Below are 144179 nucleotides of genomic sequence, written 5' to 3'. Positions count from 1 at the left end.
TTGAAAGGCAATAAAAAGCAGAGAAGGCAAACAAGGTAGGAAGTAAGAGACACATAGGAAGAGAAAGAAGGCAAGAAAGAAATGGGGACATGGGGAGAGAGAGAGAGAGAGAGAGAGAGAACATAACTAATCAGTGACCGACCAGACAAGAGCATGCACCACTGCTATTCACTTCGAAACACATGACTGGTGCAAGAGAGAGAGAGAGAGAGAGAGAGAGAGAGAAAGAAAGAAAGAAAGAAAGAAAGAAAGAAAGAAAGAAAGAGAGAGCTAAGGCTCACACTCACCATAAGAAAATGTTGTTGATCTGTTTGCGGATGAAGGCACGCAGGCCCAGGAACTTGCCGTAGATTCTGTGCAGCACAGTCTTCAGACAGTCCCTCTCCCGAGGGTCCTCACTGTCAAACAGCTCCAGCAGCTAGAGACAGAAAGAGAGGGAGTCAATGGGTGAAAGACTGGAAGATGTAACAGAATCCACGTCTTACTGACTTATTCTGGGAGGTGATGATTTGGGGAAAATAACTAATCACGGTTTTTCTGACAGCAATTGCAATTTGCGATATGATTTTTGAACGTCAATGAATGGATTCAGTTCAATATTCGTGTGCCATCAGCCTAGCCAACACTGATCTCAGTTCAGATTTCCTTTCTGGCCACTGCATGAAAACAGGCGGCCTTATTTGGAGCTCAGTGCCCAGTAGTGGTTAATTGACTGGCGGAGGGATCACAGCAGGTCTAATCCCATTACCCACTCTAGACTCCTTACACAACCAGACGTCACGCTCAGCTTTCATTCTTACACCTGTTCGACTCCTTAAAGGAAAGTTCCGGAGCAAAAACAACCTAGGGTCTATTTCCAGAAGCGAACAGGTTCAAACAGTTGTTTGAGAGCATAATTACATTAATTGGGGCAGTTTTAAGCAAGACAGTCATTTGCATTACCACCCAATTGTCTTACAATGCAAGTGCAAAGGACACTTTCCTTTACAGGTTCACTTTCCTTTAACAGGTTCACATGACTCATGTCTATTCCCCTGCCTGCATATCGGATTGCTCTGCGTGCCTAAATGAACCCAACAGTACCCTTACCTATTTGAACACACCTGTTTAACTACTCTGACAGGAGCCTGATTTATGATCACACTGACTTTTGAATGTCTACTAGGAACAATAGGTTGAAAATCCTGTTCCACGATTGTAAGGTGCTTTGGATGAAACCATTTGGCAAATGAATAAATGTTATTGTCCAATAGGGCTAGAAAGGAGACAGAATCTACAGTACATCTGACCACTAGGGGGCACTCAAATCACAAGAAAAGGTGTCCATCTTGTAGCAAATACTCCATACAGAACGTTAGTGTGACGCTTGTCCAACTTGTTCCATTAGCCACAATTAAGAAGTTAACACCTTGTCAAATCTGACCACAGTCCCCTCCTCAAATGTGCTGGCACCCCATGGAGAGTTCTCATTCTTGTGTGTGTGTGCGTCTGTGGTGTGTGTGTGGTGTGTGTGTCGGTGGGGTGGGGTGGGGTGGGGCCCAGGCTGCCAGGTTCAATGTCTCACCTGCAGGACAAATTTCTGGTCTATGTGCTTCTTGGCCACACTGGGCTGAAACTCCTGGCTCTCCAGGAAGCGGATGAAGAACTCGTAGACCAGCTGCAGGGTGAGAGAGAGAGAGAGAGAGAGAGAGAGAGAGAGAGAGAGAGAGAGAGAGAGAGAGAGAGAAAGCGATGAGGAGGATAGAGTGGGTGGGAGTTAGAGAAAGAGAGGATGGGGAGAAGGGTTGAAAGAGAGATGGGGGGGTAGGAGAAGAGATCCAGAGAAGGAGGAGGAAGAGATAGAAAGACAGAAAGAAAGAGAAAAGAAGCAAAGAGGAGACAAGAGGAGCTGGTAAATAAGTCATCAGGGGATCAGCAAAGTCCATCCCCACGAGTCAGGCTGAAGGCACCTAGTGTCTAGACCTGGTTCAGACAAGGGTCAGTGGGACTGACTGGGAAACGCACACATCACTGAACGGCAGAAAGTTTGTAGCTATGATTACGCATGATTGTGTTTAGTGTGATTGGCATGCATGAGGTGCCCATGCAGGCAAGTATGTACTGTATGAGTATATGATGTGTGCACACATTTCTGTTATTGTAGAAGTTCTGTGTGTGTGTGTGTGTGTGTGTGTACCTGTAAGTGAGGCCAGGAGGCCTCCAGTGTGGGCTCGTCCTCCTCGGGGTCAAACTCATTGCTGTCACTGGGAGGAAGAGTCCGGAAGATGTTATAGCACACCTGAGAGAGAGGGAGACAGAAAGAGAGACATGTTATTGGTAACACTAGCTTTGGCAACACAGTATACAAATATCATTTTTTTCAAAGTTGATCTATTAGCATAAAAGAGGGAGATGAAATGGATTGAAGTCAGCTAAGAAAGTAAAGAGTAGGCACAAACTGCTGTTTCAGCTAACCAATTCTATCACATGCCACTGGGCTACTTTGCCAAGAAAAATAGTTGACAGAGCTCCCAACACACAAAGGGGTCTACCACTAGACAGAACATGAACACTTCTAATGTCTAGTTTACAAATAGCTTGTGGTGTCCAATCTGTTGTGTTTCTAAAGGCATTGTCTGTAAGCAATATGTTATAGCCTCCCATTTGTTGTGCTTTTTAAGACACGTTCAGTGTGGGGTTTATTCTTCAGACAACAAGCTTCTCTCAAACAGGTCTCAGACACCACAGCACAGAGCCATGGGTGGTCCTGCAGTATTTCCAAGGGATTAACATGCCAGCAATAGCTTTGTAATGGTATATCTTACAAAAATGTGCAATGTGCGAATGTGTGTAAGCCATGAAACACAATGCCGTCCATACGAATTCATGAACATGCAATCAGATATGGGGTCATTTTCTCAGCTATGAAGAAAATTATATATTTTCTGTGCCTCTTGAATATGGAGGATGGAATGATGGTTTGTGTTTAGTAGTGTTCTGTTGTGTGTCCTAGCTAATATATCTATATATCTATGTAAAAAGGGTATGAATAATTTTGGACATTTAAAAAAAGATCAAAACGATTATTTTTTTTATTCCATGTTTCTACCACATTGTCTTACAACCTTTTGGCATGTGGCAGTGTCATTTTCAGTCAGAACAAACATATTGGTCAAGAGAAAATCAACATTACATCAATATTTGCCAGGGGTATGAATAATTTTGTTCTTAACTGTACACTTTCTTTGTGCTGCTGTTAGTGTGATCACACTAAATCTAAAACTCAGATTTTCAATGATAAGACACATGATTGTGTATACCGGTAGTTTACTATTCATTGATTCATGTGGAGTTTATGTCACTGATCTGTATAGATATATTTTCTATTTTTAACAATTGTTATAGTTGCTGTAATAAGCTAGTTTTGATTATTTTGTGTGTGTTTTTTTTTTTTTTCTCTTCTCACCATCTTGACCACTTCAGGGTAGGTCTGTTCGGTCAGGTAGCCGCGGCTGACGGTGACGTAGTCCACAAGCTCGTTGAGCGTGGAGCGCTTGTACTCCTTCATCTTGAGGTCGGACAGCGTGTCCATGAAGTCAAAGAGAGCGCAGCACTGCTGCAGCTTTTTGACAAACAGCTCCGGCTGCTCCTGAGCTGATACATCTGCATAGGAGAGAGAGGAAGAGAGAGAGAGGAAGGAGGAGAGGGAGGAGTAGAGGGAGAAAGGGGGGGGGGGGGGGGGTTGATGTTACTGTTGTTGATACTTGACTAGTCACAGAATTTATTGTTTTTGTTTTGTTTTCCCAAAACCAATCATGTATTGCTTTCCACCTCCTTAATTACTACCCCTTTGTCTTTTTGCTTTCCTGCTTGTTACTGTTCACATCTTTGGCTGATGAATATAATGGCCTGTTTGTTCTTTGTTACAGTCTAGCTCATAAAGCTCAAAAGGACAAAAGGAAGGCCGACAAGCAAACCCAGTCATGAACACCCATCCACTACTATGCATCTCAGAAGAAGTCTGCTTGGGGCCTCTGCTTGACTGATTTGCTCCTTCACCTTTGCCGCAGGGGGGATGGGGGGGGGGGGGGGGGGGGGGGGGCTCAAATACCTTACACTTGGGTGAGCAGTAAAAGCACCTGACCTTTGGCCTAAAATAGAAGAACCACTTGTGTTCTGGGTTGGCACACACCCTCTCTCAAAACACACACACACACACACACAGAAACACACATAATAAACAGGCATAATTCCAGGGTGAAGAAAGCAGAGGGATTTGAGAGCAGATTGTGAGGATACCGAAAGATTGAGATGGCGTGTAGCGAAGAGCGAAGCAGAGATATAGATTGCAAGCACATGCGTGAGCCTGTGTGGGGATTGGTGAATTTGGTTCATACATGTGCATGAATGAATGAGCACAATGCCTGAGTGTGAATGCGTGTAAGAATGTATGTGTGTATATGCATGTCTAAATGCATGTGTATTTGCATGTTGGAGTGTGTTTTGGTGTGTGTGTGTGTGTGTGTGTGTGTACGTGCCTGCATGTTGTCAAAGAGAGAGAGGGAGGGATGGAGAAACCAAAACAGAGAATGAGAAAGAATGAGAAGAGTGAGGTCGCATGACCTGATCAGACAATACAAAACACTCTTTTCATGCGTGCTCCGGTCTGTCTGCATTCTCAATGTGTATGAATGCCTGTGTGCGTGCGTGTGTGTGCCTGCCTGCATGCGTATGAGTCAATGTCTGTTTGGAAGAGTGTGTGTGTGAGTGTGTGTGTGTATGTATAACTGCATGCATGCAGGCGAGTGAATGAGCACAACTCATTTCTGCCCAAATGGACACTACCACGGATCTGACAGGCTCTGGCGGTAATTAAGCGTTATCAGCTTGTTCAGGAGACTCATTACTGACCTGCTTAGGGGTCTCATTCTGCACTAGAGGGTGACTGTGATTAAAGCAGGTCAACAACCTTGAGAATGATAAATCACTACAGCCATCATTAATATGAACTGCACTAGTTACCAGTCACCTCCCGTCTCTGACTATGATGACACATAAATGTAGTAACATCGCAGACCTGAAGAGTACGCCACCCTTTTTAACTACTTGGATATGGCTCCTCATTCTGAGGCTTGGTCTGATATTAAAAGGAACCTGTGGCGAACTCAGTAAGTACTAAAACCTCTTATCATCAAACTGCCTGGCACAGCCTTTATGACACATTTATGAGGAGCATTCTACCCTGGCAGAGGTCAGATAAAAAGAAAAAAAATGTCTTTTGATCGCGAAGCAGCTTTCAGGATAATGACCCGAACAGCAAGTACAAACTACACAGCTTTCTTTCTTCTTCTTAATAGTCCTAAAGTCATCCCTTAGTAGCCATCTGATATGTTGAATGATTAAAATAAAGGTGTCTGCTACTGTTGAGATATTAGCAAGGTCCAAAAGCGTACACTTAACCCTGTTCACATAGATCACCACCTATGAATAATGTGTATGGAGAGGCATGCATATTTAGGATAGACTTTAAAAAGATGTTGTGTTTGACCGTATTGATGACTGATCAATAGACTTAGATGTGGAGGAAGAAGATTTACTGCCTGCATCGGTCAGGAGATACAAGGGCATTTAGGGAGGGCTTAAAAACCTGACCCACCTGCAGCAGTTACTTTCTTCCTGCATAAGGCACATTTCTATTACTATGCTTTACTATGCTTAAATTTCTACAATTAAAATCACTGTAATATGTCAATTACTATTATAAAAGTATGAGGCGTGTCAATAAAATAATCAAAAGAAATTCCATAAGGGAATAATGTGGGATAAAAAACATAAGCACCAACTCCAGCTATGATTCGTCAATGTAGTTTAGGGCTGCAACTGACGATTATTTTCAGTCGATTAATCGAGTTGTTATTTAATCAATAAAATGCCTGAAAATGTTTTTTCCAAACCGAAAGAATATGTCCTCAAATACCGTGTGTAGATTTAGTTTACGGTCGTGACTGATGTTTCCGGAAAGTGCACAGTACCTTTGAGCAGTGGTAAGGGGGTCAGCTCAATGGGCTTGTCCTGAGTGCGGAACTGAGAGGAGCTCTGGGCCCTCCTCTGCCGGGCTCTCCGCACGGACTTGCGGGTGAAGCCGTCCACCTTGTCCACCGACGGCGGTCCAGCTGGCGTGGACGACATGGCCCTCTGGAGAGAGGAAGGGAAGGGGGGGGGGGGGGGGGAGAGAGGGAGAGAGAGAGAGAGAGAATAATATAAAAGAACAAGCTTAAAATAACAATACAAGTTATAAAAGAACAAGCTTAAAACTAGAATTGCGGTTCCGAGGAACTGCAAGAGTGGGTTTGATCAGGGGCATGGAACTCGGCCTCATCCAAGGATTCCAACGGTACCTCATTTATGAAAATCGGACATACGGGTCAAAAGTTACATGCACACACCTTCATATACACAGACAGCCCAGCCCAGCCCAGCCCATTAGACATTGCCAGATGGCTTAGAACTCTTCCAGGTGCAAGCACAATTAGAGCTGTGATGTCATAATCAAAATTAGAATCCTGAACATTCCGCCATTCATTTCAATGGGGCCAAAAAACGCCGAAAAACGGGAATAACGCGAAAACGACAAGGACCAGCGACACGAAAGCTTCGCCATGCTGTGGTCTTGCTGGATCAAACCCACTAATAACATCATAAGTTATAAAAGAAGAAGCTTAAAATAACAATAGGGTATTAGATGCTACAGGTTTTAGGTGTGTAGTCTACCAATTTGACGGCATCAGGTCATGAGAAGGACAGATAAGCACATTTCTTGTACCTACGGAGCTTTCAGGGCATACACCATACCCGTCATCATTTAGCGTTCCAAAAACGAGAGAGTTTTTTTTTTTCGGGGGGGGGGGGGGGGGGGGGGGGGGGGTCAGTGTTTATACCGGATCTGTGTTTACATATTTAATATGTTTCATAAACGTGTTTCAACACTGCATTTCGGTCGTTGCTTTTACCTTACCATTACCTTACGCATGCCAGTTATGTATCCAGCTGCCTGCCTGCAGCCTACTTCCAAAACTCCAAAGCTGCTTGCTGTCAGATTTGGTTCCGAGGGCACAAGTTCAGTGTAATAACAACACTCAATAACAGTTTATTTGATGTGTTAATCAATTAAATCCCCAACAATTTCACAACAGCTAGTTCTGGAGTAGGCCATTCAACTAGCCCGCTTGCTTACAACGAGACTCAGGCTGCACAGTCGGCACCCGCTTCCTTATTTGGGTTTTGGGTTGCCAGGTTTAAGCCTATGACAAAATGGTTGAAATTGAAACCAAGTGATCGTGTATGTGTAGGGTGTATTTCATACACAATCTGGCAACCTGGGAGATGTCAGACTAATAGAAAAAATGAATGGATCAATGATTTTAAAATTAAGTTGCAAATAAGGCAATGCAAATTACGGGAGTTTTCCGGGAGAAATAACAAACCGGGAGGGTGCCGGGAGATGACCTTGAAATACGGGAGAACCCAGGAAAAACGGGAGTGTTGACAGGTATGGCATACACTGCAGTCACGTGATCCAGACCAGAGCTGCACAAAACGCACACCAGTCTGAAAAGTTTTCATCGCACATCACCAATTCCATTACCAAACACTTCTCAGCCTTCTGCCAGACACAAGGCCTCTGTTGGTTTTTCTTCGTGTCTTTCATGTAGTTAACTTGCTAGCGAAAAACCAAAACTACTTATTACTAACTCCTTAATAAGTAAACTTACAACCTACACCAGCCAGTAAAATTAACATGAAGTGTGTGTATGTGTGTGTGTACACCCACACTCACATGTGCTTGGTAGCGATGTCCCAAACCTCAAAGTGTGTGCAGCGTTACTTGAGAATCAGCTGGAGACACTTGAGACGACAGCAAGTGAGTGTAAAAATGGGAAGGACAGCCTGCTGAGTGAGTGAGTGAGTGCTGCCTGCCTGTGCTTTTCTGCGTGAAGGGCATCCATCAGTATAACACACCATCACTCTACACCACCAGGCGCGCGTGCACACACACATAGACACAGACACACACAGATTCCCCATCGGTGGAACCAGCCACCAGCACTGCATGGCCTACCAGTGTCTCACAGACTACCAGTGACTTACAGGCAACAGAGTCGGCCTACAGCGGAGAGGGAAAGGAACCAGCACAAATCCTACCTGCAAGCAACTCACTCTTCAATTGCATTAGTGACCAGGGAATTATGAATAAATGTCATTAAAGCCTGCAAGCTTTGCAGAACGCATTTTGAAATGAGAGGAAAAGCATAATAATAACAAGTGTTGTTGTTGGTGCAGTCCAGAAAAACACTGTTTGAAGGAGAGAAAAAAAAAAGAGAGAGAGACCAAAAGAGAGAGGGAGAGCCATGAAAAAACATCTCTGCTCCTTTAGCAAGCCAAAGCCAACCCTTCGTGACACTTTAACACTCAGAAACAGCCCGGGCCTCTCATCAGTCCTTGCCGGGGGGGATCCTCGTCTAGAATGTCCTCTGTATTTGCGGGGTCAAGCACTAATGGATGGGGGGTTGGGTCCTATGAGGACAGAGGGTGTGTGCTGCATGCAAGCTAGGCCCAGAGTAGGGTAGGGTAAAGCAGGGCTGAGCAGAGGGAAGCTGGGCAGGGCTGGACCTCGCAGCGGCTCTCCTCCTTACGTAAGCTCCTGCTTGGTGTCCCCGGCAGCCACACAAAGGATTACGCGCACCCGCGACCCGAAAGACTGACAGGAAGTCATCATCATCGGGCTTTACTGCCCTGCTCCTCCTCCTCCGTCAGCTAAGCAGAGTCACAGATCAACATCTGCCCTGGATAGGTTCAGAGCACGACTCTGCACTGAACATGTTTAGCAGTCGGGGCATGTATCAAGAGGGACAGGAGCAAGTGGGAAATCAGCTTTTCTCGTGTTCTCGCTCTCTCTCTCTCTCTCTTTCTCTCTCTGTCACAGACCGATGGCACAGAGGGGGAGGAAAAAAGAAAAAGGATGACATAACCAGGGAGTGCCTAGAATATGCCCACGGGCCGACCCTGGGTTTATCTTCAGTGGGCTCGGCGCTGATCAATACCAAGAACAGAGCCAGGCTGACTGGCCAGTAAATCAGGGCAAAAGGGAGTTCCTGGATTGGTCCTGCAACCTTGTCTCAACTCACCAGCTTGGCTTGTTTAGTCAGATACAAAAACGGTCTAATGGGACTTGGGACAGCTACTAGGCTAAATATTATTACAGGTCTGATCCATTACAGTGCATAGCACAGCACAGCACCCCGTGGCTAACTTTTAGACAATCTGTCTAAAAGTGTAAAACTGAAACGATAATAAAATCAGGCAATAGCTAAAGATGCACTTCACCACATGTACAGTAACTTGTGTTGACAATTGTGCCGCACTATTCGTTGCTGACAGGTCAGATCAGGTTAATCAACGTAATGACAAATCCCCAGCTATGAATGGACTACGTGCAAATGTCTAGACTAGTTCAATTATTAGTGCACTAGAATTTTTGTTGTGATTATTATATTCTAAATAATACAATGCATTAATCTCATTAGCGTCTCCTTAATGTATTGTTTCTCTGTCTTTAATCTCCCTCTCTTGTAAAGTCGCTTCATCTTCAGACAACAGTGTGTGCTAAAGGAATTAAAACCTTAAACTCACACTGTGCAATGAATTAACTCAGAACCAACTGAAATAAATCCTTCACAGACTTAACAGAACGCAGATACAGCACTCGCAGAACACAAACACACTCTCTCGCACATGCATACTTCACATTTTTACTTAGCAGAGACGTCAAAAAAACACACCACTGTACATTAGGAGTTTGCAGCAAAACTAAGCAGATTCTTTAAATCTGGAAATTGTATCTTGTGTGGGGCATCTGCACTTTGTCCACCTAATCAGTGTTTGTGTCAGGTTCACAGTGCACCACTCTAGAGCAAGGCAGCCACCATTGCTGCAGGCTGCAAGGTGAGGCCCAATCCATGCGCGTGCGTGCGTGCGTGCGTGCACGTGTGTGTGTGTGTGTGTGCGTCTGGAGACCCCCGATGCTGTTCTTTGGCTTAAGGAAGTTAAAGACAATAAGCAGCAATCTGATAAGAAGCAGCAGGCAGCAGAAGGGAAATGCGAGGAGTGGCAGCGGTTACTGGAGCGGTCTGTCCTGGACACAAACTGACGCTTTAAATTGAGATGGTTAACACAGGGGGCTCCAAGCACAGCATCTGACAAGAGCTGCGGTGTCAGCCTGCTAGTTTTTAAACTACCAAAACCAGACATTTCTGAAAAGCGCTACTGTTGTACTGCAAAAGCTCACAATCCACACACACATAACCAATGCTGGAGGACACGCTAACATAAAGCAATAACAACAGGCAATTTTTAAACCAGACTTTGTGGTTAATAAACTTTCCATGGTGGGATGTTCTTGTGGCCACCACCTGATCATTAATTCACAGATAGAGAAAGTGAATTAGTGGTACTGACTGAGCAGCTCTGTCATAAAGTCATAAACAGGAGGGACTTTGACAGCTAAACACTCGTGTGGCTGCCTGCACCTGACCACCACGTGAAAGCAGCAGCTAGGCTAAAAACTGCAGCTGTTTCCAAAACTCTCTGTACATATCTCCATTAGATATAGGCCCTAGGCTACAGTAAAGATGAGAGCTATCTCTGCCAACGAGTCATCAAGTTACTACAGAGGCCACACGTTCTCAAGGAGGACACTGAACCCATATAAATGGTATGAGTCAGTGGCACACTGAAGCTACCTGCGGGTGAGCAATGAAATAAAAATGCCAGCCTAGAGATACAGGATAAGATTCTGTTTCTAATTAAATCTACCATCATTATGCAAGCTTTCACAACGGTCTTTAGATTGGCCCAATTACACAACAGAGTTGAGGATCAGAATGCAACATCTCGCAAGTCATTACCACTGAAGATCAGCTGATTTGAACCAATTCAGAATTCAGAACATTACAAAATAACATGTAGCAGCAACTCATTGGCCTAGTCTTGGCCCCTATATGTGCATACCAGGCAGGCAGTTCAGAGGCAGTTAACCAATGAACATGGAGCTGGTCATATCCAATATCAGATGTAACAGGCTTTCATTTCTCACTTGTGGCTCGTCAATTAGCCTGCAGTCTTTCAAACATGAATCATGTTTGAGAATCACTGATACCCAAGGTACAAGGAAGGCTTTGCCAAAAGCAGACAACAGGAGAGGGATCAACGAGTGGTGCCTGAATGCTCTCGATTGTCAGCCTACGAAATGCATGGCTGCAGCTGTGTGGCAAAAACAGGTGTGTGTGAGGCAGGTGGGCATTTTACCAACACAAACAATACAGATAACAGAGAAAACAAGACATATGAAATGTCAGGCGAATGATACTACTACAGCACAAAAACCAAGGGGATTAAAATGGTTCAAGTGCATCCTCCAGAAGCTGATCACATGTGCAAAAGTTAACTCCAACATACCTGAACTGAACTTTACAACAGGGACTTCTTCAATCTACCTATACTACTTTATACATTTACTTCATCTAACACACGTTTAACCAGAATACAACATCTACCCAACTAGACTGATTACCACTGTCACAAACTTCAATATTACACGTATAGCACGTTGTGTGCACTGGAATCAAATAATTTGCTCAGCTACAAACTATGAACTATGAAAATCAGCTGACTGATACGACCACGTAACTTTGCTAACTTATCACGTTGACAATCACTAACACACAGCTACAAACTAGAACACTGACTTTATATTGTATTAGCAATTCCATCTTTGTTATATTAGTAAATGCTGCTATTGTCACCAACTTCATAGGGTACAGGTGACGTTAGTATATCCCTCAAATCAATGCATTAACAAATTACTTCATTTTCCTAATCAATAACACTTAACGTTAGGTAACTTGTTACATGGACACAGAACAATGCGTGCTGAAACATAAACATGACAAATCCGTTTAGGTGGTTGGGATGGCGAAAGGAGCTAGATAGCCTAACGTTTCTAACTTGCGGTATGTAACAGTTAGCTAGCTACGTAGCGACTCGAATATCACAAAATCCTAGCAGAACTGCCGACGTTAGCTATCTAACTAACAGCAAGGGTCGCTAAAGTCAACGTTAGCAACTAACGTTCACTTTAGTAGCGATAGCTAAGCTAGCCAAGTTAGCACTGGTCAACGCCAGCCAGTTAACGTTGCTGTTAAATATGTAAATTGTGCATATTTTATGATCATGGTTACTAAAAGTCAGAAACTCGTACATTCATTCAAACCTAAGGGTGCATAAAGAGATGCCATTGTTTACCTTGATTTTTTTGTTGTCGATGGCGTGTGGGGGTGGTAGTTAGCTCGTCGTCAGCTAGCTACTACTTGTATTGAGCAGTCCCGTGTGAGGATGTTAGCTAGCTAGCTAGCTAGCTGGACAGCTAGCTAACGCCTAATTAGGGGGTCTCTGCAGCGTGCTTCTTCACGGGACAAAGATAATTCTAAAATAGTTATCTTGTCCTTTTGGTATGACACAGTTCACGCTTACCGGCCAGCCAGTGAACCAACCTCTGGCAAGCCAACATTAGCGAGCTAGCTGACTAGCTAGTTGGCTAACCAGACGAAATAATCCTCCTAGTCTGAGACTGCATGAATAACAGCATTCGGAGGGGTCCGTGTTATCCCGACAAAGACTTCTAGATACATCCCAGTTGCGCGGAATCCATCTAATTGTGCGGCACTCGTCAAATCTACTTAAATGTATTTTATCCCTTTTAATTTCCGCCAAAAATGAGGTTTCATCACTCTATTGTGAATATTTCAACCTCAAATACATGGTAGCTGGTTACTTGCTCATAACAGAGGATCGCCCTAAACTGCTAGGACTGTTATGGAGTGACCACTTCCTGATTGGTTGGTCAACATAATGTAAACGCGAGTGGTTGGTTGAAGTACCCTTCAATCACCTGACTCCAAACATGAATAATCAAGATTGGTTGCATTTGTCGGTAGAGACGATGATATCGACCAGAGACAGGCGCTGAAAATATTTTACTTGCGAAAATGTTGTCCTCTTTTACTAAGTCTGGTGTAATGTAAAATCATAGAGCATAAGTAGCAATGCAGTCTAGGATAATATGGACCATGTAGAAATCCAAACTAGCGGGTTTCTTCAGCATCATTGCTGGCAAAAGAGACATTTGTAGCCTATTACGTAAGAACTTAGGTGATACTGGCGGAAGGCTCCATAAAATATGCTATATAGTCTACACAAATTCTGTACAAATGATATGTGATTAGAAACTCTGGACCTTCTGTGGTTAATGCAACAGCATTTCCTATGTCGTTTATGGCTACCCTTAAATACATAAGCAAGCTTATTACGCAACGCAACATAAATTTTCTATCGGTATGTACAGTCCATGTGATGTACAACCAGTCTTTCTTCTGCAGAGGACGTTGTCATATCTCTACACTAGGTGGCAGCGAAGCACTAGGTCGTAGCCTACCGTCAGTTTGAACGCAGAGATTTTTGGTAGTGCCAGTAGGCAGTGTGAGCAGCGCATGCACGTGATGGTACCCACGTTAAATCAACGCTCTGTCCTTGCTTTTAAATGTGTGTGCCCCTTTATGTAAAATGTTGTTCATAGATGGTGTTTATAGGGCTACATGGAGGTTAATGGAGGGCTACAATATTTAAATTAATGCCATTGATTTAAAGTACAGCATAAGGCATTTAAATTAAAATAGGCTCAATTCTACTAAACTTTCATTGTGAGCTTATTGTACGCTACTGAGACCCGCTGAATTTCCCCTTGGGGATCAATAAAGTATCTATCTATCTTATTGGGGTTTTTGTTGTTGTTGCGATATTCCAGCCTGTGTGTGTGTGCGCGCGCGCGTGTGTGCAATAGCAACTAAGTATAGTATATATAGCCTACTCTTTTGATATAATTTGGTCTCTGCATTTATCCCAATCCGTGAATTAGTGAAACACACACAGCACACAGCAGTGAGGTGAAGCACACACTAATCCCGGCGCAGTGAGCTGCCTGCATCAACAGCGGCGCTCGAGGAGCAGTGAGGGGTTAGGTGCATTGTTCAAGGGCACTTCAGCCGTGCCTACGGTTCGAACCGGCAACCCTCCGGTTACAGCTAACCAGTAGGCCACGGCTGACCTCAGTATGCCACCCAGCAGATAGTTCTTTATCTGGCCATCACTGTGTGTGTGTGAGGGAGAGTGTGTGCGTGGTGTTTGACAGATAAACTGTCTCTATTAGACAATGCTCAAAGTGCAAACACATTGCTCCTTCATGGACTGGTGGTGACTTGATGTGTGTGTGTGAGTAGCTCTTGAACTGCTTGAGATACACATAAAGATTAGGAATTATGTACAGTTAAGAACAAAATTATTCATACCCCTGGCAAATATTGATTTAATTCTGATTTTCTCTTTATCGTGTTTGTTCTGACTGGAAATTACACTGTCACATGCCAAAAGTGTGTAAGGCAATGTGGGAGAAACCTGGAATTTGTTTTTTAAAAAAGAAGCGTTTTCCTCTTTTTTAACATTTTTATGAAAATTGGCAAGTCCAAAATTATTCATACCCTTTTTAAATAATCAATGGAAACATCTTTATTCACAACTCTCAAAATGGTTCTTATAATATCTACCAAGCCACTCCATGTCTCCACAATGATTCTAGACCGCATTCACAACTCTCAAAATGGTTCTTATAATAGCCTATCTACCAAGTCACTCCATGTCTACACAATGATTCTAGACCGCATTTTTTTCACAGCAATCCGGGTTTTTAGTCAGGAACGATTATTTGCCATCACTCTGGCCTTGTGCTCACATTTTTGACTGATTGAGGTCTGGGCTTTGGCTCTGCCACTCTAAAATGTTGATATTATTCTCAGTTATGTCTTGCCTTGTTTGGCTGTATGTTTTGGATCATTATGTGGTTTAATGGTCCAATGATGCCCTTTGGGGGAGGTATCTCAGCAGACTGCCTGATCTTTTCCACCAAAAATCTCAATGTAGCCCCTTGTTTTAGTGTTATCGTTTACTTTGAGAAGTTACACCATAACCATACAATAATCCAAAACATGCAGCCAAACAAGGCAAGAAATGGTTAACAGAGAACAGTGACAACATTTTAGAGTAGCCAAGCCCGAGTCCAGATCTCAATCAGTCAAAAAAGTTAGCACAAGGCAAAAACGATGGCAAATAATCGTTCCTGCCTCAAAACCCATTGCTGCTAAAAAGGTGCGGTCTACAATCGTTGTGGAGACATGGAGAGGCTTGGTAGGTATTATAAGAACCATTTCAAGAGCTTTGATGGCAAATAAAGATGTTTCCATTGATTATTATTTAAAAAGGGTATGAATAATTTTGGACATGCCATTTTTCATAAAAATGTTAAAAAAAAATTTTGATTCCATGTTTCTACCACATTGTCTTACAACCTTTTGGCATGTGGCAGAAAGGGAATCCCTGCTCAAAAGGAATAAGCCATACTTGGATCAAAATATGTGTGTGTGTCAGTTTAAGTTAAGAACCAGATATTTCAGCTGTGATATTTCAGCATTTTTCCAATGATGAAATTTACAATGCCTGGAACTCGTCGTTGCACACTCAACATCACTACAGTATTACAGTTATTCCAACTCAGTACTCAGAAAGCAGACTGTAGCCAGACTGTAATTCAATGAACACAATATGCAGTCCTGTGGGTAAAATTAGCTATTGTTTTTATTCAGCATTTCCCAAACAAGACAGTTGAATGGATGACACATAGATCTGTTTTGTTAACACTGAGGTACAAACCTGCATATGCAGATCACCCTCATACATTCCATCTCCCGCAACTATTCCTGATCTCTTTAACACTTTGCCTATCTTTCATGATACAGACACAACCATGGGGCCACACCAGGTGTCACATGGGGAGGTTGAAGAAAGGAGACTACTGCAGTCCATAAAGAGCAGCAACGGAAGATGACAACTATAGGGTGCTGAAAAAGTCTCTCTTTTGCCCTTAAGAATCAAGGAAAATTTTAAAAAGAAAAATATTTTTTTAATGGGTTCATTACCATTTAAGTGATATACATGTTTTCAATATATAGCATTACACAAGCACACTGACTTCTGCGGTTTTGTTCCCTTCCTAATAAACTTCAGGTGGGAGTATCCTACGGTTCTGAGAAGGTTGGTAAGAGTCTGTTGGGCCAGACTGGTTCAGGATGGCAGACTAGGCCATGCAAATATGTTAAAGCACATGTGAAAACTAATTGCATGACCAGTGAGTTTATAGCCATGAGTTTGCCCATTTTTTTGTACAAGTTTGCACATGGTCCATTATTCTAATCCTATGGCCTTTGGTCAAATTCAGTGAATAACTCACTGTTGTTATAACTCTTTTGTTTGTAAATGTAAGCACACATAAACGTCAAAAACAAACTTTTATACAACTTTTATACAACATCCCCGTGGCTCAATGAACGGTAAACAAACCGTTTCTTGGACCAAGCCGTAAAACAATTCCAGCCAATCAAAACATTGTTTCAGGAGCATGAAAGGGAGTGGTGCAATCTAATTTGTTGTTGAGTTTTGATGCTAAAATATCAACAACCTTTTGCCAGAACTGTAGGCGGCTCCTTTAAGTCAGTATGATCTTAGTGTCCTTCACATACATGACCCCTAAATAAGAGAGATCGGCTGACAAAGCTTCAGACACAAGCACAACCAACTTCAAACATTTCCGACGAGGAGAACAGACCCATTCATATGTCCACTGAAGAACAAGGGCATCAGACATCAGAGATATGAATACTGTCCTCTTTAAATATTAACTTTCTGAAAATGCAGTGCTTACACAGCTGAAAGGAAAGCCCGCCTGCTCGTCGTGTGGTGCAGCCCTTTGTGCAAACTTGTTTACTTATAAGCTGGTAGACAGATCAGGGAAACCATGTCACATTTCAATTACAACTAATGGGGGAATCGATGTGATAAAATATATTTGCTCCCAGGATTTAAACATAATTTGAACATAAAATACAAATAAAATGATGATCTGATGAATGAAATACATCTATGGCAGATGTTGGCCTGCCACTTTACCCACTCAGACAAAATAACTCACAAGCTTAATACACATAGATATGCTCTGGGTTTTTTTTTTTCATGACAAATTGACAGCCCAAAAATAGCTTGAACAGGAGAATGACTATGTCCCCTTGATCCTGAATGGCTGAGTGGTCCTGAGAGACAGAGTCAAGGCACTGGGGGGAGATTTGTGGAGGGGGGAGGGCGTCTGGACCAATAAGAAATGGCAGATGTCAGCAGAGAAATTAGATGGCGTTCGATTGGAGTACTTCAACAAGGTCTGACCACACCTACCACAAAAGTTCAACAAATACTACAAATCTGCATATACAAAGTACACACACTGCTACACCTACACACTTGTAAGCGAGTACACACTCATGCACGCACACACACAGACACATTCATACAAACATAATGGCAAACACATGGTTTTGTCAGAATTAACACAATTACCAACATATTTCAAACATGAAACATTGCCTCAATTTAGTTGACAATATTTTACAAAGAGTTGAATCAGCAGATCTGCAAGTAACCTTATATTTTCAAAATCATTAGATATACTCATATCTGTATATATGCAACATTATTAGGTAGCCCTTTCAAGCCATAAATGCCTTTCTACCTATACAAAAATAGGTCCCTGGAAGTAGTCTCAGGCTAGAGGGAAAGCTCCCACTATTTGGCTACAGTGACAAAAAGTACACAAAAAACACAGAAGATGACACATCAAAAGTCTTGATTAGAACTGAAACTGCGTTCGGGAAGAAAGGAAGAAAGAAAGGAGGGAGGGAAGAGGGGAAGAATTGAGGGATGAGAGAAGTGCACGTGTGGAGGAGGAAGAAGCAAAAGCTGGGTCGCGTGTTAATGTCATGAGATTCGTTTCCTCATCACCAACTTAAATCTCATCTCAACGGCTTTAATACTGGGTGTTTAGGTGGGGATAACGCAAAAAGAAGTCAATTAAGTTAAATAGCACACATCACAGTGGGCACAAATACAGATCATTATTAAAAAAAGCACATGTAGAGTGTGTTGTGCAAAAATTAGTAGATGAGAACTTCCCAGTCAACCACATTACACAAGCCATATGATAATAGATACAAACAAATAATAAAAAGAAACCACTGTTGGGAAATTGTTGAATTGTTGCCTATTGTTCCATAAAGCATAGTATATTAACATAATTATCTTTACATGAAAACCCCAGTGTGTACAGACTTCACAGACCTATTTCTACAGGCAGCTGCCCACAACACACGTGATGTTACTTAGCCTAAAGAATAATCCTCAACTAGTCATAGATGCGGCAGAACCTAAGACTACATTTCCCATGAATGCCCTGTGGTAACATTCACTTTACACAGTTCCGCTGCTCCTCTCTCACAATATGGCCCTCACAGAATGTCTCCGGGAATGTTTTGAACATGTGGCTCTGAAAATTCCCATCCCCTAGTTCCTTCACCCTCAATTCAAACTCCACTTTTCAAACTTGAGCTTACAAGTGACAAAAACATATACAGTAATTGCCACTCGTCTTTGGAAAGGTTCCCCATTTCCCACAGTATACATATTTTGGCTTTCAACATCAAAGGAACTGGAGGCTCCATGAAAACACAATATGTGGCGGGGAGGCTCACAATGGTCCATCTACAAAGGAGAGAATGTACAGTACACAGCAGTATACAACAGAGTAGCCAGTCAGTCCCAGATGCTCAACACACCCTTCTCAAAGCACAGTCGGCGTCCGTGCAATGTCAGGAGAGCCAGTGCTTTAAGAAGTGGGCAAGGAGCCAGGACATTGTCCGAGGAGAGTGGTGGTGGTTGGGGTTGGGGTGGGGGTGGGAGGGGGGGAGGGGGCATCACAATGACGCAGGATGGGTGGGCGCAGCCGCAGTGTATGTGTAAGGGGCCGAAGGGCTTGAGGAAGGATCTGGTCAAACAAACAGGAATCAGACGCGACAGAACAGCACAGTCGGGGGAAGGTGCCACATACAGATTTGATGAAAAATGGCCTGTTGAAAGCTCTGGTTTTAAAGGTGTGTGTGTGTGTGTGTGTGTGTGTGTGTGTGTGTGTGTGTGTGTGTGTGTGTGTGTGTGTGTGTGTGTGTGTGTGTGGGGGGGGGGGGGGGTGATGGCGGTAGGGTGTCCGATCGGGCTGAGCTCCAAATCTGGAGGCCTCAAGGTTGTATACAGGCAGCCACAGATGGCAAAGTGTCCCTTTTTTACACTCTGAAGGGTAGATGTTTACTGGTGCTCAGAATAAGGTTATATACCTGTAGGCAAGATGCCCGCAAGAAGGCATGTCTCAGCTAAAATCAATACCAGCCAAGGACCAAAGCAATACACATTTAATTTCAAATTTTGGCAGAGCGAATAGGTAATTCTGAGAAGACTTTACCCTACTGGTGGACTGCCAGCAACCATTAATGAAAACCACAAAAAAAAACGATGTGAACAGCAAATACTTCTTAAGAGGTACTTTATCAACTGTTCAAGGAAGGTCTGTTTTGGCTGAGTTGGCTTTTGTTTGCAGTCTTCTTTACTTTGTGTTTCTTTGGAAGTCACTCTGAAACCCTTCCCCTCTTTCTGTTCTATGCAAGAACTGTTGAATATGGGCAATAACGGAGGTGCCAAGCTACCCCATGTTGAGCGTGCTGAGGTTACACATGAGGGTCTGGGAGATTGGACAGAAGAGGGGGCCAGTGCAGGCTTTGGGACGAGAGAGCTGGACTACGGCACAACTTGAACAGTCGGCAACTGACCAGGCATGAGGATGGTGGATGGGCTGAGGTGGTGGGGGGGTGCAGTGTGTGAGTGTGTGTGTGTGTGTGTGTGTGTGTGTGTGTGTGTGTGTGTGGGGGGGGGGGGGGGATGGGGGGGCTGTGGTTAGGGTGGGGGCAAGTTGGAGACTCAGGACAGGCTCAGGTAGTCGAAGAGCAGCGGCACCAGGAAGACGCAGCTGAAAGCCACCGTGCCGTAGACCAGGTAGCGGTAGGACAGCTCCACCGGCGCGTGCTGCCGCGCGTACCTCACGTCGTCCGCCGGCACGCCGAACACGCGGCACGCCAGCGGGATGGTCAGCGTCTTCATGGCGGCCCGCGTGGCCAGCAGCACCGGCACCCCCACCAGGAGCCTGGCCAGCGCGCGGCCCAGCAGCGGCGCGTCCACGACGGGCATGACCAGGGGCAGGAGGTCCAGCGATGGGTCCGGCTGAAGGCCCAGCTGGTGGTTGAGGTGCGAGGCCAGGGCCGCGCCGCCGCCGGTGCTCAGGGCTTGGGCCGTGTCGCCCCGGGACGTGCTCCACGTGTCCAGCGAGAAGGCCAGCAGGCCCAGGCCGACGTGCACCAACACGATCACCAGGGACGCGTACGAGCCGGCCAAGTAGTACTGATCAATGCTGTCCAGCAGTGGCTGGAAGACGGCCAGGATGAGGACGCTGTAGAGGAATCCTGTGATGACCTCCTGTAGAACAGAGGGAAACAGAGAAAGAGAGAGAGAGAGAGAGAAAGAAGGAAAGAGAGGGGGGGGGTAATGGCTGAGTTAGATAGATAACCAAACCATATCAGCTTAAAGAGCTCAGAATTCATTTAAGGCACAGCTCATGTGCTGTACTCATGGCAGTCAGGATTCATCATGGCATTCAACACTGTAGGGTCATTCCACGTCAGTTCAACCAGGGCCCACGCACTTAGGTCTCAAACAATTCTGACAAAATTACCAGGTGTACCTATGTTACCCAGGAGACACACTGTAAAATTACTCTTATGTAAGATCAATACTTTCCAAGATACAGCCAGTTTTATAGGGGGAGGGGGTGTCGATTTTGCTCGGCCTCTTTTTTTTGTCAAAGTTCACAAGCCCACAGCGCAAGAACTAAACCATGTAGGAGGCTCAAATTGTGCATGCTAGTACATAAATAGGAATAGTATGTAGCAAAATCGTCACGTTTGGTCTGGATAATCCTGCATGGTCATAGCTGTCCCTCAAAGTTGATACAAATTTTATTGGAGTTTTTGGCTGGGCTCTGTTTAAGCCTTCAGAAGACATATTTTTACTCAACATAGGCTCTTGATTTATTTTTCTTACTGAGATAAGTAGAAACACTCTCACAAAAAACAATGAACAGAAAATAAATCCCTTCAGGGTCTGAACAGCAGACCTCACAAGTCTGAAAAATCATTTTGGTTATCATTTTCAGAGCACCCAAACACCTTGTGGGAATATACAAAGATTTTTTAAATAGGTTTTTCTTTATTCTCCATGATTCCTTCTTTTTGAAAACACCAATTTGACTTGTCTTATGCAAATCTTTCTTTTTTATTTTCCACCCTGAACATGGGCAAACATGGGCATTGACATCAATATGTTTTATATAGCCACCTGTGGTTGTATAGAGTAACCTGTGGTAGCTCTATACAAAACATATTGATGTCAATGGTGCATTTTGCCCATGTTCAGGGTGGATAGTGAAAAAGAAAGATTTGCACAAATGCTAAATGCTAAAACGTGCTAAATAAAGGCCTAATAAGAACATGACATTTCCTCAACCACACATAAGTGCACACACACACACAGTCTTCTGCCGTGTCACAAGAAGCCAATTGTTAGTGACTGCACATGCACACATGCTCTGGTTTGACTTCTGATCCCAGACTTGTGAAAATCTGGCCAAAGGGCGCTCTTGTTCCACACAAGAGATCAGCACTTCTGGATAAAAATAAATGGCCTGTTATGAACCTAAAAAGAACGACAGGAGCAATTAAATCGATTTCAAATAAATGTAAAAAAATTAGAGAAAAGAAAATTCATGAAGGTGCCATTCAGTGGAAGATGCAATGGAAGACAAAGGCAGCTAGAGCAAGACTCTAAATGTGGTCACTACTCGTGTGTGTGTGTGTGTGTGTGTATTCGCTCACTACTCAAATTCCTGTGTGTAACACACTGGCCACTAATTATTATTCGCATGGACATTCTTTTCACTATTCTGGCCATGTGTCTGATCTCAGCCCCACTTAGCAAATACTTCCTTCATCCTACACACGGTTCTCAGTGCACTGACAGAAGCGGCCTTTCACTTGCCTGCACTAAACTACACAAACAAGGTTGAAAATGTCAAAGACCTGGGCAATGTGTCAGATACATTAAATACCAGACTGTTATTTGACATAGCAAAAGTCAAATTAAAGACCTGGGAGGAATTGGGCTATGACACACTGGGCCATGTTTTGAATTCTTGTGAGTGTGGGTTTAAATCCAAAAAAAAATATGTTGTAAAAATGAAACTGCTGGCAGTTACATTGTATTTTAGTTCATCTTGTATTTCAGTCACCTCAAGAAAGTGCAACCAGGCCATATTATAACAACACAAAGCCCATTCATTATTAATTTAATGCATTATTAATGTTTGACAAATCAGGCCAGGCTTATGACTTTCTTTTTTAAAAACTATGATTAACATACCATCCACCCGAGTTTAATGTCTAAAGAGTAAGATGGCAGGAAAGCAATACCACATAGAAACTGAGACTGAATTTCAATTTTTCCAAGAAATAGGCTAGAGCTCTGTGTGACAACAGAATATGAGCCAGTCCGCTCTCTAATCGGAGTGGTGCAGGCCAACACAAAGCATAAACATTAGCCTTGGCTTCCATCAGCAGCCAATAAGAGCCTGTCATACCAACTTCCTGTTTGAGCTCTCACTGGGGGGGGGGGGGGGGGCTCTCTCTCCCTCTTTCTTTCTTCCTTTCTCGCTTTCCCTCCCTTTCTCCCTTTCCCCTCCTTTCTCTTCTCATTTCACCCAGTTGGAAAATCTTTCCGCTTCTGTGAAGTGCTGAATCTCTTTCCTCAGAAACTTATGGCACTTATCTACCATTTGACCCTGACCACCCCTCTGTGTGGTAAGCCAGAGGAGCGCTGTAGTAATTGTGCCCAGCACGGCGGGGGCCCTGAAGCTTCAAGCAGTGGAGAGGTGACCCGAGGGAAGACGTGGCGCTGAGGTAACTTGCGGTGGACTCTGTTCACCTACCATGGCGGCAACACGCAGCATCAATGAAAAGGGGAGATCGAACCTGATGAACCTGTGACAGTGCTCCACTTCAGCTCAATCCATCTGTGGCCTCTGTGAGCGTTAAATGCACACAATCTCTCATGCATGTGCACACACATACACACACACAGTTTGCATGCACACACACACGCACACACACACTTTTGCCATTGGTATGTGTGAATGGTAAACAGAGACTTAGAGATAGTTAAATGTTATACAAATGGAAACAAGCCTTATACAAATGCAGTCCAGGTACCATTTATTTAACAAGCTATCAGCTTTATTGCAGTGTTATTAGTGGTCACAGTGAATCAATTACCCCAATTAGAGATAGAGAATTTTAGATCTGATCTGTGTACACACACAATGTTCTCAATGCTTGAGTTCACGTGTAGAGAGACCCTGGTGATACTTCGAGCAAAGTTTCATGTTGTATCGAGCCTTCTTAGCGTTTTAAAAATAGCGATTTTGATGCGATCATAGTAGTGCCCCTCAGCACTCCCATACGGTCAATCTTAAAAATGCCGCTCTCGTCCTAATTATGCTTTTAAATGTACACTATGCAGGTTTTTTAGCTTAATATGCAAGTTTTTTAGCTTAATTTATCTTCATTTAACAGCTTCAGAGTCATTGGAATGGTTATATGACTTTTTTCGGGTGGAATGGTGGCCGTCTCGCTTCCCCCTAGCGCCTGTGAGCGGAAAAACCACCCTTGCAACTGTGGGCCGGCGGGCCGACGGCCTCAGCGTCAGGAAGTATAACTAGTGTAGCGAATTGCTTTACTGCATTCAAATACACGCCAGGCACCGGCTAGAAAAAGGTAGCGATGACAGAGCCAGTGAAAAAGAAGCAAAAACAGTAAGGAAATACTGCCAATACTGCATAGTTTACCTTTAAACGAAAGTTTGACTCAAAGACCATAGGTTGCATTATGGCGAGAGTTACGCTTTAAGGGAGTTAAAGGGAAATAAACTGGCGAGAATGGAGCTGCTGATAATGTGTAATCTGAGAGTAATTTTGCGCAAACAGCTTCAGGGACATGTTTTGTGCAACCGATAGGCCTAGTCTAAACACTCTTATTTCTACACAACCCTCCAGTCCCCCCACACACACACACACACACTTTTCAGAATTTAACTAACACCTTGGAAGTCAAATTCCTGATCATCTGTTTGGAATGGATGGGCAAAAAGAAAAGCCCCAGTAATGCTCTTTCGGCTTTCCAGAGAACCTAGCTAAGAGAAGCTCTCAACGGTATATCACCGATATATTCATTTAAGCGCATAAGAAGGCTTTAAAGAGCTTCTGGACAACAGCCTCTCAATGACGTCCTGTTAATTGTCTTCAGCTCTGCACGCGCTATGTAAGTCCCCACATTCCCAGCATACAATACATCTGTTCCCCTGCATTTCTACAGCCCATTCCCCGTTCACACAGCTGAGCCCAGCCTCAAGCTTGCAACTGAGATCATGACCGGTTGGTGAACACACTGTTCTGATTCGGCCAATTAGCTCCAATCGGGTGGGATCAGTGGACCCACTGGCCAATCGTAATCCGTCTCCCATCACAGCTCCCACTGACCCAGTTATGTGGATGCTGCACAGCTGGGTGATAATGTGGGGGGATAAAGTGAATAATGTATAATGTACTCCTGTGGTATCCTTTACACAAGTACTCCAGCCCCCTTAGAGCCATCCTATCAGTCCTCTCTCTCTCTCTCTCTCTCTCTCTCTCTCTCGCAAGCAATCGCGATAAGTGCAGATTACGTCACTGTTAGCTACTGATGCCTTCTATCCATCCTTCCAGAGCCATGCTGTTGTGAGCCAGCATCTCAGACATATTGTTGCGCAATGGTGACTTTTCTCCAATCTAAGTAGGGAGCGGGGGCGTGATGTTTTTCATTTCAGGATGCGGAGAGAACGATCTCCCGGTGGATGACGGGGCTTTATATAGAAACACAGTTAAACCTCGGTGTCAGAGTTATGCACGGCACGGGCTTAAAAGCAGTACAAGTCGTCTGACACCTGGTTTTGTGAAGGTGACGTCAATACCGTGCCCCATTGTGGGGTTGATTTCGAGAAAGCACGCACACGCGAACATACAGAACGCACAGACATCTACACACACACATACACAGATGCAAATACATACACAGGCGCAGCCACATACATATAGAAAACGAGCACACAGCACAACAACACACACACATTCCGAACACAGGCGCATCCACACACACACACTCACAAATGCTCACACACACATCTATACACACACACAAAAATACCTAACACAGACGCAGCCACACACACACACACACACAGCCACAGCCACACACACACAAACACACACACACACACACACACACAGTGGCGTTGTGCTAAGCCATCAATCAGTAGTGATGAGTCACGGACATTCTGTGTTGTTCCCCATCCCATCTGTCTCGTCTCGTCACTTATCACACACTGCCCCAGGGAGCATCCGGCTCCACCAAAACAACCAGTGACGCTAAACACGGTGGCACAAAGCAATGTGTCTGTGTGTCTGTGTGTGTGTGTGTGTGTGTGTGTGTGTTTTTGGCGATGACAGAGGCCTTTCTGGTGTGCTTGTGTGTTGGTGTGTCGTACTATAGTTAACCAAAACTTAACATTGCAGTGCAGGTGCAGCTGAGTCACTGGTGAGTCACGGGAACTACATTTAGCCACCAAGAGATAGGGAGGGAAACAGATGGAGAGAGAGAGAGAGAGAAGAGAGGGAGAGAGAGAGAGAGGTAAAGAGAGAAGAGAGGGAGAAACAGATGGATAAAGAGAGAGATAGAGAGAGAGAGAGATGTGGAGAGAGAGAATGAGAGAGCATCTGTATCTCAAGTATGACTTCACAGTAATCAGGAGGTGTGAAGCGCTTAACACGCGTGCTGCCACGGTTCACTGTGTTGTTTTCCAGTCGCTGCTGTTAGATTGTGCATGTGTGTGGGCAAAACAGGTGCCAAGCCGATCAGATGCCTCTCCTCAGGCTAAGACACATGTTGGTGGAGCGTCAGGACGCGGATGGTTGTATTTCCTCAACTGAGATGGTAAATGAATACTTCCCAAATAGGTATATAAAGTAAAGTGTCCCATTAAGACTGGGTAAGAGGCCTGTGTGTGCGGGTGCGTGTTTGTTTGTGTGTATATATGTGTCAAGATTATGCATGTATGTGTGTGTGTTTCTGTGTGTGTGTAATACTCTCTACTCACCAGCACAGAATGCATGCCCATGTAGATTCTGCTTAAGCACACCAGGAAACACCAGCAGACCGCCAAACCCAGACCAAAGAGAAATGGGTACTGCAAGCAGAAGAAAAAGAGAAAGAAAAAGACAGAGACAAAGGGGGGGGGGGGGGGGGGTGTAGACAAGGAGAGATGTGTGGTTATTGAAGTTCAATAGGTTCACCCTTTCCATGAAATAACTCACCGTGATCCAGCACCATGACAAAGCGTCGTTGTAGTTCTGGGCGGTATACCGGTTCACACCGTATACCGGTGTATATTTTCGTTATGGAAAGGGATTTACCGTCACGAAAATTCTATGGAGATTGTTCAACAGCTGTAACCATATGGCTGTAACTAGCTGGCTAGTAGGTGATGTCGTTAGTTAGCAACCCACCGAACACAGTGAAGTTTAATGTTCTTATCATTCATCTCACCTTAAGAATATTCGCTGAAATTATCCAGGTAGCTAGCATGTTATAGACATGCACTGGGCAATACTAGCTGGCTAGTTAGAAATGATCCTGACTGTCATCAGTGCACCAAAACAAACTTTTTTGTTAATGTTTTAATGTTTTGCCTAGCGAACCGAACCGAAGCTCATGGCAGGCTAACAAGAAGACATCCACATGAAGTTAACGTTAGCCTACCACTAACGTCATGTAAACCACACAATAACAATAAGGCATGTTTCTGATAGGCCTATTTGACAGAGTAAGCATATTAGCAGAGAGGTTTTATTTTAAATTGTATAATTTTCAAAAAAGTATAATTATTGCAAGTTACACTAGCCTACTTTTTGTATTAGTTTTATACAAGATGTTTGTGAAATTTGCACAGTAAAAGTTCTGTATTTTGACTGCAATTGTCTTTGCATTCTGATTAGATTCTTCATTAGAATCATGAGTGGCTCTTTGTAAACAGCATAATTTTCTGGGGCCATGCAAAACTGCATTACCACTAGTGTGGAGTTATTCTACATCATGACAATAAAATAGACCATTCTTACTCAATGTAGGCTACTGCAGCAATTCCTCTCTCAACTTGTAGAAAATGCTGTGAACATCTGATTATGCATGGAAAAAAAATACCGTCATATACCGTGAAACCGTAAGAATTTTACCGTGATATACATTTTTGGTCATACCGCCCAGCACTACGTCGTTGGTATTACAATCTGTTTGACGAACACTACGCAGCATGCCAGTCAGCTCAAGGGCCCAAACTGGTTTGTTTGTTTGTGCACAACCCGAAAATACAGACAGGTCCCTCAAACTTGCCCTGTCAGAAACAGAAACTCCTAAGTGCTGGCCAAAAGACATACAGAGGATCAAAAAGAGATCACTGTCAAACCCTGGCCTTTTACTTTAACGCTGCGTATGGGGGCCTGTTTTGTGTGATCACTGCAGTTAAGCAAAATCCTCTGGCAAAGGACCAGTGTTGCCCAAGAGTGAGAGATCCACTGTGAGAATATCAGGGAAACGGCAAATAAGTAGCTGGTGGTTCAGGGGCATTTGATGCCTTTATTAAAATCACAGTCCACAATTCTAATCCAATACACTATTTTTTATTATTAAGATTTGGTCTATGCAGAGTTCTAGTTGTCTGTTGTGAGTGTGTGTGTGCACGTGTGTGTAAAAAAAAACAGTACTGGCTCTGTGACAAAATGTTCAGTATGTCTATCACATACATTTCCAGCTAAACAACATGCTATTGTAGACGCACGAGAGCTCAACAATCCGTCACTAGAATGGCGGACTTTAAGTGCCTCTGCTTCAGAGTCAGATGAGGCCCTGGTTTGGCATGGACCAAAGTACAAACAGCGCCAGTTCCATTTCCCATAAAGCCCTTCTCTCTCATTCCCCTTGACCCTTCAGCCAGGTCACAGCCCATGGCTGATGACATCATTTGGCAAGCATGTGGGATCATCATCGATTTGGTAGACCAGGAAAACCAGCAAGCCCTAGCGCCAGGCCATGATCTCTACCTCACACACGGTCATCTTCAGAGCCTATTCTATACTAAACAGAACGGCCCTGGACACAGGAAATGGCCTGCAATTCACGGAAGACCACCCTCAAACACACACACACACTGGTTGGATTTTGCCTGCGGGCAATGCTGGCCAGGGCCTCTCTAACCGAAACACATAAGGGATTGCCATCTTAACCCAGCTAGTTGGCGGGCAGCGGAAGAGAGAAAGACTGCTTTGTTTTGTGTGGATTAGCATACACCCACACAGACACAAACACACACACAGGGGACTGTCAGGTCACAACATCTGTATTGCATCACATGCCCTCTCTCTCCTGTCTTTCTTTCACTGGTGACGGGGTCAGGCCTCTACAGACAGGGCCGCGCACACACACACACAAAGAAATATACACACACAAGGTTGTCAGGGGCCTGTACTACGAAGGGAGCTTAACCTACCGAAATGTAACCCAGGGTTACTTTGTTAAACCGGGGTTGACAAAACCTGGTTATCTTAAGTGGTGTTAATCGGTACTACGACGCTGATTATGAAGTTGATTTGTTGAGCCGGGGTTAACCTAATTGGAGTTTGTGCGCGTTCACATAAAAGGGGCGGATTGCAGCGCAAGTCACCACTTTCAATGATGACGCGATCACCTTATTTTACGGATGAGGAATGCACAATTATTATGCCAAGTTATGAGGAATTAAAACCCACTCTACGACAAAAATCAAATACGTCGGCAGTGAACAAAGGCAAGGCTGTTGGCAACGTATTGCAGATCGGGTAGCCTAAATGCCTAAAAGTAAAGTTTTATTTCCACATGTTCTTCAAATATGTGGAGGATTAATAGCTTGCGGAATGTCTGAAATGGAGTTGAAATAATTAAATTGCCTATTTTGAGTTCATAGAAATGCCTACAGATGCAACACAATTTAGAAGTGGGCATATAGATTACCGCTTCGTAGTACAGGCCCCAGGTCACTGCCGTGTTTGTGAGATCATTTGGGTAGACACACACACACACAGGCAAAGAGGCAGGGCTGTCAGGTCACTGCCTTGTTTGGTGAGGTCATATGGGTAGGCTGCCCATGGCCAGCCACGCAAGGCCCTCAGATGTGGTCCCCTCATCTCACACGCCTGCAGCTGCCTGCCCGCTCGCCACTACCCATCAGCCCCTGGGTGTGGTTGGAAACCACTAGGTGTCCTGGACATCTGGTCAGCTCTCCTGAGGCAGGAACTTTGAAGGAATTGATGTGTGGTGAGCTGTACGACTCCTTCAAGACCACCTTCAGCTGAGTGAGAGAGGGTTATAATTGGAGTAAATGTGCATATTGGGTTGATGGTGAGGGGGTGGGGGTGGACGATGCAGAGCGTGGGCATCCACTTCTGTCATTTCCTTCCCCATCTGCTGCTGTGGGGTCAGTGGTAAGCTCTACTAAATGCAACCAGGAGCGTAAATCTCAGCGGCCAACGAGCTAAGGAATATTCTGTAACAGATTGGGGACATGCACACACACCCACACACAGATGAGAGAAAAGAACACAGAGCCAATTTTCCCCAAACCTGTCTAACTGGAAAATGTAGGCCTACCTCGTGCTGTCCAGGTTCTGCTCGATTGGAAAGATACCACAAATCATGGGCCAGACACAGGCTTTTAATCCACATAAAGCTCCACTGTCTCTCACGCGTTCAATTTTCGACTTGTTGATCCAACATTTGGAATTTAGTTTGGCCCTTAACCCAACTCTGAAACTTAGCTTAGCTTACATGTGTGGCTTGTTCTTTTAGTCAGACCTACAGCATCAGGATGCAGCTAGTCCACACAATCACGTCCAAAGCGATCGAGAGAGACGGAAACCTATGCCGGAGTCATTGTTCCAGGCTTCCTGGTATATCGCATAGACTGTGATAGACTACATAAGGGGGTAGCAAGGTCAAATAGGAACAGATGCCCTCTGGTCCACCATAGGAAAATAAGCACAGCACAGAGGAAAGAGCTGATTGTATTGTTTCACAAGACATATTTTGAATTTTTTGGCCAGCTCTTTTCTTCTCATCTGGAGGATAAATTAGGACTGTGCACATCCATCAACAAGAAGACCAGGGCACTGAAACGCAAACAGAGACACTTTGCAGACCCTTTATGGTCTGCAAAGAGAAGACAAATAAACTCAGCAAACTACTGAGCACATTGACCTGACCATGTCTTTTATTATCTCCAATCGTCCTGTGGCTCCATCTCACAGCCGCGTTGGCCAGAGCCAATCTGAGCCTGAGACGCGGGGTGTGGCTGCTCACACCACTTTCTCCCACCGGTTCACACGAGTTTGTGTAGTGCACTTTTATAAACCATAGCAAGCATCCAACTGTGCCAAGAGATAACAGAGAGAACAGTGTGTTATCACCTGATCAACCCACTATTGCCTTTTTCACTCATACTTTATTATTCCGTAGGGGAAATTTGTCATGGACTCATATAGATAGATAGATAGATAGATAGATACTTTATTGATCCTCAAGGGGAAATTCATGCTGCACACTAATGACTTTACAGTACAATAAATAAATAAAAACAGTACAAAAACAGACACAAACGCAAACAACAAGGACTACACACGAGACACAGCACAACATGAACTGGCAGTCACACCAACACTGTGGCTGCTTAGCAATAATATGGTGTCAAAAAATACTCTGGACTTGAAGTGAACTCTTGGGAATGTCCATCATTGTATTTTACACTGACTAAGCACCTGGCAATCAGCCAAACCAAAATGCCAATCAAGCACAGAGCAGGAACAACGCTTCCCTTGTTGTGACTTAAAGGTGTATTTGCAAATACTAGAGGTTAGTGTGGCCAACTCTTTCTTAAACTGAACATCCCAATACATTTTCCTTAAAGGTTTCCTCTAAAGTACCTCTACCAGCGAGCATGCTGTAGTGTTCTCAAAACATGTTGATGGCCTGCAGATCAAGTCCTGACTGGATAGTTCTCAGGCAGTCATGTTGGATGTATTTCCCCCTTATTGTGCCATGTTGAGTCAGAGGACATCTTTGTCAGATACTACAGAAAGTGCTGGGGGCCAGTAACCTGACTCTTGTCAGATGAATTTCGTTCCGCCTAGCTCGGCCTAGCTCCACTCACATCCATCTGGGATCGCTTCCGTTGAGAGTGATTTCGGCACCAGATTTTATGGTAGAGCCAATCAGGACGCAGGGCAGGAGTTTCATAGATGTGACGTAGCATAGAAGCGACTGTGAGACTGTTCTCAGCGTCACAGGTTGGCTTCGATGTGAGTGGTTGAAGTAGCATGTCAATAGATGACGGACAAGTTGCTTATCCAATCATATGCAAGAATTTTTGATAAGGCCCAGCCTTCTGAAACACCACTCCAATGGATCGATCCCAGATGGATGAGTGGAGCTAGGTGGAACGAAATTAATCTGGCGAGAGTCAGGTTAGGGGGCCAGTTCCCTTTTTCAGTTTGTCTGAGACTTCGGTTTCAGTTTGTCTTAGATGCCTTCCTTCTTCCTTACAATGCAGGATTGACTATGCATTGCTCTCACTGTGTGACTGAGTGACTAGGACTTAAAAGGAATCCTACACTGCTGCAGGCTACTTCATAATGATGACATGCCATTCCAATCTATGTAGATAAGGCAGATATGTCCTTGTTTATCTCTCTCTCTCTGCCAAGATTAAGCTTAGCATATCAGAAAGCTTGAGCTTTTGGGACACCCTACCAGGGAAGGGACTTTGCCAATTTATGTAGAATTTGAGACAACACACAGGTTGACATTTTGAAGGAAAACCAGGACTTTAACTGCACCCCTGACAATTGTATCGGGGATGAACTTCAGTCCCTCCGAGCAAAGCTAAATGCATATTATGTTACAGAACAAAGTCTGATAACTTTCACTTTGCAAGAGACATTGCTTACAACCTACATGTTGTTTACCTGTTAGGTTTCCTACCCAAACATTTAATTATATTGAATGTCACAGAGATCAATGTTGTACCAAATACCATAAATTCTTTGCAGCCAAATAAACTCATTCCATTCTCAAAAGTGTGGAGCGGTCTCCTGATAATCTCTGCACCCATGAGCTAGTTTCCAAAACAGAAATGGCTATCTACTGATAGAAAGTAACACAAGCTGGTTTTCACTAAGCATTATTTTTAACTGCTGAATTTCTGGCATGGGGCAATGAGGTTTTTGTGAATAGAAGAGTTGGGGCTGAAATGTGGACTCTCAGGTGGTGTGTGTGGTGTGTCAAATTAACCTTGTGACCCCTTTCTGGCTTCGCCCCAAGCCTGTATTGGTGTAACAGCTAATGAGATCTCCCAATTTCAATTTTTTTACAATTTCAGCTATTGTTGCAGTTTAATAGGCAATTTACATATTTAACTACAATGCATAAGAAGTACTTGAATTTATTGATAACTGCACTTTGGAGATGCTGTCAATGTTTGAGAAGCTATTCACTGAATAAGTGACATGCATTTGCAAGTAGGGATGTTCAAAGTCAGAATGACGTCACAGTCCTATTTTTTTTTTTTTTTTTAGTGCGTGTGAATTAAAATTTCAGGAAGGAGGAGCCCCCGAGCATCCTTGAGATCAGCCTACCGCGGTTTTAGGCAGAGGCGAAAATTGCACAATGAGTTGGCACGTGTTTTATTATGGTCGAGGCAAGCAAATGACTGATTTTGAATTTTCATTTGCCATTTCTTGGTAGCCTATACTCGTAGCATTAGCCGCTTGTCACTGTTTACTTTGCATTTGTGTGACTGTGCGTAGTGATGGCAGTAGGGATTTTAAACTAGCTATCTATATTAATTCATGTCCCATAGCTAACATAAACGGGATTTCCAGTTTAATCCCTGACTACCACAACTGTTTTTGAGACTATTTGTTTCAGTGTGCGATTGTTTATCACCTGGCTTTAAGAAGTGTGTGCCATAGTGACTGCTTACCTGCCAGCGACCATAAGTAAGCATGAAAAGTGAGAAGGGGAGTGCAGTTCCAGTCATAGCGTGGGTGGACGGCATGCTGTATTCCGAATTGTAGAAGACCTCGACTTTGACCACCGGCGGTGAAGCTGGACGTGTCCAGCGGACGAGGTCTTTGGTGGACTGTCCGATAAACAACACCAGCACCCATACCACGATAATCTGTCTGCTGACATAGGCGTCGACGTTCCACATAAGAAAGGGAAAGAAAACGATGAAGAACATCTCATTGCCTAGTTCGGTTGCAAAGGTGAAGAGATAGAAGAGGAACTTGTTCTCGATAATGAACTCCTGGCCAACATCACCGGTCAGAGAGTTCTTGCGAAGTGGCTTGACAATTCCCTTCGACCCCCCTCGTTCGCTGTCAGCTTTTGAACTGCTCTCGGGTAGAGTATTTTGTTCTTCGGGCATTGCAGCCCCGTTGAGCAAGCCATTCGAGCATTCTTCCTGTTTAGAAGTTTCTGAACTTCTGTCTTTTCTCTGTCGAAGGTCGCTTGGCTTCTCGTCAACACTTCCGTCGTCTGTGCTCTCTTCTGTACGTTGCTTGACACATGCACCGTTAGGGGAAGGCTCCGATTCACTCTCCTCTGTCCTGGCAGATTTTCTGGGAAAGGTCCCCTTGACTCCGCATAGCTTTTGAAATCTCGCCACATGCTCCGGGTCCTGAAGGTTCAGGCAAAGGCGAACAATGCCCTTTATAAGGTCAGTCGCCATGGTTCTAAGAGAAAACCAAAGAAAATCGCATGTGATTACAGACGCAACGTCGTGCCTGATGATGATGCGAGTGGGGCGTCTATGCTCCCACTGCTCTGCCTTGAAGCATACAACTAGCTCGCGAAGCTAACGTTAGCTGGCTAACGGACTTGCATGCGCGCATACGATTGTCCTAGCGGTAGGTAGCTACCTAGCTCCTACTATTGTCGCGCAAGTGAATTTCGAAAATGATTTAAGTAGAAGACCTCAAGCCTAATCTTGACAGGCGCATTGATCTAACACGTTGATACGGTTGCACCCGACTGTTCTGAGGAACAGAGAATATGCTTGTCATTCCCAATCTCTCGACTGTGCGCGACCATAGCCTGTGTAGAATCATCTGAAGCACGGGTGCGCGCAAGAGCGATGACGTAGAGGACTAGGTTCCCGTTTCGACGGAGCCACCGTCAGGAATCAAACTAGATGCACCGCATAGCGGTACAAAATATGACCGCCGCTCAGTCCTGTACATCCGTTCCGCGAAAATAAATCACACTTCAATTTGTCTCCATATTTTACTCCATCCCCCACTCTTGAAACTTTTGTGTATGCTTGTTTGGCCTGAGTGTATGTGTGCGGCTGCACAGAAAGTAGCCTACTGGTGCTGAAAAGGTGAATAGATTGTAGAATAGCCAAAGAAGATGTAGCATTGTTATAAAACCTTTAAAATCTCTAAACAATCACAAGTAGGGCAGTTCATCACAGTTCATCCATTGTAACTGGATTGATGAAAGGTCACTTACACCTAGGCTACATTGTATTTGGGAAAAGCAAAAGGTATCAGCATAATGTTATTTATTTATTTATTTATAAACAAAAACATCTCTGTCAGTTCCATGCCGTCCATCAACAGCTATCAAAAACAAAGGTCATTTTTGGATGGATGGATTTTTTGTGAATGTTTCTTCTTCTACATAAGATTTTAGTCATCTTTAGTTCATGTAATACTTTATTGTCAATGCACAAATTAAGTAACAGTAGTCTGAAACGTTATTGTTAATGCACAAATTAAGTAACAGTAGTCTGAAACGAAATGCTGTTTTAGGCTACATCTAACCAGTGGTGCAAATAACCGACATGTCCAAATGGGCCTTGATGAAATGCGTCGCTAGACTGTTACACATTTTAACGGGCCAAAGTTGAAGAGCTGTTGTCCGTTATTGTTCGTGCAAATATAGGCTGATTCATGTTCCCTTGCACTGTGTAACTGAGGTCCATGGCTAGTCTGGCTTTCACCAGACCAAGCTCAATCTTTTAAGAAATCAAAAAATAAATAGCGGGCAGATCAGGCTGGGTTCACCCAGCCTAGTCCATAGGCACCCGATATTGTTTAATTTTCCGATTGATATATCCACGCTCTGGCTATTCAAAATGCAAAAATGCATCAGGGAGTTATGACAAAACTGTAACTAACAAACTAGATCCTAATAGAAAGCTGTTAGCTTCCCTAAGCTACAGGTAGGCCTATTTACAACATAAATTGTCAATAGGCTATGCTGGCGACACAAATAAAATCTCCTTTGGAAACCAATGGCTTACGCCTTACAGTATCAAGCGGACTTAAACTGCCATATCGTGGCGAAAAGTTGTAATAAAATTCACGCAGCTCCATGAGTCAAGGAAAGCGCGAATGAAGTAGCCACTTCTAAATGGGACCCACTACACAGTAGCTTAAAGGGGTGGTTCAGGATTTTGGACATAGGACCTCATTTCCAAGTAAGCAAGTGTGATATTTATCAGTGGAGACCGTTTTCAACACGTTTCATCCAGTCCTTCTAATTGCAGAGTTCGCAGGTGCTAGGCTAGCGCAAGTCAACGGTATGTGCTAGCCTGCCACTAAAAACACTCATCACAAATGAGTGATTATGGGCCAGGTTGATGTGGGCCCTTGAGACCAACATCCCATAAAAGATTCTTCATCCTCAGTGCCCGGGGACGAAAACGCTACATACCCACCAAATTTCATGTGCCCTGGTGGTTCGGTGTCCCGGGTATCGTTGACCAAAAATTCAGGAAGTAGATGACGAAAAAAAAAAAAAAAAAAAATTGACTATTGACAAAATTCACTAGCGGCGGTCATAATGATGGTTATGATTTCTCCAACAATGAGGCCAGTTGGCAGGATTTCTCAACTCACTTAGGCATAGCTTAATGAGGGACTAGTGTAAACTAGTAAATGATTAGTAATACACCTAGATCTTCATAAGGCTGCTCACCAAGTCTAAAAAGACACAACATATTTCTCCAGTTTTGAAATCCCTGCAATGGTTAGTGAAATGTAGAGTATTACAAAATGCTACAGCTTTAAATGGGCAAGCTCCCCAATAGCCTACCTAAGTGAGCTTGTACACTTTCACTGCCCTCCCAGAACTCTGAGGTCCAGATAAACTAGCCTACTGCTCTCAGGCCTACCTCAGAGTCGTCTTAAAAATAAAGGTGACCATGCTCATACCTGTCAACACTCCCGTTTTTCCGGGTGTCTCCCGTATTTCAAGGTCATCTCCCAGCACCCTCCCGTTTTATTATTTCTCCCGGAAAACTCCCATAATTTGCATGGCCATCAAACTTCATTTTAAAATCATTGATCCATTCAGGTTGCCAGATTGTGTATGTAATTATTTTGGGTTGCCAAACTACTAAGTTGCCAACTACTAAGTGTAGTTTCAATTTCAACCGTTTTGTCATAGGCTAAAACCTGGCAACCCAAAACCCAAATAAGGAAGCGGGTGCCGACTGCGCAGCCTGAGGGTACGTTCAGACCAGAGGTGGGACCAAGTCACTGTTTGGCAAGTCACAAGTAAGTCCCAAGTCTTAGCACTCAAGTCCAAGTCAAGTCCCAAGTAAATACAGAGAAGGGCAAGTCGAGTCCAAGTCCAAGTCTCATCAAAGCCAAGTCGAGTCCAAGTCCAAGTCCCAATCTTTTTCAAGTCCTGAACAAGTCATCAGGTACTCTTCACTTAATAATGGCATTATTAGACTATCGATCATAATTTTAACACTTCCATCTGATCCACAGATTTTTTTTTATAAATACAGATTAAAATATGTTCAATGTTTCTGTCTTGAAATCTTTTACGATATATGCATGCGCATACAATATACACATGTGCATACCTGAGTAATCTGTACAAAACGGATAGCTACATGACAAATATATATATTGTTTTTCCAAATTGCGGAGCACACTGTAAGTATGAGTAATAATTTGACTGATGGCATTTCACTGCGCTAGGCCACAGATTTGCCTGCAAATAATTTATTAGGCTGTCTGCCAGTGGCGACTCATAAGGGAAGCCAAGGTCAACACTTTTATATTATTTAAATGATAATAATGACACAGTAATTTTGTTTTAAAGTATTCATTTCTTAAGAAATACTACACATTTGATGCTGTTTATCTCATTTGTAAATGGTGCACTGTCACTTTAAGCCCATTGTGTGCCACTGTCCACACATTCTCATAATGATCTTTTTTTTACCAGCTCCATTCCTATGGCTAGTCCACAAACTCAAACATTGTTTGTGCCACATGTATAGCACAATATTAACAATGATAAGCATGATATTAAGTTGGCACAAACAGCTTTCATTCCTTTGGAAATAGATGCATGTATGACATGATGCTTGCTTGACATTTTCTGTTTGCAATTAAATGTGAATTATGAGCCTGGTAGCCAGTAGCCACCTAGCTAGCTGAGTGGAATGCTTATGCGTGGCAATGTGCTTCATGTAAACAAATTATTGAATAGGCCTACTTCAAGACTCACCATTTCCATTACACAAAGGCAAAGACAACTCTTCATATTCTTGTCCACTTTCCAAATCACAGTGAGTGCAGCCTATGTCATAGTGACCTGGATCTCATAGTTTATAACAGTAGTGAGAACCGGATAAATCCGCAATTTCCCCTAATCTCGTATTTGTTGCCTTCATGATTTCCTTTTATACAGTTTCTTATATTTAAAAGAAAATATCAATCACCATCAACAATGACAAGCCAGCTGGAACCTGCCACTTGTTTTCTCTCCCTCTCGTGCGTGCTTAGATGGGGTTCTCAATTAAATGCAGTAGGCTAGCATAAGTTCAAGTTGGATCTTAATGGAGAGGACTCGAAAAGTATCATCTTTATGTAACATGCTGTTGACATTGTAAACGTTCTCTAACAAGAGTGCAAATCAGTTTGCAGTAAAGCTACTAGTTATTGGCTAAATGTTGGTCGTTTCTCTGTCTCTTGGTGCCCTACACACAGTGCGTAACGCATGTGGGGGTAGCGGCAGCACTGAACTGTGCTCTGGACTGGCCGCTTGTCTCCGCTATTTTTTTTTTTTTTTAGTCGCGGAGGGAAAGCATCTCTGGGGTGACTGGTCCATGATCAGGAAATGTAGTTTTTGACTCGAGACATGTCAAGTCGTCACAAGTCAAAGAGGCAAAGTCCGAGTCAAGTCTCGAGTGAATAGTATTCAAGTCCAAGTCGAGTCGCAAGTCATGCCGAATTTTATCAAGTCAAGTCTGAAGTCATTAAAATCATGACTCGAGTCTGACTCGAGTCCAAGTCATGTGACTCGAGTCCACATGTCTGGTTCAGACTAAGCGTCTTTTTCTCAGCTGCCGGCGTCCGTTTTACATTATAACCCTATAGAGTAGACCGTGTTTTCAAAAAAGTCGTCGGCTTCTTTTAAAACGCGACTGCAACCGTCTTTTTCTGCAGCTCAGAAGTTGAGAAATGTTCAACTTCTAGCGGAAAAACGCCATACGTCATGCTGTCTTTTTTACGGATGACCAATCACAAGCAGATTACCGAGACCTGTGGTTTATCATGACAACAGGTAAAAAATGGAGAAGGTGACAGAACACCGGTCGAGAGATTCGTTTTAGTGTCTGAGCATAGGGAATTGTTTGACATGACTTCACAACTTTACCATAACATACCAAAAGCAATAGCCAACGTGAGTTTTCTCTTCCGCGACATTTACCCACACGTAACGTTAGTCACTTTGTCTAGGCCTATCGCAAAAAGACGCTTCCGGCTGCTTTTTGGAACAAGAACGCTGGCAGATTTTTTTTTTTTTTTCAAACTGAAAAAGCGGTCTGTATAACTTCTTTTGTCAGAAAAACACGCTAAGTCTGAACGTACCCTGTGTCTCGTCGTAAGCAAGCGGGCTAGTTGAATGGCCTACTCCAGAACTAGCTGTTGTGAAATTGTTTAACTGATTAACTGAGTTAATTGATTAACACATCACATAAACTGTTATTGAGTGTTGTTGATACACTGAACTTGTGCCCTCGGAACCAAATCTGACAGCAAGCAGTTTTGGAAGTAGGCTGCAGGCAGCTGGTGGATACAAAACTGGCATACGTAAGGTAGCCTAATGGTAAGGTAAAAGCAACGACCGAAATGCAATGTTGAAACACGTGTATGAAACGTATTAAATATGCAAATATGCAAACACAGATCCGGTATAAACACTGCAGCCCCCCCCGAAAAAAAATCTCCCGTTTTTGGAAAGCTAAATGTTGACAGGTATGCATGCTTTTTCAGTAGCTTGTGGAAGTTGTGGAACATCCTGCCTTTTCACATTAGATCCACACCAACTATTGGTCCATTTAAATCCAAGTTAAGAGATCATATGCTATCAATGGCTTTTAAATGAAGTGTGGAATGTAGGCTATATATATATATATATATATATATATATACACATACATATTATTTTAGTTGTATTTTCCTGTTGTGCTTTTTTTGTGTCTTTATTCATTTTGTCTTCTATTATCTATTTATTTTTATTTTATTTTTGAGCACTTTGGTCAACCACAGGTTGTTTTAAATCGTGCTATATAAATACACTTGACTATATGAACATTAACGTTAGAGCAGATTGTTTCTGGGCAAAAAGTATCTAATATTTATGTAGGCTACCCTACAACCTGCCTGATTCAACTAGGCCACAAATTCAAAAGTGCTGCAACAAAATAATGTTTAATTATATAGCAACTAAGGCCATTCACCTGTGTGTAATGATACACATTATCTCAAGGTAAGGTTACCTATTCCCTGATAATTACATACTTCTAGGCTAATTACCATGGCACCATTCCAAAATTACCCAATCAAGTATCGACCTAAGTGGTAGTCCTATATCAGATAATACTTTGTGACTTCAAGGACAGGACCCAATCAACATTGACCCAACCAACTCACCAATTCCTAATAATCACTGTAGATCAATCAAATAGGCCTAACCCTAAAGTTGTGACATTTTCATTAAAGTCTGCTTGCAGTTCACCGTAAAGAAAATAATTTATTTTGAGCTCATGGGAAGGTATTTCTTCAGTAGCCTATAGTAAGCTAGGTTGTATGACAGTTTTACATTAGACCAATGCATTTCCTGAAACAATTGCTAGGCTACTTGTAAACAGATGGCAAGTCAGTGATGTACATCTAGGCCTATTTTTGTCTAATTTAACCTTTGGCTACTGTGTAGCTTCTGTGTAGTCTAACCTAGGAGATATTCTTTTATCTTTTCCTGCATAGACTTAACTCACATCTGATATCAGACGTGAGATATCTGATTAGGGTGTATTGTGTAATCAATCAGCAGCACACTCTCTGTTCCACTAAAGGTCATTTTATGGAGGTGTCATCCTGCAGAAAATCCTGTAGGCCTAAGTCAAGTCAAGTTTATTTATATATAGAGGGAGAGCAGCTTCACAGAAGAGAACTTCTGACGGCAAATTTGAGGAAAAGTTGGTAAACCACCCTTCTTACCTAATTTGATGCTGATTCTGAATATTTTGTTTACCAAGCTCAATTCTGACTTCTAAGCCGCACAATCAGCATTTTTAACATAAAATAGCTATTATTTTTGCTTATTTTTCCCTAAATTGGGTTGATTTCAAAAGTAATCATTAAAACCAAATAAAAGTGTTCTCTAAATACATGTTTGAGCATTAAAGAAGCCATACTATAGTTTACTAACGTATTTAATGGGAACATGATTACAGTTAACATGTAATAAACTCGGAAATTCTAATCAAAACACAACCATATTTTTATTGCTAACATAGTGAGTCACTCATGGTGTTTAATGCATTTCATCACAATAACAAATTGCACAGATAACCTTCAACTCAGAATATATCCTACAGTACATATGAACTTAGATAGTGGGAATAAGCCTAATGCAGAACTGCATCTACCGTCAGCAACAACTGTCAAGTAAAAAACATTTTACTTCTAGTAACACTGGATTTGGTATGTGTGCTTGCCTCTATACTAGAGCTTGATAATGTGCTCTTCTAATATGCCATTGAGCAGCATCACTTGTTGGTGGTAGAGCCTCCGATCCTCAACATCTAGAAAACAGAGTGGCTCTGGCATAGTGTTGTCATGATACCAAAATTATGATTTCGATACAATACCTGCCATAAATATCTTGATACTCGATACTGAAGCGATATCGAAATCCTAAAATATCTGGAAAAGAAAGGACACAGGCCTCCTCCAAGTGTATTGAGCCATTTCTGTTGAATTTGGTGCACTTTTGGTCAATTCTGGGTTTCAAACTTCTAAACTTCCTACATAATTATTATTTTTGTAGTCAGATAAAATAGTAGTTTGTGTGTGATTAAGTCCTTTATTGTTTGTTATAGCTCATTTATATTGTGTGATGTTTTGGCAATAAATTACCTTTAAATAGCCAAAGTAGTCTAGATCAAGGTCAGTGTTCAAATTACTGCATGCAAATCACTTAATGCTATGCAGAAGAGCCTAATCTTTAGGCCATCTGATGTAGGCTACCCTAGGCCTTCCTGTTTTTATGGGATTTCTTTGACAGTTGCAAAGGGAAAAAAGTGAAGATGGTCTTCTTTGCTCCAGTGTAATTTAATAAGTACGTTTCAACCACTCTTTGGGTCTTAATCAGATAGGCCTACACCATTATTACATTACATTTGGCTGACGCATTTTTAACCAAAGCGACTAACAACATGGTAACAGTTACGTTTTAAAACAATTCTCTCAACAATTTTAGGACAATTTAAAAACAGTAGAGTACAGTAAGAATAAGTGCATCAGTGAGTGCTGTTTTTAAACTATGGAAGCATATAAGTAGCTTTATTCAAATGAGAATGCAATCTGCAATATGCAATTCAAAAAGACATTACATTATGCAATTGACAATTCATTATGCAATTTGCAATAATATCCAACAAATTGTATTTTAATCTGCAAAGTGACAATGAAATCCTAAAATCAATTCCAATAATTTTGGTTAAAAAATAGAATAAACATGGATTGAATTGCATTCCATTTTGCCATGGTACTTCAGTCTCAAAATTCAAATGGCAATTAATTTTGCATTTCAATTTTCAATATTCAGTTTCATCATTTAACTGTCAATTCGTTTTGCAATTTAATATTTAAAGTGCAATGTAGGATTGCATTTTAAAAACATATTTGACAAAACTGTCAAAAGATTGAAAAGATTTTGGATTATTTTGGGCAAAACGTTTTGCCATCGTTTTGAGGCATTTTATTCAAATAGAAAAGAAATAGCGCCCCCCGTGATTGCATTGCACTTTGGTCACGCTCTTTGTGTTGCAAAATTCAAATGGCCATTCAATCTGCCAAACGCATTGCAATCTGTCAAGTCACTCGTCAAGGCGGGAACTAGGCTACGTCACTTCCGTGTTTACGTCTTACCCAGTTAGCGCTTGCGAGGAGTTTGCAGCTGCACTAAGGTCTCTGGCTGATTATGTAGAACACCACCGTGTCAACGAGTCTGACTCAACGGACAGATTACTGAAAATGGACGACAGAGTGGACTATCTAGCCCTACTTGTCCGATTTGATGTCAACCTGGTCCGTTCAAAGATTTCTGAGGCCTTACAGCTAATGGGCGCTAGCCGGTGGGGAGACCTGTAGATACCACTGGAGGGAATAGAGGGTTACCTCTCCTATTAGGGAGATCGCGGAGCTCTTTGGAGTTCACAGTTAGTTAGGCTAAAACTCACACAGCCTTTCCTTGCCCTGCTCTCACACACACACACACACACACACACACAAACACACACACACACACACACGGAGACTCCCCTCCGTGGTCTGGCTAGCCTCATAAGCGGACCGGGGGGTGCGGTCGCTCCGGGCCCACGTTTGGCCAAATCTATCTTGCTGAGTTGTATACGATGCTTATTTGTAGGCTACTGATTGCTGGGGGTGATTGCTGGGGGGAGGGGGTGCTACTAAAGATGCCGCTGGTTGGCAAAGTTATTAGCAGCAACATAAGAGCCTTAATAATGTAAGAACACAGCTGGGTCTCGCGGACACTAGGCCTACTCGCGGTCACGGTTAACATTATTCATCAACTGTGACATGATATGTTTGCGCCCCCAATAAAAAAAAATGTGCCCCCTTGAAAAACGCAAATGCCCCCTCTGTCACTGTACTCTACAGCCGGGTCTGTCGGCCAGAGACTGCAAACTCCTCCATTGCAAACGCTAACTGGGTAAGAAGACGTAAACACGGAAGTGACGTAGCCTAGTTCCCGCCTTGACGAGTGACTTGACAGATTGCAATGCGTTTGGCAGATTGAATGGCCATTTGAATTTTGCAACACAAAGAGCGTGCAATGCAATCACTGGGGGCGCTATTTCTTTTCTATTTGAATAAAATGCCTCAAAACGATGGCAAAATGTTTTGCCCAAAATAATCCAAAATCTTTTCAAGCTGGCATTGACAGTTTTGCCAAATATGTTTTTAAAATGCAATCCAAAATTATTGGAATTGATTTTAGGATTTCATTGTCACTTTGCAGATTAAAATACAATTTGTTGTATATTATTGCAAATTGCAATATTAAATTGCATAATGAATTGTCAATTGCATAATGTAATGTCTTTTTGAATTGCATATTGCAGATTGCATTCTCATTTGAATAAAGCTACTCATATGCTTCCATACTAAACAGTTGAGTGTCAGTTCAAGACGGATGGTAAGTGCTAGGATCAGCAAGACTTGTTGTAAGTGGTGCTATGAGAGGATATGTTCTCTAAAGAGCTGGGTCTTCAGGCAACCCGATCACACTCGCCATGCGTATGATTCCGTACGCAAACCTATGCACGCCAATACTTTGCACATGCGCGATAGCCTGAAATAGGCTTCCTCGAGCTTGCAATGGCTTTCACAGGTACAGTAGCTTAAATCCGTTCATTTGCTCCTGTTTGCTATTGTTTCTGTTTCAAAATGTGGGTTTAAACTGCTACCCTATTTTAGTTGGATAACATGACCTATCCCGCACATCTGTAGGATGTTTAATATTTATTGGCGATAATGTTTTTTTAAACGAGCGTGCATTTAATAGGCTACCGAGTGAGCCTAATTACAGTGCATGAAAATGCACTGTTCTGTTATCCGAAGTCTTCTTTTTATTATTATTACAGTGCACTTCAACCGTTTAACGTAGAAACTTCATTCAAACTATGTTACGTAGGTCTTACTTATCTGGGTTTTGTATTTTTCATCTTTGTAACTTTTATACTTTTTAAACTATTTATTAAAAACTACTCAAAATTTCCCCATAGACTTAACATAGGCTGATGACATCACAGTGGGCTAATTAACTTGATTTGCACCTGTATCAACTTTCAGCTGCTCATCTAGGTCCCATCAAAGAGCCAGTTCAACTGATTGATTGATTGATTAAACTATTAATTAAAAACTCTTAGGCCTGTATATGACATCACAGCAATTAGAATCTTGTGCCAGGTGGCCAGGCCACCTGCATCAACTGTCAGTTTCTCAGGCTTTAAGCATACAGTCTCATTCTCTTAATATAAGACTACACATCCTGTTCAACTGTTTCAACTGTTCAGTCATTCCAACTATACTAAACCTCATCTACCTAGCAAATAATTTTACCATTTAAACTATCCACCTATTTAACTGTTCAGTCATTCCAACTATATTAAACCTCATCTACCTAGCAAATAATTTAACCATTTAAACTATCCACCTATTTAACTGTTCAGTCATTCTAACTATATTAAACCTCATCTACCTATAGCAACCAATATAGTTTGTTTTTACTCTGTATGATATTTTACATCATATTTTTTGCATTTTCATGCACTGTATTTCCTTCAGGAAATGCTTTTCTAGTTCTTATTCTAATGCAATTAATGCAGCTTCAACCGTTTAACGTAGAAACTTCATTCAAACTATGTTACGTAGGTCTTACTTAGGATATCTGGGCTTTGTATTTTTCATCTTTGTAACTTTTATACTTTTTAAACTATTTATTAAAAACTACTCAAAATTTCCCCATAGACTTAACATTAGGCTGATGACATCACAATGGGCTAATTAACTTGATTTGCACCTGTATCAACTTCCAGCTGCTCATCTAGGCCCCATCAAAGAGCCAGTTCAACTGATTGATTGATTGATTGATTGATTAAACTATTAATTAAAAACTATTAGGCCTTTATGACATCACAACAATTGGAATCTTGTGCCAGGTGGCCAGGCCACCTGCATCAACTGTCAGTTTCTCAGGCTTTAAGCATACAGTCTCATTCTCTTAATATAAGACTACACATCCTGTTCAACTGTTTCAACTGTTCAGTCATTCCAACAATATTAAACCTCATCTACAAATAATTTTACCATTTAAACTATCCACCTATATTAAACCTCATCTACCTAGCAAATAATTTAACCATTTAAACTATCCACCTATTAACGTTTTTCATGTGACGTATTCTAGGTTCTATAGACCCTTTCAACAATAAAAACAAAAACAATGCTCGAACATTCTATTTGGGTCCCAATCTGCTTCCTCTGCATTAAGATAACATATGGAATGTTAAAAAGGAAGTCTTGTGCTTGATGCTGATAATGGAACTCTCTTGAAAGGTTCTATAGCTTTGTTTAATCCACCTGGTAGGCAAGGGACAAGTTGAACCCAGAGCCATATAAAGGTAGATTTGCAACAACTCCATTGACGCTAATGTTCCATTTTTTTCCAACAATGGCAGCCAGGCGCGCGGGAACCTATTTTTGACCAGGGGTGCTGAATAACAAAAATAATGGATGTCCGACAATTTCTCCCCTCCTGGACATGTTTCAGATTTTGACTGCTAAATACATCATTTTAGTGCGGTGTGCGGGTGATAGAGAGAAGTTTTAGAGATCAATAAAGTATATCTATCTATCCATCTATCTATATCTACGTCCTGGGCAGCCACAAATTCCAATGTTCCGCGACAGCACTCCGACTCCACTGCACCCACCCTAACCCTACAGAAGCGCACTTGACATCATTAGCCTATTTCAGTATAGCTAAGGAAAATTACTTTTCTGAAAAACCACAAAGAGATGTTTGGCTTTAAATATAGGCTAATAATCAGGCTGCAATGATCTCGCAAATAATTCCTGAGTAGCCTAAAGTGTGTCGTCTCCACAGCAAGAATGTGTCCTAATAATTTCTATCTTAGCGACTAGTGAAATGATTTCACTAGCTATAATTTATTAATTTTGCAAAACTGTACAACACAATTAAAGTTTCTTTCAGCTTATCCATGCTTTTTGAACTTGTAAATCGCATAGAATATGTAGGCCTATATCAATCGTAGGCCTACACACTTGAGCCCATTTACGGATTAGACATTCTCTGGCTATCACATAGCTGAAACCACGCTACGGTTCTTACAGTAACTGACTCATGTTCACGTTGATCTCTATAACTGTTCATTTTTAGTAGCCTATATTCCAACCAATCCATAACCCTTTTTTGCTATTTGACTCATCATTTCACATACACAAATATAAATAATGTCAGACAGCGAATTAGTAATTATTTAAAAATATATATAACAAATTTTAAAAATCTATCTCCTGCCAGCAGGGGGTGCTGCAGCTCCCTCAGCACCCCCCTTCCTGCGCCCTTGATGGCAGCTAATGGAAGTCTCAAATAGTTCCGCGGAAGTTAACAATTAATAATAGCAGCAGTGCAGTTACAGCAGTATAGACCAAAGATTCTAGAATCTTTGGTATAGACTGTTTGCAGGGTTGGGTAGTAACGGATTACATGTAATCTGGATTACGTAATCAGATTACAAAAATCAAGTAACTATGATCAGCCCAGATTACAATAAAAAAATTGTGTAATCAGATTACAGTTACATTGTTGGGGATTACCTGATTACATTTTATCATGCAAGCAATGCAACTTTTTAATGATAGCCTAGTTATCTTTTAATTCGACAAGCTTCGGGCTTGCCGGTTCGATCCCCGATCAGTAGAAAAAATGTGGGCGGGGGGAAGTGGTTGAGCACTGCTCTCCCATGCCCACATCCACGACTGAAGTGCCTTTGAGTAAGGCACCTAACCCCTCATTGATCCCCGAGCGCCATTGTAGCAGACAGCTCACTGCTCCGGGTTGGTGTGTGCTTCACCTCACTCTGTGCTCATTGTGTGCTTCACCTCACTGTGTGTTCACTGTGCTTCACTAATTCGCGGATTGGGAGACCAAATTTCCCTCACGGGATCAAAAGAGTATCTACTTACTTACTAACTTATTTACTATTGGGGCAGGTCTCTCGGCACACTGCCTGATCTTTTCCTCCTAATCTTAATGTAACCTCTTGTTTTAGTGTTACCATTTACTTTGAGAAAGTCACCAGGTCCCCCTGGTTGAAAAACAACCCAAAGGAATAATTTTCTCACCCCCACAATTGAAATGGACATGGTGTCATTCAATCTCAGGCCATGTCCCTGGGTCAAAAAAATCCAGCGAAAGCTAAATTCTAGGGGTGTAAAGATTAACCGATACGTATCGGTATCCGTTTTTAACGTGTAAGATACGGCTACATCGATACGTGAATTCCTGTATCGGAAAAAAATGAAATGAACCGGTCGTATCGATTTACTTGTTATGAATCGGTTAACAACGTTTTCTGCTCGCTCAGACTCATTTACGTTCCAAGCAGTGCGTTCGTCCCACTTCCGGTTTTGAAACTATACGTGGTACGGAATTGTGGGTAATGCAGTTCGTTTTTTGTTACATTCATTGCCCAAAGTTGTCAAATGACCTCATTACCCATACATCTACTGCAACTTAAGCATGTGACAACTTGCACTCGGTCGGCTTTTGTTTTTCGAAATCCAGCGCGAAATTAAACACTTATAGCATTCCTAAACAGCAACGATAGTCTGTAGAGCATAGACATAATATACATAGACGCCGCATTGGCTGCTAGAAACAAGAAATGCGGCCGCCATCTTGGACCGGTCATACTCCTCATTGCGTTGCAGCAGAAAACACAAGATGACAGCACTGTGCAGCATGTTCCTGCTCAAATCGGCGGACCATATTCGGGGGGATTTACTTTTCACAAGTAAGATTTAACATTACCGTACTATTGGTTGTATTTTGTATTTTTCGAACAATGTGGCCTGTATCATAGCTACATGTATGACCTTTGCAGCAAAAAAAAACGCGTGAAAATCTGTTCGGTATTCAGTGAGATATGATTAATTAAGTGTGCTGACAGCTCATTGCACCGGCCAAACAGATTACACTGAGTGGAGTGGATGACCGGTCCAAGATGGCGGCTCCAAATCTCGTCAGCGCTAGTAGGGAGCAGCGGTCGATGCGGCGTCTATGTATATTATGTCTATGCTGTAGAGTAGCCTTCATAGACATAATATACATAGACGCCGCATCGACCGCTACTCCTTACTAGCGCTGACGAGATTTGGAGCCGCCATCTTGGACCGGTCATCCACTCCACTCAGTGTAATCTGTTTGGCCTGTGAGATGAGCTGTCAGCGCACTTAATTAATCATATCTCACTGAATACCGAACAGATTCTCACTCGGTTTTTTTTGCTGCAAAGGTCATACATGTAGCTATGATACAGGACACATGATTTAGCGTATTTTAATATTCATAGTGGGTTTAACAGTAATATAATATTCTGATATATGATATAAAGTGACCTGACGTCCGATATCAAAACTGGGAACATAATCCATGTTTGACAGCATAGACAAAACTAGTTTGATACAAGTTTAATGAGTTAAATATAGTTCACAGTTGACAGAAAAGTTCCATCAACAGCATTATTCACAGAAAGGTTCTATAAACATTTAAGTGAGATCAGTGCCATTCAGACATCTGAGGGGTATTCCAAGTAGGCCTATGTGGTTTAGTGACAAACTTGGGTAAATTGACAGAATAAGTTGTAAACCTTCCAGTAGAAAAGCTGTATACAGGAAACATGGTTGTGTGTATTTTAATATTCATAGTGGGCTTAATAGTAATAGAATATTCTCATATATGATATATTATAAAGTGATGACATCCAATATAAACACTGGGAACATAACTAATCCATGTTTGACAGCATAGACAGAAACTGGTTTGATACAAGTTTTAATGGGTTAAATTGACAGAAAAAATCCATTAACATTTTCAGTTCAGTGCCATCAAAAATAAAGTTTGATGAACAGACATTGGTGTGGCATAAGTAAAGGAAATGGAGTAACTGGGTTCAATATCAACAGCATTTGTTAGACAAGTTCCATAAATATTGTAAAGTGCAAGTTTGTAGGTTTGTTTCTGATCCTTAAAAAACAGACATTGGTTTGGCATAGTAAGTGTAACTTCATCAATTCAAGACAAAAAGGTGACTTGTCACTTGTACAGTGTCAATGGGTTCATCAACAGCATCTGTTATTTACAGTTCACAGAAAGCTTTCAGCCCCAATGAAGAGATTAAATAAATAAGAATTAAGAAACATTTTAGAAACTGCTAAGATCAGCCCCGTTCATTGCAATCAGTAAAGAATTGGGGAGTGTCTTCACAGGCTCAGTGAGACAGAGGTTACTGTCATGCAGTTGGTTCTATGATTTCGATAACTGGTGCATGTAATTTTGTATGTTCCCACCTTGCTAAAATTGCTTGGGTACACTTTGGCTAAGAAAAAAGTGCTTCAGACAGCAGGTGGGCAAATAAGATAGCAGTACATAGTGAAACTGGGTAAACTCCCTAAAAGAGGACCGAGTCAACCAGACGATGGGGAAATGGGACACAGAGTGGTGAATGCAGGTGATGAAGGTGGAGCTCATAAATCAAATATTCAGTCACAGTGTAGCAGATGCCCTCCAATACTGCAATGAAGAGCTGCACCTTCCTCAGTTCCAGGGATGTGAGGAGACTATTCAGTTCATTCACAGTCTCCTTGAGCAAGGCAGTTGTTCTGGGGAGATATAAAATAAATAAATGAATAAAGGAATTTGAGAGGCATCTTATTCTTGTTAGGGTAAATGACATGTGAATAATACAGTGTTGGGCAAGCTACTTAGACATTGTAGTGAGCTAAACTATCAGTTACTCTGCTATGAATAAAACACTACACAATACTACCACCCAGTCAAATGTATTATTAACACAAACACAGCAGTAGGCTAGTTCTCTACATAGGAAGCTACTTTAAATTGTGCCAATTACACATGACAAGAAAAGTGTAGCTTGTGTGGCTAAGCCACTTGATAAATAAAGAAGTTAAGCTATTGAAAAGTTACTTTATTCAGAAAATAGTGAAGCTACCAACACGCTTAGGCTACAAGTAGCAGCTAGCGATTGCCCAATAATATAGGCTACAGTCTGTGCTACTTGTGTAAAATTCGCCAGCCAAATCTAGTATGATTTATTTCTACAATAGCCTTTTTGTGTCAGTTGTAATCTAAGTCAGTGTTATGGAATATGACTTATTAAGTCTCAGTTCATAGCCAGGTGAACACCGAGTAAACAGCCTAGCTAGCTGGCTACGATTCTCATACAGTAATATCAAAGATCCTTGCTCCTTCTCAACTCTCTGGTAATATTCTATTCACAAAATACAACCATTAGTACGGTAATGTTAAATCTTACTTGAGAAAAGTAAATCCCCCGAGCCCTGTTTGCGATGGTTCGTCGATTTGAGCAGGAACATGCTGCACAGTACTGGCATCTTGTGTCTTCTGCTGCAACGCAACGAGGAGTATGACCGGTCCAAGATGGCGGCCGCATTTCTCGTTTCCAGCAGCCAATGCGGCGTCTATGTATATTATGTCTATGGTAGCCTTACCTTTGATGAAGGGATTTCCTTAATGTTAAATAATAATTTGGCCCTTGCTGCTAAAACGATGCACAAATTATTAGCCAATGATTTTGTTAATATTCACTCAGACTTGTGGCATAATAGGTTTCTGCATTAGGTCTACTTTTGGAACAAAATAAGCCCAGAGAGTTTATTGATTTGTAGACCTATTTTATTCTTGTAGGGTAGGCTTTCTTAAGCACTTTTATTTTGGTATTGTCTTACCTCAACATGGCTACAGCTCCATGAAAACAATCAGATATAACTATAAAATCTGTGAAAGATCTATAAAGTCTATAAAAATGTATTTTTATGTTGTATTTGGCTGCTGTGTTTGACTGAAATGTATACTATTTTTTTTTTTCATTTCAATACAGTATATGAAACAAACCTCAGTTTAGATAATCATATTCACACATTTTTTTTCCTAATTGACAACCATGACCATGATAATTGATAATATAAAATTAATGTGCACCATGAGCAAATGATAAAAAATCTTTCAGAATGCTTTCCATTCTTGAACTGCATCGAATTTCATCGAATCGCATCGCATCGAATCGTACTGAATCGTTTTTTTTTTATAAACATGTATCTTTTCTTGTATCGAATCGTGCCCATGTATCTAGATGCGAATCATATCGTCTTTTACATGAGAGATTCACACCCCTACTAAATTCATTGTCCAGGTGTGCCCTTATAAAGGTTAAGCTGAGTTGTGCATGTTTGGAGAATAGTGATCCATGATCACATCCATGATGACTAAGTGATCAATTTTGGGGGAAATTTCTACCATCAAAATACCACCCCCAAAGTGGAGAATAGCTATAGAAATGTATTTGTTTTGGGTGTTTTTCAGACAATGGGACCTGGTGACCTCAAAGTAAATGGTAACACTAAAACAAGGGGCTACATTAAGATTTTTGGAGGAAAAGATCAGTTAATTCACACAGGAATGCTTTACTCAGAGCAAAGAGATTTCTTAGATAATGAAATAATAAACAGAAAAATAGAATGAGAATTCTTTCATCAAAAAGTAATCCTAAAGTAATCAGATTATGTTACATGTTTTTGGTAATCCTGATTACGGAATCTGTGTTTACATCCGTGACGAATGGTGCCGGGACACTGTAGTAGTATGCAAACACTGCTCACCACTGGCAGAGTTTATGATCATAAAGTGCCGTCCTTTTTACCTGCCAAGGGAAATTACTGCGATTCTGCTAGTCGCAGTATACATCCCGCCTACCAACAACAACAGCGATAAGAACGCGGCTCTTAGTGAACTGTACCAGGCTGTCAGTGAACAACAGACGGCACACCCAGACGGTTTCACCATCTTCACTGGAGATTTTAACCATGCTGATCTTAAAACTGTACTTCCAAAGCTACACCAGCATGTTGATTTTCCAACAAGAGGAGATAACATCCTGGACCTGGTCTACACTACACACAAAGGAGCATACAAAGCCACCCCCCTCCCCCACATTGGACTTTCAGACCATATCACTGTTATGCTAATGCCCGCATACAGACAAAGGGTAAAAGCGAACAAACCGGTTCGTAAGCAGGTAAAAGTGTGGCCTGAGGGAGCCTCCGATGCTCTTCAAGATTGCTTTGACACAACAGACTGGGAAATGTTTAAGCAGGCAGCCACTTACAACAACCGGACAGACATAGAGGAGTATACAGACACTGTAACCTCTTACATCACCAAGTGCATCGATGATGTGACCCACACAAAAGACATCATCACTCGGGCTAACTGGAAGCCATGGCTGACAGGGGATGTCCTCAGGCTGCTGAGGGCCAGAGACAAAGCCTACAGAGCTGGGGATGAAGCTGGCATGAGAACAGCGAGAGCCAACCTGTCCCGTGGCATCAAGGAAGCAAAAAAGGAATACACAGACATCTTCACAGACATCTTTAACACTTCCCTGAAGCAAGCCATCGTCCCATCATGTTTCAAAGCTGCCACCATCATACCTGTGCCGAAGAAAACTGCTCCATCCTGCTTCAATGACTACCGCCCTGTGGCACTGACACCCATCATCATGAAGTGCTTTGAGCGGCTTGTCATGTCACATATCAAATCCATTCTCCCCCCCACCCTGGACCCCTTCCAGTTTGCATACCGAGCCAAGCGGTCTACAGAGGATGCAATCTGCTCTGCCCTCCACCCAGCCCTCACCCACCTGGAAAAAAGAGACCCATATGTGAGATTGCTGTTTATAGACTTCAGTTCTGCATTCAACACCATAATACCACAACAACTCATCTGCAAACTTGACAAACTGGCACTCAGTACCTACCTCTGCAACTGGCTACTGGACTTCCTCTGTCAGAGGCCTCAAGTAGTACGTGTTGGCAACAATACCTCAAGCAGCATCACACTGAGCACAGGGGCCCCCCAAGGCTGCGTGCTCAGTCCGCTGCTCTTCACCCTGCTGACGCATGACTGCACTGCAACCTACAGCAACAATCACATAGTGAAATTTGCTGACGACACAACTCTGGTGGGTCTCATCACCAAGGGCGACGAGACTCAATACAGGTTGGAGGTCGACCATCTGACCACGTGGTGCAGGGACAACAACCTCCTGCTGAACGTCAGCAAGACCAAGGAGATTGTTGTTGACTTCCGGAGAGGTCACACCCAACACCTGCCACTGACCATCGACGGTGCTGTGGTGGAGAGAGCGAGCAGCACCAAATTCCTGGGGGTGCACATCAGTGAAGACCTCTCCTGGACCACCAACACTGCATCACTGGCGAAGAGAGCTCAGCGCCGCCTGTACTTCCTGCGGAAACTCAGGCGAGCAAGTGCTCCACCAGCCATCATGACCACATTCTACCGAGGCACCATTGAGAGCATCCTCTCCAGCTGTATCGCTGTGTGGGGCGGAAGCTGCACTGAATACAACAGGAAAGCCCTGCAGCGCATAGTGAACACAGCTGGAAGGATTATTGGTGCTTCACTCCCCTCCCTGAAGGACATTTACACCACCCACCTCACCCGCAAGGCGACCAAAATTGTGAGTGATGCAAGTCACCCCGCTCACAGTCTGTTTGATCTACTGCCCTCTGGGAAGAGGTACAGAAGCCTGCGCTCCCGCACTACCAGACTCACCAACAGCTTCATACACCAAGCTGTAAGGATGCTGAACTCTCTCCCTCCTCTCCCCCCTCCACCCTCAGCTACATAACATCCTGGACATTGGACCCACAATGGCCGCCTGCACTACTCCACTTGCACACTTGTACACTTTACAACTTGTTGTTGTCCTGAAAACACAACACTTCTGCTGCTCTTACATAACTTGCACCACTATGCCACTTTCTTTCTTACTTAGGTCAAACAGAACTACCCGAGCCTTTTATTGGCCTGACTTTGCACTAGTATTTTATTGACTGTCTATGCACAATTTCAACCAAATTTTGCTGCTCTTATTTTTTTCATTATTATATGTGCCCTCTTATTTACTTATTTACTTACTTTTTTGTTTACTTGAATGTTATGTTTGTCTGTGGACTTAAATTGGTAAAATATGTCTTGTCTTCACCGTGGGATAGTGAGAAACGTAATTTCGATCTCTTTGTATGTCTGGAACATGTGAAGAAATTGACAATAAAGCTGACTTTGACTTTGACTTTGACTTTGATTACGTTACTGATTACAAAAATTGCCATGTAATTTCTAGTCAGTAATGGATTACATTTGAAAGTAATCTGACCCAACCCTGACTGTTTGTAGCCAACATTTCAGACTCAGATTTACATTCCTTTGCCTCATCCGAATAATAATAATAATAATAATAATAATAATAATAATAATAACAGTAATAGTAGTAAAGTAATAGTAGGCTAATAGCCTAATTATAATAGGCTAATAAACGATTTATGTATCGACTATGACTTTTCTGTTGCTCAGTCTTTATCAGTTCCTCATCAAATATATTGAAAGAGGCTAAAAGCCCAATAAATGTGCAGCAAAAGTGGGATATAGTGCAACTGTTTCCCCAAAACAATTCCTCCGTAACTGTGTATTTAATCGTTTGATATGTGGATAACTTTCAGTGGACTAAACGGTAAAGATTTTGTTATCACAAGGCTAGCTGGTTCGTTATATGGCGAAGCATATAGCCAACTTTGTTTGCAGCAGTGAAGCTGTTTGTTGTTAACATTGTTGGTAACTGTCAGGGAATTTAACCCCAACATATAGATACAAGAACCACAACACGTAGTATGGCTTTGCCCACAAACTCTGGTACCAAGAGGAGAGCTTGCTAATGTAAGGAAGAATTCCTCACACCATCAGTCTCTGACTCTGCAGCCCAAAAGCTGTGTCTTTTATTGTACAGATGCACACAGAAAATAGGAAGCAAGACATAGCGACTTCATTGTGACATACTCTTATCTCACCCACACACACACGCAGACAGGGTGCAGTTCCTGTCTGTCTGGGTGCACACTTGTACTCTGTTCTTAGAACTCAGCACAACAACATTTAACTTGAACTCTCTGTTCTTAGAACTCAGCACAACCATATTTCTGCTTACACAAATGGTTATACAATGATAATAATAATTTCCTTACAGTAACGTAGGGGAGAGTGGGGTGATTGGTGCCAGTGGGGAAGTTGTGCCACCCCCTATTTCTAGGAAACTATAGAAAAAATTGGCCATGTGACCACACATTTTTGAAGACTCAGCCATTTCAATCATCCTGCAGAGAAGAGAGCCTCATTGCATGAGAGGTAAGCACATTTAAGTTAAAAGAACTGTTTTTTGCCTTTCAAAGTAAAATTTCTATGATCATGTTTTTTTGATTGTTGTGTCAAAACAGTTATAGACAAGTTTGAAACATTTCACACATGTTTTAGTGCTTTGGTAAGCTACATTATGAGTCTACAGCATGATGTTAGCTCAAATCTGATGGATGATGCATTTTTTCCAAAATGGTGGGGTTGGGGTGATTTGTGCCCAAGGGCCTGGGTTAAGTTGTGCCAGTGGCACAACTCACCCCCACTTATAAATAATGTTTTAAACATATTATTTTATTGTAATTGTGCATTTTATTCTTACATTTTATCACTAAAACTATGTGACATTCTTAATTTTAGACCAAAAATAGAAGTATACCATCATGCCACAGAGTTATAAGAGGAAGACAGGCAGGGCATACTGTACGGAGAAGGAGCTGGAAGAACATATAAAGGCACTAGGAGTAATGTTTCATGGTCTAAGTCCCATGAAATGCTGTGAACTTCACACACACACACACTGACCAGGAAGCCTGGGAAGGAGAGGGGGAACATCATCTCTAGGTAGTAGCAGTGGCAGAGTTACATCTACACAACCACATCCAACCACCTAAATCTGCTGTAAACTTCTCTGATCAACAAAACTTTAATCTCATTTCAGGTATGACTTCCCTCCACACAAGATCTACAACATGGATGAAACTAGTGTGACAATGGAAAATTACCTTTAATTGATGTGCTCGTGTGGCACAATAGGCTTGTAGAAAATTGGCCTTTGATGTTGTAAAATAACTTTAAATAAACCTTAAATGAGTAATTGTCTAGCTTTTAAAGCATTACAGTGTCTGAGATCAAAATATACTGTTTTACTTCAATAATCGATGGCACAATTTACCCCAATGCATTCTCTTCAAAGGCACAACTTACCCCGCACCGGGGGCAAGTTGTGCCACAAGACCACTTTTTTTCAGAAAGCTATATCTCTTAAATTCTATATTTCAGATTGAAAGTGATTGTTCCCAGAGATGCACCACATCCTGAAATATGTTCATATTGTAGTTGGAAGCATTACTATCATGGCCTCCCTTTAAAGTCACTTTAAGTAAAAACTGGCACAACTCACCCCACTCTACCCTAAACGTTTCTTCAGTTAGGAGCAGTAGCCTACTGTTTTTGTTTATGTTGCATTCATTTTCATTGGCAAAAGCTAGCCTAATATGCATGAGAACCTATATAGATTTTAGGGAGCTGCAGCTGTTAGCCTCAGCACGGTCATATAACACAGCAGACACTAGCCCAGTGAAGGATCGTGTAAACCCCATCCCTAGAAACCAGTTTCAAACCAAGCTTGCGCTGATATGCATGATCACTGATCAAACTATTTTCTGACAACCATGCAGGTTATCTGAATCTCAAGCTCTTAGCCTAGCATCTTAATGCTGTACAGCACGGTGAATGACAAACGGTGACAAAATGCTGTTTATGAGTTCATAGCCTGGTTATATTTATCAAGGACTAGGCCTATATCACGTTTTACTTAAGGTAGTTCGCTCATTATCTCAGATCAGTGAAGAACTACCAGAGAAAACGTTGGGGAGAAAACTCAAACAAGTTAATGTTAGACTTAGACTAGCTGTGTTACAGTTTCTCGTTGCAAAATTAAAATCTCCATGCGCTTTTGTAGGCTACACGCAGTCTCAAAAACACCATTTACAGCTCTTGAGTCACGTACTAGGTCATTTTTTTTTATAACGATAATTTAGATAGGCCTAGGCTACACTTATGCTATTGCGTTTTCTAAAGAATCTCCCGTCTTGGTTTTGTACAGAAATTAATATTAAGTGACACATAGGCTAAAAGAGAGAAAAAAAGGTCACCTTCCGATATTTAGCAGGCTGGTCTGGAATTTAATTTAATATTGTTGTAATGGTAGGATAACTACACAGTTTAGACAATAATTGTGTTATAAATATTGTATATCAATGCATTTATTGTCTGTCAATTACCCAAAATTGTGGCTCTGTCTCTCATTGAACAGTAACTTATGCATTCTAATCCATTGTCAATCACTTCCGGGAACTTTTTGAAGTTTACATGAACCACGTACGTGACCTTAACGAATTTTGAACACCCATTGTCGCAACTCTACCTTTAAATGGCCCTGGTTTACCCTATAAGCTTGATGCATTTGTGTTCTATTTCTTGTCAATACAGGAATAGAGAATGTCATGGGCTTACTGGGTCCCGGCATGTTCTCAAAACTACTGTCAGTACCATTTATATTGCAGGGACCCTGAGAATATCATGCAATACAGTCATCATATAATTGTCCCCTGCTGCTGCCATCTGTATTTTCCACTGCACATTCCATGCTATATGCCGGCTGAGAAAATGAACTAAGAGGTTGCTGCTTAAGAGATCCTTCTAAACGGGGAGGGGGTGGAGGTGCCCTTCGCTTCTTTGGTGCTAAAGATCTTGGGCTAGTAAAACTCTGCATGGCTACTGGTAGCAGTCTCTCCATTCTTGCAGGGAACATCATGTTTGTTCAAACATCATGTTGTTTATGTTTCTCCAAGGTCTGCATTTCAGTGGAGGCTAGCGGGTGGTTACCAGAGGGCCCCACAGCAGGGGGGGTTGGGCATATCTCTATCTACAGGGGTGTTTATGCATCACTAATTAACCAGCACACGCAGGAGTGTGTTCAAATGGGCTTTAATATGTCTGGATAGAACTTTGTATATCTTTAAGATTCACTGTTGATATAGCTATAGAAAGTATGTATTTGAGTCCCTATTCAAATCAATATGCTTAAGTCTCAAACTGGGATTTTTTGGGGAATGTGCGCAGTGAGAGTGGGAGGGAAATCAGGCTAGTGCTGACATGCTGGTCCTCTGTTCTGACCACCATTTCTCCTTGATAGCATTGGCAGTGTGAAAAACACTTACTGTAATATTGTATATTCTGAGAAACTAATATCTAAACAATGTGCTTTGCTGTTCATATTGATAGACAGACACTACAAATTACATGTTTGCCAGGTTTTTAACACAACAAACCTACACCTACGCTTACTCCCATTTCTCCTCTCCTCCTTATCCCAACTTCTCCAAGCTCCGACTCCCGAGAGAAACCCCACACACCAACGGGGAGGGAGCTGAAGGGCTGCAGAGAACCTAGAAAAAGGCTGGAGTGCCTGGAGTGGGGGGGGAGGGGGGGGGGGGGGTCTTACTGTGATCAAAGAGCAAAGGTTTATCATGCAGCGGAGAAGAGGGAGAAGCCCAGATCAAAGCCTGAATGGCTCATTAATAAAACCAATGTTGGCGTGTTTGTAAGGGCAAGTAAAGGGAGGGGAGGAAACGAATCCGCACCACCACCATACTTGGGGGAGAAAAAAAATCAAAATAATATTTTGTTAGGTAACGTGCCATTATGTACAAAAAGTGCCAGTATGCACAACTGTAAGCCTACCTACATGCTCCTCACATTGTGTGAAGCAGAAACAACAAACCAGGTCTTTTTGAGGCCAGAGGACTTGGTCATGAGACACATCCTGCTTGTTTTGATAACACTGAAAGGATATCAGCTGAGAAATCAATCAGCCAACAACAAGGTTTTGAAAGAGGCAAGGGGATCAATACTTTTTTTGTTGTTGTTGTTTCTACAGACTCAAGGTCCAGATAAAAAGTACACGTACATATTACAAAACGGGTATACAAAACACAGAAACATAAATACATACAGACATACTGACCACATAAATGGAAACATACAAAACATACATACATACATAGAGACATGCAAGTACCGTAGCTATGCACAATAATTAAAACAGATACAGATGCATGTTCAGTGTTTCCAGAGTTGGGAGGTATAATTGTTATCACTAGTGCAGGGTTGGATAAGGCAGTTCATTATTTGACTCCTGTACCTCACTATTTTAGACTTCATCAACAGGCAGACTCTGACATTCAGCAATTGATTACTTTCCATAACTGGACACGACATTCCAGGGATGAAAACCAGCACCAGCCAAAGTTAGTTTTCAGACATAAAATAATGATCTACTCTAAGAGTACCTAGTTCATTTTACCATTTAGTTGTCAGTGGCTGGTAGATGTTATTGAATTCTACCTTTTTGGAGCAGAACCCGTGGAGCATGGCATGGTATAAGTGGGCCATGGCAAACCACAGTATGGGGCATGTTAGAGGACAAGAGGTAGTGCTGCTGCCTAGAAACGTCTGGCACAGGTTATGCCCAAATCATGCCAGTCTGTTACTTTGGATAAAACCTTTTCTTTCGGTAAGGTGCTCAGAATCTGAACTGACGAAACTGTGGAACAAATTCATAAAAAAAGATGTTTACACGACATATTGTGAAAGAAACTATAGATGTAGTTATTTATGAGAGCAATGAAATACTATGGGGTCAATGGGACAGCCATGTTGTGATGATGACTGTTACTGCAGGGCCTCATGTTGATGTGGCAGAACATTCATGAGAATCTATGGACACTGTAATACTGCCATCTGCTGGAGTCAAACACCACATGCAACGAGCTGGGGGATATGTCATTGTTTGCTTTTATCAAACAGGTTGGAAACTTGGTCATCATGAAGTTAAACTGTTAAAATGGAAGCAATGCATGAGTGGTGGGGTCTCATTGTCTCAAACACCCATTTCTTACATCTTATTTCACCCACCTAACACACATACACAGTCGTGACTTACACACACACACACACACCAGACAGCTTCCTGCCGCACCACTAACGCCTAGACGCCCTTCCTTCCTGACTCCCAAGTGAAAAAGGAGCATGACGACTCTTAAGCAAACCCTTTATTCTCCACTGATCACATCGGGGACATGCTGTTCTCTCAGTGCCCAGTGGACTAATAAACACTCCACTTCAAAAAAAGACAACATAATCATTAACGTTATGCTCAAGGTTTGTTATTGACACAAAGCTTGTCTCTCAGACTCTATGTAAAACATTCTTCATGCATTAGTTGATACTTTGCAGATATATGGTTTAAAACAGCAGTTTTGCTACCAACAATGAATGGTTATAAATGCACAAACCACAAATTCATGAATGCCTTGCTGGTTAGTTGGTCAAAAGATATGCTTCAGAAAGTTGCACACTGTCTGTTAAAAAAGATAATTGTTTTAACAATGATACCGATCCACCAGTGGATATATGTTTAAGTCTCTACTGCTGTACATGTAAAACTATTAAGTGGCTGTTGACCAGACATTTACACTATAATGTAGTGACTATTAATGCCCATAACATAACTATGGTACCACACCATACCATAGCCATATACCTACCAAAACATCTAGTGACTTGAAACAGTTGGGGCCAGTTTACCCAACATGGATTAAGTCAAGACTATGAGAGAAATTTAATGAAGATCTACATAGATGGTCTAGGACAAGGCTTAACTCATGTCTGGGGAAAGTAGTGTTCAGTGTGTTGTCATACAAAGCCAAACATAATTTAGAGTGTGCAACACAGCACAAACAAACTTTATTAATAAAACCAACATAGGAAAGCATAAGTACACCAACCAACATAAAAAAAACTTAAACTGTACAAATAAAGATGGTGTTATGTAATTATTTTAGACATAAATCTCACTCTAACACCTACATTGTCAAAAATATGTTTTCTATGATGTTTCACCCGATTTAATTCCACTTGAATCTGATCCTCTTCGACCTTCGTTTCCCTGAAAACACAAACATAGAAAGATATGGATGTATAGCAAACATTTCTGCATTGCAATAACAAACAACAATGGGGACATGTCAGGACAGGAAGGATTTCTTACAACATCCCCGGTCGTTTTCAGCAACGGACAAGAGCCAGTGTTTCTTTGGGTCATCCTCCGTCTCTGAAAAAGAATGGGAAACACTTATCCATTACACATGAACAATGGTTCATTAACTACCAAAGGAGTGCAATAGTCTTGTCAATTACACATCACCTGAACAAAATGAAACTACACCTGTTGTATGCTCAAAACGTAGATTACCAGTATGAAGTTCCTGTGTCCAGCTTGACTTCAAACTGGGAAAGTCTACCACACATGATGCCCACAGTATATTGCCATCTTAATGTGAAGCTTTGAAGTAGATTTTAATCTGATCATGCCACTAAATTGTCAGCACAGCACTATACACTCCACACTCAACCACCACACAGCAGTAAGATATGCCAGCAATTGCTTTACTTGTAGGACTCTCTCCAAGGGCTCTGCAGGTCCGTCTTTTCAGGGAAAGGTGACGTCGCTTGCCGTTGGCATAAAACTCTGCGTAAGGGTCGGGTGAGGGGCTTGTTGCACCACACTCTACCTGACGGTGACGGCGGGACTTAGATGCCTGCAGGAGATACCAACACCCATTAAAACTATACCCATAAACGCAATAAAAAAAAAAATGTATGTTAAAGGTGACAAATTCCAAAACCAGGTACTCAGAAGAGTTAAAGAGCGTTTTATGGTGTTTTAAGCCCCCAACGTCGTCTTCCAGGCAGTGCTGCATGGAAGGCACTAGGGTTAGGCAAGGGTTAGGGTCAGGGTTAAGGTTAGGCGCCTTGAAGTCAACAGTCGCAGCGCTGCCTTGAAGTAAGCGGTGGGGGCTTAAAACACCATCGAGCTTATAAAGCATTTTTATTTACCACCAACGCATATAAACACTAAGCCTTCATCAGGCTGTCATTACCACATCCTGTCCTGGTGAAGGCACATTAACCTCTCTTACCAATTAAAACTAGTTTAGATTCAGCCACTTGTAGGCCAAATTCTTCTTCATAGGTCATTACTAACAGTAATGCAGAAATCCAAGATTGAGTTTTGATGCCAGTATTATATCTACAGCATGAACACAGTGGGGTGTTGGGCTGTCTCCTACCTGTGTGAGGAGGCCATATGACTTGGACTTGATGGAAGCAAGCAGCAGTGCTCGCTTTGAAGACTAAAATAAGGGGAAAGAACATACAAAGTCAATTTACAGGATTATGGAGATGTACAGGTTTTATCCGGATCAGATGCAACTTTCAAGGTTCTCATAATTAAAACACTATGATACAGTCAGAAAGTCTCACTTGTAACTAGCATAGTTTCCAATAAGAATAGGAATTACAGCTGGCATTTCCTTGCATTCAAGTTGCATGGGGATTTGCTTAGAGTTGATACTTGACCCAAAGCTATGTGTTCCCTAATGTCCCACAGTGAGCAGAGCAAAAATCTGCATAAGAAAAGCTACACAAAAATCTGATAAATATCACCACACAGTCAGCTATGATGTTGGTTAAAACACTTATTTTCTAAGAAATACACAGATCTATCACCACTAGGCCTGCACAATGATTTGAGTGGAAACTAGAGGAGTTGTGTTCCTCGGAAGAAGCGATGTCAATCTGGGTGTCTGACTCGCCTCTTCCCTCTCTGAGACTTCTGCAGAATCATCGCAATCTTTGCTGGCCTAGTTACAGGAAAGAAGAAGGCAGCATCAGATTGTTGTTTAGAGATTAAGGACGGGCATTTTTTGTGGACAATGTGCTTTGCAGGCAATGTTGCAGGCAATGTGCTTTGCAGGCAAAGTAAAAACAAGAGATGCCAAAATGCTACTGAATGAGAAAAATATCCATGACAGAGATAATGCACTAATAGCACAATTCGGAATCACTGACTGCGGCTCACATTTCTGGAGAGCTCCTCCTGCTCCAGGCTCTGGGCGTAGTCCTGTATTCGCTTGACCACGTCCCGCTGAGTGGCATTCACAGTGGAGGTCAAGGACAAGGCCTCCTTCATTTTCTCATAGCGGTCCTGGATGTGCTTCATCTCCTGCATTCAATCAATCACTCACAAGCTAATGTAAAGGCACAATAATAGAACAGCTGCCATTCTCAGTCAACATTTCTGTAATCCACCCCTTTAAGGGATCACAAGGATCACCAGCCTACCACCACCAACCACCATGCTAGCAGCACACCTAATTCAGCTAATTGACGTTTTTACCTGATTGTGTTTGGGAGAGTGTTAACAAATGTTTGTAGGCCTATGCAGTTGGCCTCCCAGTGGGTTGCATTGACAAAGAGAATAAGGGTGTTTAAATAAGCTGACAGAGATGGTTTTGAATGAAGGACCTTACCCTGGTGGTATTTGACAAGAACAAGGTCTTCACTCGTTCAGGGCGCTCTGTGGGCAATTCTTGCTCTTGTTGCTTCGAGATGGGGCACCTCTTTTGGAAAGTCAACTGTAGGTTAAATAGATAATTAGGGTGACCATTGGACTTAGTTATTAGGAGAAACATAGGGAAACAAATAGTGTACACATTGTATTGTAATTGTTCAATGTTACATCACCCTGGTGAGTATTACATATCCATATTACACATACAACCCCCCTCTCCTTAAAGTGCTTTGGGTATGTAGCTAAAACACTAAAATGTTTTGTTTTTAATGTCAATGTGGCCTTCACTGAATAAAAGGTTGTGTTCACCCCATTTTAAGAATGCACAAAAATCAAAATTAAAAGATGTCAACATTCCACAATGTCCTTTTCACTTCAAAAGAGACATTTTGTTTATCTAATCAATATGGTGTTAGAAGCATTTATGACCAGGAGGGAAAGGTTCAGCTTGAGATAAGCAGAACATACTGGAACAGGCATAGCACTGTATAAGAAGGCCTTCGAAGACATTAGCTTCCAGTATATGTAGATCACATCCAAGTGCTGTCCTTCCCACGCGTTCTGGATAAACTTCTGAATGTCACCCCAATCCTTCAGAGCTACACAGATCTTGACACACATACAAAAAGACATGTTTAATCCTGGTCAGTGTGTGGCCCTTATTCTATTTTTTAAACTAAAAAAAGTGTGTAAAAGTATGTACATATGTAAACAAGAGAAGAGCATCACTCACTACAGTCAGCATGGTATTCCTGGAGGAGCAACATGCTAACAATTTCAAGGTCATGGGTCAAGGTTACCCAGGGAAACAACACTGATGAAAATGTATATCAATACTGCACTGCAAATCACCTATGGTAAAAGCTTCTGCTATATAAATAAATGGAATGTACATGTAAGGTGTAATGTATATAATGTGGTGTCCGACTCTATGGCAAGCACCTTTTCTCGAGGCCAGGCCAGCTGTGTGTTATACAGGCCATAAAGAAGGTAGAGTCCCCCCACCCTGATCTGGAAGTTGTAAGGAGGCAGAAGGTAATCATAGGCTGCCGTTAACGCTGATCTGGAGAAGTGCCTCTTATCAAAAGCTCGAGGTAGGCCACTACAGACAGATGGGCAGATAAGAGTTAGGACAATTACGACTAGAGAGGTGATTTACAACAGGTGGGCTACATCAATTAGGCATTAGATATGTTTGAATACATTTCCAGCAATCCAGTTCAGTTTTATAGACTCTTTAGATAACTATTTTAGAACACCTGTGGATATTTGCAATGCCATCTTACTAGTTGATAGATGAGAAGTTCATGTCTCCCCAAATTGCAGAGAAATGCTCATATCGGACACTTTCTGTCTGCTTGAAACGTGCCAAGAGTTCCTCAAAGTCTTCTTTCAAAGGTGCCAAGTAGTGGTCGTTGTTCTTTACTAGGAAACACGATCAGGATATCAGTGGAGTTATTTAAATTGGATTATTTTTGGCTTATACCGTCATCTTACCCTCTGGCATGGTGTCAGACTCCTGTCGAGGTCTAACTTGCCAACACGTTCCGTTAGTACCCTTGGTTACCACCTGTTTCAGATTCAAGCCTTTAGGAGAGTCTAATTGTCATCAGGTGTGTTACTAGGATAAAAAATTTTCAGACCAGTTGGTTACTGGAGTTTCTATTCACCCCTTTTTTAGGCCAGAGCATAGCATTTGGTTAGCTGCAGAAATGGGAATATTTTTTTCTTAAAGTTTAGCTTCAGCAGAAGACTTGGAATCAATATTCCAACCTATATCAAACTATGCATTAGCAATGGAGCCCAATGCGGTAGCTTTCTACTATCTATGTTGTCTACAGCCCTTGTTCTGTGAAGAGGTAGTAAACCAATCAAGTGGCTCGGACCCATATGGTTGCACTTCCTCAAATGATTCCAGCCAATGAACATTCTACTTCTGGAACATGGAAAAATGATGATATATGATGCTGAAATATATATTTTTTTCAGAATTGAGGTATTTGGGGTTATCTATTATATAAACACCAGGAACATGACAAAAATAAAGTCACACCAACAACCAGTCTGGTCCACAATTGTCCTTTACTGATGATGCAATAAACGATACATTTAGTGTTAAGAGAATACGGGTGCAGAGATGAATTAAAACAAAGGCTTACAATATGATGAATCACAGAGGAAAACAGCATTTCTAAAATATGAAAAGACAAAATTATCTAGCTGCAGTTAACAACGCTAACATTGTTACTTACAAGATGATCTTGATGAGCACAGTAGGAAAGAAATTGTCTTGATACATGCATTTTTATCTGCCCGAGAACTGTAATGAATAAGGTGAAAAGATGGTAGCGGAGTTGCCTTTTTGTACGATTGATATATATTCATATACGCTGACAAAGTCTAACACATCAACAAACCTGTTACAATGCACCCTAATAAAACATGATTGCAAAAAACAAAAACAAGCCTTCTAGACATCTATTACAAATAGAGTTGGGAATTCTAAACTATCCCCGAAATGTGTGTTTATGACGCATTGCCTAACTCACCAACTGGGAAAAGGGGTATCGCCTTTTACCCTCTATGGTTTGGGGTGACTCTTGATTTCCCTTTAACAGTCAGTTTACATTGCCATTTTTTTGCCAAACCTAATTCTGCGATTTAATCTTTGAACGGTCCACTCGTGCATCTCTGTGAACTGGACCGCAATGATGGAACAAGATTATGAATGGAAAGCGACATGGTAAAATGTTTTCTTTTTTAAAAAAACCTTAGAGTAGCATGTTGGCATACATAAAAAAAAAAAAAAAACTCTTAACATTAAACTGCTACAGAAGAACACTGAAAAACATCAATGCCAACAAAGTAAAACGAGACAAGACAGACAGAGAGAAAATATAAATTGTTCAAATCTTCCATTAAAAGTAATCATCCTTTACAATCCTTTTTTTGTATATTGCATGGACTGCTGGTATCCTTTGCTTTTGTTTGTTTTTGTCTTTCTTTAAGAAAATAGATAATTGTGCGACTGTAGCAACACACTGCTTGAGAACAAGGGACATTGTTTTATTTTGGATGGGGGTTGGGGGTAAGGAGAGTGGGGAGGGGCATCTTTGGGGAGGTGGTCACCATGTGAGAGGTGTGTGCTCTGGACATGTGTTTTTTGAAAAAACTCTTCGGTTAAGTTGGATGCCACTGTGCAACGCCATTAACACACATATACAAAAACACACACATACACACCACATCCCTGACCCTTTGGGTCTCCACAATCAGGAGGCAATCGTGCCCTCTACATTCTAATTCCCTCTGGGAGACGTGTGTGTGTGCGCGCATGGAGGGTAGGATTGGATGTGGGTTTGAGGGACATGGGAGTAGGGGTGGTAGGAATGGTGGGGATGGGTCTGAACAATTACAGAAGTAGCAAGTCATTTGCCAGGCGTGTAAGAAGAACTGTGTATAGAAAATATAAATAGAAAGATGGGAAGGAGGGAGGGGGGGTTGCTATCTGGGGCACAGTTCTAGGGCGGGTAGGAGGGTGGGAGTTGTGGAGGTGTCCTGTATTGCCAGGAGAGAGAGAGAGAGAGAGAGAGAGAGAGAGAGAGAGAGAGAGAGAGAGAGAGAGAGAGAGAGAGAGGGAGAGGGGGGCAGGAGAGCAATCAAATGACTTGATCAAGCGCCCGCAGCAACTCCTCTCCCTGGAGCAGGTGGTGGCGGTCCTGGATGGGCGCGTTGACCTCGCAGTCGTCACGTGTCAGCTGAGGCAGGCCATTTGCTACGCCCGCCTCCAGCGAGTTGCTTAGCAGACGACTCGCCACGTCTGAGAGAAAGAGAGAGGAAGAGACAGTGAGTCAGTTACACCAGTCACTTTACTTTCCTCGAAATGTACAGAAATCACAGCAAAGTTTATTAAGGTATGAGGTTTGCTCTGTGTACGAGTCTGTTGGTACCACCAATCTAGTTGATGGCCATCAACTTATATCTGTGTGCATAACTATGACGGAGTTCACCTGGATAGGTCTAAAACAGCACCATACAGGTGAAGCAATTTGTTGTTGAATTGTTGTGCTTTTGTTCAAGTTTCACTCACCAGAGGGCAGAATGAGGATGGTCTTGTTCCCGCCGAGCACACTGGAGCCCTTTACCTCTAACACTTTGGCCCTCTTGCCAGATTCTGTCGTTAAGGCGCTGTCCACACTCTGCAGCAGAGCACCCTGGGAGAGAAGACAGGACCATGTCAGAATGCTACGGAAGGGTGGTAGCTGTGGTGCTAGCAATAGCATTAAGACCACATTTGGGTCCAAGTGCTCACAGGGGCATGAGTTTTGAATCCAAACCACGGCTGTTTCATAGTCCCACTCCCACCCCACCTCTCTGTCCACTCTCTTCAGTCACTCTTCCCTGTCCTACTTTGAAAAGCACTATTTAAACCTGAGGAAACCGCTTATCTGTGTTTGTTTTTTTATCACAAGCCTCACATCTTCAATAAAATTTACACAAAAAAAAGTAAATGTATGAGAGAGTGGTATAAAGAAAAAAAGAGAGAGAGAGAGAGAGAGAGAGAGAGAGAGACTGACCAGTCCGACTGCCTGGGCCAGTGTGGTGGTCTCCAGCTTGCGCTTGCGTTGGTTGTTCTGCAGAGCCTGCATCTTTGGAGATGATGACTGGTCCACCACTGACATTCTGAAACACACATGGCAACCACTGAGCAAATGGAAGATAGGAGGTGCCACAATTTGGAAACATCAACCATTTTCTAAACTTTAAACAATTAACAATAAATAAAAATGAATTTTAAACATAATTCAACTGAAAAACAAATACATGAAAAAAGTCATAATTGACGATTAATCGATTAAGTCGATTAAATACCCTTGTCTGACCAACCATTTTGTGCCGTTACCTGGAGGTGAGTTTGCTGGCCTCGAGCCGGTCTAGGAGGCTGCGCACCTGCACGTCTGAGGCAGAGTCCTGGAGATGCATTGCGCGCAGCGGGGATTTGGGGGTGCTTTGGCCCTCTACCAGCATGTGCAGGGGCGCGGGAGAGAGGGGCTCCTGCCTCCCCACCCTGACACCGGGAGAAGGGGCGGGGGTGGAGCAGGTGGAGTGGGAGGGGGAGGAGGAGGAGGAGAAGGGAGAAGCAGAGGGCGAGGAGGAGGAGGTGTCGGAGGGCAGCGGCTGGAATATGGAGCTCATGTCGGCCATGGGGAGGTTGCCCACCGGGAGTGTCTCCAGGGGCGACGGGATGCGGAGCTGGAAGTCGTCGTCCATGGGGATGTAGGGAGCACGCATCTCCAGGTCCAGATCACACATGTCCTGCAAGAGCACAGGGAGCATGTTAGAGGCCTGCCTCTCAACACTGACATATGGACGTTAAAGTTAAAGGTATTTAGCAGATGCTTTATCCAAAGTGACACAGACTCAACAACAGAGAACCTGCGAGAGGGCTGTCGGTCGACCTGGGTTCAATTCCCAACCCGCAGTTGGGACACTTCTATGACTTTAACATGAAGTTAAAGATTAAAGCTCAAGTTGACTGGTTTTTCGCAGACGCTTTTATCCAAAGTGACACAGACTCGCAATGGCGGGTTGGGAATTGAACCCAAGTCGAACGACTTCAGTTGGGCATATTTGGTGGGGGGCACAAAGGCTACATGTCAGGGCACCAAGTTACAGTATACAGGCTATAAAAATGATCAAAATTGTATTTAGCCTATTCACAGCAGTAGACCTGCATCACTGTATGAAACATTACAAAAACATGAAACATGACATAGGCTATTACATAGAACTGTAAATCATCTGATCATCTAATATTTACAGATATCTAGGCTATAATTAACATTTTTATATTTGGCCTGTTATGAAATCATGTATTGAACAATTTAAGCACAGCTCAGCTTTAAGAAACTCAAATAGCCTAGAATAGATGCATGCTTAGCATTTTGTGATCATTAAGGCTATTTTAACAAACTCGTAGTCAGCTGTATATCCTTTGATTTTAATATTTACCGACATCTAGGCGATATTTGTAACATTGATTTTGTATTTGGCCTGTTATGAAATCACGTAATTAAATTTAAACACATTGTGAAACTTAAAGCCCAAATTTGGCATGCATGTCGAAATTTGCTGCAAATTCAAAACTGGATTACTCTGGAACGGCTAACTGTACAGGGGACTGCTTTAAACCTTCGTGTTCGGTAAGGTCTGCTGTTTATTTTACGATATATGGTTTGCCATGTTTTGAACGAAGGGTTCGTGAAGTAGGCTAGGCCTAATCCACCAAGATGGGTAGGGAGATAGGCGCAGAACCTAATTTATGATTAAATTTAATCATAGTATTTATTTGTCTCGTGAACCGTTCACCAAACGGCTAACATCGTTTAAAACATGAGAAAAAGCTCTTTCATGTGATGTGATACTTGTGATTTCTGTATGATGAGTAAGCTACTTCGTGAGTAGTTCAACTGAGAAAAATGGGTGAATCTGGACGCACTTTCTTTCTTGCCGTGCACTGTCACTTTCTCCACTGTGTAAAAGACCACATTAATTTGCGCTGTAAATCTAAAAGATTATTTTGTCAGGCCATAGGCTAATAAAATACGCTATTAGTCGGACGCAAACCAGAATATTGAAAAAAAGGGGCACCAAGACCACAGTGGCCTGTAAACCTCTGATTTTCAAAGGGGCATCACGGCTAACGCAAGGGGCACCGATGGCCATGGCCGTCGTGGCCGCCGTGAAATTCCTACCCTGCTCCAGTGTCTCCACTGAGAACCATCTGAATGTTAACAACATGTCTGTTATTATGTAAGCCTATTATGTAAGGCTATTACAGTCAGAAAGAAAATGTTGGAAGATGGTAAAAGCATTAAGCATCATGAACCGAGTGCAATGAAGATTTTGAAGAGCAGTTCATCTAAGCTTGTGTCAAGTGATGACTAATGCCATCTGCTAGACTATAGTGACATATCACTGTGACATTTTGCAATATTTAACCAATAAATGTGATAACACTGGATATACTGCAATGCAATTTAGATGAATATTAAGTGATTAGGAGTCAATAACAATGACTGAAATGCCCAGAGAGAATAGGCATGTTTGTACATACCTGAGTGCTGAATGGGGTTCTTGCTTCGGTGTCTATAGCAAACAGCTTCTCCACCATGTCCATGCTGAACTCAGCCCCGATGTCTGGGTCCACAGTGAAACAGTAATTCAAGGGACTACTGGGCTGGAGAAACATAAACAACACAAGTTTAAACCACATCTGTTCCCATCAACAGGAGTCAAACTAAACCAGATCCAGATTTACAACTTTACTTTCAGTATTTTGGGCTGAATGGTGGATAGCGACCATTAGCAAATGGGGAATGTTCTCCATCTCATTAAATCTCATTAATGACCTCCTGCGATATTACGTAATTGAACAGTCTTACAAGCAGACTAAAGACTTCGGGGAGCTTGAGGGGGCCAAGTACCTCTGGGGAGCTGGTGTCCGGGCTGGAGCTGGTCGCCGTGGTGGCGGGGTCAGGGGTCAGGGGGCTGGCCAGTGACGGAGAGGACTCCAGGGAGGTCATGGGGGAGAGGGCCAGCTTCTCGCTGGTGGAAGGAAGCATCACGTCGTTGTACAGTGGCACCTCCTTCAGAAGCTGCAGGTCAGAGTCTGTGAGCAGAGGCACAGGCGGTCAAACAAAAGGACGACAAACAACAACAACAACAACAAACCGATCAAGTGACACGTTGACTGTTGGAGGAGGAAGAGGGGAATGAAAAGTGACATTTCATGTTTGTTTTTTTTGCTTTGTTTTTTTTTTAAATCAGAAACTCTTATATTTGATCGCCCACCGTCTTCCCATAATATTATTCGCCTTGTTCACCCCGAAGGTCAACAAGCCTGAGGGGTTCCACTACTGGGCACCTCACTGCTCTGTACCCAAATGTACCTCGTCCCACAGAAAGAAATCTTTCAGGGATCAAACCTTCCACCATTTTCCTAAAGACCCATAACTTTGTCAAGAGTGGGTTAAAAACATAAGAATGAGAGGAGTCCACCTTCCTGGTTTTTGTACTCCTCACCCGTTGTCAGCAGCGTTCGAGTTTTCAAAATGTCTGCAAGGACATAGTTTTGAACAGCAGCAAAGTTACCTGTTGAACATGTCTACCAGCTACTGGTCATACTAAACATGTGATAAGAGCTATAGAGGACAGGTGATTGCTCTGCAGGTGTCTTTAGTGGAGTGTGTGTGTGTGTGAGTGTGGGGTTTCTGGGTTCTGACCGGGTCCGGTGAAGTCCAGTGAGATGATGGTGTCTCCAGCGGCAGGCGCCAGCAGGGTGAGGTCCGAGCCGGACGCCTTCAGCTGCTCGTAGAGGCTGTCGGAGTCGCTCTCCTCGCTGTGGCTGATGAAGAGCTTGGTGATGTTCAGCTCAGAGTTCTCCTTCTCCTTCTCGTCCTCCTCCTTCAAGGTCTTTTCCATCACCATTTTCACCTCCAACTCCTCCTCCTCCTCCTTGTCCATTTCCACCTTCTCCTTCTCCGCTTTCTTAGTCTTGGGCTCTGTGATGGTCTGCTGCAGGGACAGGAGCAGATCGCCTTCCACAATGCCACTGAGTGAGAGAGTGAGAGTGAGAGTGTGAGAGAGAGAGAGAGAGAGAGAGAGAGTGTGAGAGAGAGAGAGAGAGAGAGAGAGAGAGAGAGAGAGAGAGAGAGAGAGAGAAAGAGAGAGTGAGAGAGAGAGAGAAAGAGAGAGTGAGAGAGACAGATTAAAACAAAGAAAGCAAATGAGAAAAAGAAGTAAATATCAATACACCATAACTATATCAAATTACTATGAATAATTTCATATGAAATATAACAATAAAAAAAAGAAACTTCCAACACCACAATCATATTGACAAATTCAGTCCATTTTTGCCAAATCACTGTGATTGTTAGTGAGCGAGTGGCCTGCCTACCTCAGCACATAGTTGACGCACACGATACACTGGGGCTGGGAGTTTTTGGGGTTGTAGATGACCGTGGCCTGGGTCTCCACCCACACAAAGCCACCTTTCTTGGCCAGCATGCGGTACTGGCCAGTGGTGGCCTGGCCTTTGGCAAACACTGCATGCAAAAATAAAATGGCAAATGAGAATATATTACAATGCATTACCACCGGTTACCACAGTGTAAGTCCTTTAAATGATGTTGATTCCTATCTTTATAGGTATCCTCATTTGTGATGGCCTGGTTGTAGTGTGTAATATTATTTTTATTTCATTTTATTATTAATATTACTTTGCTAATAACTATTGATTCCTCCACATTTAGCAAACATATTTATTCCACTGCAAATAGTGCAGAGCATCTTGGCACAATATTATTATGTCATAACCCAATACAATCTCTGCTGCTTTCACTACTGGATGTCTATGTCAATGTGCTTACAGTCGTGGTGTGTCTTGGTAAGGTGATCGGAGTCCAGGGCGTGATAGTACTCGTACACGGACTTGTTCAACAGGTCATCTGGCTCATAGCCCATCAGTTCTGTGATCCTAAAGACAGCACAGGACACAGGAGAATTTGTTATGGGAGCTTTCGCACCAGGCGCCAAGAATAGGATTGAGTGTCTACCAGACATGATGTGCGTGTGTGTATTTTAAGACCTATTTAGGTAATAAGGCTGCAATCTGACAACAGTGAAAGGAAATGACTCAAGATGGCCGCTTCCTTGCTGTGGTATTTTCCCCCACCTCTAGGGGGCGCCAAGCTGCTGTCACCAGCAGGGCTAAGTACAATCTTTTCTCCTCTGCAATTCTGTCATCTGATGTGGAAGAGAGAGTATGCACAGCAGAGAGGCACCGAGACAAGGAAGCCGAACGCCTTGGTTTTCTTTAGAAACTGCCTCGTGATGGGACTCAACAACGCACCAGTTATCAGATTTTTCCACCCAACAGGAGACTATGACTGTAGAGAGCGATGAGGGCAGACGATAGACAGACGGCCCGCTTCCTCTGAACTTCCCCTGCTGTTCACTACATGCCTAAATGCATGTCTGAGACCACTGCCACTGGGTGTGTGGAGACTTTTAAATAGAGACTGTGTGGGTATGTGAGAAAGAGAAGGACCAGAGAAAAAGACACACACACACACACACACACACACACACGCGCACACACACGCGCACACACACGCGCACGCGCACACGCACGCACCTCTCGTCGCAGTAGGAATACTTCATGTCCAGGGTGTGGCGGCTGAGGAAGGTCTTGCTGTCCAGCGGCACTTCAATGTTGGACGGGTGGGGAATGGGCTCGCAGATCAGCACCAGGTAGGTGAGTGGGGGCTCCTTGTAGCCACAGTCGGTGGACACCTCCTCACGCTCCTGGACACGCACATGACCCATGCAGTGGAGCACCTGCCAGATAAGGGAGGGACGGATGCAAAGGTCATCCAAAGGTGACAGCACAGACCATTGGCCAATGTCAAAATCCCAGATATCACAAGATTCACGCCACTGATCTCAAAAGAACTCTGGGTCAAGTATCTCCTAAAGGCCTAAGCAAAATAGGCTACAAGGCTGTCTGTGCGTCACAAACACGACTGAGCCCCTTACTCAACAGTTTGCGATGATGACAGTATTATTATTTTATGTTAACATGCTCAGTCAAAACCTTCCGCAAAACCTACCGCAAATTGTGAAAAACATTGTTGTACATATCATAACAGATGGGATAATAAGCAGAACATGGAAAGAAGGGGGAAGTCATCATGCAGGGCACCAGGGCCACAGTGGCCACAGCGGCCAACGACGCCATGGCCATTATTTGTACTTAGGAATATAGGTTGAGAACCTCTATTCATTAGTACTAAACAGTTATCACATATGCAGATGGTGGCAAACTCGGATCATGATCAGCAATGCATCCTGAGAATGTGCAGCATGTAATGTAATTACGGCTTTGGGGCCCTGAGGGTACTGAGTGAAACAATAGCGCCTGGCCGGACACTGCCACCGGCACGGAATCCCAACACTGTCGAGGGTGGTCCGTCTGTTCCTCTTATTATGACTGAAAACAATTCAAGTCAGACATCTCAAGGGGGATCCGTGGTATCGGAGGAACTGACCCTCGGCCAAACCGCCACCTCCTCCACCCTTTTCATTCTTCTGATCTTTGTCTGACAAAACAGGGGAGACGGGAGACACTGCGGGGGTTGGAGGGCTGTCTGCAGATTGTTTGCAGTGTTAAGTCAGGGAATGTCTTCCACATGGTGCGCTTTGTTTAAACGGACTGGGTAGGGTCTTGAGAATCAATAGGGGCAAACTATTGACACACACACACACACACGCCTCCAAAGAGTAGGACAGAGGGCAGAGGACACTTCCACGATCCTGTCCTGTCCTGTCCCAACAATGCATGAAAGCAGGAGATTTCTTTGGCTCTTGGTCAAGAGGATTAACTGTACCATTCCACTCAGGTGCTCACCTGGCCCCGAGCCAAGAAGACTGCAGCTCATTTACACTTTCCAATGGCACCTACACTCACTACACCACACTGTCAGTTCCAACAAACTACAAAACATTCTCAAAATTCTACAAGTGGTTGTTAGGTAGAATGGGAGAAATAAACAAAACACCTTCTTAATGGTTTTAACACACCAGTCCAAATTCCCAAAACAACTAAACGTTAGATGTTGAGGATGTAATGTGTGTGTTAGCATTTGTCAGGGTAGTGTGAATTAGCCTTAAGGGTACTCATCTGGGAACCATTTGGACCTGATTAGAAGCCTGGCTAACACCAGGCCAACTCTCAGTTGAGAATTGCGTTGAGTTCCTCAGTCTCTTAGAGCCCACCCCATACCAAATAAGCGGTTTTGTAGATTTGGAAATCCGTTTCATTTGGAGAGTGTCCAGACAGATATGCAAGAGCACATTCGTTGTGCGCTGAGGTTCTCAGGCTAAACTCTTACCTTCCAGGTGGAAGACTTGATGTTGACTGTGCGCCCTCTGCTGGTAAGCGTGCACTTCATGCGCAGGAAGAAGCTCCGGTCTGTATTTTGCTCTTTCCCCTTCTTGCCTGGTGATGAAAGGAGGGTGAGAGAGAGAGAGAGAGGAGAGAGAGAGAGAGAGAGAGAGAGAGAGAGAGAGAGAGAGAGAGAGAGAGAGAGAGAGAGAGAGAGAGAGAGAGAGATGGGTCACTTCCAACACCACACGTCCTATCAGGCCCATTGAATCAGCCTGAGAGTATCTAATGCAGTGTTTTTCAACTACTGTGCTAGGGCTGGGTGATATGGACCAAAAGTCATATCCCGATATATTTAGGTTGAATATCGATATACGATATATATCCCCATATTTTTTCTGCAAAGTTAGAGCTGTAAAATGACAGTAGTCAGTAGACAATAGTTTTATTGAAAACTCACTACTCAAATAACAATAAAATGTAAACATAACACTAGAGTGCCTTTTTTTAAATCAAAGCTCCGTAAGGTGCACATTTAAATAAAAAATATCTTAAATAAAAAAAGCCTATAAAATAAAATAGGCCAATCTTTTTCTGAAATAAATATATTTATATAAGAAAAGTAGCGTGCCGTTTCACAGCAGTGCAAAGAGGGGAGCAGTGCAGAGAGCTCCAGTCAGCAGCTTGCGTGGAGCAAGGATAACGGCGCAAATTTGAACTATATCGATATATATGATATGGTCGATATGATATCGATATATCTTTTATATCGATATATCGCCCAGCCCTACACTGTGCCGGGGCACACTTGTGTGGCGTGAGATCATCAGGTGTGCCGCAGAAAATTACCCAAATGTCACTGACTGGTCCAGAAAAGCAACTGTTCAAAGAATGTATAACCACATGCTCTCATTGATTGTATGATTACACTATTTGTGGTATGCAGGCATTGTACAACGGGGGCCCCATATCCAGTATTCATAGAATCATCATGTATTCAGTTCATAACAACAATTAAATTAGATATAGTCACCTACAAATGAAACAGAGGGCGCTTGTTTTATTGAGCAGGTCTTGCATAGAAGCCATAATAAGGCCATATCTGTGAATTATTTGAAATTTTAGGCTATGGTATGTTTATTTTTTCTTCACACAGGATGTTAGTGTGCCGTGGGACATTTTAAGTGTCAAAAGTGTGCCGTGGCACAAAAAAAGTAGAAAAACACTGATCTAATGATCTTCAGGGTCATCTGGGGGGGAGGGATAATGGACTCACCTGTTCTGTGGACCAACATCTCTCTCATCTCCTCGTGATCACAAGGGTGTACAAAGTCAAAGATGCTGTGCCCAGTCAGATCAAACTGTAAAACAGAGAGAGAAAAAGAAATTTGAGGGGAAAGCATTTAATGATGGAGCATGAAGACATACAGTACACTAAATGAAGATTCAGTCAGGGTGAAGACGGTCACACCTTCAGTTCATAGGAGGACCACCTATTTACCTGTGTGAGTCCCATGCTCTTGCTGACGTTGTCCGAGAGATAGACCATGTCTCCGTCCTCAGAGAGCACCATCAGAAAGCCCTCTAGAGCCTTCAGGTAGAACCCGTTGAGTTGGCTGTCCAACTCGGACTCCTCTTCCTCCACATCTGCGTCTGGCAAACAACAGAATAGAGACGGAGTGTCAGTTTCAACATCAAGAGCATCTGGGTCAACACTGGGTTGAACCCCAGGGATCAGAATAGCCGCCTTGCTGTTTATGCTTATAACACGGCCCCCTCCTTGGACAAACAAGGAATGGATGGCAGGATGTTCCTGTTTTGAATACTTTTTTTAGACTTCCTTAAACCGCCAGGTGCCATCAGTATTTGATATTTTGTCTAAAATCATGCAGCCCTATTTCCAAAACATCACCAAAGTAACCATGACACCAAAACACATGGTCGCTTCACCAGAAACCATACTTCCTGTTAGACTGTCTGCAACTGCTAGACTCTGCTTTCAGTAAAGTCGACCAGAAAGGTTTGTGTACCTAGCAACGAGTAAGCTGTGCAGAGAAGTTAAAGGTACACTATGCAAGTTTTTTCACCTCAATACAACCTTTACAAAGTCAATTTGATGGTAAACGAACTTGTAATAGGGGAATCGTTCACCTAGCATAGCCATACAGTATAGACGTAGCAAATCGATTTATCCCCTACACGAATTACAAAATGAACTGGTCATTAAAATTCCCTTCAATATAACATATTTTTCGGAGTTTGCGCGGGTTCCTGTGAATATCTGGCAGCTAAAGCCTTTTGTATCAAGTCTGTTTGCTGCACTGCTGCATGGACCTTGTAGTTCTGGAATGCTGTGATAACACCCAGACTCCTCAGACAGAACTACAAGCGGAATGAATGAATGAATGAATGAATGAATGAATGAATGAGCACATTTCTCGGGGGAAAAGGCGATAGTAGAACCAATGAATGAACGACCGTATAAATTTAAGACGTGACTAAAAGTTGTTTATGACCTTGTATGGAAAATCCGGAAGTTAATATGACTTAAGACCTAAAATTATTTTTAAAGGAACCCCTGGGTTAAAGCAAAAATGAGGGTGCACTAGGTTTTTTTCTTTCAGCAACATAAACTAGCCCTGATGGCAAATTTACATGAAGAATCAAGGAAAGATTTGTTAAGTATTGCATAGGGCTTTCTTGAGGCAAATGATTGTTTTGATGGTTTGTTTTAAAATGTTTTCTATGTTATCACCTCTACCAGTCCTTCTGCTGGTATCGCTTGTGACATTAACAACAAGCAGAATATGCTTGCTCACCTACAATTGCATAGACATTGGGACAGCTGGGACCAACACCAACAATTGGCATTAAGAGCATGGAGGCAATGGATGCAACTTGATTGGCTGCTGAGATTGAAAAATCTTTTGCCGGGATCAAGGACCTTCTATCATTGATCTAAAGAATGCCAAACCATTATCTTCAATGAACAAAACTGCATGGAGCGATACCTTTTTATTATGTCTAGGATTGAAGTGTGGTGGGGTGATACGCTATGCACTGACCAGCATTGAGCAGCTTCCTCATACGCAGGTAGCTGATGGTGAGCCTCATGATGGAGGCCTTGTCCAGGTGGGAGGTCACATTGTGGGGCAGGGGCAGCTGGTGGGCCAGCTCGTAGAACACCTCCGACTCTTTGCCCCTGCGGGAGCGGGCGGCATCGCGGGACTTCTCCTTCCTGCGCTCCGAGCTCACCCTAGAGAGAGAGAGAGGGAGAGAGAAAGAAAGAGAGAGGGGGGGGGGGGGGGGGTGTAAGGGGGCAAATTCACTTTATTTTAATCAGTTGAACAGAAAACACAAAACATAAAAGCCAAAAGAAAGAAGAAAAAACTAAACAAACCATAAAGACTACAGGACAGAAGAAGAAACTGAACAACAGAACTTCTAAACTAAACACCAACTTCACTCTAGAAGGTCAGCTAAGTTCCTCTCTCCCTCTCTGCCTTTTAATCGGGGAGTGTACTGCCATTACACACATAACATAGCAGACTTGTTGGCTGCGGCCCAGGGACCAGAGTAACTAGTGACCTCGACGCTATTGGCTCCAGGCAGAGGGAGTGGCACGGCACAGTGACAGGATGGCGCTCAGTTCCACTCGCTGGGCTGCCGCCAACGGCACAGAGTGGAGTGCGTGCCAGCCAATGCTGCTTTTGACTCCCAGCGTGTCAAAAATAACAATAAAAAATGTCCTAACACTGAGAAGTGAGCTTTCTCTCTCTGTGTGTGTGTGTGTGTGTGTGTGTATGTGTATGTGTGTGTGTGTGTGTGTGTGTGTGTGTGTGCGAGAAGATGTGTGTATGACTCCTCCTCAATGCTGTACTTCTATGGTAAAACCAACTGTCGAATTGACAGAAATCAACCCATCTATATAAACAGCCATTGTTCAACATAAACACCATTGTTCAACAATGTATTCCCAGTTGGTACAAATCACAACATGATGACAAGGCCTTGCATCATTGTGACAATGACAGACAGACGGAAAGACTTGGAAGCTTTTAGGAAGACCAGCAAATAAATAAAAAAAAATGCCACCAGCCATGTATTTAAAAAGCGGTCTTGAGTCCAAAAGGTGACCAATTCAATATGGTCATAAAACAACCTCAAATGACAGCTTCAGTATGTCAAGCAGTTAACCCAAGTTACCTATTGGATAGTGCTGGGCGGTATACCGGTTCACACCGTATACCGGTGTATATTTTCGTTATGATATGAATTTTTAATATACCGCCATACCGGTGTATTTGATTACACAACGTTTGGAACACTGCGCAGCGCGACAGTGTTTCAGACGGGACTTTTTTCACACGCACGCATGGTGCCACTGCGAGGCATAGTGAGGGTAAACACAAAACACCTTTTTTCCCCTGAAGTATGACCCTTAAGGCTTAATTTCTCCTTAGGTAAGGGGTTTATTTAAGGGTGTTGCACAGAAATAATACCTTAAATTGTTTCTTTAGTTAAGGAAAAACGTTAAGGGATACTGCATTGAAAAGGATTTACCGTCACAAAAATTCTATTGAGATTGTTCAACAGCTAGCTGGCTAGTAGGTGATGTCGTTAGTTAGCAACCCACCGAACACAGTGAAGTTTAATGATCTTATCATTCATCTCACCTTAAGAATATTCGCTGAAATTATCCAGGTAGCAAGTAAAGCGTGTTATAGACATGCACTGAGCAATACTAGCTGGCTAGTTAGAAATGATCCTGACTGTCATCAGTGCACCAAAACGAACTTTTTTGTTAATGTTTTGCCTAGCGAACCGAACCGAAGCTCATGGGAGGCTAACAAGACATCCACATGAAGTTAACATTAGCCTACCACCAACGTCATGTAAACCACACAATAACAATACATTTCTGATAGGCCTCTTTGACAGAGTAAGCATATTAACAGAGAGGTTTTATTTTAAATTGTACCATTTTCAAAAAAGTATAATTATTGTAAGTTGCACTACTTTTTGTATTGGTTTTATACAAGATGTTTGTGAAATGTGCACAGTAAAATTTCTGTATTTTGACTGCAATTGTCTTTGCATTCTGATTAGATTCTTCATTAGAATCATGAGTGGCTCTTTGTAAACAGCATCATTTTCTGGGGCCATGCATTTAAACAACATTATGAAACACGCTCACACGTTTGCTAGGATAGTATACACATGTTCTCTCATTCTGGTCACTACACATGATGCCAAATTAGATCTCGTTTTTTTTTTTTTTTTTTTAAAGGCATTTGCCATTTCAGCCACATGGAAAAAAAAAAAAAAACTATTCTTTGACTGCAACAAGTCAGCAATGTAAACCTTAGGGGCTGACCATGCATGGCTGATGAAACATCTGTGCAACTAAACACTGTCTACAAAACCTCAATTATGTTCCATTTCCAGCACAACTGCTCATGTTCCAACCAGTCATTCGGGCCACAGAAGTTTTGAATTCTGTTACCACATTTGTCAAGATCTAAGATATTCAATATTTGCTTTATATTATGGGATCTTGTTGACCATCTTTTGTCCCATAAAACATGATTAGCCTCATCAGTTAGGCCTAAATCTTTTAAGTGCTGCTTTGAACTTCTACCATCTGTTTATGAAAGACACACTTGTGTGAACTAAGCAAATAAGACAATAACACACAGAATGGACTTACAAGTCACTGAGTTCATATGCAAACCAGACAAATGCCACACACTTTTCTCTTGAGGTTACTACAAAGGCTGTCTAAAAATGGAAAGGTATCCTTTAACACCCATTGTTTACCTACAGCTTTTTACCAGAAGTCAAGTCATTTGTATAGTCCGACCAGGAAACTGGCAAACTATGTCCTCACGTGACTACTGGGAACATTAGAATAAATTGCATCATAAAAAGAAACATTGTCCCAGCTTAACCCTTTATTTATTATGACTGCTTTCATTCGAGGAAGTATAAATGGAAGCAACATCAATTGGTATAAGGGGAACAATATACTGCAGCCATTCTGAGAACCCATGAGAACTTGCTGCTTGCCTATTTGGTGGCTTCTATTATCTGGTGGAACTATTGTCATTACGCTGATGGTCTTATTCAGAGTAACTTACAATTAACTACTTGCCCTTGTAATTACAGTCCCCTTTGAGCACCTCAGGTTAAATGTCTTTCTTAGGGGCACAATGGTAGCAGCCACTGGAAGCAACGTAACCACCCTCTAGTTTTTTTATTGATTTGGAAGCCACCACTGGACCACAATCACAAAGAAAAGGTCTCATTCATTTGGTCCTTTAAGCATGTAAATTGCTCCAATAAGAGTAGTAAACTATAAACTACAAAAAGGTCTTTTTTTATTGCTGTGTCAATAAACTATGCCAAGACTACTCTTTGAAAGCATCTTGAGAGAAATTCATCCAAATTTGGACTTTTTGTCTTTCCACAGCATTATAATCAAGCGAAAAGTGTCTATTACAGTCATTTCCTGTGCAGCTGACTTTGATGCAAATCCACATGCAGACTGTAGTTGTACATGGCTGTCAATCCAGCTGTATTTTGAAATGTGAGGATTTTCGACAATTACAAAATGACGAACCAAATGGTGTCAATATGAGGCCAATAGGGCAATAGGTCACACTACCGACCCAACTTCAACTCAGCTCTTTCTCAATGCACATATTCTACTCCACTGATATCTACATAAGGCAGACCAAGTCATCTTCATCCCCTACTCTTGTAACCACCTCATGGCACTTCAGTGAACTTCTTTACCAGATGTATATTCATTCAGCAAATCGCACCAGAGGAAAGCAACTCCTCTTGGACAAAAAAATATAATTAAAGGGGAACTTGGCAACTATTTCAACGTAATAAACCCGTTTAGAAATCATTTGGATGGTTAAATGACCTGTTCCGGTGAAAATGGTGACTTTTCCCGCTGCCCCTAGCGTCCCCAGGCGGAAAACCAACCTTGCAACATTGAGACTACCGTCCCGGAAAGAGAAGTGAGAAACAAGAAACTCGTTTTAAATCGTGTTTCTTACCTTGTAACATCCACATTGTCTGCCGAACTTATGCTAACCGCTTTGCTAGCTTGTAAACAAATCCATGTGCTTTATCGTTACCTTTTTCCACAGTTTGAAATAGCATAATGCACAATTTCTCCAGCAGAGGGGGAAATCCTGCCAAGTTTCCCTTTAACATACAAAAGACATGTCGATTTATCCTTTACAACATTAGGAAGATCAGACCTTATGTGACACAAGATTCCACACAACTTCTTGTACAGGCCATGGTCATCTCCAAGCTGGACTATTGTAATTCTCTGTTAGCTGGCCTACCTGCTTGTGTAGTAAGATCGTTACAACTGATTCAGAATACTGCCGCACGCCTGGTATTCAATCAACCAAAGAGGACACATGTAACTACTCTCCTACTTACTCTCCACTGGCTCCCTATAGTAGCCATTTAAATCTCTCACTTTGGCCTATAACACTGACTGGATCCGCTCCCTGCTATCTTAATTCAATGATCAAGATATATATCCCCAACCACCCACTGCAGTCTTCTGATGAGTGTCTGTTGTGTCGACCAGCCATAAACGCTAGGTCAAATTCAAGACTCTTTGTGGATCAGTGGATCCTTGTTGGTGTTGTCCAGTGCTCTCCGTTCTTGTGATAGTTTTGGGTCTTTCAAGAGGGGTCTAAAGGCATATCTGTTCAACATACACTTGGTTCATTAAGCGTTTCTTATGCATTATGGTTTGTATATTATAGTATTTATTTATTTTCATTAGGCTATTGATTGAATTGACATTGTTATATATATATATATATATATATATATTATTGCTATTCTCCTTAATTTGTTTACTGTTAAATTTAACTTTATATTGGTGTTATTTGTATGTCGCTTTGGACAAAAGCGTCTGCTAAACACCATAACCATAAGTTACCTTGGATAAACGCATCTGCTAAATAATTAATGTTAATGTATTTAGGCTAGCCCGTTTCACAGTTTCCAGGCATCCTTGTCTGTTGAACTGAGGTTAATGATACCTTGGCAGGGTAAAGGGTCTTCCTTCTTAGTGTTCCTATCCTTCATGTAGACTGTACTGTGGAAGAGTAACTTACTGTTTACATCTTCAAACCTAAACCTCAGCTAACTTCGCAAAGAAGTTTTGAAATAGCGCTGTATTTTGCTTGTTGACCGTATAGAAAAAGCAATGGAGGAAATTGGTTTCACAGTCTTGCCACAACAAAGCTCTGTGGTTTTCAGACGGCTAGTATCAACCGAGCTCTAAGGCCAACCATCAGAGTCAAACCTGCCTCAACTTAGACTAGTCAACAAGTGTGTGTGTCAATCAAATGTGTGTGTGTCAATCAAATGTGTGTGTGTCAATCAAATGTGATCCCTTATTACTACGGTCATTTTAGGCATCACCACCCCTCCCTCCGCAGACAACCCAACCCCCCCATTTCCCAACACTCCGATGGCCAATCCCCAGCCTGGACTGCTTCCTAGGACTTTCAGGCAGCCCAGATCTGAATGCAGTGCATTGCATAACATAAGCATGCGCAAGGGTTGTGCATGTGCAAAGAGAAAGAGAGAAAGAGAGAGAGAGAGAGAGAGTGTGTGTGCAAGCTAGAGAGAGAGACAGAAGGAAAATAATCAAAAGATCATGGCCAGTAAGCCCTCAAGCTACAGATTAACCCAAAACAAAAACATCGTAGACATGCAAGGTGCAAAACTGCCCTTAATAGGATATCTTCAAACAAATAAGTTGTAATAGCCTAGGTATGAATCATTTACAATAGCCTAGGTATGAATTCAGAGCAATGTCAGGATGTGATGTGACAGTGAGCTTATATATAAGAATATAAAGGCCGATAGTTTTTCTTGAAGTTCAATCAGATCAAGTCTAAACTCGAAACAAAGGACTGGAATAACCAATGATGGTCCACGGGGGCAGAAACAGAAACGTTTCAAGGAAGTAAAAGACAGTGCGAAGTCAGAAAATGTTGATTGTGCATTTTTCTGGTCGGATATCTTGCCACATGCAAAGACAGGAAGTCTGTCTGACGTCAATGAAATGCAGTGAGTCAGATATGAAGATAGCTAGGGGAAGTTAGAGAGTTTTGATCTGTGATCTCTGGAGTTGTCCATTTCAGCCCCTTACTTGACCCAATTTAAAAAAAAAATCTACCAAAACAACCCCTTCTCCATCAAACTTGTACTGGTTCTATAGTTTTACATAAAGACATTAGAGATAGATAGATAGATACTTTATTGATCCCCAGGGGAAATTCAAGGTCTCAGCAGCATACATACAACACAAACACATTCTTTAACAGCAGAAAGAGTCATTAAAGTATATAATATAAAAACACAACTAAGCAGTAAGGACAGTAGAAGATAAAGAATATGCTAAATATACTAAAATGCAAATTATACTAACACTTAATACAATATATAAAAATATACTAAAATACAAATTACAAAAATACAAATTATACTAACACTTAATCTAAATCAATTCTAAAAAAACAGTATCCACATAGTGGTGATTAATAAATCAGAGGCGCTTGCAATGACTGAGGCAGGGACTGAGCCTGTGATTCTCTGTGCATAGTAAGGTATGGTAAGGTGCTCTAAGGTGCTCTGTGTGAATGAGTGTCATGGTGGTAGTGCAATGGTGATAGTGGTCATGGTGATAGTGCAAATGAGTAAGTCAACAGTGCGACAATGCAGAAATAAAGTAAAGTAAAGTCTATATATTTAACTATTTAAGAAAATGTATAAGTGTGGCCACAGTTCGGCTGTGGCATGGAGGGGGGGGGGGGGGTTATGCATATGTGCTAATGTGCTAAACAGTGAGGTATAAGTGGCTAGTGGACAGACAGTACCAAACATGGAGGGGATGAAGAGGCAGACAGACTATGCAGAGAAGTCTATCTCTCCTCTTCCCTTAAGTGAGGCATTGAACAGTTCAATGGCCCTGAGAACAAATGACTTTCTCAGTCTGTCAGATGACAAAGGGCTCTATTTTCTCAGTGAAAAATATCCTCCCTAAAATATGTCTGCTTCAGAGTTTCATTGTGAAGGACAGGGTTGATACTAGATTGCTTACCTAAGATTACAATGAGTAGAAAACTGTAAGTGTGTGTGTGTGTGTGTGTGTGTGTAAGGGGGCAGGTGACCCTATTTTGAGGTCACAAAATGTTGGCAACCCCAATCATTCACAACATGTTGAGAGCACATCTCATCTCTGCTGCATTTTCCCCAAATGTCCTAGCAAGCTAATTATTTATTGTGCATATTTGTTATATTTGTTTGACTAACTGGTTATTTTGCTATTTTGCTTGGAACATTGATCAAGCATTATTACCCATAAATCTCACGTGGGATGTCTAAGTTTATTTTTACATAGCTAGATTGTAACGAAAGATCCGATTAGTTACTTAACTTAAATATCATGGGAGATTTCATACATTTTTATGTACTGGTCAATTGTAAGACACCCAATATCTCAACTGACCCCACTCTTGAATTTCCCCTAGGGATCAATAAAGTATCTATCTATCTATCTATCTATCTACCCGGGGTCCAGACCCCAAGGTTGGGAAACGACGTCTTAACCCTTGGTCATCTTGTGTATTACAGTTTTTCTCGATTGCTTTGACCTGCTTAAAGAAACTGGGATCCACTTGGTCTTCATTAACACGTTATTTGCACAGCAGAAGTCATCTCTTGTGAATGTGTTCACAGATTTCCATTGGGTTCACATATTTGTCACACATCGTTTTGCAAAACAGTTAACACAGATGTCATTCAAATACCCCAAACTCTATTGGCTTCCCCGTGCTAAACAAAAGGAAAACATCTTTTCAAAGGTGGTAGAGATTCCTGGCATAAGTCTGAATCTCTGATACACCTGCGTGAAACTCCTTTGCACAATTCTTCAATCAGCAATCATTCATTATCCATAAGAGATGCCATGCCTGATCTGTGCTGCTATTTACAAGTATGGATCTAAGTTGAACAAGCACGGTTTCGTCTAAGAAAGGGCCGTAAGGGCTTGAAACGTTACCAATAAAACAATTACTTAAATGGGAGCTCTCCGGTGTGCGGATCTTCAAGTATCGGTCTAAGGCACATTTTGAGAAAGTATTGTATTGCCTATTTGGTGAAGTAAACAGAACAAAAGGTGTTTACTGTAGGTCTATTTCAATGAAAAATGACAAGTTGTAGTTTAATGAAATGTATCTGTTTAGGTGCTGACTGTTAGCCTGACGAGCCAGACCCACATTAAAATGTAGGGTCTGGGCACTCACCGTTGGCAGTGCTCAGTCCGAGGGGCGGGATAATCGGTTGTCTTTCAAATTCCCACTGCACGCAATAGGACAGCGGTATGAGTCCCTTGCGTTTTCCCACCAGCGGAGCTAGTTGGCTAGTTCAAACTTTTGCCAACTTAAAAAAGCTTAACTCGTGTCACGCTGTTCGCCAACAGCAACATCCATCTTTGTTTTCAAGTAACAGGGAGTTCAAGCCAAACCGTTGCAACTCTGCCATCAATCATTATGTTAAGCCCGTCTAACGTCTTTATACATGATTTGATTGGCCTGATAGAAGTTTAATTTTTCCAGCTCACAAGCCGACGGAGAGTTGCTAGACTAGCCCTGGCAGCAAATGTAATCCGCTAGGGTGCGTCTAGATTTCTAGGCTAGCTGACTGTAGGTCTTACATGTCAATGACAGTTACATCTTGGGAGAAATTAATACAATTATTTTTTATTCAGTACATTTTGTCTTGTCACAGTTTTTTCTGATACCAGAGAATGAGAAAGAAATGGAACAGACATGGCAAAAACACTGATTTTGAGAAGGATGTGTTGTTTGAAGGCAAAATTTGCTTTTGCTGCATGTTTCAGGTCCTAAGTGTTTTGAGAGAGTAAGAGCTTTTTGCCAGCAAAATTTATAATTTTGGCCAGAGTGCTTTTGTTTAGACATGGGTGTTAACTGTTTTGAAAACGTGATGTCAAGAGTTGACACAATCATCAAAGTGATCACCATTTCTTGCAACATCAAACAGGCAACTGATGATTGACCATCTTCACTTTTCTTGTTATAATCGAATGTCTTCCAGTCGTGCATTAGACTGTTTTGTTGTTGTTGTCCAAATACAGTTTTATATTTATTGTCAGACTGTAACTTTGTGATTACTCGAGGGTTCTGATAAAGTTGTTCCTCTTGTCATGTTATGCGTATGGCCATGGTAGGCTACATGTCTAACATGGAACATGTGGACAGACAAATATATTGCCAGGCACAAACAAACAATATACAGCGGGGAAAATAAGTATTGAACATGTCAACCTTTTCCTCAGTAAGTATTCTTCCAGTGAGGCTATTCACATGAAATTTTCACCGGACATTAGTATTAACTTAGGTAATCCACACATATATAAAAATCCAAACATTGTCTACAAGTAGTGTTATGAGTAAAAAAGTGGAATGGCACAGGGAAAAAGTATTGAACACGCTAAGAAAAAGCAGTACACAAAAACGCAAAGAATGGCAAGGAACTAACTGGAATCTATAAGTAGTTAGAGAAATTATCCCTCCTACAGTATCTGTACAAATTGATATAAGCTGGGTTAGTACACTGGTGGGCTATAAAAAGGTTTTTGTTAGCAAGGTGTCACACAAGAAACATTTCATGATGGGTAAAAGCAAAGAGCCCTCCCAAGATCTTTGCAACCGTATTGTTGCAAAACATATTAATGGAACTGGTTACAGATGCACTTCAAAACTTCAGAATCATCCAGCAAGCAGTATTGGAGCCATTATTTGCAAGTGGAAGGAACATCACTACATCATCAACTGGCCATGCACAGGATCTCCTTGCAAGATTTCTGACCAGGAAGTCAGAAGGATAGTCAGAAGAGTAGCCCAAGAGCCAAGGACCACTCTGAGAAAGCTCCAGAAAGATTTGGAGGCAGCAGGTACAATTGTTACAGAGAAAATCATAGGTAATGCACTCCACCGCCATGGCCTCTATGCACGCTCATCCCGAACTTCCTTGAACAATCCTATGAAATACTGAGAGAATGTAGCCTAGAAATCTAGACGCACCCTAGCGGCGGCAAATTAATTTGCTCAGCCTGTACGTCTAGTAGCAAACCATAGGAATTTCTATTGGCTAACACCGTGGATGTTATTCAATCACGGCGCTCTATTTTGTTAGAGAGTCTTAAGGCGGGCTTAACAGGATAACGACAGTCCTGCGACGGTGAACAACAAGGAATGTGGCTATGGCGAACAAAGAGCGGTTGTTTGAATCGGCGTTGGCGTCAACTTTGGAGGAGTTGGACTTGTGCTTTTCTTGGAAAGTTGAGCAACACAATGCACTTAAGTCATTCCTTTCGAAGAAGGATGTATTTGCCGTTTTGCCGACCGGATATGGATATGGTCGTAGCGCTGGCCTATTGCATGCCTAGGCAGTTTGAAAGACAATTCTCTGCCCGCCCCTTGGATTAAGCGAGGTGAATGGCTCGATTCCAGACTATACATTTCAATGATATAGGATGGCCCGCCAGGCTAGAGAGAATGTATTCTGGTTAAAAATGTAACTTTTCGGATGTCATACTACACACCATATTTGGAGGAGAAATGGCACTGTGAATCACCCTAAATATACCCTACCAACAGTGAGGTTTGGAGGTGGTGGCATCATGGTGTGGGCTGTTTTTCATCTCATGGTACTAGCAGACTTCATACAATTGAAGGAATGATGAATGGAGTCATTTTGTTCTGGGAGAATCTTTACATCCACCAGGATGATGATGATGAGACATGGTAAGACTTTCCAGCAGAAAAGGAAACTCTCAACTGGTTTCAGAGAAAGAAAGTCAAGGCCCTGACTTCAATTCAATTGAACAGTTTTGGAAGTTAGCTAAAGATCAGGATTCACAACAGGGACCCCTGAAATCTTCAATATTAAAGGACTTCCTGTTTAAAAGAATGGGCCAAACTCACACCAGAATACTGTGACTGATTAGTTTCATCATACAGGAAATGCCTTGAAGCTGTCATTATGAATAAAGGCTTTTCCACAAAGTATTTAAGAAATTTCAGCAGGCGTGTTCAATACTTTTTTCCTGTGTCATTCCACTTTATTGAACATAAGGGTTATGCCCTACCTATGGACTTTAATGTTTGGATTTTTTGTATATGGGTGGATTATCTGAGTTAATACTAATGTCTGGTGAAAATTTCATGCAAATAGCCTCATTGAAAGTATACTTACTGAAAAAAAATGTTGACGCGTTCAATACTTATTTTCCCCGCTGTACAATAACATATTTAGTTCTAGCATAACGTCACAATCCGCGGCCATGATACTGTCATACACCTGTAGTGTGATGTGTTGCACAAAAAAAATACGAACGTCAAAGCAGCCAGGTTACACTTAAACATACATCTCCATCTAAGTGACTTGTTTGCAAAGCTGTCAAGTGACAGACAGAGTGACAATAACTGAATGTTAACATATATTTCATCCACTGTGGTATGAGACAACGGCATGTTGCGCACCACGTTGACAGGGGGCGAATTTAGCTTTGCCAGCTATCAAAAAGGGTGCCCAAGCCAGAAAGTGTTTGCGAGCTAGGACTACCCGTGGCTAAGTTAGGCTACTTAGCAGCAAAGACAATATCGAAAGTTAAGTAATCTACCCTATCTCTATTCAATCATGATTTCCACGGTCAGGTAAACAAACATTGGGCTGACAAGATGTTCAAACCTCTTCTGACAGTTGTAGGTAACGTAAGCTAGCTGCTACAACTTAGAACCTAACGATAGCTCACCGTTATCTTACGTTAGGCTATCTAAAACGTGTTGTAAAACTTGATGTAGCAAGCAGCATGAGACCGTTAGTTAACATTTAAGCGATATGCGACTGCTTGGCCACCAACAAACGATTAACGTTAAGCTGTGCAGGTCCGTTAACTTGGCTAACATTAGCCGACTTCAAAATGGCGACTTAGCTTGAATCCCAGCTACTACCAGCTAGCTACACATTAGCCACTACAAAAAGAGTTAAGTTGTTCAGTCAAAATTATGAATAATAAGACTCAAAGAGTAACGTACCTTTTCTTTTCAGTGCCAACACCAACATCCATGCCGGGGTGGAACCTATCTATGAGTATAGTTTTCCCAGACCACCGCGGTGAAACGGCAACACCTAGCTCTATTATTACTGAAGGACGTGGCTGTCCTGCAAATCTGATGTGAATATCCCAGAAAAGACCTTGACTATAATTCCAGATTAATGTTAGAGATAGAAACTCTATTAATGTCTACTTATGCAAGGGGATCCAAACGCCGTTCAGACGAAGGTCACAACATTAGTCTTCCACGACACAGTGTTTATCTTCACCACAAAGAGTTGCGTCTCTGTCCGTGAGTTGAATCTGCACTGACTGTAGGCTGTGCGAAATTGTGCTCGCTACCGACCGAGCCTCGGGAGCGCGCAATCACATGCCTTGTTGATAACGGATACCTACGTCACACCAGTGAAGTTTAACTCTTTAGATTAACTATATTGTTGTCAAACGGAGGCACAACATTTGTAATGAATTTATAAGCATAAATAATGTTGCATGAATGTTTCCTGTAGGAGTGGATGAAAGTCTATCTGCAGGTTACACACAATATCTATTCTGAAATGAAATATCTCTCTCTCGCTCTCTCTCTGTGCGTGCGTGCGTGCGTGCGTTTGTGCGTGTGTGTGTGTGTGTGTGTGTGTGTGTGTGTGTGTGTGTTGCCAGATCTTGGGAGAGAAATAAGCCTACAAGCCCAACAGAAGTGACTGGGGAAAAAAATTAAAACAAAAATAAAAACCTAGTAACAGGAAAATTATGCTCCCTTTCAGACCGTGAATCAAATGTCTTATATCTACATCTGTCGAAAATGTTGCGCGTTTAATATAATCTGCACACTGTTGAGTTTTCCACCACTTGAGGTTGATTTGTGTAGGATATTCACTTTCTTTCTCCTTTTTATTAGGGCCCGAACACCCGAGGTGCACAGCCCTATTGTTTCCGCAGGATTAGTCGTAATTTGTCTTATCCTGATTTGACTTTTTTGAGGTGATTCCAATTGGCGAAAACTCATGAAACTTGGCACACACAAAAGTTATCATGATGAAGCTGTCATGGACAAAGGCTTGGCCCCGGGTGTGGCCTAGGGACTCCATATCGCCCCCTTATATCACATAGTCTTGTGGTTGGCATAGTTTAAGTCAGTGGTTCTCAACCTTTTTTCAGTGATGTAGGCTACCCCCTGTGAAATATTTGTTTAGCCAAGTACCCCCTAACCAGCGCAAAGCATTTTTAGTTGAGAAAAAAATACTTAAAACAGAGCACTGTGCCATCAGTGTCTAATTTATTAAACTTTGGAACTGATAAACATACAAAATTCAAACATTTGGAAAAAAACTATTTTGAACATTTTCAATTTTAATAATCAATGACTAAATGTATTGCAAATTTTGCAAATGATATGTATATTTTAAAATCTCACGTACCCCATGGAGTGCCTTCACGTACCCCAATTTGAGAATCACTGGTTTAAGCTACACACACCACATTTGGTAGGTGTGTGTAACTCCTCAATACAAACAACTTTCATATGTACATTCCATTAGCCACGCCCAACAGAAAGTGAGATAATTTGGACACATGTTGTGACATAATCAATTTTGAAACACTTCTCCTAGACAATGTATCCAATTAATTTCAAAGTTGGAATACATGATGTCAAGATGTTGCTGTATTGTTGCAAGATTTTTGTAATTTGCTGAAATAGTAATATGATGAATTTACATACCTCGCTACTAGGGGTATTTAATTATTTGATTTCATTTTTTGAGTTTAAAGTCACGATTCGATTCGATGTTCAATCTATTTTAAATTATATTACTATTAATGCATTTCTTAAGTTTTTAACTTTTATCTTAAAACCGCATTTTTATTTTGAAACCGTGTTTACCACGAACAGAACAGACATTAAACATAGATGTGAACATGAAATAACACAGAACGATAATTTGATTGTTTCAGCACACTTTGAAGAGACACAAGGTGTTCATAGAATGTTGCATCAATGTAGATTACTTTAATCTAAAGTAAGATTTTGGGCTGTAACTAGAATTTATTTTGAGTTAGCGTTAACTGATGTGAAAATAGCCTTCCATACTGGAGATTTCAGAGTAGCAGGAGAGGCTGATCGGTTGATGTGGGTTTTTAAAACTGGCTGTAGCTTGAAGTTAGAGGAGATAACGTGTCACAGTTCAACAGGTGTGTGTCTGTTTTTTTGGTCTCTTGGCATGCATGCTGGATGTGATATTGGGGGTGTGGCTGCATCGTCGATTCTACATTTCATTTTGAAGTTCGAGAACGAGATGTAATTTCGATTGATTTTTGACTTAAGACCGAAATCATGACACCCCTGTTCGAAACAGGAAATGTGTGATGCATGCATTGCTTGACAAGTCTCACACTTCACAAATTATACATAATTATGGCAATGATGATATTAACATGCCCACAATACATATTTGGCATAGTGCCACCATCTGGCAAGATATAATGGCTGTTACACTGGAGGCACATGATCAATTTCTCAGGTGGTTCATCAGAATCATGTCATAATTACAGGATGATGTCAAGATGTTGTTGATGTTGAATAGTGAAGGGATTGTTGATATGTTGAAATGTGTCAAAATAGTGACAATGAGTATCTCGCTAAATAAACACAAAATCTGTCATAAAGTCACAATGTATTGGCTGATTTGGCTGAAACGTCACAGTTTGTTGATTATTATGGTAATGAGGATATTCACATGCCCAAAATGCCTGTTTGGCATAGCGCCACCATCTGGCAACAGATAGAATGGCTATTTCACTCAGGAACAGAGATGTAGCCCCATGTTGTGGCCCAGGGACTCCATAGTGCCCCCTTTTTGTCTACACCCACACACCCCTCCCACCCGTACCCCAGTGGGTAGGCTTAAAGCAGTTTTTTTAGGATAACTTGTTAACTGTTGCACTGCATATCACAAAATGTATTTCATAAATTGGTCACTTGGATGCAAATCATTGTACCCTACATATTTGTGGTGTAGAACCTCCTAGTAAATACCATCACACCCAACAGGAAGTGAGTCAGTGTTTCCAATGTGTAAAACCTGCAAAAACAAATAGCACACACATCAGATTGCTATTTGCAATTTTACATACGCACCACATGTGAGTGCATTGATGGATTCCAAAATATCCCGGGTCGTGGAGCCGTAGGTGCTCAGGTCCGTCATCGCCGCTTGTGGCTATATTTTTTTTCCTGTATTTTTTTTTTTACCCTATGTTGAATTAAAGACACTCAGTAGCCTAATAGATCATTTTCTGCAGTCCTGAACTGGGAAAATGTGGGGTAGAGGGGATAGGTTTCTAGATCCTGCAAGAGGGCAAAAAGTGCTGATTTGGTGGTTTACTACAGTAGAAGGTATAGTGGAAAGAGACAGAAGAAAGGGAGCAAGCCCAATTAAGCAACTTTAGAAACAAGCCCCAAAAACCGCAACCCGCAGCACTTTTTTGTAAGATGTCTTTGTTTGTCATTTTCATGCACTATCTTGGCCCCCTCTAACCACCTACCACAAACAGATAGGCCACTACAAATGTGAAATATTTGCAGAATTTTTATTTGATTGTCATCTGAACTGTTCCTTTGGACATTGGTGCCATTTTTGGTGTTGCATGAGGTAGCCTATTTCTGCTTAATGGCTGCTGGCCACCCAGAAAGAAAATGATAATAAATATTGCACTACAACTAATATGTATGGTGGATTTTCTTGCTTTGATACAGTATATGATGCAATTTGCCAGTGTCCATTATTATACTAACAAGGTAGTTTTAGATAAATTAATTCCTAGAAAATCACCCAGACTACATGAACACGTGTAGTCAGATCATTTCAACACTGAAGAACATAAAGGTCTGTGGCCACACAAGTGTTAATGGGGTGTTTGTCTAAGGGGCGTCATCCAGCCCTGCCTTTCAGACAGAGCTGTGAATGCAGTCGCAGGCTGCTGCTACTCAGGCTATTGATTGCAGCACTACCGCAGCCTCTTGATACATCTCAAGGTCACTGGGTTTTCATGTGAGAAGATAGGGCTCAGAGTCAGACCAGCAGAGTAGAGCGTGAAGTAAGATGACCTGCACCGCCAGGGTGTTCACACCGTCTTTAATGAGCTTTCTCTCCGAGGCCAAGAAGTGTTGTCAGGCACGCTGTCAGTGCTTCTTACCAAGACCCCATGGATGAGTGGCTTTAGAAAATCTATAATTCAATAATAATAATAATAATAATAATTCAATAATTCATTGAAAACATGAATACATTGGAGTCTGTGATTTATTCATTACTTTTGTCTGTTGTCCCAAAAAGATTTCCCAATGCAGACTTCCACTATTTATGCATGACTAAAAAATGAACGTGGAGAGTGAAGTTGTACAAATACCTGGTTTTAGCTCAACAAAACATTGAACCTCTGAGATAGTCGAAAAATAAAAAATACGAGTGTGAGCATGCACTGTTCTGCAAACACACACCCAACCCAGCATTCTCTTCCTGTGAGAGCTGGGAATCTTGAGACAAGCCAAACAAAAGACTTCATGGGATTTGCTCCTCACCGAGGGCTTGCTTTCACCTGAGGACACACACACACGCACACACACACACACACACACACACACACACACACACACACACACACACACACACACACAACTTAGGTTGCCTTCGAGATGCATGGGACTTTTGGGTTAACAGCTCTGCCCCAGACACTCTGATATATGACCTTGATCTTTTTATCAACTGCATTTAGACGCAGCCTTTAATGTACCAAAGGTCACCACTACAGTCAGTCACTCATCACATTGTTTCACATTATTGTTGTCTTAATTATAGAATCACTGGCCTTGCTCTTAGCAAAGCTATTTAGTGTTAGCTGAGCTGTGGTGAAAGGGCTCGTCTAGGGCTACCAATGCCACTTCACCTCCTGTCTGACATTACACCGGATTATAGTAAATCCCATTACTTCTCTCTCTCTCTCTCTCTCTCTCTCTCTCTCTCTCTCTCTAGCCTACGCATCTGATAAGGATTATCAGGGATGAGCACTGTCCACTGATGTGGCTGTAACTCCATTGATGTGACTAATTCTGTTTGTGTGCTTTGCATCAAGTTCACTTCACCACCATTGTCTATATTCTGTATGAGGTCAGATAAATGTTACAATGTATATCACCATTTCTACCTCAGATTTCTATTCTGTAGAAGCAGCCTACAGGAGTGTAAGTTAGTACACAACAGGATATTTCAGGTGTTGATTTGTGTAGTACATGCACACAGTCCGAGAGAGAGGTGCTGCTGACTGGCCGGCGATAGTCCAGCTCTGTCTGGTGACCTTTCAAATCTTCATTATCGAGATAAGAGCCTTTTCTAAATATGGGGATTAGGCCTGTTAGCGTTGCATCACTCACGGTCATTTAATTTGCATCACTTTATGACTTACAGCAGAGCAGTTTGTTCACACACACACACACACACACACACACACATACACACACACACATACACACACACACACACACACATACAGCGTTCATGTGTGTGAATTATTTCAGAGTTCAGAAACAAGCACTTTCTCTGTCTCGTTACCCAGGTCAGGTGTTGTAAAGGTAATGGGCCTTCGGCCAATCTGTCCAGTGTTATATATCCCACACCTCTCAATCAACACCCAGATCACCTTTAACCCAATCAATAATTGATGATTTCATCAAGGTAAGTAGGATCATGATAGAGGACCTCCACAGGATGTCCTGCACCATTCTGGGCAGTGATTGATGTGTAGTGCAAGGAAGATCCCAAGGCAGAGTATTCTTACTTTTTCCCCCACCATAAAATGTATCTATTCTGGTACTCTTTAATTCACTTTAATTAGAACGTAGCCTATGCTATTTTTTGTCTTTCAAAACATCAGGTCATAAAGCCATGTCCTTTTTGGATGCAGGTGGTGTTATTCTCTTCTTCTGTTTCTATGATGACTCAGTCATCATATTGTAAATGGAGTTTGAGTCCTGTCATAATACATTGATGGTCAGTCAGAGTCTGGTTGAACTGGTTGAATCCGGCTGCATTTGTGACTCACATCATTCCCATTAGCATATTCTGAAGAAAGACAACTGCGTTTCTAAGAAACTCAATGGGGTGTTAATTTTTTTTGCCGTGACGAGATTAAACTCGACATGTTGACTTTAAAGTTGGTGAGCAGGTGAGACGTGGAAAAGCAGTTTTAGAAAAATTAGTTTTGCCATGTTAACCTATGGAGACTAACTGTGGGTCATGAAGGGCACTTGTTTGGATGTGCAGTGGCCTTACCCACGTAAAAACAGAGTGAAATAACATTTTGTAGCCTACTATGGACCCTTTCAACAAGGTAAACAAAAACAATGCTTGAACGTTCTATTTGGGCCCCAATCTACTTCCTCTGCATTAAGATAACATATGGAATGTTAAAAAGGAAGTCTTGTGGGGCCAACTATGATGCTGATAATGGAACTCTCTTGAAAGGGTCAATAGAAATATTATTGGAAACATGTATTGTTTATATATAAATGGCATAGTGCATGGTATTTCCATAACTGCGAGATATAGCCTACGCGCTTCATGATGACAACAATGAGTTACATTGACCAAGACAATCTATCTGAAATAACATCTATTTGAAGTAGGCCTACCATTCATGATTGTCACATATTGAAGTTGTGGGAAGTGAACATAGCTTAAACTGTAGGCCTATGTTTAAACTTTCGAGTTTAATGTCGGCATGTCGACTTTAAAGTCGACACGTTGAGATTAATGTCGACATGATATTTCAACTTTATTCTTGAAATTTCGAGTTTAATGTCGACATGTCCGTCGTAGCCTAGTATCCCCTACCAGCTCATTTTTATTTCACTGAGATAGTCTGACTCCTCTCAATGCGTTTACGTTTTCCTCAGCCATGACGTTAATTTAGAAATTGAAAGAGGCTGTGGTAAACGGTAGTCGCAATGCCTGCAAACACAGAACAATTGCAGTCCGCAGAATGTGTATATTTATACAGCAAAGGTAAATAGATTGTTTCCTGACTGCCTATGTGGTTTATTATCAGTTTGTAAAGGTAAGGCAAAGTAGGAAGTAACATTAGGAATCCCTGATCAGGGATGATCAACATAATGCAATGTCTATGCCCTAGCCTAGAAATCTAGACGCACCCTAGCGGCAGCAAATGTAATTTGCAGTCAGGGTAGTCTAGCTACTCTCCGTTGGCTTGCGAGCTGGAAAAATCAAACTTTGTTCAGGCCAATCACATCATGTATAGAGTCGGTGGGCGGGCTTAACATAATGACGGCAGAGTTGCGACGGTTCTGCATGAATTCCCTGCTACTTGAAAACAAAGAAGATGGATGCTGCTGCTGGCGAACAGTGCGACTCGAGTTAAGCTTTTTTTAAGTTGGCAAAAGTTTTATCAACTAGCCAACTAGCTCTGCTGGTGGGAAAACACATGGGACTCATGAGTTGTAGTGCTATCATATTGCGTGCAGAGGGAATTTGACAACTGTTTATCCCACCCCTCGGATTGAGCACTGCCAATGGTGAGATCCCAGACCATACATCTTGATGTGGGTCTGGCTCGTCAGGCTATCTATGCCCATTATAAATGCATAAACATAAACATGTGATGCTAGGGTTGGAAACATTTCCCAATTGTGAGTACCCAGACTCTCTTCAGGAAGTGAAATGAAATGGCTATGGAGTGTTGGCCTCAGCGTATGAGTGGTATATACAGTAAATGGACACAAAAACCAGGTTCAAAATCCGTACTATAATCCCAAACATATCTTATCATTGCAGTAAAACAAATCTAAGTCTGTGTTATGTACAGTATGTAAACATTCCTAGTTAATTACAGATAAAAAAGCACATCCAAGTTGAGCACACTCCAGTCTGTGATCACTTCAAACTTGGATGAGTGTTTTTACTCAGTGCTCTTCTCTTTCATCCTAGTCCATATCTGCCAACATTAGCTTTCAAAATACGGGTGGTGGTGGTGTGTGTGTGTGTGTGTGTGTATAGCCCACCACTTCTTCTTGATAGGCTACTTTATGTTGTTTATTGATGCTGTGTAAAAATGCTATACCCTGCATCATGATCTGTTTTTGCATAATTACATGCTTCATACGGTAGCCTATACACTCCAAGTGCAACACTATTGTGTATCAACAACACTCAATAGTTTGTCTAAGTAGATAATAGTTTATTAATCACTGTATTTGTTCCCTAACAATTTGACAGCTATTTCTCGAGCATTCAACTAGCCCACTTGCTTGTGAGACACGGCTACGTAGTGCACACGCCAGGTTTGCCGGGTTTTATGACAAAAGGGTTGAAATTGATTTATATGTGTAAGATGTTTTTCTCTCACAATCTGGCAACCTGGGAAATGTCAGACAAACCAACAAAACTAATGGATTCATGAGTCTATGAAGTTTGATGCTCATGCAAATTAAGGGAGTTTTCTGGGAGAAATAACAAAACGGGAGTGCACTGGGAGATGACCCAGAAATAGGCCTACGGGAAACCGGGAGTGTTGGCAGACATGTGAAGGCAAACCTGTCTCTACAGTTGACCTTTAAGGTGACCTTTGTTTTTGTCCCACCCTGGATTGTACTTTGCCTCACCAGGGCCTTCTGGTCAGGGGTACTGGCATATTTTTAGCCTGTAGCCTTTACTCATGTGTATTAACATATGACACAGAGGGGCCCCTCAATATATTTCCACACCTCTTATGGTAAAAATAGAGGTTGGTCTTAGATAGCCCTGATGGTTTTATGGACCAGTCAGGACAAAGTGTTTTTTTTTTCTTCTTTTTTTCTGATAGCTTACATAAGGCTGAGCTGTAAATATAATCTACATGGTACAGAGCGGTGGCCGAGTGTTATTTGTGTGTGTGTGTGTGTGTGTAGCTCACATGAGATGCCCTGATTTCCTAGCTCATAGCATTATGCCCTGTGTTGTTGTTAGGACTGAAGGAGCATTACAGGGAAGCTACACCAGACGCGTAACTGAAACGTTCCATTCGCGATGCGTAAAAAACATTTTAGAAGACTGGTCTATTTTTTTCGAATGTATGCTGCGCTATTACATCTGCTACTTCTGCAAATTATAGTGGAAGCTAATTGTTGCAGCAGATGCAACGCGAACGGAACGCTTCAGTTACTCGCCTGGTGTAGCCTCCCTGTTAGGCTACCATTAGAACACTATTGTTTTAGTCCAGTTGTTTAGTTTAAGAGCACTGTATAGGTGCTGCAGGTCAATAAGGTTTCAGAAACTTCCCAATTTGCACATTGTACATTTATCAAATTGTTAAAATTCCATTTGGCTCTTAAGGTTTTTATGAAAAGCAAATCTTCTGCAATATGCAGATGAAATTGAAATAAGATTACTTTTTGTAATTGTGCCACACCGCTTAATAAAGCAGTATTCAATAAGTCAAAGGAGGGGGAAAGGCTTTGGATCAGTCTCTCTCTCACACACACATACAGTATATTGATTCAACCTTTCAGGACAACAATTTTAGGTCTTGATTTTAATATCTATACATTCACCCGTTTTTGCATCTTATTTGTGTCCTCTTTCTTCTGTCAGTGTGTGATGAGGATTCCTGCACTGTTATCAGGTTGAGCCATCAGCTGACTCCTGCAGCAGGCAAGATGGGTGGGTAGGGGCAGAGCCTTTTAGAGGGATATACAGTATCTATCTATAAGGCTCTGGGTAGGGGAAGGGGAAAAACGTGACTTTAATGTAGGTCAATGGTCTGGGCCATTTGTCACAATTTTGCATTGCCATACTCAACAGGAAATGGTTTAGGGAGTACTTCTGATTTAATATCTATGTGTGTTTACTCACTTTCTTCTCTCTCTCTCTCTCACACACACACTCACATACAAACTTAATTATGAAAATAAAAACAGTTTTATTTAACAAGTTATTTATTGGAGGCATGTGAGAAATTAAAAGGCCTGTCGTTGGGTATAAAATGTTTCTCTCTCTCTCTCTTTTCCCCCCTACTGAGGTCTTGCTTTTGTTCAAATAATTTATAGCAGAACCCCAGGGAGACATCCTTCAGCGATACAGCAAATGAGCATTTCAGACTTGAAAGCCTGGGAAAACAAGAAACAAGATAAAACATCTGTGCTATTTGAGTCTCTATAATTTTACAATCTAATCGACCCAATACAGCCTTGGCATTACTTCTCAATAACAACAGCGGTGCTAAAGATCCTCACAAATAATTCATCAGCTTTGGTGCTGCTGAACAAAATGTCTGCCCTCAATTAGGAAACACAATGGGACATTTGATTTGTTAGAGAAGTCTTGAGCATTTCTGGACTTCAGACGAAGGCAGAGGCTTGCCAAAAAAGCAAGCAAAGGTCACTCGATTAAAGCAAAGGCAAAGCTCACAGGTGGCAGAGGGAGACGGTCTGGACACTGAGGTCCTATTCACAGGGCTGAAGTCAAGCCTTGAGCAGTTGTTAGGTGTAAAAGAGAGGTACATGCTTGTTGGAGTCATGAAAAATGAATTCTTCTGTCGTGCCACAGTCATTAGCACCTAGCCCTCTGAATCATTTAAGAGAAGGCTGTTCACTTTGCTGTCAACACATGGAGCAATTCATTTCAAGTCTCTTCAGGCCTTTCCCACAGTATTCTTTTCTTCATTTCCTTCCATGTGTGGGACTACAGAGATGACACCTTTTTTTGCCACACAGTAGGCTCACTAATTTACACACACACACACACACACACACACACACACACACACACACACACACACACACACGATTCATAACACAATGCAATTCAGAAGCATTCACAACAAAACAAGAATATTCAAAGTGACCAAAGTCCAGTATTTTTTTTTAGGTATTTGTTGCTCAAAGCTCTGATTCCCGGCTTTGACGGTCAAACAGTTCCAAGAATAGCTGGCAGCTGCCAGGCCACACCATACTTTTTTTTTCCTTTTTTTTTTTAAGACCCTTATTGTGTGGGAATAACTATGAGGCGATGGGCTTGTCAGAGCAGGAGTATGACTGAATGTTTTACACTTATGTGTGTGTATGTGTGTGTGTGTGTGTGTGTGTGTGTGTGTGTGTGTGTGTGTGTGTGTGCGCGTGCGCGCGTGCACGCGTGCGTATCTGTGTGTCTGCATTCAAGCCCATTTAAATACACTGCTAAAGTGTACATTGTCCAGCATTCTGTTATGTGGGCAGCAGCTCGGGGGCTGTGAAGGAAAAGTCTTTAAACTCCTGGTTGCCAAAGGTGAACGGGGCGTCCTCGATGGGAGTAAGCGTGGGCTCCTCCTGGGTGAAGTCGGGGTCAAAATTACTCACATCCTCCAGCGATTTCTGCAGAGATGAGAAAGAAGCAAGATAGACCGTTGAAATGCAAAATTCCTCCTCCTCTTCCCTCTCACTTGTGCCATATCGTTTAAATACAGAACACAAATCGACAAGAGGCCGCACTGACAGCATAACAGGCAACCATAGCAACAAAACAACAAAGGCACAACAGACCAGGTATACAGTAACAGTACCAGTGACTACACAACAAAATGTGCAGTGTCAACTGGCTGGACTCACTATTCTGGGTTTGAAAGGAGGCTCGAGCTCTCGCTTCTTCAGGACGTTCCAGTCGAGGCCGGAAAAGAACGGATGGGACGTGATGGCCTCCTCTCCTCCCTCTCTCTCCACACAGCCTAGGCGACACTGGGGGTCCTTCATCAGAAGCTGCACACACACACACACACAGATCAAATGGGGGCTTATTAATATGAACTGTATCAAGCATCAGTCCAAGGTAGTACAACTGAACAACTTGGCCAAAACTATCATCTTTTTGTGTGAACATTATTTGTTAGTAAATACAGAAGCAGACACCAAATGGAAAACCAAATCCAAAAAGAGGTAAAAGATCTTAAGTCAGTAAACAGAGCAAGGCTTTAGCCAAGTACTACGACTGGCTTATGCAGATAGTGAGATTTCTGTATGCAAAATCCCTTTAAGATAGGCAGACACTTTTATTTCAGCTGCATAAAACAGGCATACATATTTCAACTGGACATGATCTGATTGATGTGCTCTCACTGTACATTCAACTGCTCACATGGCAAAACAGCGGATAACAATTTCTGACATGCAAGAAATCCGATTGGATCAGACAAGAGCTGGAACATTGATTGTTAGGTCTTCTAATCGGGCATCGTGAGCCAGGCCAAACCACATGACATATCACACAGGAATTTGGCCCGCTTAAATTATTTGTAGGATCCGACTGATGTCGGGTTAAAATCAATATGTACAGTATGCAACAACATACTGTACATATTGATAACTCCATAGTTTCAGTGTATCGGTATGTCCACTGCAATACTGCAAGAAAACATCTAAACACTGAAAGCCCCCCCCCCCCGTGCATGGGCAGATCTCCCTGTTCTTAAAAAGAAAAAGAACAAGTGGGGGACTGTGCTGCAGGAGATCACTCTCTACTAGGTCAACCGTTGACCCCTCCTTTTGTGTCAGGATGGGTGTAATGAGGTCACAAAGGTCAAGGAGGTCGGCCCACAATCAGGGAGCTTAATTATCCCTGGTGACGGGAGGTCATGAGGAAGCGGTGAGGAGTCAGAGCCGGCTCGATGGCATCTGCACTCAATAAGATGAATCAGACGTGCCTGCTTACGCAGTTAGTGACGACAGGAGCACTGCTCTGGTGTGCCCAGATTTTGGCAATCAAAACAGACGAGTGCTTGAAAGTTTGGGGATTGCACAATTAAGAAAGTCAGAAGACTTTTTTTCTCCCCCTTTGGTTGTCAGTTGGTCCAGACAAAAGTGAAAACAACAACTGTTAATTAACTTCCAAAAAAAATAAAAACTGTTTGTTTACTGTTAATGTGAACTTTTGTAAGGTTCATATTCTGTAAGTCGCTTTGGACAAAAGCATCTGCAAAAATACCATTTTTTTCAATCTGCCTGTGCAGCCAACATTTTCTATAGATTTTTTATGTCTGTCTGATAAAAACAGTAACGCTATAGCTATTTTAATGGCTGCGTATGCATATGAGAACCCATTACTTTAAATAAGAGAACCCACTTTAAATAACACTTCAAAGTCTTGTGATTCAGAGATGCAGGTTAACCATTCAGCCGCTCATGCATGTCTAGGGTCAGACTGCTGCTAGTAGGCAGTTCAATATCACTGCCACGTGTCCTAGTGGTTTTTCCATAGCATTATTCAATAGCATTTGGTTCTGCCGCAGTCAGGCTGTATAGCGCTGGGTACAGTCTTACTCCGCATGGACTCTTTCCATGCCTGTGGAATGGCTGACTCGGCGCAGTGATCATACAGTGCGCGTGGCACAGCTGCGTTAGTGACGACACAGTCAGCCTCTCAGTCAAGTGCCTACTTGTTCTCTCTTTTAAGTCTCCATCTCTTTTTCCCAGTCTTCACACTTCTCGTTTATGTTAGTCTCACATTCTCTCTTTTTCCTCTTTCTACCTCGCTCTCTTTCTCACATTTTGGGTTTCCTCACTGTGCTTCTCCAGCCTTCTCTTCTCTCTCTCTCTCTGTCTCTCTCTTTCTGTCTGTCTCTCTCTCTGTCTCTCTCTTTCTGTCTCTCTTTCTCTCTCTCATCTTCCCCCCCCTTTCTGCCCTACATACTTCCAGACTGATACTCTGCCTGTCTGATATCTTGTTAGAGGAGGGTCACCGAGAGGTCAATCTCTGCTACGGGAGCTGAAGCCCACAGGGATGCATTTTATTTATCCACATATGTACATATATTCCCAACCCAAGAGTATGATCCTGCAAGGTGCCACAGATTTGCTTGCTAGTGTTAGCCTGGCTAGCGCCACCACTTCTCAATGAGACGTGGTCTGGGAACCAAACGTTCATTTTCTCGTATTTGAAAAAAATGCCCAGATCCGTTTATTGGGTGCCACGGATGTCTATCAAATGCGTCTGTGCATAGCTCATCATTGTCTTGCTTTCCCCCTTGTTCTGTGATTGGTCCCCTATCTCAGGCGAAAATTTGCTCCATGGTCTCCAGGCTGCCTTAGCAGCGTGAATCAAATCGCGCGCAAGGCAGCATGGGAACACCCAGGCTATGCTAGTGTAGTATTTCTACAACATTGCAGAAATGTGTGTGTGTGTGTGTGTGTGTGTGTGTGTGTGTGTGTGTGTGTGTGTGTGTGTGTGTGTGTGTGTGTGTGTGTGTGTGTGTGTGGATGATCCCATCACTACAGCAGTAGCTTATCAGCAGTGTGTGTGGCTTCACCCTGGGTGACATGGAGGATGTTGCTTCATACAGGAATTTGCAGCTCTGCAGAATAGTTAGAGATCTCTGTGCGAGAACCCTAAGCACTAGTAGCGCATAACATCTAGTACTTGTTGCCTAATTGAGAGAGAATAGAATAAACAAAAATGGGTATTCCTATTGTAAACTCAATGTTTTTATGTGCTTTTTATGTGCTTTTGTAAATTATATTTTATTGCTGACTTGACATCTGGGAACAACTGACTTAGACAATTGATGGTTTTCAAGGACTACAGTTGAAAATTATCCGGCTGGCAAACACTGGCACATTTACAGAAATGTTATGAATGTGCACTGTGCTTCTAAATAAATAAATAAATTAAATTAAATGTGAATTGAATTTGGGACCATTTATGCAACATCCGCATCGCAGGGTGTGAGTTTTCAAAGAACACTACCCTCAGCTGTGAGTCAATTCCCATTACGCCCCATTATTATTTTGTTGTTAAATGAGAGTTGCACAGAAAGGATGTGCTATGAAATTGACACCACAGAGTACTGTCTTTGTCTTGGGCAGTGTTGTGTTAGTATTGTACGGTTAGTCACTCTGTGTATATAATATATTATTATGGCGCTGGAATCATGTCAAAAGTCCTGAGTGCGATAAAACATCTTCACAAGCAAATTATTTAAAAGTCCAAGGAGGTTTGTGTGGGTATGATCCCATTGAGAAATGACCAATCACCAGAGGGCCAGTGTCTCCCTTGGTTTGCTCCCTCAAACTGTCACAGTTGACTCACGTGAGCAAAGCTCTACTTTGAGAGAGCTAGCAGAACTCATCTTCGAAAGCACGTTTGGCCCCCAGCTGTTGTTTTGTGTGCTTGTAGGGGTCCCCCCCCCCCCTATTCACAGCTGCCTGTACTGCTCTCGGCTGTGGAATTTGTGTGCACAGGAAAAAATTGTGCGCATGCAGTTAATATCTGCACATGTGACATAAAATAATTTGTTCACAGGGATGTGCTCAGGACTTGACATGATTATAGCGCCATATCTTATCATATTGTAAGACCCTTTGAATAAAAGAATGTAAACATAAAATTAAAAATAAGAAAGAGAAAAAAAAAAGATATTCACAATGCCCAGTGTGTGGCCTGACAGCTGTGTTAGTAGACAAGCTGAGAGATACACACACACACACACAGAGCAGAGGAGCAAACAGGGCTCCAATTCAGAGCTGATGACAGAACTCTTGCCATTCCTAGTTGTCACTGTTTAAATGTTGAAGTGTCATTTGCCATGTAGGCCAGAGTAAGTGTTTGTGCCAACTCAAATCCCCTTGACTTTATACTGTATACTGGTGCAGCTCTGCGGAAAGGCCAGTTATTCAGCAGCAAGGGGAGTACAGGCTGTGACCTCAGGCCCAATTGTTTTTCTTGTGAATGTAGTGTGCAGGCTCGGCGCCACTCACCCCTTTGAGGATGTCCTCGGCTTCGCTGCTCAGCCAGGAGGAGTAGACCACCGTGTCGCGGCAGATGCACTCAAACAGCTCGTCCTCTGTCTCGGCCTCGAACGGAGCGTGCCCAGACAGCATCTCGTACAGCAGCACGCCAAGCGCCCACCAGTCCACCGAGTGACCATACGGCTTCTCCTCGATGATCTGATACACACACACACACACACAAACAGACACAAACATGGGATTTGTAAACATAAACATGCACGCACACACACACAAACACACACACACACACAATGTACATACATACCCATATCACAAATAGACAAGCAGGCATACTAGGGATGGCACGGTTTTTGAAAAATGCTCCGAACCGTGCGGATGGCATGTCACGGTTCGGAGTGTGTGTTCGTCGTACGGTCCTACGGTTCAGGCTAGTTATGGCATGCGCAATTGATTCCCATGTGACAATGTGTTTCCCTTTCGCGCGAGAGTAGGAGTATAGTTTTGAGTGCTGTGCGCGACTGGAGTCTTTAGAAATGGCAAGTGCGAGAGACAAAGACTGCCGGGAGTTGCAGGATGCGCCAGCCTCTTATAGGTCTGGTGTGTGGGAACATTTCGGATTTGAGGTTACCTATGATGATAGAGGAGTTAAGACGACAGAAAAGACTGCGACTGTGTGCAAACATTGTGCAACACGTGTTCAGTATGCTCTTGGCAACACTTCGAACATGCTAGGTCATATGAAAAGACGTCACCCCAATGTGTCTGTAGACAGTTTAAGGAAGAAAGAGCCGCAAGCTACCCAACAACTTCTGTCCTCAGCATTTAAGCAGCCTCTCAGTGATAACTCGGCCAGGGCAATGGCCATAACGAAAGCAATCGGGATGTTTATTGCAAAAGATATGATTGCCATATAGTGTGATTGAGGGTGAAGGATTTCGTCAGTTGATGAAAATACTCGAGCCCACTACAACATTCCCTCCCGCCGACACTTCAGCACCTCTGTAGTTCCAAAACTACAGTATACGACGAGACACGAGAAAAACTTGTCAAAGAATTGTCCGACACGGCCCACGTAGCTCTCACCACCGATGGATTGCATTTATTGATAGCCACTAGCCAGCATGTTTTTTAACATTTAAAATATTACAGTGGCACTTTTACTTTAGATAAGAACTTTATGTTTCCAAATACTGCACTTTAATTTAAGAATTTAATTTAAGCTGCAAGAGTTACACTTTCTTTCTTTGTGTGCCAAAAAGGGGCATACGTTCCTGCAGATGGCAATAGTACACATTCTGCCTTTTATGCCAAATAAATGAAAAGACTGTTGAAATTATCAATGTCTTCCCTCTTGCTGTATCAAAATCTCAACTGTAGCTTAACGTTTCCTCAGACAATAATGTGCTTTATGTGAAGTCAAATTCAGTTTGTGCATTATTACATGATAACTATTCTTTAAATACTCTAGCCTAATTGTGGATGATTAAGCTATATGCTGAAATATGTTTCTGGAGTGTGAAAGATTAAAAGAAAAAATAACAACAAGAACCGTACCGAACCGAAAACCGTGATACGAACCGAACCGTAGATTTTGTGAACCGTGCCACCCCTAAGGCATACACACTAACGGATGGAATGGAACGTTGTATGTGCTGCACGTACATGCCCCCTTTTAGGGGAAAGATGACTGTGTGGATATAATGGAAACCTATGGAGCTGCATCGAAGTGGGGAACGAAAAGGGCTTATACTTACTTACATCTTTAAAGGTAAACTATGCAGTATTGGCAGTTTCCTTACTGTTTTCTCGGTTTTTGCTTCTTTTTCGCTGGCTCTGTCATGACGAATGTCTGAGAAACTCCATCGCTACCTTTTTCTAGCCGGTGCCTGGCGTGTATGTGTATTTGAATGCAGTAAAGCAATTCGCTACACTAGTTATACTTCCTGACACTGAGACCGTCGGCCCGCCGGCCCACAGTTGCAAGGGTGGTTTTTCCGCTCACAGGCGCTAGGGGGAAGCGAGACTGCCACCATTCCACCCGAAAAAAGTCATATAACCATTCCAATGACTCTGAAGCTGTTAAATGAAGGTAAATTAAGCTAAAAAACTTGCATAGTGTGCCAAACATGAATAAAAGGCACAAAATAAAGTTGGTGTAAGAGTTATCGGTGTGTTCATAGAATTAAGGTGACCATTATGTTCCTATTTTTTGCTCTTTCCAGTTTAGTAATAGGAGTGTCACGAATGTAGGCACAGTCGAACTGCCCTTGGCTGACTGTATAACTAAGATCGGAAAGCTTAACTTTACATGTCATAACATCAGCTAAACATCAGTCATACCTTAATTCTATCATTTATAATACGAACGTATTTCCTACAACTAGGTGAGATAATTGGTTATGTTATACTGAAGTACATGGGATATTATGGTGTTAGCTACGAGCTAAATTTGTCCTCAATATTGGGGGTATTGGAAACGAATTAGGTTGGTAATGTACATAGTTTCGACATGAGTCAGTTACATATTATACATATTTCTTCATAACCATTGTGTTAGTAAAAGGATTGAATGTCCTGTGAATTAATAACTAGATGTGATGTGTGACTACTAGCTGTCTTTCCCATTGGAATCAATGATATAACTTGTTTTCCCTTAAAACTGGGTGTGATGCAGATAAATGTATCTTTATGACGATGCGCCGTTAGTACGTATAAACAACTTTCGCAAAATGGCATTTTATCATGCTCTGACGAAGGCAGTAATGCTGAAACGCATAGGCATGCTTTTAAAAGAATAGCCATGTGAGATTAAAGGCTTTTTAAACATAATAAACCTTATAAGTACCTCCGATTTTCTTTAAAACATTTTTCAACCTGTTGGATTCCTAAGCTGAAGAGCACCAGAGGAACACCCAGTGCTATACCCTAGCAGCCCTCCTTGCAAATTGTTTGAGGATAAACATAAACATGCGTACAGACAGGGATACATCCACATGCACATTCACATCCCCAGGCATACCAATACCAAAAGCAGTGACTAAACATATAAACATATAACACATAAACATCAAACCTAAGAATACACACAATTCACAAGTCATGTGAGTTTAAAAGACACCAATATCTTTGCCTCTCTCTCCTTCACACACACAAAGACACACACACTCACAAAGCCCCAGATGCATGCACGTGCCGACACACACGAACACACAACCGTGCATCTTATTACAGATGTACATGTAAGCCACTCTTAGTGACATCCCAAAAGATGCAGCCAGGTAGTGGAATTCTGATGTTCTGATGGAACACACACTTCCCCACTTAGAATAATGCTTTCAAGTACACTCTTAAGTACTCTACGGGTTTTAAGGTGAAGGGGAATCAGGCTGAGGGGAGTCTGAATAGGGCCAATGAGTTGAACACATTTTTCAGCAGGTTCAGTACAGGACACTCTGCTGCCTCCCCCAGCCACTCAGACCTCTCATCCTCCTCCCTCATACTAGGTCATAGGTCATCCTGTGCTAGCCTAATCAGTGATCATGGCTAAGGATCACTGTCCCTAGCCATACCCTTCAACCCCCAACATGGACACCAACTGGTCAGGAAATGCTGAACCTACATCATAGCCCTCCCCCATTCATCCCTCCCTGTTTGTCTGTATCCAGCAGCCAGGTGAAAATGCAGCTGAGGAGACTTCACCAGAACAAGGCTGCAGGTCCGGATGGTATCAGCCCAAGGGTCCTGAAGGTCTGTGCGGAACATCTCTGGTATTCTGCAGCACCTTTTTAACCTCAGCCTTAGCCAGGGGAGGATGCCTATGAAAAACCTTCTCCATCTACCCTCAATGACTACAGACCGGTTGCCTTAACATCGCACATCATGAAGGTACTGGAGAGACTGGTCTTGGCCCATCTTAGACCACAGGTGACCACATACATGGACCTATTACAATTTGCATACTGTCCAGAGGTGGGTGTGGAGGATGCCTTATACCTGCTTCAAAGAACACACTTTCATCTGGACAGGGCTGGACAGACAGACAGACAGACAGACATCTATCTATCTATGCAGCACATACAAACACACTGAATGATCTCTCTTAAAGGCTTACTAGTGCATATACACTGGTCCACAGACACACATAGACATATACACATAGTTTATACACTGTAGTACTCAAATGCATTGTGATCAGCGCACGCACGCACACACACACACACACACACACACTCAACAGGTTTCTCAGCTCACCTCTGGTGCGATGTAGTCTGGTGTCCCGCAGAAAGTGGACGTTATGTCCCCCCTGAAGACCCCCTCCTTGCACATGCCAAAGTCAGCCAGTTTGCAGTGGCCATCTTTGTCTAGCAGGACGTTGTCCAGCTTCAGGTCCCTGAGCCAACAGACACACCCAGGTGAGAGGACTATGACACAACACCTACTGGGCACACCTTGTCTGCTATGGCTATGATTAAACTCAGAACAGGTGGCAGAAATAACAAACCATTTGTCAAGATTTGTGGTGAAATTAACCGTCATTGATGACTAATCATTTACCTCATCCTCATCATTTGACCCACATTTTATTTGTTTAGCCAAAGTTGTATACACAGCAGACCCTTACACACACACACAGAGGGAGAGAGAGAGAAGAGAGAGAGAGAGAGAGAGAGAGAGAGAGAGAGAGAGAGAAGGTGAAGAGAGAGATAGCCAAAGAGAGAGACAGGAAGAGTTAAATTAAGGGACAGTCACTAAATTAGGAGTATTCATGTGTGTGTATGTGTGGGAGAGAGAGAGAAGGTGTGTATGTATGTGTGTGTGTGAGAGAGAGGGAGAGTGTGTGTGTTCTATCTATTTTATTTTATTGTATCATTCTAATACATATCCTACTCCATGTCAAATATGTTTCTTTTCTTGATAGTTTTAGTTTTGTGATGTGATGTTGCTTTGGCAATATTGTAACTTTACAGCCAATAAAACTAAAAAGGGGAGGGAGTCACCCCATGTTATTCACTTGCAGTCAAGCAGTTCTGGCAGAGGATTTGGAACCAAACAACTGTGGAAAAGTTTTGCACCACAGATTCAGTGTCACATGGTTTTCTTGGAAGACCGACCCCACCGACCCAATAGAACTGCAGAAGCATGGAGGAGGGGGACAAAAATGTTGAAAATGCAAAAGAAAAAACAAAACAAAAAAACTAAAAAAACAAAACACATTTGTGCAATGATGGAAAAACCCCACACACATTTGGCAAGGCACCGAGCTGAACGACTCTAACCAGTCAGCCGGGTGTGTGGAGTGAGTAAGTTCTAAACTTCTTGCAGGAGTCTGTGCCAAGCTGTGAGCAACAGGCAGGGGTGGGGGGTGGGGGAGGAGACACTTCCAGTAAAGCTCATCTGAAAGTGCCAGCATGAAGAGGGGCCGAGCGCCTGACCACATGGCAAACACAGGGGACCGATGGGGCTTTTACGTGGGCCTAGAGGGTCTGGCTAATTATGGAGGGAGTCTTCAAAATTCCTGCATGTAGACTTTTTTTTGTCCCCCGAGGAGCAAACCAGCTGAGACTGTCCCCCTTATGTGTATGTGAGTGAGTGAGTGAGTGAGTAAGTGTTTGTGTGTGTGTGTGTGTGTGTGTGTGTGTGTGTGTGTGTGTGTGTGTGTGTGTGAGAGAGAGACATCAACTTGGGCTCAGGCCTTATGAGTAAGACAAAGCCTCTGGCAGAGATGCCCAAATCATCCAGTGTTTTGATAGTGGTGGCAAACACAACATTTCTACACACTCTATTCTATCCATTCTACACACACACACACATAATTACGGACATGCAAATGTACTGGCAAATGCACTCATTCACAAACAATGTTTTGATTGGTGGTTATGTTGCAAAATCACAGATATTAGATATTAGTGTGTGTGGTGTGTGTTTGTATTTGCATGTGGGTGTGTGATTTCGATTAGATTTGATTGAACTTTATCGTCATTGTGCAGAGTACAAGTACAAAGATAAAAAAAGCAGAAAAGTGCAATATGGTATACAAAGTAATAGACAGGTGCATAGACAGGACAGGATCTATAGTGCATTTTAAGATGAGACTGAAACATAACAAAATGTGGAAAACTTGAAAGGGTCTGAAAACTTTCCGGATGCACTGTATCTAATATTCTGTGAGTACAAATGATAGTGTGAGTGAATACCATTCTGTGAGTACAAATGATAGTGTGAGTGAATACCATTCTGTGAGTACAAATGATAGTGTGAGTGAATACCATTATGTGAGTACAAATGAAAGTATGGTGGCGTATTTGCTCATGTTAGAATACGTCTGAACCCATTCACCCCGATGTTCCTCTTTCGTTCTCTCTACCAGGCAGTTACACTGATGTGCCTTTTCCAAGCAAGGCTGCAGAATATGTATGAGCATGTGTGTGAATGAGTCTACAGTATGTGTGTGAGTGAATGAGTCTGCCTGTGTGTGTGTGTGTGTGTGTGTGTGTGTGTGTGTGTGTGTGTGTGTGTGTGTGTGTGTGTGTGTGTGTGTGTGTGTGTGTGTGTGAGAAAGAGAGAGAGAGAAAGAGAGAAAGAGAGGGGAGGGAGAGAGAACACACTCTTCCCTCAGAGCACTCTTCCCCTTCAAACTGGTGTGGCAAACCTGCAAGCTCTCACGGCCACAGCTGGCCTCGAGACCCTGACAACGTGGCACTTTTCACTTTCCACCGCCACTGGCACTGCGGCTGGGCATCCTGGCATGCCCTCATGGGCTAGGAACCACAACCCACTGGCATAAGATTAGGTAGACACCGGTTCCAGTGTTGTTGACTGCTGAAAAGCTCAGCTTCTCACATCCCCCTACACATTCAACACCGATTATTATATTGCATGTGGTATGGCGTTTGGTGTACCGTCACATCGGTGTGATGGGAATGTTGGAAAATAAACATTCTAAAGAATATCTGGGTTCACTGCATTCAACATAGAATTTTAGAACCTTTAGAATTTTGGAACGGAATCTTATGTTAGAATGTTCAAAAACCCACAACTTAAGGGTAAAAGTTCTCAGATGACATAAAGCACATCGAGTTGCCTTGTTGATGAAAAGCACAACACTGATAATACAAATAAAACTGCCTTTTCCCCAATCCCTTTGGGCTTCCCCAAGACTTCTGGCTTCTGTTCAAAATCATACTGAAAAATACTCTCTAATAGCCCTGTTACACCAAGCAACTTTGACAAGATTTGGGAAAGATTCTTGAAAGATTGGAATCTTTTAACTAATGACCCCCCCCCCCCCCCCCCCATTCAAGCTTTACTCAAAAGACTACAATCTTTCAAAAGTCTTTCCCAAATCTTGTCAACGTTGTTTGGTGTAAGGAGGCCATAAATTACTCTGGCATGCATAGTGAGGGGGACAATCAGGGGCTTTTTGTTTGTTGTCTGCATTTGAAAACATGTGGATTATAATCAAGGATTTCACTTTAAAGAGCTTTCATTCACCAGAATATCATTCTTTGTGGCCAATGTTTAAAGGTCACATATTTGACCTCTTTTTCTACAATTTTGAATCGTTTCTTGAGGTCTTTGTAAAACATGTCTCATGCTTTTATTTGGTCAAAATACCAAAAGGAAGAAACACCACAATCATGTTTGAAGAGCCCTTTTCAGAGGGCTGCATGGTGCCTTTTCTTTGACATGTTGCTAACAGATCTAACAGGTCAAAACTATTGTTCTTCAGTCGTGAGCGAAGATTTAGTCCAGACAGTGATAATTGAAAGTGGTTTTATTCAACAAGCTTCCCTTCTTGACCACATGAAGGGAAGAATTCTGAACGGCACAATTCCTCTTGACTTTCAAAATTGAGGTGGATTTATTCAACAATTTTCCCCTTTTGACATTATGACTGGAAAAATTCTGACCTGCTCATTCTCGTCTCACTGAATCACATGTTTCCATATCTAGGCAGCAAAACTTTGTGCACACATGTGTGTTGTTTTGTTTTGTTGCATTGGTAGCTATCACAGATACCCAACCCAACATGCATATAGGAGCACTGAAAAAGTGAAAATGTCATAAAATATGACAACTTATCCTGTTGCTGCTATTCTCCTAGGTGGCCTGTACGGCTCAAAGACACAGAATTAGCATACCCAAAAGCAGGATGTCGGTGACGTTAAGCAAAACACACCAGTGAGAGCTCCCATTGACAACTGCAGCTTCGTCAAAGACATTTCCCAGAATACACCACTTCTGCCAGTGTCAACAACCCTTTGGCTTAACACTTTCCCTGACTGGGCGCCTGAAAGTGTCTTAGAGTCAGATTAGCATAGATTACCGCATCTCTCCTTCTAATCTTGGATCACGGGTCACAAGGGTGCTTTACCATAGGTTATCCACTTCCCGCACTGACCAGCACTCTGTATTATTATCCCCACTGTCTGCCTGCATGCGGTTTATCCATTAACGGACAACCACTGCATGCAGGTGCATGAATTACACAAAACAAATCAGGCTTCAGCCAGTGGCAGTACACTTCTTTCCTGTCCAAATGAGCAGAGAGCTTTGTGAGAAAGTTGTGTGTTTATTCTGCGACGTTCTTCGTGCTGTTGCATTGCCAGAATGCATGCACTCAAGCCTGTGTGTGTGTGTGTTGTGTGTTGTGTGTGTGTGTGTGTGTGTGTGTGTGTATGTATGTGTGTCTCCAATCTTTAGGTCTCACGCTCACACACAAACACCTTACGTAATGCTGGCCCCGATCCAGGCCTCTCTGGTGATGGCCAAGTGGGGGACAGCCGCTCTGCCCAAACATGCTCTCAAAATATCTCCAAGGTGGACTCCTTCTGTCAATCTCTCTTTCTAACTGTGTTTGTCTGTCTGTCTATCCATCTCTCTGTCCATTATCCTCTCTCTTCCTAAAACTCTCTTTCTCTCTCCCTACCTTTCTATCTAGCTTTCTCTCTCTGTCACACACTCTTTTTTTCTCTTTTTTTGTCTCCTGCTCTTTAACCCTCCGTCACTGTCTTTCACCACCACTCTCTTCATCTCTTCATCTTTCTCACTCACTCTCTCATACATTCTCTTTCTCTCTGTCATTTATTTACCTTGCCACACACACACGCGCGCGCACACACACACACACACACACACACACACACACACACACACACACACACACACACACACACACACACACACACACACACACACACACACACACACACACACACACACAGGGATTGAGAGACACTCCCTCTCTATTTTCACTCTCCCTCTTTGCATCCAAAACAAACAAGTCTTCTTGGCACTTCCCACACGTGATGTTGCTATGGCACAAAGACAGGAAACCAGCCAGTCCAGGACTTACCAGGACTTGTTTTCATGCTCTACATACATGCATCTCATCCCTTTCACCCCCCCCTCCCCTCCCTCCAGTGTTTCCTGAAACGAGTCCACAGGGATTTCAAATAGCACAGCGGTCAATGTCCAGTCTGGATGTGGATTAGAACTGGAATGTCAGAGCCCAGTGGGATCTCAGCTTCGTGACAGTTGCGAGCGAGAGTGAGAGTGGTCATGTGACATGCGGATGGCATTCTGGGAATGTCAAAAAGGGACCATGGCAGCAGTCAGCAAGAGCGGGAGGTTATCCTCTTTCCAAGGTGGATGGAGTTACGTGTATCCACATATAGGTGATGTGATAAGATACAGCACACAGACTCGCACAAGTGTCCATATGAATTTACAGTGTAGCGTGATTATAACATATCAGGTGATGTTTTGGCTGTTGCACGTTATGAATGTGCGTGCGTTATATGCATGCAAATTTGTTTCCTAGAGAGTTATTACTGTGCACTGGTGGAGAATACATGGGTCACGAGCCTCTACATGCAAATGACACAATCTACTGCACAACATAAGTAAATGACCTTGAATATCAAGGGCCGAAGGGCATTTGAAAAAGAATTCTTCTCGACTTCAAAATGACACACCAGATGTGAAATCATGCCTGGTCTGAGTATACAATTGTGAATTTCTTCATCTCTCTCTCTCTCTCTCTCTCTCTCTCTGAGCTTGTTTAAGTGTCTTTAAGTGTAGCAGATGTGTTGTGTGTACGCGTGCATTTGTTAGCCTTGTTAGCTCACCTGTAGATGATGCCATTCGAATGCAGGTATGTGAGAGCACAGATGACCTCAGCGGCATAGAAGCGCGCCCGACCTTCATCAAAGCGGCGTGACCTCTGGATGTGGAACATCAAGTCACCGCCATTCACAAACTCCATGACAAAGAACAGACGATCCTGCAGAGAGAGAGAGTGAGAGACACAGAGAGAGAGAGAGAGAGAGAGAGAGAGAGAGAGGATGGATGGTTGGATGGTTAGATAGATCATTTCATATTCTGCTAATCCAACTGTTATTCAGAAAAGAAAATGAGACTGACAATGAGGCTAAATTCTGAAGAGAGAGAGAGAGATAAATGGAAGATGCACACTTTGCAGTGCTCTACAGGTTAATGAATATGGTCCACGTCAGAAGGAAATGTTTCTCCAAAACAGCTGGGGACAGCTGCTACTGACTGTGAGAAATAGCCTCAGTAATCCACTGATAGATTCTGCGGATTTTTACATTCGGCCCATTTCATACACACACATATTTTTACAACCCACCCCAGCTGTTGTCATATGTCAGTGTTAAGTAGTCTTGGTCTGTGAATGGATAGAAGTGCTGACCATAACTAGTATGCAGAGGTCTTGTGAGGAATTGTAACTGAACTTGTAAACAAGCTATGTGCTGCCACCTGCTGTTGTAAATTGACACTGCAGTACAACTGCGTGACTAATTTAAAATTAGTCATCGAACACCATTCTCATGACTCAAATTACCAGAAAATATCCAGTATCTACTATGAACTTCTAGCTTGTTCCAGAAATATAAGGCCTTTTGAAGTTAAAACAACATTGGTTTCTTGAGGTTTCTGTTTTCAGTTAGCCTGGCTCAAGCCAAAACCAAGTTCATCTGAGTTCCTTGTGGTCTGGTGTTACAGTAATGTACTAGGGTGATAGCTAATAGGTTTCAAATTACATTATAGTCACTGGGTTGTAGAATACCACACAGTATGAATACTGATGTCGTGGTTGTACAAAAGAGACAAATTTATGACATGAATTGTGGATACTGTATAACAGGTCTAATGGATATACAAACAAAGGAGAATTCAAACTGGTGTGGTTGGAATAAAGCAAATAAATATGTACAAATCAATCAAACTAATATAAGTTCTACAGGCTTAGGTCATTATCTCTTTGCCTGTACATCTCAGCAAGTTGAACTAGCACAGTGACCCACATGCTACTCCAAGCAATCATTTTAAATCTCTGTTCCCATCTACTGAGATCACGAACACTGGCTGAACTGGTTGAAAGTAGGCCTACAATATATACTCTTTGTGCAATAGATAAGTGTTTAGACCAGATAGGAGAGAATCAAAACAGAAACTTTGCTAGAGTGAGTTCAACTGAACACTGCATACTGCACTGAATGCATCAAGGAAGTGGTTCCACTTGAACATGCCGGCTGACCGAGCGTTAGAAGTGTAGTGTCTTTGCAGCCTGCATCTACGCGGTGGGTGTGAGAGTGTGTGAGTGGGTTTCAAGGAAGGATTGCGGAGGCGATAGTGACGCAAGTGGAAAAGCAGATGAGATGTAAGACCACGGTGAAACACACACACACACACACACACACACACACACGTTTGATGTTCTGCCCCCCAAGATCTTTTATCTCAATCACCAAGCCAATCACCACCAAGTGCATTTGAAGGAAATTTAGTTTGGCAGTTTGTCGCCTTATTGCAGTGTTATCAACAACCTGGAAAACACCTGCTTGGTGGTCCTGGACATGCCTTGAGAGTCTCGTCTTACTGACAGAATATTTTCGAGAGATTTGAAAATTGGTAAGAATTGTTTGTCGAACTAGTTCCGTTCAGAATTCTTTGAACCGTGCCGTCATCTAGTGAACCAGCCAGCATTTTACACCAGTTTTGAACGGAACCAAGGATGTGGCATCAACAGAGGGTGTTGTGTACGTAACTGAATGGCACGCCCACTCGGGTTCACGAGAACAATGCTCTGAACTAGAATGGAATCAGTTTTCTATTGGTGGCCTAAGAGTAGCAAACAGACTTCAAGAGAGGGCAAGTTTGAAGCAGGACGGTGAAACTTCCACACAGCAAAATCAGAAGTTTAAAATCTGAAGTGGAACAAAAAAAAAATACTAATTGTGAAATTAACCCCTTTCGATCTGAGTACCAAGCGCTATGCTATGATAAGAGAAGCTTTTACACTTCACAAAATCAACTCTTAAAGAGTTAACTGAACACTCTGTGTGTAGCAACAGAGGTAATGTCTGTGACGTTTTCACTTCCAGCAAGAACACCAGAATTTCAGTAGAACTGATGCTTACTCATGTATGGCGTGAACCAGGCATGTGCATTTGTGTGTGTGGGCTCGTCCATCTCCTCTATGTGGGTTAACATCGTAGTTTCAACCACAGATAAATGTGTATTTATATAAATACGTATGTGCTGGTGGCTCTGAAAGTAGTACTGTAACTGGGAACGGAATGAGTTGCGTAAGTAGGTGTGTGTGTGTGTGTGTGTCTGCGTATATGTGTGTGTGTGTGTGTGTGTGTGTGTGTGTGTGTATGTATGTGTGTGTGTATATGTGTGTGTGTGTGTGTGTGTGTGTGTGTGTGTGTGTGTGTGTGTGTGCGTATATGTGTGTGTGTGTGTGTGTGTGTATATGTGTGTGTGTGTGTGTGCGTGCGTCTGTGTCTGTGTCTGTGTGTGTGCGCGTGTGTGTCTATGTGTGTGTGTGTGTGTGCGCGCGCGCGCTCGTGCGTCCTCACCGGTGTCTGAAAGCAGTAGTACAGCTGTGTGAGGTAGGGGTGCTGGTGGGCGAGGGCCAGCACTCTCTTCTCGATCATGGTGGCCTCAACGTCGTCGTCCTGCAGGATCACGTCCTTCTTCAGCATCTTCACAGCGTACACCCTCTCCGTGCTGTTCATGCACGCCAGCATCACCTGTGGATGTGTGTGTGTGTGTGTGTGTGTATATATTTTAAACACATATCAAACAAAAGTATGTATGTGTGTGCATGTGTATTTCAGACACATATTACCTATAAGCTGAATCATCAGCTATGGTTCAGCTTATGTGATGGTCTATATGGTTGAGCTCTATTAAAGGTTCAGCTTAAAGCTGAAGGCAAGAGACTGTTGCTATTTGAAACTAAGCAGCCAATCCGGTAGTACACCCCTCCTAGCAGCTTGTGGCTGACTGGCTGTAATAGTGCAATGTGCTCAGTCTGGTTTTAGAAGATGGGTCTATGGGTGCACCACTATCACGTCTGTTTTAGCCAGTTCCTCTGATTATAGTTGAAGCTAATTACTGCGGCGTGAACGTAGCCTCAGTTGTGCGCCTGGTGTGGCCCGGCTGTAAGCCGCGTCAGTTTTCTTTTCCACTTCCTGATCTAGGACTGCGCGCAGAATTGCAATTTCTATTCACACACACTATGGACAGACTGTTAGACGAGCAGGAGTTAGAGGGGGTCATTCCTGCCCACTGCAATAACACTGACCAATGAAATGGAAAGGGCAGGGATAGAGGATTTATCTTCTGAGGGGCCAGACACATGGATTATTTGCACATTGTTCTTTCATTTGCTCACTTACAGGTATATCCATGTCTAAATCTTATTTTCAATGTTTTTTACTTATTTTTATAAACAGTAGTTTAGTGGTTGATATGTCTATATATTTGTACAGTGTTCCTACATCTACCTCATGCCTGTGTATTAAGCTGTGTGTTTGTTGTGATTTGCCAAAGCTTTATCAGCTATTCCTGTTTGGTTTTGTTTAAGTAAAGCACATTGAATGACCTCTGTGTATGAAATGCGCTGTATAAATAAAGTTGACTTGACTTGACTTGACTTTATGTAAATTGCTGCTGCAACACCACAATTTCCCATTGGGGATGAATAAAGTGGCAACTAACTAACTAACCAACTAACCAACAAACTAACAAACTGATTTGCCAACTAACCAACCAATTAACTAACTAACCATCAAACCAATATGTAACTGCCTGTCTCTCCATCTCACCTTGCCAAAGCTGCCCTTGCCCAGCACCTGTAGGAAGGTGAAGTCGTCCAGGCCGACCCTCTCCACACTCCGGGTCCTAGGAACCACCGGATCCTCCTCGCAGGGACGTCCCGGCTTTATAGTTGACCCTCTCTGCTGGAGAACAAAAAAAATACAAAAAACTGAAATATATAGTTAAGCCTATAATTGTTCATATTCTTCCTATATATGTGACGGTAGCCAGCTGGTACATAGCTGTGCAGTATGTACGTTAGACAAACCTCCCTCCCAATGCCTTAAGAGACCTGCTAGTAGCTGATGCTAGGAGCCTGAGTGTCTGGGCTGAACGACGTGGTCAACACCATGCAGGTTACATACGCATGCCCCATTTTTACATCTCTAGCACAAATCTATGGTGTGTCTGAATGTGCCTGCATGTCTCATGGCTCATGTCTGCATGGGGTGGGGGTGGGGGGTGGGGGGTGGGGGGGTACCTACACACAGAGGGGAGATTCCAGGCTTCACCCCGAGGTCTGCCAGCTTGCGAGCTAACTCAGCACTGTCCACCCCGCAGTTAGGAGCCACATTCTCCTGGCAACGAATATGAACGTTCATCTTGCAACCTACAGACACAAACACACACACACACACACACACAAATATAAGACACAGGTAGAAACAATATTGACAAATGGACTACATAAATAACAACATGCTCACATTCACATTTGGCCCCTTGTTGAAGAACTACTACATAAATAACTACATAACGAATTGATGGATGGAACAACGGATGAGGTTTGTGGGCTGACTAGGGGCAGGGACAGGAAATAGGAAATATACAGTATGCCTGTGTACGTGCAAGTGTGTGTGTATGTGTATGTGTATGTGTGTGTGTGTGTGTGTGTGTGTGTGTGTGTGTGTGTGTGTGTGTGTGTGTTGGAAGTCTGAAAACTATTCTCACCCTGGCATTGCATGCCCTGTTTGACCACACCGTAGAGCAGAGAACCACAGTGATTGCAGTAGGTGGGCACCTTGTAGTTGTGCTTCTTGAAAATGTGGGGGATGTTGATGCTGAAACCTTGACTGGGACCCTAGGAGGGGAAGAAGCAGTTATAGGAACACGGTTGTAGGAACAGTCCACTTCTAAATCAGTTCTACTAACTACTCTCCCCCAGGAGTCATTTCTCATTCGCACTGGCCATAGGAACCGGTAGGCAGTTGTAAGTGATGTAGGCACACCGATGTTGTTTATGTCATGACTCTGTATATGTGTGTGTGTGTGTGTGTGTGTGTGTGTGTGTGTGTGTGTGTGTGTGTGAGAGAAACAAAGGGTGAGAGAGAGAGCTTGTGTGTATGTAAAAAACAAAGGGTGAGAGAGAGAGCTTGTGTCTGTGTTTGTGTTTGAGAGAGAGAGTGAGTGAAAGAACCTGTTCGTCTTCCTTTTTCTTCATGCGAGGGCATTTTGTCACCACTTGGTCGTGACATCGTTTGTGGACCACACAGGTACACACTGAGATTCACACATAGAAAAGAAGAACAACAATAACATCAGACACAACAACATCCATCAACTGAAGAACAGGACTCCACAGTCAGACCCAGGGGCCAGACTCTACATCTGTCTTTGGACTGGCTCAGACACGGCCCTTTATCTCTAGCACATTAAGATTTGTGACGTCCTGGGGCGCGTTTCCCAAAAGCATAGTTGCTAACTAAGTTAGCAACTTTGTTGGTTGCAATGCAATTTCCCATTGCCAACCAACTAAGTTGCTAACAGGTTAGCAACTATGGTTTTGGGAAACGCACCCCTGTATATCTGTTCTATACAGACAGCTGCAATCTGGTGGTTCTGGTTCACCACTTCATTATTGGGGTATTATGCAGTTTCTTTTACCATTTTGTGAGGTATTGTTTTGTAGGCAACATATTTTTTTATAGCATCCATATTTGCCGCATTACGGTCTGTCACCATAATGTAAACCGATAAATTGGCTTGCTACTGAAATGGAATAAATACTGTATATATATTTCTAAATTCTCGAAAATTGGTTTCATTCATCCTGCTCACAGGAGGACTCCGCATGTGGCCACAGTAACATCAGCCTAGCTATGATCTTTAGATAAAGTAATCATCTCTGGGGTAGGGAATGGGGGTGAAGCATGCAACTGAAGTCTGGAATACACAAGAATTCCATCACACCCACAAATGTGTGCTAGAAAGTTCCATGTGGTCTCAAACAATGGTCTGATCTCAACATCACATGTGCATGTCTATACCCACTGCTCTCTACCAGAGGTGGGAAATTCCAGCTTCAGGATGGAAGTCCTTCTCTGTATTGGTTCTGCCTGTGCACAACTATTAGCTGCGGCTTATATTGATTTTGCTAAATTTCTTCAGCTATGAGGTTAATACACAGGGGCAGTTAAGTAAGGTATAATGGACGACACGGTGGTCTGTTAACAGAAAATAATGCACGGTCGAGGTACGAGGTTGAGGTTTATATGGCCCGACGCACACCTTTTAAACCTCGTAAGTGCATTATTTTCTGTTAACATACCACCGTGGAGTCCATTATCCCGCTTATTCCACTGTTGCCACTTGCGTTGTGTGTTTACTTAGCCTACTGCCATCCAATAGCTAAAAGCAACCTCCATCATTTTTTGGAGGTTGCTTTAAAAAGGGCATTTTATACACAGGGGTATTTAAATGTGCTTTACATAAAGCAAATAAATGCATAAAAGGGCAATAACTTAATAAAACTTACTAGAAAAATAGTTTAATAGTTTGCCGTTATAGTTATTGTTCTTGGTGTGGACTACTGACCTTGACACTGGTAACCTTGCTTGCCAAATACACCCCTGTAAAAAATAACACATAGTATTAACTAGTTGCAGTGCTCAGAATCCTCCCGTGCAATTGAACGCGCATCCTGTCGGGGATTGCTGGAACAGATTGTTATGTTTTTGTTGTCATTTTTGGAGCCTGGGCTGTCCACAGAGACCGCTTTTTTTTTACAGTGTATTCAGGGCATAGGCAGCTAACAGATGGTGTGGTGATGTTTGCAGTATGAGACAAAAACATTTTGGCTTAGAAACCGTGTAACATCACTTAGAGCACCTTTAACATTACTGTAGCTCATTAACCTCAATCACATTAGTTCAACTGTGAAGGTATTCTCCATCTTGTATGGAACCAAGGGTCTTTAATATTTTGAGCTTGTGAAAACTTCTTTACATGTGTGCAACCAGAAAGTTTTCAGACCCTTTCAAATTTTCCATATTTTGTTATGTTTCAGACTAATCTTTAAATGCATTCCATTATTTTTTTTTCAATCTACACAAAATGCTCCAATACTCCACAAAAAAGCAGGCGTGTTTTTTACATTTATAAAAAAAATAAGACATTTGAGAATGATGGAGGCTACCGTGCTCTTGGGCACTTTCAGTGCTGTCTTGCTCATGTTCATGTTCTCTCCCCAGATCTGCGTCTTGACACAATCCTGTCTCGCAGGTCTACAGACAATTCTCTCAACCTCGTGGCTTGATTTTCACTCTGACATACATTATCAACTGTGAGACCTTACATAGACAGATGTGTAGATCTCCAAATAACGTCCAATTAATTCATTTAGGCACAGGTGGACAGGTCACAGGTGGACAGGGCACAGGTGGACAGGTATAAGTTATAGCATCTCAGGGACCATTGAAGTAGGATGCACCAGAGCTCAATTGCAAGTGTGATAACAAAGGGTCTGAATACTTATGTAAATGGAATATTTCAGTCTTTTATTTTTTATAAATTTACAAATCACTCCAAACACCTGCTTTTTGTGGAGTATTGTGTGTAGATTGATGACACACACACACACACACAATTCTATAATTCAGGGTACATTCTACATTTTCTACATCAAGTGTAGAAAAACAAAACAACTCTGTGAACTCATTTATCTGTGTAATCCTATAAGAGCATTAACGATAACAGAGTTGATTTTTCCTCATGAATTTGTGGCTGAACTCCACAAGCTAACCTCAAATTAGCTACTACATGTACATGACGTACAAAACCAAAATGGCATGTTACTGTGTACTATGTTTTTGTGATGTACTGATTCACTCCAATATCACAATAACAGAGTTGACAAATAATTAATCTACTGTTGGTGTAGCCTCAATATTTTGTGCTAATGAATGGCAGAAGTGTAAATTCTTCACTGCATTTCCGAATTATCCTGCCAGAAGAAGTGACACCTCTCTGTGCAGGCCTCATGGTTCATATTAAAAGCCTTTGTGGCTTTTAATGCTGTTTAACTACAGAGAGAACATAGTTGACAAGAAGATTGAGACAGATAAAAATAATAGTTTTGTTTAAATACTGAAATAATTTAATACAAAAAAATAGATATTATATGCAACTGATTTGTTGATGGATTAATAATTGATTTGTTAATCCATCAACTGATCAGTTGATGGATTAATCCCAAAAAATAGATTGTTAGATTTAGCAACATAACGTTTATTCAAGTTGAATGTATGAATCAATAATCAAGAATATGGTGGTGAGATTCATTTAGTTCATATTTCATGAATAAATTGGATCTAAATTCAGTATATCAAGCATTGTTATTGATGAAAGGTTGTCATAATTTGCATTTTTGTTCAAAACTGATTATGAAACTGAATTTTTTTTATTAACAAAATGTTTACCTCACAAAATGTATCCCAAATTATAGAATGACCCACAAACACATGTAACAAATTCAGTCAGTCACAGTCTCCCGCTCTGACAAGCTCATTGCCTCAAAGTTATTCCCACACAAAGTGAGTCTACACACACACACACACACACACACACACACACACACACACACACACACACACACACACACACACACGCAGCTGCCAGCTATTCTTGGAACTGTTTGACCATCAAAGCCAGGAACCAGAGCTTTGAGCAACAAGCACATCAAAAACACTAGGCTTTGGCCACTTTATGTCCTTTGAGAATATTCCTAATTCCTGTTTTGTTGTAAATGCTTCTGTGGCCAGTGCTATGAATTGTGTTGTGAGGTGCAGTTGAGTTGTTTACAATATTAAGTCTTGAAGCGAATTTGGTTGCCACTTGCCAAACAAACACCTGTAGATTAGAAATAACATGTTTCTGCACTTCTCTCTAAGTCAGCCAGAACTATAATTTGTGTGTGTGCTTTGGAACCAACAGTATCTGACTACTACAATAACAACTCAACAACTAATAAAACAATAACATAACTCTTCCAGCTAATCACCGAAAAGGGGTGACAGGAATTTAGTGGAATCAGAGGGAGAATGAAAGAGGAGTTTGGAAAGGGGATTGATTTTTTTGTTTGGTGTTTTTTTTTCAAATATCAACAGATGTGAGGTCATCCAGAATCACTTACCATACCTTTAAGTTCTAAGTTCTTGCTAAAGCACTACAGTTGAAAATTAGCCCGCTGGGTAACACTGGCACATTTACAGAAATGATATGAATGTGCGCTGTCCTTATAACTAAAATAAATTCAATTAAATGAAAGTGAATTGCCATAAGATACATAATGTGGTATGACTGTGTGTATGTCTGTGTGTTTGTGACTAAGAGTATGCATATATTGTACAGTGATTAAGGTGTGTGAATATAAACTGTGTATGTGTATTTGTGTGTGTGTGTGTCTTATGAGTAACCTTCCTGAATAATATATAGACAGTTATGTGTGGAAGAAGCTTATCACAGCCAAATGTCCCACAGGGGTTAATGTGGATAAACAAGTAAGTAAGTCAGTAAGAAAGCATTCATATTAGGGGTGTAACGATTCACCAAATCCTCGATTCGATTACATTTTAAAGGAGAATTCCAGTGTGATATTGACCTAAAGTGTATTGAAACATGATACCGAGTGTGAACGTATGTCTCATAGCCCATCTCGGGTGTCCCCTGCACTCCAAAATCTGGCGCTAGTTAGCCGATGCTACCAACAGCTTTTTCAATAGTGGTGCTTCGGCATCGGGCTAGCCATGCAAATAAATCACTGTTTTACACCCATTTACGAGGCTCAATGTATCTCCACACTTCATTGGTAGACTTCTGAGGGCCCTGACATTTAAAACGAGACATTGAGAACTTTGAAAAAGCACTGGTAGTTTACTTACAAGACGATTTATACAGACAGTATCTTCACGAAGTTTAGCGTTTGCAGCCATCTTGAATTTAGTCACGATAAGTCGAGCAACGAGTAAGAATGAACAGGTATGATAAGGGATCAGATTCCAAAAATAATTTAGGGGAAATGCATGGATTCCAGTTGCTGCTACTGGAAGAAACTGGAATCCATGCATTTCCCCTAAATTATTTTTGGAATAGATACATTGAGCCTTGTAAATGGGTGTAAAACAGTGATTTATTTGCATGGCTAGCTGGTAGTTGTTAGCTAGTTGGTAGCATCGGCTAACTAGCGCCAGATTTTGGAGTGCAGGGGACAAGCCGAGATGGGCTATGAGACATACGTTCACACTCGGCATCATGTTTCAATACACTTTAGGTCAATATCACACCGGAATTCTCCTTTAACACTTTGAGTGCCAAAAAACGCAATATTGTGTTTAGCTTTTTTCTAAATTACGAAAATAGACACTCACACCTTATGTGCGATTATGGGAAATCTATGATGAATAGAACTGAAATAGATGACGATCGAAAACTCATGAAAATGCACAATCTGGACATTTTATCTGGACATTTCATCATAACTCGGCTTTTGATGGTTATCGCTTTGGGTCGAATCAGTGACGCATGCACATCAGGTCAAAACCAGGCCATTTCTTTTCATGGGTTTATCACTAGGTGGCAGTCTCGCCAGGTCTCGCTAGGTCACTTCCAGGAAACATTACAGGCAACACTTCTCAGGTGCTGAAGGGGAAAATTAAAAAGTTAAAGAAAAAGATATTGCAGAAGGTGCGTTTTCGCCAGACAATGCTGGATGAGTCCGCCTTTCTACTAAGACAAGATGACTCTGACCACGACAATCAGGGGAGACCACACGCCAGGTCAAAAACATTAGAAAGAGTGACTGACTACCGTGCTGAGGAGGGAGTTCCACCTCCACCACGGGCCGGGCCGAGCGGAGTGGGTGATGGGCCAAGTCGCGCTTGCATTTTGAGCCACTGTTTAGCTTGGGATTTCTCAGGAACAGAGGCATGTAGAAATAAACAGTTTGTACCCACTGAGAGCTTGAAGTCACTCTTAAAGTCTCAACTTTCAAACGAGCCATAGTATGTGTCCATAACTATAACATAGAATACGCTGTGGCTCTACAAAAATTGTCAACAATTATCTAGATTGCTGGCACTCTGGGCCAAAGCTTCCGAAAACAGTGTGGCATTCAAAGTGTTAAGGTCACGATTCGATTTGATTTTTGATATTTTTTAATTATATTGCCATTAATGCAATTCACATGTTGTTTACTTCATTTTTTTGGGAGGGGGGGGGTGTTATTTTGAAACCGCTTTTTTATTTTGAAAACCATTCCTACCGAGAGCTAGGCAATTAAACAGAAGAGTCAACATAGACGAGAAATTAAATAACACGGAATGATAATATAACTGTTAGAACATACTCCGAAGAGACACAAGGTTAGCGTTCACGGAATATAGCACTTTTAGCGTGCTTTTTATGCCTTAAAGTTATTTTGGACTCTAGGCTATCTAGACCTTCACTTGCGTTCAACTGTGTCAACTGACGTGAATGAATGAACCTCAAAATATTTCCACACTGGTCATTTCAGAGAAGCAAGAGGTGGTTCTAGTTAGGTTGAAGTCTTTTGTTTAGTGGCTGTAGCTTCAATTTTGGGGAGATAGGACACATGTTAACACACCTGGGTGTTTGTGTGTGTGGGTGTGTGTGTTTTCCCCCCTGCATGCTGGACATGACACTGGGGGTGTGGCTGAATCGTCAAACCAACTGTATTTTTGATTTCGAAGTTCGAGATCGGGGTGTTGATTGTGACAGCCCTTGTTTATATATAAAAATATCTATATAAAGTACCACAACAATGACAGCAACTGCAAAAACCAAGTTTGTTGGATGAGTGAACATACTTTGCCATTAAAATCTGATTCTTCTCTGCCACTCTCTGGTTGTGTCTGTGGGTCTGTGTCTGTGTGACACTGATTAGTAAGTGTCTGTGGGTGTGTGTAAGCACTTATGTTTTTCTGTAGGAAGCAGATGTCTAGCAGTAGCCTTAAGGCGGGAGGGTACAGGATATGTAGGTCATAAGCTAGACTGACAGCGGAAGCAATATGAGCAATATGAGTGTGTGTGTGTGTCTGTGTTGTGTGTGTGTGTGATGTTTCAACACTCCAGCACAGGATCTAAACAGCCAGAAGCAGTACGGATGTGATTTTGGGATTGTGTCACAATGCAGTTTTGCTGATGTTGCAGCTGTTGGATTGCCTACAGTATGTGTGTGTGAGTGTGCGTGTGTGTGTGCTTGCGTGGGCTTGTGTGTGTCTGTGGGTGTGAAAGGTGGAGTGAAAGTGTGGTTATATCTCAATGTATGAAACTCCTACTAATGAATTCTCTTGAAACACTGTGTGTGTGTGTGTGTGTGTGTGTGTGTGTGTGTGTGTGTGTCATTGAGTATGTGTGTGTCTCACCCTAAGGAATTCATTCTGTGGAAGCAGCTGTGTGTGTGTGTGTGTGTGTGTGTGTGTGTGTGTGTGCATAGGTGTGTGTGTGTGTGTGTGTGTGTGTGAGAGAGAGAGAGTGTGTCTCACCATATGAAATTCTTGCAGTGGAAGCAGAAGGTAGGCTGCCTCAGGTATGTAGCCATGAACTTATGGCCATTAACTTGGTGCACCTTCCTCTTCAGGACCTTCTTCCTTATTAACCTATGATGGTCCCTCGACCCGTTTATAATCGCTGCATCTGAGAGATAAGGGAGACAGAGAGAGAGAGACAAAGAAAGAAAGAAAGATAGAGAAAGAAAAAAAGAAAGAAAGAAAGAATGAAAGAAAGAGAGACATTGACATGGAAAGAGAGAAGAGTGAGAAAAGATGTCACAGAAACCGAGAGGAACACATGGTGTTCCTTGAAATGCAATTAAATGCATATATGTATTCTATAATGAATTAATTCATATTATGAAACATTTTTATTGCATTTCAGGAAGTACAATTTGGTAAATATTCAAAATGTAGCAGCCATTCAAATTCACACTATGCAGCCTGGCTTCTTTAACTAGCAGGAGGAATAGAAGGGTGGAAAAAGACTGCAGGACACTAACGGCCTCTGCACACTGCTGCTGACATAAGTGCAGCGTTACTTTCTGTCACTTGACCACATCCACCAGCGCCGAAATGTTCAACTGAAAAAGCATTCAGTGACCAATGGATTTTATTAAGCGGCAGAGGGCAGAGGAGGAGGTGTCCAGAGTAGAGAGGAGTTTCTAGTTACCGTCGAGGAAGGAGCCGGTGAGGGAGATGGTGACGTAAACTCTGCCCTCTGGCTCCAGAGCAACCTGGTGCAGGAACAGGAAGGGGGAAGAGGAAGGCCTGGGTGAGCTTCTCGGCACAATAACAGCAGCAACAACAAAAAAATCCCCACACACACACACTTCAGTGCAGACACACACACACACACACACACACACACACACACAAATCATCTCTAGAGAGTAACATAAATAGGTAATATCTCACAGACACACAAAACTTGATGTACTGAATATAAATACACTACAGCATTCAAGGAACCAGGAGTTATCATGGTCAGTGTAACGTCATGAGACATTCACTATTTTGGATTTAGAGTGCTGATAATGGACACTGACAATGGACACAGGAGGCCATGACGTAGTAGACAGTTCCAGTAACAAAGTTTCAAATTCATTACAAAATGGAAGTGGCCAAGTGGGGATAGTGATTTCACACCTTGACCATGGACTGTTAGCCACTGAGGTCAGACAGATCTGTTCCCACATGGCTAAAACTGAAGGACTGTGGAGGAGATCGTTTCCTCAAGCCATCCGCATCCTAAACACACATACAACTCTTTAAACTACATTACTGTACATGGACTTGGACTTAATATATTTATTAAATTATTTTTCAATCTTTCTTTCTTTATCCTTATAAATAGTTGGTGAACCCTCAGGTCAGGGAAGCTGAGCAGCTATTTCACTACATGTTTTACAACAGTATCACTATGTATGTGACAAATAAAATTGAATCCTTGATCCACTCTTAAAACAAATGTGTTGAAAATAACACAATTCTGTGTTCAGATAGGGACAGCACAGTTTGGGTTATTATATATATCGAGTGTAGCTGTCAACCATCCATAAGATTTAAAGATGACACTGAACACCAGTGTCAAATGTAGAACACACTTTAGTTGAAAACGACATGACTATAGAGTTACATTAAGAGTAAAGAGTTAAGAGTAGAGTTAAGGCTCATTCACTCCTTCACTCATTCACTCTCTAGCACAAGCTGGTGTGCAGTGAACGTTGCTAGCGTATAATGGCTGCCAAGAATCACCCAGGTACGTGCTACACATTGTTTTGTTGGTTTCATTTCATGTTACCTTTCAACATACTTGAAAATGAAAATCTACACGTCAAATCCAATGCTGCCATAATCCCTCAGCATCTACCTTCAAAGGAATGTCTGAGAAATGGGCCAATTATAACAAAATTACCATAAAAACTATGTGTGTGTAATTAACAGCCTGTGTGTCATCCTGAAGACAATTAGATCTGCATACAGGTGAGCACTGAGGAGAAGAATCTGGAAAGTGCTGTTCCACAAGATTCCTTCACGATGACATGAGATGATAGTAACACTCCCAATGACAGTGACTGGACATGCACCAATGATTTCTTTTTTTTTTTTAGCAAGACCAATGACATTCTCCTGCAGACCATTACAACACACATCACTACAACCGACAGTTCATACAAGGGACAAGAATGGCTTTGTCTGGTGCCTGATCAAATGCTGAAGACACATTACAATGAGGAAACCTTTACTCTAGTGAAGTTAAGCACAAGGCCCTTTCAGCCATTCATTCAAATATGTAGGTTATTTCAAATATGTCAAGAGCATAGAGGCAAATGTTGTATTGGGAGAATGGAAGGTAACAAAACCTGTGTACTTTCTCCCATATGTCTTTATTCAAATACAAAGATCAGTCATGAGAGCATGTCTATGGTACATATACAAACTCTGTCTGGTCAATGGCGAAGACATTAACTAATTTCACCTTTGAGAAAACAAGGTAGGGACCAACTGACTGGATGCATATATGAATCTGGGACAACTTTCACTGATCTGTGCTAGGGCTGGGCGATATGGACCAAAAGTCATATCCCGGTATATTTAGGTTGAATATCGATATACGATATATATCCCGATATTTTTTCTGCAAAGTTAGAGCTGTAAAATGAAATGTTCAGTCAAATATGAGTAGTTTTATTGAAAACTCACTACTCAAATAACAATAAAATGTAAACATAAAACTGGAGTGCCTTTTTTGAAATCAAAGCTCCCTAAGGTGCACATTTAATTAAAAAAAATATCTTAAATAAAAATAGCCTATAAAATAAAATAGGCCAATCTTTTTCTGAAATAAATATATTTATATGAGAGTAGCATGCAGTTTCACAGCAGTGCAGAGAGGGGAGCAGTGCAGAGAGCTCCGGTCAGCGGCTTGTGTGGAGCAAGCATCACGGTGCAAATTTGAACTATATCGATATATGCGATATGGTCTAATTCCATATCGCATTTTAAAATATATCGATATATCTTTTATATCGATATATCGCCCAGCCCTAATCTGTGCCACAGTCGTGGCTTTCCCTCCCCACTCTGAACAACAAGGCTTACAAATGGCATATATACAATGCCACACGAGGGCCCTGACCAACTCTAATATAGCCAGTGTGACCTGAGACTGGGAAAGCATTTATCAGGGTTCCAAATAATTTTCAACATTTTAAAACCTTTCCATGACATTTCAATGACCTTGAATAAAATTTCCATGGCTTTTCACAAGTACAAGCTTCCTTACGCCACAGACTGAGGACAATTATGAAATGTGACGTAAACGAGACTGGATAAAATGTGTTTTCTCCCTGACTATTGGATATCTATGAAGGAGGCGATCAATTTCCATGACAAGACATGTGCTATCTATCTCCTACCTACATCCCTGGCATGACAAAATGACATTCCATGACTTTTCCAGGCTTTTCATGACTTTGAGAACCCTGATTCTTGTTCCTCCACTGGTCCTGGACCTGTTTCTTATATTCCAAACCTAAGACTCAAGCCCTGCCAGGCACTTGAACTCTAAATGCATTTCAATGAAAATGATTGCTTCTTTTTATGATAATGATCACTTTCATTCCTCGACATATCCTACAATCACCGAGTCAAAAAGTGGACATCGCTTTGATATCTCCACATAAGCAGCCATTTGCTTGTATTGCACCTCACTCATGATAAGTAAATCTCGATAAAACTGCCTGCCAAATAAATAACTAGAATGGCTGACACAGCGCTACAGCTTCGGGGCGATGACAGACAGATGTGCTTTGCTATGCCATTTTATGATGAGATAATTCTCTGGTGTAGAAGTGGAGATGATAGCCTGCCGTTCTGGCAGAAGTGGGGTTGCAAGTGGCTGTTTACAACAACAGTGCAGTGGGCTACGGAAAGCTTGTGGTTTTGGTGCTCTCTCTGCAGTGGGTGTGCATTTGGAACAGTCAGTTATCGCACCAAAAAAAGGCAAAGCGAAAAGACGCAGAGAGTAACCGATTCACAGAGGACACGATGGCGAGCTCATAGGCAGGTCTGTGTCATTTAGTCTCCGTCACATGTGGATTGTCGATCTACGTACAGACAGACAAACACAGACGCAGATACAGGCATGTGTGCACACACACAAACACACACACACACACACACACACACAATGGGACAATATAAAGCATGCATGCGAGCACATACAGTAGGCCTACTATTTATCCATTATTATTATCTATCAAGGCCAAAATGAGAGTTTAATGTTTTTAAAAGCAAATCTGCAATCTCACAAATTATTACCCCTTGATTTCAAATATGATATGGTAGTGTAACAAGTCTCACTTTTGACACAACCAATTATTGTCACTAAAACTTGTCTTACTTATCTTGGTTTACCTCCAAATTTAAAACCAGTTCCATTTAAACCGAACACATTGCAATTTGCACAGCCTAACAAAACATTCAAGGTCCCATATTATACTTCTTTTTCAACAAATCAAAATAAGGTTGCACAAAACATGTCCCTGAAGCTGTTTGCGCAAAATTCCTCTCAGATTACACATCATCGGTCAGCTCCATTCTCTCCAGTTTCAGTCCCTTTCAGAATAGGCTGATTCTGGGGCCTGTTGTCTTAAATGCAAATTAACTGTTGCTGGCCAAGCCCCATCAGGAACTGATTCCATGTTTATGTCAACGGGCGGTATGGTCGAAAGTCGGGGAATATGAGGCGATGACACAGCGATGGAGGATTCTCCACCAGAAAGCCTCCGACTGCCAGTGATAAAATGCAATATGTTGCATATGTTGCGGTGGAATAATAAAGAATGTGTGACAAACGTCACTGCCTGTTCTGTACAATAACCATAACTACAGCAGAATCAATTCTTGTAGATGCCTGCTATTGATGTAACATAGCCTATGGTACATGATAATGGGTAAAACATTATTTGGGTTAGTACATAAGCTCAATAGAGATGATGGTGGCCTATTCCAAAGTTTAAAAGCATTTGTGAAATTGGCTGCCTACCTACTACCGGATGGCCTGGGTCACTCTCTGCGTAGGCTAGGCTATGGCCAAATTACAGCTGCAGGGATATCCTTTACCAACTTAGTGGATAGGAATTTTCAGATGGGGGGGTAGTAATATTGAAATTTCCCCTACTGTGACGTTACAATAGGGGAGACATCTGAATGGCTCACAGGAGCGCATGATTATATCTCTCAACTAACCCACATGGAATAATATGTCCCCTTTGAGATTTGTGTAGTTGTTGATTGCACAGTTGATTGAGATTTATTCACTGAGAATACAGAGATGCTCAACAAGGTGGTCTTCAGGGTGCAGGGGCCCTGCCAAATGATTTGAGCCCAATTTTATTTTTCCCCAAAACAAATTTAAAAAAATATTCTGTATATCATATATATCACGTATCTGGCTTAACACTGTTTACACTAAAGTATGTGGCACTAGGCCATCCTACACAATTTTGGCTGAATTTAATAAGCCATATAACAGGGGTCTCTATAGGCTGCGTGGACTGAAACATGTTGAACAGACATCTCAAAAAATTGTTTACAGCAAAATGTATCTCAGATGAAGCTGAATGTCTTGCTTACCCATCCCTCAAAGGTCTGCCTCGTATTGGCTGTATCCATCATATCCTCCAGTTGAAAGGTGCAGTTGGCCACAAAATCGTCATATCCAATAGGAGTATCGTGAAACACGGCGAGCTCCAGAACCTTTGCATCACTAATTTGCGCGCACAGGACTTCATTGTATGTTGGACTGTTCGTTTTTGACTTTGTAACAGTCTGTCCAATTTTGACATCGTCCACCTTTGCCACAATGTAAGGGTCCATCAAATTTGATTTCACACTTGGTCTTATAGAATGCCGTTTGGAGAAGGATGTCGGTTTGAGATCTACCGCCTCCCCAACTCGAACTTTCAAGAACCCGTTGAACCTCATGGCGTTGGTCACTGTATGCTACCAGCACCTTAAATAAAGCAAGAACATCTGACACTGCATGCCGACGATTATCCTCTTCAAATGTCCAAATAGCAAGCTACGTTTTTAAAGCTCTTAACTTTTAAAGTTCCTGAAACGGGCAACTCACCTCTAGACAAATAATTAGTTAGGTAAAAGCGCTGGTGGAGTGGACTACTGTCACCATGGTTGCGTCGCTCAAAATCCCCCTTCTGATGAGTCGTTTTCTGAGTAAACTGTGCCACTTCATTTCATGGCGCTCTGTGTTTTCGGAAGAGCTAGGCTATGTAAGTTCCGTGGGGTGGTTACCTACCGGCGCACATAACAAAGAATGCAAACAATGCGACAGAGAACACCTGATTCACAAGTTCTGTCAAACGATACGGGAAGAGAGGAAGCTGGAGGCAAGTGCACCTCTGTCATTCTCGGTAATTCTCATGTTCTGAGCCACAGGCCTACTAATTGTATCCTAAATCTCACGCCTCTTCACATTTGTATGACCCACGTGCTTGCGAAGACTGACAGACAATTCCTTACAATCCAAACTAGGCCTACCACAGAGAACAACCTAGATGTCCCTCCGACTGCTGACAGCTGCTTGTGAATTGAGGAAGTCAAAACATGGAAGGCATTGTGACGATTATCGTAATTTCTATATTTTATTTATATATTTCTTATTACTATTTTTTATTTATTGGGTCAGTAATATCTGCTATGACAGAAGACGAGAAAAACTCCGGTAAGAAGATCTCGTCAACGCATAACGCCTTATCTTTGGATTAGCCTATGCGTGCTTTAATGTTAAGCATTGATGTCCTAATTTAGTTAAATTTCATTTTGGTCACCTAATCACTAATCATCAGTCAACCACGAAGGGAAAATGTCATAAGATTGGGTCGGGGAAGCTGGTCTAACTATACAATGCTGTGGCAAAGGTTGTCCAGCAGAGGGTAGCATCATTCTACCTATCAAATAGGCTACATAAGATGTGAACAGTTCAGAAACTGGATTTACAGTTTCTAAAAACTGCTTAGCCTATACAATTATTTGTCACAGAATGGCAGAAACTCCAAGTATAAAAGCAAAAAGCTTTTTTTTGTGCAAAACACACAAAATCAGCCATTGAACACATTGTGTGCATAACACTGTAGGCTACTTCAAAATGCAGAACACTCAAAGGCTACCAATTCCAAAGGCTACTTCAGTCATACTGTATGTTTTTATGTATCAGGCTTAGGTCATTCTTATATTATTCAAAGTGGTTGTGGTTATGGTATTTGGCAGACACTTTTGTCCACAGTGCCTTACATTATATTAACATTACCAACATACCACATTCAGGTTCCAAGCACCATGGGGGATGCTGTTTTGAGTCCGATCCTGGTAATTTCCAGATCCCACCCCATCTCTCTCTCCCACTTGCTTCCTGGTATCCTCTTCAATATATCTGTATAAAGGCAAATATATATAAAAAATGTTTCAAACAAAGCTTGAAAAGCCTACATAAGCATAATTGTAATAACAGCAATATCAATATCAACAATGAAAATAAAGACCTTTCATAACAAAAAAACATAAACTCATCATAACTGTAAGATAATTAATTAATTAAGTGTAAGGTTCCTACCGCTGAAATAAAGAAGACGCCTATGTAGTCACAAAGCCAGAACTGAGAGACTCAGGAGAAGTTTTTATCCCCAGGCCATCCGAACTCTGAACTCACACTATACTGACTTTGCACACATTCACTCCTCAGCACTCTCAAACATTTCCCAACTCTGAACTCACACTATACTGACTTTGCACTCATTCACTACTCAGCACTCATGACCCCCCCCACACACACACCTACAAGACTTTTAGCACTTTTACATCCCTCTCCCTATGCTACAGACCTTTTATTTATTTTCTTATTTCATCACACGTCAAAACACACACACACACACACACACACACACACACACATATCTGACTTTCTCCAACTTTTGCACATCTCCATATAACTTTTTATTTATTATTTTTGATTTCTCCTCCATCTACCCATGTCCTTGATTGCCTAGCCTTTCTGCCCCCCCCCCCCAACCCCCACCCCCAACACACACACTTACATCATCACTGTCATCACTTCACATACATACAACACACTGCTTGCTACAGTAAGCCTCCTCTACATACTTGCTGCACACTGCCCCCCCCCCTACATACACAGCACATTGTCTTCAGGATCTTCTCCAACACACATCCTCTACATACTTACAGCACACTGCCCCCACCTACACACTACACACACACACACACAGTCACTGCTCCACTCCCCTCCCGCCCACACACACATCTTCACTGTCATCACTCACATACATCATACATACAGTACTCTGCTTGCAATAGTAAGTCCCTGCCCCCCCCCCCCCCTACATACACAGCACATTATTTCATCAGGAAGCTTCTCCAACACACATCCCCAACATACTTACAGCACACTGCCCACACATACACTACACACACACACACACACACACACACACACAGTCACTGCTCCACTCCCCTCCCGCCCACACACACATCTTCACTGTCATCACTCACATGCATCATACATACAGTACTCTGCTTGCAATAGTAAGTCCCTGCCCCCCCCCCCCCCCCTACATACACAGCACATTATTTCATCAGGAAGCTTCTCCAACACACATTCCCAACATACTACCCATGCTACCCACTACACCATGCCCCCCCCCCCCCCCCCCCCCAATACGCAGCACATTGTCTCATGAGGAAGCTTCCCCAACACACATATTGCACACTGCCCTCTCCCCACATACACAGCACACTATCCCATCTCCCCTGTCATCCCCCCAACACACACACCAAGACCCCTGGCAGTTGGGTTAGCCCCTTGAGCCGTGGATCTGCCCAAGGTTTCTTCCTTGGTAAGGGAGTTTTTCCTTGCCCCTGTTGCTCTTGGGTGCTCCTTGTTGGTTGCCCACCCAATCCCAATCCTCCCCCACCTTTTTTATGCAGCCCTTGCCACTTAATCTACTAAACCCCTCTTCTACTGCACTCTTTACCCCCCCCCCATTAATGCACAAATAGGCTGACACCAGACATAATTTCACTGCATTTCTTACTTCCAGTAACTATATGCATGTGACAATAAACTTCCTTGTATCCTTGTATCCTTGTAGTATTTAAACACTTCTTGAAAGACCCCAAAATATCACAAGAATGCAGAACACTAGGCAACTCATTGAACCAATGATGAACCACAGAGGATAAAGAGTCTTAATTATGACCTTAGCATTAATGGATGGTCGACACAGCAGATGCTCATCAGAGGACTGCAGTGGGCGATGTAGTGTAAAAGGAGTAGATGTCAAATGTAGTGCATGATGTGTTTCTGAACACTGAAATGCACACCCTGTAAAATTCCTTTTTTTATTTATTGAGTCAATAATATCTGCTATGAGGGAAGATGAGAAAAACTCCGGTAAGAAGATCTGGTCAACGCGTAACCTACGCCTTATCTTTGGATTATGCGTGCTTTAATGCTAAGCATTGATGTCCTAATTTGGTTAACTTTCATTTTGGTCACCTAATCACTAATCATCAGTCAACCACGAAGGGAAAGATTAATAAGATGGGGTCGGGGCACCAACGGTCTTCCTTGCATATAGCCTGTTCTTCAAAAGGCAGAAGTCTAACAAAGACGGAGAACTATCAGATCCTAGTATTCAGTGTTTAAAAAGTCTAATTAGCTGTGTTTGTAAAAAAATATGTTAAGAAGGGATTATTGAGTTTTGACTGCAATGATTCCCTTTTACGGAAGATATGAGGTGCTCCGAATTTGTGCAGTTTTGTGAATTTGTGAAGTTTTGAACATGAAAGTTACAGTACTTAGTTGAAATGCAATCGCAGCTCATCTGAAGGATTTTTAAAGCATCTGATTCTGCTCCCTGTGGAAGGCCAACACACATTAATACCAAAGATGTTATAGCAACACACTCTGATGAAGATGCATAGTCAGAGAGGGTTAAAGGGGAGCGAGAGGCGCAAACGTTCGACAATTTCCGTGTTCGATTATTGCAAGGGGGAGGGGGGAGAATCCCCCTTTATGCAGACCAGAGTAAACCCTCGCTTTTATTACACAATTATGTTTATCTGTTCTGCTTTTTAAGAGAGAAAGTTTATTTAGTGACGTAAGGTGACACTCCCACTTATGCAGACCGGAACTGTCCCGTTTTGCTCCCATAGTAACGAATTACGTTGCTCTATCTTGCTAGTAATCAAGGATCTTTGGCATAGTCGAAACACGTTAGCCCGTTTTATTAAAGGCTTTTTAATTAAATCTAAAGCAGTGTGACGAAATGTTCAAATTCAGCCGACTTTTGTAATGTGTTATCAGGCCATTGCTACTCCTTTAAATGCATCAGAGTAGACAGACAATGTGCTTAACATGTATGGAAACATAGATGTAGCCTACTCTGCAAGGTCAGCGATGCAAAAGCAGACAACGTTATTGTGTATTTTTAAATCTTCTGTTTTGTTGAGTAACACTTGTCGCCTGGACTTACTCACAAATATTCTCAGTATATCTGCTATGTGGAGAGCTCTCACAGACAGACACACACACACACACACACACACACACACACACACACACAAACACACCATCCAAGGAAAGCCTTTTTTTATTCAGGTCAGGGAGGATGTTGTGGATAGCGGTCTTTTTATTGTTAGTAAGCCTTAAGCCTTGAGGTACTTTCTTGAGGTACCACACACAGACACACCCACACCTGGTCCCTGATAGATTGACTCCTGCCTTAGGGTAGGCCCACTGAAGGCCCCCGCACCCCCACACTCTCCAAACCCCGTAACCCCTCTCCCCCACCCTGAAAAGCTGGGCCTTTTGCTTTATAATCTGGTGAAAAGTTCAGCTGGAGCACAGAATGGCAATAAACAAATAACACAGTGGCCAGTAAAAATACTTTCTGGAGAGTTCCGGCTGGGCCGCAGCAGCAGGGGCACACGGAGTGTGTGTGTGTGTGTGTATGTGTGCGTGTCAGAAAGTGTGTGTGTGTGTGTGAGAGAGAGAGACAGAGAGAGTGCGTGTCAGAGGGGGTAATGAGCAAAGTGTGAGTGTGCACAGAGAGCCCCAATCGTGACACCCATAAGCGTGGGGCTCGTGTCAAACAGGCAGGTTTACACACACACACACACACACACACACACACATAATATAAGTATATGTACACACACACACACACACACGCACATATGTATAAGTACATGCACATACACACACACACACACACACACACACACACACACGGTATATGCACACACACACACACACACACACACACACACAAGGCAGTCACACACAAAAAACAATTGGACTCACATACCCCATTGACATTTGCTTGCACACACTCACTCGCGTGCACACATTCATACACTGCCTGTGTTGCTTGCACACACACTCACAGGCACAAACACCCATGTGTTTCTGTTCCATGTGATCAGAAACAGATGTGTTACAGCTGTTAGGCGACAGGGCCGGCACTGCAACTCTCAACCACACCAATTCGCACCAGTCACACGCCTGCTATGCCTCTCAAACAACTGCAGGACCTCTCTCTCTCTCTGCAGCCCTCTCTGTCTGTGCCCGGCTGTCCTTCTCTCCACAAATTCCGTTTTCTTTCTCTCACAATCTCTCTTTATTCTCTTGTATTCCCTCACTCCCTTCCCTCCAGTTAAGCGTGCTTCTCTCAATTCGCTCATGGCCTCTCTCTGTCCATCTCTCTTTCAGACGTTCTCTCTCTCTGCCCATCTCTCTTTCAGACGTTCTCTCTCTCTGTCCATCTCTCTTTCAGACGTTCTCTCTATCTTCCCGTCTCTTACTTGCTCATATGAACGTCTTCCTTTCCTTTTCTTTCTCTCTCTCTGTTTGCCTCAGACAATGACAATAGAAGGACGGCACCATGGCCCCTGTGGCAGTGGCAACAATACAAACCCACTCAACGTTGAGTGTCCACTCGTCCACACGACAATGGCCTCTCAGTGCAGGGTACGAGGGGTGTGGTGTGGGTAGTTGGGTTGGTCCTTCCCCTCCCCAGCAGCCCTTGCAGCGACTCACCCGTTGCCGTGTGGCGGCACATGGCCTACACATTGTAGTAGCAGCAGCATCAGAGATGCGCTCGCTGAAAGCCGCACGTCCCTGAGTCATGAAAGACCCTCTCCAGTCTCATGACCTCCATCGTTTGAGCCTGACACGGCCTTGTTTTTTAAAATCCTCAAACATACAATACATACAATGTACTGTAAAAAGAGCAAGCCAAGGCAACAGGATGCTTCAAGAAAGAATAAAACAGTCTGCAGGAGACCCCTGGAGAAGAGGTGCATTTGTGTTACATATAAAAAGTATTGGTAACACTTTATAATAACTACACATAATTCATCATTTATTAAGCCTTTGTTACTTATTAGTTAATGGTTTGGTCATCATTAGTAATTTCTTGTTCATACATAATTTATCATCAGTAAAGCATTTGTTCACACAATTATAAATGGTTTGTTCATAGTAAATAAGCCTATCCAAAAAATATGTTTGTAAGTACATGATATAGTATTATACTTAATAAGTAATGAAACAACCACTTATAATGAAATCATTTTATTATTATAAACCAGTTGCAAACTATTACAAAATGCTTTGTTCATCATTTGTAAAGCATTGTTCCTATGTTAATTCTCATAAATAAAGTATTTGTACACACAGTTATAAATGGTTTGTTCATAGTAAATAAGCCTATATCTAAAATATGTTTATGAATTATTATTAATATTTAATAAATTATGCAATATACACATGCACTAATGATTAGTTAGGGTGTGGATACATATTTTATAAACCACTTCCTAATACTATAATTCATGATTAACTCAGGGGTTACAAGTGGTTAGTTAATGATATTTTGTGAGCTTATTTAAAGTGAGGACTTTCTATGCCTTGCAACACATTTTCAAATGAGTTGTAAAGATTACATTCACATTCATTCATTTAGCAGACAAGCGACGTACACATGTCAATTAAATTGAAGGCCATTGACATAACTGAAAGCCGGGAATCAAACCCCCAACTTTTCAGGCTATTGCATGCTAGTCCAGCTCCTTATCCACTACACTACCTTGGCCCAGATAGAAACCCCTACAACAGGGTGGGTGTACAGGAAAGCTTACTCCCATGATACAAATTGAGTTCTGAAGTAGTCACTGGATGGTTGTTTATGCATAAGATGTTCATTCATTTGTTATTCATACAGTGCTGGAGATACTGAAGCTATGTTACTGCATAAGTAGCTTAACCTTGCTAAACAATAACTGTACTTATATGAGGTCCCATCAAAAAAAAGCCAAAAATAAAGCCAACAAATCATGGAATCATGTCAGATGTCTGTTCCAGACATAAAGGAAGCCTTGACTGACTATATTATACCAGAAAGTATGTTTATGGCAATATAAATTGAAAACAGAAAGCAGTTCTACTTCTCGACAGGTAGATGGCAGCAATGCTTTGATGAAGAATCCAGCGCTAGTGTGGGAATGGTATACCATGGGCCATGACCCTGTAAGCTTCCACCACCCCCCCCCCCCCTACATGGACCCGGTCAGATTTTGCCGTCTTCCGGTCCATACCTTTATTCCTGTCCAAATCTATTATAATCACAGGTTATATTATGTGGTACATCATCACCTGTTTGTACTGGTACAGTGAGCAGAGCAGTGTGTTCTTGTGGGCACAAAACCTACTCTCAGGGTGAACGTCTATGCTGTAGTAGGCTGTCAAGAGCAGGTAGAGCAACTGGCCTCCATTTTGGTCAACGAGTTTAGTAGGCTGACGTCAGGTCAGAAACCGAATGCTAGGGATGACTGACTTATATTACTGAGGGGGTCAGGTGTCCACACACGTTTGTGTGTGTGAGTGTGTGTGTGATTGTGCGTATGTGTCCATGTGTGTGTGAGTGAATGCTTGTGTGTGTGTGTAGTTCACTGTAAGTATAC

At 42.2% G+C, this 144179-nt stretch overlaps 5 protein-coding genes and 1 long non-coding RNA gene across 10 annotated transcripts in view; 1 reads left to right on the top strand and 5 right to left on the bottom strand.

Moving 5' to 3' along the window:
* ppp2r5ea (protein phosphatase 2, regulatory subunit B', epsilon) overlaps window positions 1-12894 on the bottom strand; it is a 20892-nt gene extending 7998 nt beyond the window's left edge. For 2 of the 3 annotated variants that reach the window (XM_042095606.1, XM_042095607.1), the window contains exons 1-6: window positions 6426-6462; window positions 6012-6174; window positions 3446-3642; window positions 2177-2278; window positions 1565-1657; window positions 288-418 (exon numbers count right to left, since the gene is read on the bottom strand). In XM_042095606.1, coding sequence (XP_041951540.1) covers window positions 288-418; window positions 1565-1657; window positions 2177-2278; window positions 3446-3642; window positions 6012-6174; window positions 6426-6431 — 692 coding nt within the window. In that variant the 5' untranslated portion in view covers window positions 6432-6462. Of the gene's footprint in view, window positions 1-287; window positions 419-1564; window positions 1658-2176; window positions 2279-3445; window positions 3643-6011; window positions 6175-6425; window positions 6463-12339 lie in introns of those variants that run through there. The other variant, XM_042095609.1, reaches the window with a different exon arrangement.
* Window positions 12895-15759: 2865 nt separating this feature from the next.
* sgpp1a (sphingosine-1-phosphate phosphatase 1a) lies at window positions 15760-34543 on the bottom strand. Its single transcript, XM_042095251.1, has 3 exons — window positions 33385-34543; window positions 26419-26508; window positions 15760-20598 (listed from the first exon to the last, which is right to left on the bottom strand). The coding sequence occupies exons 1-3, from the start codon at window positions 34132-34134 to the stop codon at window positions 20047-20049; spliced, it is 1392 nt and encodes a 463-aa protein (XP_041951185.1). The 5' UTR covers window positions 34135-34543; the 3' UTR covers window positions 15760-20046.
* A 21306-nt stretch (window positions 34544-55849) lies between these two features.
* On the top strand, window positions 55850-56898 carry LOC121711712. The gene is made up of 2 exons (XR_006032412.1): window positions 55850-56645; window positions 56743-56898. It is a non-coding gene; the product is annotated as an uncharacterized LOC121711712 (long non-coding RNA).
* A 4684-nt stretch (window positions 56899-61582) lies between these two features.
* On the bottom strand, window positions 61583-65914 carry snapc1a (small nuclear RNA activating complex, polypeptide 1a). The gene is made up of 11 exons (XM_042094856.1): window positions 65779-65914; window positions 65568-65706; window positions 65224-65383; window positions 64750-64890; window positions 64241-64345; window positions 63790-63933; window positions 63524-63571; window positions 62999-63061; window positions 62320-62467; window positions 61918-61980; window positions 61583-61815 (listed from the first exon to the last, which is right to left on the bottom strand). The coding sequence occupies exons 1-11, from the start codon at window positions 65786-65788 to the stop codon at window positions 61775-61777; spliced, it is 1062 nt and encodes a 353-aa protein (XP_041950790.1). The 5' UTR covers window positions 65789-65914; the 3' UTR covers window positions 61583-61774.
* Window positions 65915-66344: 430 nt separating this feature from the next.
* Window positions 66345-91754, bottom strand: hif1ab (hypoxia inducible factor 1 subunit alpha b). The gene is made up of 15 exons (XM_042094855.1): window positions 91408-91754; window positions 79297-79487; window positions 77733-77884; window positions 77508-77592; window positions 76239-76345; window positions 74483-74685; window positions 73716-73822; window positions 73244-73391; window positions 72567-72895; window positions 71769-71953; window positions 71399-71521; window positions 69185-69597; window positions 68859-68964; window positions 68372-68495; window positions 66345-68101 (listed from the first exon to the last, which is right to left on the bottom strand). The coding sequence occupies exons 1-15, from the start codon at window positions 91437-91439 to the stop codon at window positions 67941-67943; spliced, it is 2466 nt and encodes an 821-aa protein (XP_041950789.1). The 5' UTR covers window positions 91440-91754; the 3' UTR covers window positions 66345-67940.
* A 10586-nt stretch (window positions 91755-102340) lies between these two features.
* prkchb (protein kinase C, eta, b) lies at window positions 102341-136685 on the bottom strand. 3 transcript variants are annotated; one of them, XM_042095261.1, is made up of 15 exons: window positions 136252-136684; window positions 135753-136131; window positions 130783-130846; window positions 130104-130254; window positions 124138-124172; window positions 122741-122823; window positions 122275-122404; window positions 121809-121933; window positions 121332-121466; window positions 120078-120251; window positions 117318-117472; window positions 111439-111577; window positions 107194-107382; window positions 103057-103203; window positions 102341-102822 (listed from the first exon to the last, which is right to left on the bottom strand). In XM_042095261.1, exons 2-15 carry the CDS (start codon window positions 136101-136103, stop codon window positions 102676-102678), a joined length of 2025 nt encoding a protein of 674 aa, XP_041951195.1. In that variant the 5' UTR covers window positions 136104-136131; window positions 136252-136684; the 3' UTR covers window positions 102341-102675. The 3 variants fall into 3 exon arrangements, with proteins under 3 accessions (XP_041951195.1, XP_041951196.1, XP_041951194.1); XM_042095262.1 differs by having other exon boundaries at window positions 121332-121463; window positions 135753-136685; XM_042095260.1 differs by having other exon boundaries at window positions 135753-136684.
* Between the last annotated feature and the right edge of the window lie 7494 nt (window positions 136686-144179).

The sequence above is a fragment of the Alosa sapidissima genome, chromosome 6, assembly GCF_018492685.1.
Source record: "Alosa sapidissima isolate fAloSap1 chromosome 6, fAloSap1.pri, whole genome shotgun sequence".
NCBI classification, from domain to species: domain Eukaryota; kingdom Metazoa; phylum Chordata; class Actinopteri; order Clupeiformes; family Clupeidae; genus Alosa; species Alosa sapidissima.
Note: the sequence above shows the minus strand (reverse complement) of the source record. Positions and strands in the feature narration are given on the sequence as shown.

What these genes read in the sequence shown, in the direction of transcription:
- sgpp1a (XM_042095251.1), bottom strand. Translation starts at nt 34,134, where the DNA reads ATGGCGACTGACCTTATAAAGGGCATTGTTCGCCTTTGCCTGAACCTT. An exon ending in TTACTTATGGTCGCTGGCAG is followed by an intron (nt 26,509 to 33,384) that starts GTAAGCAGTCAC and finishes TTCTGCTTGCAG; the next exon opens with TACCCATTTCTCTTTGGTCT. An exon ending in TGGGCATGCATTCTGTGCTG is followed by an intron (nt 20,599 to 26,418) that starts GTGAGTAGAGAG and finishes TCTGTTCTACAG; the next exon opens with GAGGTCATCACAGGATTCCT.
- snapc1a (XM_042094856.1), bottom strand. An exon ending in AAGTCTCAGAGAGGGAAGAG is followed by an intron (nt 63,062 to 63,523) that starts GCGAGTCAGACA and finishes CCCTTATTTTAG; the next exon opens with TCTTCAAAGCGAGCACTGCT. An exon ending in TGAAAACGACCGGGGATGTT is followed by an intron (nt 61,816 to 61,917) that starts GTAAGAAATCCT and finishes TTGTGTTTTCAG; the next exon opens with GGAAACGAAGGTCGAAGAGG.
- hif1ab (XM_042094855.1), bottom strand. Translation starts at nt 91,439, where the DNA reads ATGGATGTTGGTGTTGGCACTGAAAAGAAAAG. An exon ending in GATGTTGGTCCACAGAACAG is followed by an intron (nt 76,346 to 77,507) that starts GTGAGTCCATTA and finishes TTTCATCACCAG; the next exon opens with GCAAGAAGGGGAAAGAGCAA. An exon ending in GAACCCCATTCAGCACTCAG is followed by an intron (nt 69,598 to 71,398) that starts GTATGTACAAAC and finishes GTGCTCTTGCAG; the next exon opens with GACATGTGTGATCTGGACCT.
- prkchb (XM_042095260.1), bottom strand. Translation starts at nt 136,103, where the DNA reads ATGAGGTTCAACGGGTTCTTGAAAGTTCGAGTTGGGGAGGCGGTAGAT. An exon ending in GGCAGACCTTTGAGGGATGG is followed by an intron (nt 130,847 to 135,752) that starts GTAAGCAAGACA and finishes TTCCTGCACCAG; the next exon opens with GTTGCTCTGGAGCCAGAGGG. An exon ending in ACTACTGCTTTCAGACACCG is followed by an intron (nt 117,473 to 120,077) that starts GTGAGGACGCAC and finishes CTCTCTCTGCAG; the next exon opens with GATCGTCTGTTCTTTGTCAT.